The sequence below is a fragment of the Rattus rattus genome, chromosome 18 (assembly GCF_011064425.1).
Source record: "Rattus rattus isolate New Zealand chromosome 18, Rrattus_CSIRO_v1, whole genome shotgun sequence".
Taxonomy (NCBI): Eukaryota; Metazoa; Chordata; class Mammalia; order Rodentia; family Muridae; genus Rattus; species Rattus rattus.
Window position 1 is genome coordinate 41,160,082 of NC_046171.1, and position 115,364 is coordinate 41,275,445.

Sequence of the window (115,364 nt, forward strand, 5' to 3'; positions counted from 1 at the left end):
GTGTAACTGCAGTAACTCTTGAAAGGTCCTGTTTCCAAATGCAGCCCTGCTTGGAGGCAGTAGGGTTGGGGCTTCAACATAGATGGGGGAGGGGGCAAGGCACAATTCAGTGCTAATGGGCTATGCTGAGAAGGGACTGTGCTAGGACACACCCGTAACCCATAGGAAGCAAGTCCTGCTTACTCTTCATGACATTCCTATGAGGTAAGTATCATTATCATTAGGCCCATTTTATAGATGAGAACAGTGAGGCACAAGGAGATAAAAGCCATAGAGTGGCAGAGCCGGAACTGAGGCCCAAACCCGGCTGATCCCATTATACTGCATTGACAAAAATGAGTTGAGACGGAAAGTAAGTTCCGTGTCTGAAAGGCTGACACACAATCAAATGTACTTAGTGTCTCTCCTACAGAAAGGGACCAGTGCTATCTCAGTTATACAGCATTTTTGCTATAAATCAGAATTTACCAACTAGATAGAAGTTATTTCGAAGGTGGGCATACCTTAAGTTGCCCCCCCCCCCACTTCTATTTTTTAAAGTAAGGATATTTTGAGTCTGGAACAGATTTGTTTTATAAGCATTAAGCTACATTTGTATTTTCAGTTTCTAAGTTTCCGCCTAAACCCTCATGAAATCTAAGGAAACCCTTTGTCCTTGCTTTTGTAAATAGGAATAACCTCTAAAACCACAATCTCCCTGACCTGCCTTGCCTGCTTAGGACGGAGTGACCTCTGAAAGGAGCTGGAGCCACTGTAATCATCTTGTTTTAGTCAGTTCACGTGACTAAGCCAGAGGACATGGGCTAGCGGGCCCTTCTCACCTGAACCGCCCCACATTAGACAAGTCTTTAACGCTCATTCAACTAGAGTTTTGGTAAAATAGGAACCTGACCATCTTTCGGTAATATCGTCAAAGGATCGTGGCTCTTTGAAAAGTGACTAACTTCTGTGACGTACAAGGAAAACAAAAAGAAATGCCCACTCTCGGGACAGAAACTGTGTCCTGGGCAGGGATTTACTATTTTGACTCTTGGTAACTGTAATAAAACCCTTCGTGAGTTTGAAAGTGATTTTCCAAGCGTAGTTTGACTATTGGCTTTAATTTTGGTTTCATTTGTCCAGCCGGAACCTCACACGGGTCAGACTGGGCTTGATGTTCTCATCCCCCTGTCTCCACCTACCAAGTTCCGGCATTTCAGGTGTGTAACACCATGCCTGGCCAACTCCATGTTACTCTCTCCCCGTTAAATGAAAAGTTAGACTGAAGTGCCATGTTGGGCAAAATTACAGAAAGCCACATTTTCCAAATTACACGATTAGGTGGCTTTTGGTCTGGAGAAGTCCTTCTAATTGTGTTTGAAGAACAAAAGGAAATGTGGAAAGAATGGGGTCCCTGCTGTGGAGGAGCCTGTGAAATACTTCTCTGACCTCCAGAGAAACGGATGTGCAGAGGGCAGGCTACAGAGTGTCTTAACGAGGCCACACCTCCAAAGGAGTGCCACTCCCTGGCCGAGCATATTCAAACCACCGCATTCCACCCCTTGAACTTATTCAAATATGAGTCTGTGGGGGCCATACTTAAACATGGCATAACGAAAACTACACTTTGTCCAACTTCCAAAGTCTCCATAGTCTATGGCAGTCCCGACAATGTTAAAAATCCAAAGTTCAAAGTCTCTTCTGAGATCCATCCAATCACTTCATGTAATGCCCAAAGCAGGGCAGGAAACCAGCTGGGCAAACTCCAAACTCTGCATTTCCATATCTGATACCAAGGCGGTCTTCACATCCCCAACTCCTTTTTCCTCTTTGTTGGGCGCAATAAACTCCTGTCTCCTGGGCTGGTTCCACTTTCTGTTGCAGCTTTCCTCAGTAGATAGCCCACGGCTCTGGCATCTCAAACATCTTGGGGTCTCCAAGGCAACTTAAACGGCACAGCTTTTTCCCCCAGTGTCTGGGATTCACACATAATCTGGGCTCCTCCAAAGGGCCAGTGTCACTTCTCCAGCTCTGCCCTCTGTAGCACTCTAGGCTCTGGTCGACTCTACTCCATTGCCACTGCTGTTCTTGGTGATCATCCAATGGCACTGGCATCTCCAATACGCTGGGGTCTCCAGTGAAACTAGGCTTTACCAATAGCCTCTCATAGGCTCTCTTCATGGTTCCAAACCTCAACTTCTTCAATGACCCCTTCAGTCCTGGGCTGTCAACTACAATTGAGGCTGCACCTTCACCAATGGCCTTCCATGGCCTCTCACAGTGCCAAGCCTCAGCTGCTCTTCATGGTCCCTTCATGCCACCTGGGTGACTCTCACACATTACCGAGTCCAGCAGCAGCACGAGGTACAACCTTGGCAATCTCTGGAACACAGCTTCTTTGTGCTCTCAGGAATCACTTCCCAAAAGATTTCACCTCAGTGATGCTGGTCTCTTCTAAATCACCACTAATTCCTTAGCTCCAGCCGACCAGCATCAACGGTCCCAGTAGTCCCTTCTATTCTAGACTTTAAAGCCAGAGCCACATGGCCAAAGCTCCCAAGATCTGCTGCTTGCTGGAGCTGGAACATGGCCCCCCCTTATTCTATCACCAGCTTTCTGTTTTCCAACTCCCTCACTACCTAAGCTTGGCTGTCCTGAAATTTGCTCTGTCAATTGACTTTGAACTCAGATCTGCATGGTTCTGTCTCCTGAATTCTAGGATCATGGGCATATATTGTACCCCATGCCTGAATTTAAGCTTTCCTCTACTTGGAATTGTTCTATACTAGGCTGGCCTTGAACTCAGGAATCTGCTTGCCTTGTCTCCTGGGATTGAAGGTGTGTACCACCATGCTTGGACCTAAGCTTTTCAAGGACACTGCTCTTCAAGATCCCAATCAAAATCTGTGTCTTCCAGCCTCAAGATCTGGATCACAAGTGTGCCCTCCATTTCTGGATTGTAGTCATTCCAAATTAAAAGTTCAAACTATCCCTTGTTCAACTGCAAACACACACAATAAGCTTAGCTGGGTGGGATCTTACCCTGAGATCACCCCTCCCTTAACCTCTTATCTCCTTGAAGACAGGATTCAACTCCATTTCACTTTCTGATGCCCCTTTATTACTTGAACCATACATTTTTATATTTTTCCTTTTCATTAAAATGCTCTTCAAAAGCCTAAACCAAAGAAAAAGTCTCTGTTGGGTTCTTTCAATATTTCCTTTGTCAATGCAACTAATATAAATTTAAACCTCTTGGGCCAGGTCTGCAAAGTTCAAATCACTCTCAGCACTACCCAGTTCCTGGTACCAACTCCCGTCTTAGTTAGGGTTTTACTGCTGTGAACAGACACCATGACCAAGGCATCTCTTATAACCACAACAGGTTCAGAGGGTCAGCCCATTATCATCCAGGCAGGCACAGTGCAGTAGGAGCTGAGAGTTCTACATCTTCATCTGCAGGCCACTAGAAGAAGACTGGCTCCCACGTGGTTAGGAGGAGGATCTTAAAGCCCACACCCACAGTGACACACTTCCTCTAACAAGGCCACACCTCCAAATAGCACTGGCTCCCTGGGCCAAGCATATTCAAACCACAACACAGAGGGATAGGTGTGGAGAGGAGTGGGGGAAAGGAAAGTTTATTTCAGATTCACCCAGTCGTAAAGAGGAGCAGTTATTTAGTTTTTGTGGGGAATCCCTGCCCCTGGTTATTTCGTAACGGGGGCTCTGGAGCTCAGGCTGGCCTTGTTATGTAATAGAGGATGACCTTGACCTTGATCCCCCAGCTTCCTTCTTCTGAGTGTTCGTGCTACAAATAGAGACCACTACATCCAGTTTGCATATGGATGCTGGGTATAAAACTGGGGATTCTTACGTGCCAGGCAAGATTACCAACTCAGCTACATCCTCAGCCCAGGAGTGGCGTTTATTTATTTATTTAATGTATATGAGTGCTTTATCTGCATATACGCCTGCATGTCTGAAGAGGGCATCGGATCCCATTACAGATGGACGTGAGCAACTATGTGGTTGCTGGGAATGGAACTCAGGACCTCTGGAAGAGCAGTCGGTGCTCCTAACCACTGAGCCATCTCTCCAGCCCTCCAGGAGTGATTCTTAATGAGGCTGGATGCACGCAGGCATCCATGCATGCCTGCATACCCTCTGCCCCACATGGGATCTATCACCAAGTGCTATCAGGTTTGCCCCAGGCTATCTTTTGAATCTATCCTGTCCCCATCTTCACTGTACGTTGTGTCCCTTCCCTAGACTCTGCCACGGGTTCTGAGTAATGGTTTGTAATCCCCCTGCCCAGACCCTTTCTCCAATAGAAAGTTGTATTTTTGACCATTGTCGCCTTAGCAACAAACAGAATAAAATACCTGTGTCCTGGCTGGTTTTGTGTGTCAACTTGAAACAAGCTGGAGTTATCACAGAGGAAGGAGCCTCCCTTGAGGAAATGCCTCCATGAGACCCAGCTGTAAGGCATTTTCTCAATTAGTGATCAAGTGGAGAGGACCCAGCCCATTGTGGGTGGTGCCGTCCCTGGGCTGGTGGTCTTGGGTTCTATAAGAGAGCAAGCTGAGCAAGCCAGGGGAAGCAAGCCAGTAAGTGACATCCCTCCATGGCCTCTGCATCAGCTCCTGCTTCCTGCCCTGTGTGAGTTCCAGTCCTGACTTCCTTTGGTGAGGAACAGCAATGTGGAAGTGTGAGCTGAATAAACCCTTTCTTCCCCAACTTGCTTCTTGGTCATGATGTTTTTTTGTGCAGGAACAGAAACCCTGACTAAGACACCTTGCTAAACGATAGATTATATTATTTTAATTATGACTTCAACTCCTTCTGCAATTCTCCTCTGCACCTAGAATAAAATCCCCAACCCAGCTTCCTCTTGGGCCCTTCTTCTGCATTCTCACTTCCGGCCACACTGGTTGGTTACCTCTCTATTGGTCTAAACACATCCAGCTCATTTCTGCCTGAGGGCCTAGGGGCAGGTGGTTTCTCCGCCTGGAAAGTTGTCAGAACTCCCCAACCCACACCATTCAAGTCAAAATTATGAGAGGTTCTTCTAGACCCTCAAATCAACCCAGCCAGCACCTCCAAACTTGGACAGGATACACCTTTGCTTCACTGTCTGTTTTCCATTGGGAACTGTGGCTCTCAGGGTTGCACTGACTCTAGGCCAGGCCCATGAGAGCTGAAGATTGTGGGCTTCAGATTTAAGGCCATATGATAGACCAACAGATGTCTGCTGGGCTGTTAGAAAGTTTCTTTTCTGGCTCTAAGCCCAGGAGATCAGAGGTTGGGAGGTGAGATAAGGAAGTAAAACATGGCTCTACAGAAAGACAGAACTTGGTCTGAGACACACACACACACACACACACACACACACACACACACACACACACAGAAGAGGATCCTGTATGCCTCGGGACTTTAAACTGAGCAGCTGCTAAGGCAATGTTTTCCAAAGCCATTAGAATGGGATTCTTTTAAAATGGAATTTTCATGGGTGGGTCATAGCTCACATAAATACACAGCTGCGGATCATAACTCAAGACTCTAATAAGGAAAAAATGCTTGGGTTTTTGGGTTGTTTTTTTTTTTTTTTTGTACATTTCTGAGAAGCGGCAACATTGAATAAAAAGAACCCAGACCTGAAACTGGCTAAGGAAGTTGAGTCATTAAAAAATGCCTCCGTTTAGAGACCAGGAGATTGAGGTTAGTGATTTCCAGCCACAGCAGGCCTGGTACAGAAATCTGACCAGACAGATAGACAGACAGACAGACCTTCTGGAGTGCAGACCACTGCCCTTCCCACAGCTCCCTGGCTGTACTGTGGGTCTTTAACTAGCATCAGGGAGAGCTATAAGTCAGCAGGTTTTAAGAGTCGAGGAACTCGTTCTATGATCTTTTGAAAAGACAGCTTTTACAATTTGCTGCTCATAGAGCAACCCTGTTTGGCTTCAACTACAGTCTCTGGAGGAACCTGGGCCTTCGTAAACAAGACCCAGTACGGTGCTGGCATCCATCTGCTAATGGAAGGGAAAGGCATGGAGACTGAAGGCCGGACGCCCATTTGTAGTTTACCTTTTTAGAGCATTTTCACCCTGCGTTCAAGTATGGGTGTGTCTGACATTCTGCAAACTTGTTCCAAGCAAAATGATGTCTCTCAAGAACACGAGTGGGCCCAGATCAAAGGCTCCCCTGCCTTCCAGAGTGTGTGACCTGGCTGGATTGTTGGCCTCTCTGGGCAGAGATCGGGTATTTCCTCTTCCTTCTCTCTCTGCCCCAACAGCTGCGCTGAGTGTGCTGAGCGCTGGGGCTTTACTGGGTGTCCCAGTGTCTTTAGACAAAAGGTCAAATGATTGATTCAAACACAAACCCGCAAAGACAGCCATTGAACCTCAGCTCTTTTTGGTCCCTGGACCTCAAGGAGAGAGAATGTAGCCACTTCTTCCTAGGTTAAGCACTACTCATGATGTCAACCTTTATTTCCGCCCCATGGATTAACAGTGGTAGGCAGGAATCCAGAAGGGCCTGGGGGCTGATAGCATCCATGCCACTGGCTGTCGAATTTGTGTGGTCATGAAGTCTCATTGACTTTTTCAGGAAAATAGTTTTTGTCAACGCTCATGCAATAAATGACAACTGCTGTTTTATTAACTTTAACCAAAGCTGCTTGATTTTGAACAATTCCTTTCATGATACAACTTAAGGGAAAATACAGAATTCGATTCCAAAGTTTCTCAGCATTGTCCGTTTCCTGAGTCTTGATTTTAGTTCTGAACCTTGAATTCCTAGCCTCTCCCACATTCTGCCTTTCTTAGTTGAACATATGAACACACACACACACACACACACACACACACACACACACACACACACACACACACGACTCCCGAGTTCCTTACTTTGTGTGGACCGGGACTTAAGCTTTGTCCTTAGACTGAGCCTCCGTGCCAGCTGACCTGTCCCAGGAGAGATGGACCCCGCAACTGGATCCTCGGTGGCGCCCAGGGTGTGGATTTCTCGGTGGGAGAGGTGAAGAGAGCTCAGACATCTGGCGCCACCCTCGGACCCTGCAGCTTAAACAAACTTCTTGCCGGAGGCCTGAGCCCGCTCCTCCAGCTCTCGGAAGTGGCCCACAGCTTGGGTACCACTGGGGCGGACTCAGGCACCGTCACTCAAGTCTCTGCTCTCCCTGTCCCAGCCAAGCCAGACAGTTTGGAGGCCCCCAGCAGCCCCTGGTGTAGACAGAGCCACGCCCCACAGCACCACCCTGCAGGCAAGGGCGGGGCCCAGGCTGTCCCAAGAGGAGGACTGCGGCGTAATGAGGTGCGGATAAGTCTTCCTCTGTGTTTTGCGCTGGCGCCGCGGTCCAGACTCCTCGGAACTCCCCGGTTCCAGAGCCACCAGGCCCTCTCTTGCTTTCCCTGCACCACCCCTTCCTCTGCCCTAGCTCTGGGATACCCTTCCGACAGGAAGCGGCTTTTCCAGCCCCAGAAACGCCGGGTAAGTAGTCCAGCAGTGCCGGCTATGCGCCCTCCGGCTTGCTGGGTTGGGGGTGAGGGTAAGGAGGGAGGTGGGGAGCGCTTCCGGGAAAATGGGGTAGGGAGCCACGCCTGGCTGGTTCGGCGGGTCCTCCTGCCAGGGCCCTACCCAGATCAGCGCCTTTGTGCAGATTTTACTGTCTAGAGTGTTGGGAGTTCCTCACCCCCGCTGCCCAAGGTCCAGTTCTCCATCCCTTAGACGCTCCACGTATGGCACATCCTTTGTGCTTGTGCTTCCAGTCTGGTGCCTTTTTTATTTCCTTTAACCGAGGTCCCTCCAACCCCCAGACTTCCACTTCCAAGAGGGACTCCTGTCCCACCCATCCACTCCTGTCCTAGTGACCCGATGTGGGCAACCTTTGCCTCCTCCTACTGCACGGGCAATGGAGGGGCTGCTGGGGATGATAGATCGGCCCACAAGGACCTAACCCCCAGTTTAACACCCACCCTACCTAGCTGCCTCTCCCACCGAGAGCAACCCATCCCCCCAACTTACATCTCTTCCGGCGACAGCGTGAGAAAGCCCCCCAAGAGCCCTTAAGCTGCGCGTGTGGGCTGGAGGGAAGGAAAGGGGTACAAAGAGAGGCCTTGTCTCTAGAGATTCCTAGGAGAACACAGAGGAACGCCCGTGGGAGTGAGGCTAGGGGTCGATTAGATGTGAGGGTCTGCGGGAGGGACGAGCCCAGCCGCTGCTGCCCCTACTCCTTCCCACTGCTCACTGGAGCAGCGACACGATCTCAGGGGAAGTATTTTGACCACAGTGAGTCAGAAGGTCTGTCATACTGTCAGCGGTCGCAACATGCTCAGGCCATTTGTGAGGGTTGTTTGGGTGGCTGGGAAGTGGAGCCTACACAGACGGTGGCCCCTTGTCAGGAGGCAAGCACGTGGAATGGAACTTTGCCTTTGGGGAGAGGCACATCCCACAACCAGCGTGGCACTAAGTCCTCCAAAGGGCGCTGGCCTGCAGAGACTTAGGAAGAAATGGGTGTGTGCCTGTCAAGCAGCCGTAGTTGTATTGGAGTGTTAGTTCCTGCTGTCTACAGAGAAGAGAAACCTCCACCTCCTACCCCACTCCCTGACAGGCCCTTGAGAAACTCCCGGTGTCCTACTTACAGGACCTAGGGAACACCTCCTACAATTCCTTGTCCCCTGGGCCTCAGAGATCCCATATGGTGGCTGCTGCTCCCTTAGCGTCCTTGTGCCCAGGACTACTGCGTTTCATTTCTAAATTTGGCGAAATTCACTTTGTAAGAGACAGCCGCTGTCTTGGGGCGGGGTTGGGGGGTGCCGATCTTGATCTGGGAGTGGGCTAGGAGCAGGGTCCAATCAGAGGTGGACCCTGAGCTCCCTTGTGACACTTGCCTGCTCGCTGGCTCCTCCCCTTTCTTTTCCTTCACTCCAGTCTTAACTTCTCTTCTTTCCACAGGCACTGGGTTTCCCCACAGCTGCTCCTCTTGTCAGCAGGGGCCCCATATGGCTTCACCAGCCTCCACCAACCCAGCACATGACCACTTTGAGACCTTTGTGCAGGCACAGCTGTGCCAAGATGTACTGAGCAGTTTTCAGGGGCTCTGTAGAGCCCTGGGAGTGGAGTCTGGTGGGGGATTACCCCAGTACCACAAGATCAAGGCCCAGCTCAACTACTGGAGTGCCAAGTCACTGTGGGCCAAGTTGGACAAGAGAGCAAGCCAGCCTGCGTACCAGCAAGGCCAGGCCTGTACCAACACCAAGGTAGATACGTAAAGTCTGGGAGTGGTGTGAACAGCAGAGGTGACAGGGGAGACAGTTTGCCACACACCTGCTCACCCACATGTGCTTGCAGTGTCTCGTGGTAGGAGCTGGGCCTTGCGGACTTCGGGCTGCAGTGGAGCTCGCCCTGTTAGGGGCCCGAGTGGTGCTTGTGGAAAAGCGTACCAAGTTCTCTAGGCACAATGTGCTCCATCTCTGGCCCTTTACCATCCATGATCTCCGGGCACTTGGGGCCAAGAAGTTCTACGGGCGCTTCTGTACTGGGACCCTGGACCATATCAGTAAGAACTTGATCTGGCCCTCGGGTTGGCGTGCCTGAGTCTCAAGGCGGGAGACTATAGGGCCAGGCAAAAGCCAGGGAGAACAGGAGTCACTTTAACCGGGTGACTAAAGTTCTTAAAGAACCGGATCCGACGTCTGTAAAATGGGGCAGTGATTTTTCTTATCCACGTAGTAACCTGCCTGGGTCTGGGCTCAGATGTTATCAGGTGTTCAGAGTTGTGTGGTCACAGATAGGTTTCAGTGGTCTCTTAGGCCTCCCCTAGCTCTGAACGGGTACACACTGGAGCGGGAGAAGGCTTGAGCCCACTCCTAACGCCGCCGTCTCGCTTCCAGGCATCCGACAGCTCCAGCTGCTTCTGCTGAAGGTGGCGTTACTGTTGGGGGTGGAGATTCACTGGGGCTTCACTTTCACTGGCCTGCAGCCCCCTCCCAAAAAAGGTAAGTATTTCTGTGCTCTCGGGAATCCCTACCCACCAAAGAGAGATCCCTACAACATGATAAGGGAGGTCTGGGCGGGAGTCAGCTGACTTTTTCCTGACAGTGAAGTCTGGGCAGCCCTAGCCTCAGACAGCTTGTCTGAGGGAAAAGCAAGGTAGGCATAGCATGGCCTTCCTCGCCGGCCTCCCTGGCTGCCGGGAGGTGTGATCAGATAAGCTATTTTCCAGACCGTTGAGTCCTTTACGAATTTATTTTGTTTCTCTAGCCTGACCTAGGAGTGTAGGGCCCCTCTGACCTCTACACCTTTGTGGCTCTCGTACTCTCTGTCCCAGGGAGTGGCTGGCGTGCCCGGATCCAGCCCAGTCCCCCAGCCCAACTGGCCAGCTACGAATTTGATGTCCTCATCTCAGCTGGAGGAGGCAAATTTGTCCCTGAAGGTGAGTGACCCTTTTCCTCATAGATGAGAGAGAGAGAGAGAGAGAGAGAGAGAGAGAGAGAGAGAGAGAGAGAGAGAGATCAGCATCGTAGGCTCTCCTGAGCCTTCCTAGAAGTATTATCCCCACCTCCCCCTACCACTAGGCTTCACCATCAGAGAGATGCGCGGCAAACTGGCCATCGGCATCACAGCCAACTTTGTGAATGGGCGCACGGTGGAGGAGACACAGGTGCCAGAAATCAGTGGCGTAGCTCGGATCTACAACCAAAAATTCTTCCAGAGCCTGCTCAAAGCCACAGGTGAGGGCCCACCCTCAAAGGCCTTCCCTTCTCTGGTTTTTATTCTGGGATGGTTCCCACTTGCCTCTCAGACCTGGGCTCGGGTCCAAGGAACCTCACTTTTGTCCATCCTCGGTGGTCTCACCAGCAAAAGAGGAAGAAGGGTCCTCCAGGGACCAAGCGGCTGCTCACTTGGTATGAAAGACCTGGAACTCTCTCTTAAATGCCTGGCTGCTTGGCTTTGTGCTGCCTCCTGCTGGAGAGAGAGAATGGTGCATGTTACAAATGTATGTTCAAGAGGGCGCCATGCTTCCTTTGGCTTTGTATCACTGCTATGTGACCAAGTGATAGAGGCCTCTCAGCTGTCGTTCCACCTGGGTCCCCACTTTGCTCCTAGCTGGCACAGCCCCTGGGCCAGGACAGATGGCCCTTTGTGCCACCAGACCTGTGTGTGGAACACTCACTGCAGCCTACGGCATGACTTCAGCTCTCAAAGGCCAGCCGTGGCATGGGAGCTTAGAGAGCCGATACGCAGAATCACTGAAGACTCATCTCCCTGTCCTCTGCTCTGCCCCGTCCCGCCAGGTATTGATCTGGAGAACATTGTGTACTACAAGGACGACACCCACTACTTTGTCATGACAGCCAAGAAGCAGTGTCTGCTGAGGCTGGGGGTGTTGCGCCAGGTAGGCCCTGGGCCCAGGAGGGAGGAGGCTGGGCTGGACACAGTCTACCCCTGGTTATGAATGGACTCCGTCCTCTCCTGCCTCCAGCCAGGCAGTAACTCCGTTTGACAAGCTCTTGCTCCCTGAATGTAGGTGGCAGTAGGAATCCTAGTCTGGGCTAAGCTTGCGGATATGGTACAGTCTAATGCGCTCCAGGACTGAGAGAGTGTCTTTCTCTTTCCTCTTGCCGGCTGTTGGTTCCCAGGACTTAGCCTGGTACCTGATGAGTATAGTTAAGCACCTACTATGTACTCACTGAATGGATGAAATAGCTGGATGCCTTCCTTCTGGGTACTAAGTACTATGCTGAGTACTGTGTACTTGCACACTTAGTACTATACGAAGTACTATGCTGAGTACTGTGTACTTGCACACTTAGTACTATACGAAGTACTATGCTAGTACTGTGTACTTGCACACTTTTTTTTTTTTTTTAAAGATTTATTTATTTTATTTTATGTACAGCATTCTGCCTGCATATGTGACTGCAGGCCAGAAGAGGGCACCAGATCTCATTACAGATGGTTGTGAGCCACCATGTGGTTGCTGGGAATTGAACTCATGACCTCTGGAAGAGCAGTCAGTGCTCTTAACCGCTGAGCCATCTCTCCAGCCCGTACTTGCACACTTAGTACTATACGAAGTACTATGCTGAGTACTGTGTACTTGCACACTTTTTTTTTTTTTAAAAGATTTATTTATTTTTTTTATGTACAGCATTCTGCATGCATATGTGACTGCAGGCCAGAAGAGGGCACCAGATCTCATTACAGATGGTTGTGAGCCACCATGTGGTTGCTGGGAATTGAACTCATGACCTCTGGAAGAGCAGTCAGTGCTCTTAACCGCTGAGCCATCTCTCCAGCCCGTACTTGCACACTTAGTACTATACGAAGTACTATGCTGAGTACTGTGTACTTGCACACTTAGTACTATACGAAGTACTATGCTAAGTTGTGTGCTGTTTGTAAATGCTGAACAAACGGAGGCTTTGATGATAACTAAGTCTATGACAGCAACGATGTAGGTTCCGGACAGCGCAGGGCTTGAGACCCTCTGCAGCAGGGTGAGTACTGAGGAAGGAATCTGAATATGAGAGTCCGGCTACTAGAATTCTATGGCCAGCCTGGCTTTCGATTGTTATGTAGTCTAGGCAGCCTCTCCCCATCTAGGCCTCAACATGTGTGTGTACCTTCTACACCCTAGGTCAGTCCTCTGTAGAACGGGGTGGAGCCGAGCATGTGATTCAGTAGAATCCGAGTACTCAGAGGGCTCGGGTTTTTATCTCTCGGCCACGTAGGACTTGCCAGAGACTGATCAGCTGCTGGGCAAAGCTAATGTGGTGCCTGAGGCTCTGCAGCAGTTTGCCAGAGCAGCGGCCGACTTCGCCACCCATGGCAAGCTTGGGAAACTGGAGTTCGCTCAGGATGCACGTGGGCGGCCCGATGTGGCGGCCTTCGACTTCACAAGCATGATGCGGTCAGAGAGTTCTGCTCGTATCCAAGAAAAGCATGGTGCCCGCCTACTGCTGGGGCTGGTGGGGGACTGCCTTGTGGAGGTGAGCATCTCAGGAGGTGAATGGCTCCCATGGTTCAAGAGGAAGCTCTTATTGGGGGCGGGGCATAGGAAGTCGGCTTGTTGTGGGAGGAGCTTAGGGGCTACTTGGTGCAGGGGAAAGCTGTGTGGGGTGGAAAAGGTCTTCCCCCACTGGAGATATCTGGGCTTGGGACATACTCGTTGGATTCTCATTGAGTGGTTTCCTATTTCTCATACCCTGCAGCCCTTCTGGCCTCTGGGCACTGGAGTGGCCCGAGGCTTCTTGGCAGCCTTCGATGCAGCCTGGATGGTGAAGCGGTGGGCGGAGGGTACTGGGCCTCTAGAGCTGTTGGCTGAACGGTGAGGCTTGGTTCAGAGACCAGTCTGTGCTGGTAGGGAAGACATGCTTCGGGGCAAGGGTCAGGAAGAGGGGTCAGGAGATCCTGAAGGAAAGGATGGCGGTGGCGGGACTACAGGAAAGCTGTCCAGTTGTTCAGGAGTGGGTGCTGACAGCTTCCCTTGTGTCTGTGCACCACCTTCCACCACCACCGATAGTGAGAGCTTGTACCAGCTTCTGTCACAAACATCCCCAGAGAATATGCATCGAAATGTAGCCCAGTATGGGTTGGACCCTGCCACCCGATATCCCAACCTGAACCTCCGGGCTGTAACGCCCAACCAGGTCAGACTCTCTACCTCTGCACCCCTATCTTCCCAGATCACCTCCCTGTCCCGTGCCAGGTCTTCCCGTCCCAGCAGGGGTCAGCCCTACCATAGGCAGGCTCCTCCCTGAGGGCTGAAGTGCTGGGTGGTCAGCTGCCTTGAGACTGAGAGGAAGCTACCTTAGGTACAAGACCTCTATGACATAATGGACAAGGAGCATGCTCGGAAGAAGAGTGACGAGACGGATGCCCGGAAGACAACCACAGGTGAGCAGGCCTTGCCCCAGCCAGAGAGGCAGAGCCAGCATGCAACAGTGTTGGCACAGGGCCCTGTGCTGGGAAGCTTGTTTTGTGGTTGCTTTGGGGTGGGGGTTGAGGTCTCAGGGCTTGGGCGGCAGCTGTGTGCCAGCATGGGAGAGGCTCAGTCGTTTGCACCGCTGTGCTGTGCTCCGCAGACCGGGCTGAGCAGCCACAGCTGTGATATGCAGTTCTAGCTTCTCTGCCAACCCCTTCCTGCAGCCGTGGGTGTGAACCCAAAGCACCTGTTCTGTAGCATCTGAGCCTCCCTGCCCTTGTTTACCTTCCCTTGGCTTTTATGTGGCTATAGTAGTCACTCTTTATGTATCCCAACTCCGTCATGAAGGGCAAGGATATAGAATGGGGGAGAAGAAGACGCTGCCTGGCAGCCCGGCTCTCACACGCCCAGCAGCAGGTGTGCGTGGGCCTTGGGTACAGCATGACTCTGCTCTCCTAGGGTCCGCAGGCACTGAGGAGCTTCTGCACTGGTGCCAGGAGCAGACAGCTGGCTTTCCTGGAGTCTGTGTCACTGACTTCTCTTCCTCGTGGACTGATGGGCGAGCTCTGTGTGCCCTGGTACACCGCCTACAGCCTGGCCTGCTGTGAGTTGCGCCTCTCTCCCATGCCCAGCCCTCCCTCCCTTCAACTGCTTGGTAAGAAGATGCTGTGCAGGAGTCGGTGCCCTGTGAGTCCCAGCTCCACCTGTCCCTAGAGTTGGTAATTTAGTCCGGCTCTGCTCAGCAGCCCAGCAAGGTAATACAGAGTCTATTGCATCCAGATAGAGAAGTCAGAAGCCATGAAAGACTGGGAACAGTGCAGGGGTAGAAAACACTTGTTTAGCATGAGTGAAACCTCAGTTCAGTCCAACAAACACACACACATATGCACACACACATGCACACACACATGCACACACACCACATACACACATGTACACACACATACATGTGCATGCACACATTCACACACTCTACATATACATGTACACACATACACGTCATACATACGTGCACACACACATGCACACACCACATACACACATGTACACACTTACATGAGCATACACATATGCACACCACATATACACACGTACACACACATGTGCACACACATATGTACACACATGCACACACCACATACACACATGTACACACATACATGTGCATACACATATGACACACATACACACATGCAAACACATGCACACACTACATACACATGTACACACATACATGTGCAACACATGCACACACACATGCATACACCACATATACACATGTACACACATACATGAGCATACACACATGCACACCACAGACACACATGTACACACACATACATGTGCATACACATATGCACACACATGCACACACCACATACATACATATACACACATACATGAGCATACACATCCACACCACAGACACACATGTACACACACATACATGTGCATACACATATGCACACACATGCACACTCACCACAGACACACATGTACACACACATACATGTGCATACACACATGCACATGCACACACACATACATATTGTTGCTAGTTGTGATGGCATGCAGCTATACTCAAAGCACTTTGGAAGCAGAAGCAGGAGGATCACTGTAAATTTGAGGCCAGCCTTAACTCTGCAGTACCAGTTCAGATCTCCCAGAGCCCCCCTTCATCTTCCCCAGCCAGGCCTCCCTTGTTGCTCCTGGGGTTAGTCTTACCACGGGATGGCCGGTCCCTCTGGGTTAAAGGGCTGAGGGGTCAGACATGTGACCAAGGAGCCTGTGCAAGGAGGAAGTGATGCGTGGGGAACACAAAACAACACGGAGGTAGACAACTACCAACAAACCAGCCTTCACACGCTCACCCCCTTTGCTGTTTCTTGTCTCCTGCTGTTACCGTCCCTCCCTGCCTCCTACAGTGGAGTCAGGCTGTGTCTCACTGGCATTCATTTCATCCGATGCCCCACAGGGAACCCTCAGAGCTGCAGGGCATGAGCGCTCTGGAAGCCACTGCCTGGGCACTGAGGGTGGCAGAATATGAGTTGGGCATCATACCGGTGTTGTCTGCACAGGCCGTAGTGGCAGGCAGTGACCCACTGGGCCTCATTGCCTACCTCAGCCACTTCCACAGCGCCTTCAAGAGCACACCCCACAGCTCAGGTGAGTGGGAGGGTAGATGGGCAGGAAGGAGGGTAAGAGCAGGAGAGGGGGCAGGAGGGAAGGAGGTACCATCTAAGGGCCCACCCCAGGCAGAGGGCAGCGATATAAAGAGGTCCCAGTGCTGACAGCTGGACTCTGCCTGCAGGCCTTGTCAGCCAGCCTCATGGGACCCCTAGTGCCATACTTTTCCTTGGCAAACTCCAGAGGAGCCTACAACGGACCCGGGCCAAGGTGAGGAGTCTAAGCAGGGTTGAGGCTGAAGAAGGGGTGCTCAGTGAGAATGACAGAACACATTCTGAGTGGAGGGGAGAGCTGGGCTCAGGTTACGCTCACAGTCCTAGGACTTGCTGCGGGACCACAGGGAGTTTGCTGGTGACAGGAAGCTTCCCTTGCAGGTAGTCCTGTGCTGTTTTTCTGCTCTGTCCTGTTTCCTCTGTGTCTTGCCCTCCTTTGCTGGTTCTGCAGGCCCTGATCCTGTCCCCCTGTCTAGTCTTACTCCCTTCCCTGCCAGCCCTTCCTTTCTGTACACAACCATTCCCCCGCTCACACTATGTCACCTCCTTAGGTAGAGGAGGAGACTCCGTGTACTGAGGAGCCGCCTGTCTCTGAGCCCAGTGTGCCCCCAGCTCTGCCCTCCGAACATGAGGAGGTAGGTCCAGGGCCCGGTCTGCAAATGCCTGCAAGGGTGGGAAAAGGCTGTATGGGAGTGGGAGACCTCAGCAGTTGTCTTTGGGTCCCACTCATCCTATATCTCCTGGGGCTCTGCAGGCTGGGGCAGAGGATGTGTGTGAGCTCTGTGGGAAACGCCTCTACATCCTGGAACGCTTCTGTGTGGATGGCCATTTCTTCCACCGCGGCTGCTTCTGCTGCCGTACCTGTGAGGCCACATTGCGGCCAGGTGGCTATGGGCAACATCCAGGAGATGGTAAGTGGGCCTGAGAGATGCTACAGGGACTTGGGGCTTTCTTGGGGACAAGGGAGTGTGGAGGGAGAGGGTGGCTGGACAATAGGTGGAAACAGGTTCTCAGTCCCCTCTGAAGCTTTAGGTGGGGAGTCCAAAGAAATCCACTGTACCTCCACCTTCCCTCTGAGTGTCTGAGCAATGGGCTGATACCCAACGTCTTCTACCCTTTCCAGGATATTTCTACTGTCTCCAGCACCTACCCCAGGAGGATCAGAAGGAAGCAGACAACAATGGAAGTCCAGAGAACCAGGTTACAACAAAACAAACCTCTGTGTGATGGGACGTGGGAAGAGGCAGGTGTCCCCGGATCAGTGGGCTTGCAGGCAGTAAATGAATGCTGTCCTCTTCTGACGGACGCTTGTCGTCAGAGCGCTGCCTATCAGTGTCTACTTGGTGGGGTCCATGACCTTACCACATGGTGGCCTTTCCAGGAGCTCCCAACACCAGGAGACAGTACCACACAGTCAGGCCCCTCCTCTCCTGTACCTCCTGTGACGGAGGCCAGCCCTGTCCCAAGCCCCAGCCAGCCTGCACGTCGGCTGATCCGCCTCTCCAGCGTAGAACGCCTACGGCTGTCCTCCCTGAACATCATCCCTGACGCAGGAGTGGAGCCTCCACCCAAGCCCCCACGGAGCTGCTTGGACTTGGCCCAAGAGTCCCTCAAGAGCAGCTTTATGGGCTGGGGTGTGCTCCGGGCACCACAGGGTAGGTGCTCTTCCTACAGATGTGCTCATCTGGGAGGCTTCGGGAGGATGGGCGCTAGGGATTCTGGGAAATACAGCGGTCACTGGACTCCCAACCCAACCCTCCCTCTCCTCTGCTCAGTTCCTGAGGCCATAGAGAAGGGGGAGGAGGAAGAGGAAGAGGAGGAAGAAGAGGAGGAGGAGGAGCTTCCGACACCTTTGGCGCCAGAAGTGGAACAGGTAAGTTGCAGGAACCCAGCTGTCTACTCTGTCGGAGCCAGGAGGCATCCGGCAGGCATTTAATACCCCAACCAAGGGCATAGAAGCACCAAGGGCAGGCACCCTTCTCTTGGAATGTCTTCTCACCCAGCCTCACAAGCTTGCCTCTAAGTCTTTATCCTGTTTATCAGAATTTACCTCTTCCCATCCCAGTTCTTCACCCTTCCAGTTTCTCCCGTTCCTAACCAGGGGCCAGACCTGACTGCCCCAACCCTCCCACAGTCACTGCTGACCTTGGCCAAGAACTCAGGCGACATGACTAAGTACCCAACGTGGCGTCGAACCCTCATGCGCCGTGCCAAAGAGGAGGAGATGAAGAGGTTCTGCAAGGCCCAGGTGAGCCCTGGGGGAGCCCCGGGCACCCGAGCTCTGGCAGGGTCAGTTAGCTGAGCTCAGGGCATGTCCAGTGCTCCGTTCTCGAGCAGTCCAGAGTGTCCTGCCTTCCAACCCGCAGGCCATCCAGCGGAGACTAAATGAGATTGAGGCTGCGATGAGGGAACTGGAGACCGAAGGCATGAAGCTGGAGGTGGCCTTGAGGAAAGAGAGTCGTGAGTAAAGGTTTGGGAGTGACAGACATGCTGGCACATAGATCTCTCTGGCTCCCAGTAACACGGTCGGCCCCCAGCAGTCTCCAGGCCCAGGGGCTGTGCACACAGCTGACTCCCATGACAGCCGATTATCCCTGGCTCCTGTGGCCCTGTGACCACTTCCATTCCTTTCCCAACTTATCAGGCTCTCCAGAAAAGCAGAAGAAACTCTGGCTAGAGCAGCTGCTACAGCTCATTCAGAAGAAGAACAGCCTAGTGACTGAGGAAGCCGAACTCATGATCACGTAAGGCCAGGGGTGGGCACAGGGCAGGTGAGCCAGGTCCCATCCCCGTGAGTGCCCTGGTCCCATCCCCGTGAGTGCCCTGGTCCCATCCCCGTGAACGCCCTGGTCCCATCCCCGTGAGCGTCCTGGTCCCATCCCCGTGAGCGCCCTGGTCCCATCCCCGTGAACGCCCTGGTCCCATCCCGGTGAGTGCCCTGGTCCCATCCCGGTGAGCGCCCTGGTCCCATCCCGGTGAGCGCCCTGGTCCCATCCCGGTGAGCGCCCTGGTCCCATCCCGGTGAGCGCCCTGCAGAGCGGTGTACCCGCTGTCTCTGGTTCCCACAGGGTGCAGGAACTGGACCTGGAAGAGAAGCAGCGGCAACTGGACCACGAGTTTCGGGGCATCAACCGGGAAGGTCTGTGAGCTATCTCATGACCTTGGATTACTGACCAAGGAGCACAGTCCTCTGGCCTATGTGTGTCCTGATGAATTGGTTCAGGAGAAAGCCAAAGCCCCCCTCCAGTCATGGCTGCACAACTGGGCTTTTGGGAAGGGAACTTGGGAAGCAGCGTGGTGACAAACCTAAGTGTGAACAACCAAGCTTAGGGTGTAGAAACCACACAGGCTCTCCTCAGGCTCCCCGCTTGCCCAGGTTCCTGTTCTCTAAGCTTCATCTCCTCCCTTTAGGAACTCGGAAGACCCAGGCTGACCGACTGTCTGAGGACCGGGTCCTAAGGAAGCTGTTGGATGTGGTGAACCAGCGGGATGCTCTGATCCAATTCCAGGAGGAACGAAGGCTCAGAGAGATGCCCGTATAGATGGGGGCCCAGGGCTAGAAGAGGACGGTTAGAGGCCTCCAAGCGCCATAAGCAAGACACCATCACGAGGGCTGTACCCCTGCCATCTGGACTGCCTAGTCGGGGGCTTCGTTGTTTACAATAAAAGCGTGTGCCACGAACAGGGTTTATGATCTGTGCTGGTGGGAGATGGGAATTTGCAAGGAGGGCAGGGGATCAGCCAATGATCTAAAGCCACACAGTGACAAGCCTGCTGACGCTCACTTCCCATCGTGCCTCTGCAAGGAACAAGGTAGAGCCGTTAGAGTGTGTCAAGCAAGTTTTATTTTTCTTCAGCTCTGTCCGCCTCCTGCTGCCGGCAGTGGGTTGGGTGAGGCTCTGAGCCTAGGTCCTGGGTCTCCGTTGTCCTTGTCAGAACATGTTGTATCTCAGCCTGGGCCCGACATAAGCTTTTGGCCTCCTGCTTGTGGAACAGGTAGACTGCGCCTGCCCCCAGCACCAGACCCACACTGGGTGTCCAGAGCATTATGGCCACTTCCCTGGCCTCTTCTCCTGCAGCCAGGACACACAGCAACACCAGGAGGGACAGCCCCAAAATGATCACATAGCCAAAGAGTGCAGCCCACCAGCGAGCTTGAGCTATGCCTCGCCCCAGCTCTGTCCTCGCCTCCCTTAGCGCGCTGATCAATGCTGACCTTTCCGCTGGTCCTAGAACAAGGGAGGGTCAGTAGACAGGGGAGGGTCAGGATGAGGCGGGGGCTGCCTTAAAGTAGAAAGGAGGGTGACGGGTAAGCTGACTCACCATGGGCAGAGCAAGGGTCTTCCTGAGGGGGGCTGTGCTTCACACACAAAGTAGCCATGAGGGCCTCGTGGTCAGAGAAGGGGGTGCCATTGTGGGGGTCACAGCCTGTAGTGGTTTTCAGAGTCTTACAGCAGATGTGGAAGCCAGAGACTGCCTAGGAAGAGCGGGAACACAGAGAAGCGTTAAATTCTCCCAGAGAACCAGCCAACAGGATCCCATCCTCTAGCTATCAGTGGCCCAAGACCGCATCAGCTGAACTAAAAGATCAACATGGAGACCCCAAGACAGAGGAAGAGACTAGAGAAAAGCATGCTGGGAAGAAGCGCCTTCCTGACCTTGTAAAGCACGTAGTCAATACGGATGCCAAAGGGAAACGGCCCCAGGTCCTGCTGGCTGACGTAGCAGTTCTTGGGTACCATGGTACAGCCGTCGTCTGAGCCCTGGGGAAACACGTGGCTAGGCTGCTGAGAGACAGGAACACTGCAACAAGTGGTGGGGGTAAGTGGGAAAGTCTCTCACCTTAAAGTCCTCGGTCTCAACAAAGGCATCACGGAGCCCCGTCCACTCTTTCAGTAGGCAGCAGCCCAGGTCTTTGGGGTGCATGTTGAGATCCCCGCACAACAGGACCACATTTGCTTTCTTGGATGTGTGGCTGAGTTGGGGCAGAGTGACAAGGAGGGAATCCTTCCCTTACTATCTGCCCTGTCAAGGACAACCGGCATCCCCTCAACCCCAGTCCCCACCCTACCTCCCCCATGAAGCCCAGGCTCACACACTGGATGAACTGGGCCAGTTCCCAAGCTTGGGCCACACGGTGTGCGAAGTAGATATCCTTCTGCCGGCTGTACTCAGCGTGCAGCTAGAGTGGGATCCGTGAAATTAAAGAGAAGGCTGTCTGAATCAGGCTCGTCACCTGTCACACGGCACGGAGTTTGACCCAGGATGGGTGAACCTTGCCCATGGCTATCTTGTGATGCCAGGCCTCGCCCCCACAGAGGAACTACCACCGCAGCTTGTGCCACTGCCTAAGCCTGCCAGCCCTACTCACATGGGTCACGTAGGCGTGGAGCACCAGTCCGCTTAGATGGAGCACCAGCAGCCCCACAGCCTTCCCACAGAACCAGTCTCCATGATAGAACTGCAGGCAAGGGGAGACAAAAACTCAGGGGACCGACGCCCTCCTGCCAAGGCCCCAGGGAGGCTGCGTCCAGTCCGTGTTAGCAAGGATAGGGGAGAGATCTTTACCTTGTAGGGGTAACCATTGAGAGTATAGACGTGCTGGACAATTTCCTGGATTGGGTGTCTGGAGAACACACAGAGGCCACTGCCAATGATTCCGCTGAAAACAAACTCTTGCTTAATAACCAGAAAGGCAAGGAGGGAAGTACCCACCACCCTCCTCCCCTCCGTTGTCTCCTAGCCCTGATCAGCGACTTTTCTCTAATGATTTTCTCTAATGATCAGCCCCAGAACAAAGCTTAAGACAGCAGCCCTTTCGAGAAGAGATGCTGGTCTCACACCCAGAGGAAGAGGATCAGGGGTGCAAGCAAGAATGTCGCGGAGAACTTCCTCCTCTGAGAACAGGCTGAGAACACAGACTTTTCACCTTCTGAAGTAGTGTGCATCCGGGTAGGTGAGCGATAGCTTTTGCTTTAAGTACTGGAAGTCCTGCTCACTCCACACCTGAGGAAGAAGGTGAGGATACTTGCTTGGACTTCATCCCGCACAGAACAGCCCTCGTGCGCCCCCTGCAGCCCTCCTTCGCCCCCTGCAGTCCTCCTTCGCCCCCTGCAGCCCTCCTTCGCCCCCTGCAGCCCTTCTCCAACCTAGGCTGCGTACAACCTCACCTCCTCCAGCAGAGCCAGGTCAAAGCTCTCCAAGTTCAGAAAGTCTCCCAAGCGCTTCATGCGGTCGGCCCTATGCTTGCTTAGGTAGGGGATGTCCCTAAAGGAGGACAGGGGTGGAGGATGCAGGGGGCAGGAGAGATAGGTCAGCGGTTCAATTCCCAGCAAGCACATGACAGCTCACAACTGCCTGTAACTCCAGTTCCAGGGAATCCGGAACCTTCACACAGACAGACAGGCAAAACACCAATGCACATAAAATAAAAAAATAAATCTTCTTTTAAAAGGAAAGGTTCGGAGTGATTACTGATGCCATCGCCTCAGCTCTGGGTGATGGGGACTTTGGTGATTGCTGCCACCACCCAAGCTCTGGGCTTTGGGTGATGTGGACTTCGGCGGTTCAGGAAGGACAAAGCTGACTGGGCTTAAGACCTGCTTCCTTCCTAGGCTTGTTGCGGGTGGGGACAGGAAGGTGGCTCCGAGGCCTCAGCCCGTGCCTGGGCGCACTTACCAGCAGTTGAGGTTGAAAACCCTCAGCCGCAGAGAAAAGTTGTGCTTCATGGTTGGAGTGCTTCGAAGCAAGGGTGGCGAGGCTGACCGCGCGCACAGGTTGCCGGCGCTGTCCCGCGCTGCCCCGACCCAGGAAAGCGAGCTGGTTTGGGGCGGGGGGTGGGGGGGGGACGACTCCTGCGTTACTGGGACAACAGGCCGTCCTCCCACCCTGAAAGGAGATCGGCCGCTAGTGCTGGGCTGGCTGCGCGAGGCCGCCCGCAGTCCCGGAAGGAGTCTCGGGTGGACCGTTCCAGGTTCTTAGAGCCTTCGGTGGGTTCTCCGTACCGCGGCCTACAGGTTCCTGGCTTGGCTCTGGCCCGGCTTCACCAGCAACAGGCTCAAAGTTGATGCGAGGCCCCGCCCACGAACCCACTCAGGTCCCGCCCCTTGCGGGCGTCGGGGGCGGAGCCACGCGGTTGCCGTGACGACTCGCATTATTTGTGTTCCGGGCTTTCCGCTAGCTCTGCCATGGCCTCTCAGCAGCCGTGCCGGCCGAAGGCGAAGCCCTCGGAGTGCCAAACGGAGTTGCCTCCGGAGCCGCCGCTGAAGCTGAAGGTGGTGGGGCTCTTCAAAAGCTCCAGCTTTCAGATGTCGAAGACCATCGCTGAGGTAACCCCCTCGCCCCAGACCGCACGCGCGCCTCAGCCTCCCTGCCGCGGTCTCGCCAGCGCTGGCGGGGGTTCCACGTTCTGTCCTCGGGCTGGATGGGGGCGTGGAGGACAAATGCAGGTCGCGCGCGGGGAAGGGCGACCTGGAAAGAGACAGGCGAGCGTTCACGGGGAACCGTATGGGGAGACTGGTCATTTCCGAGCACCTATGGATGGAGATGCTGGATTAATTGAATGATGGATTTACAAAATTCAAAATCACGGAAAACTAATCAAAAGCTCCAGCTTTCAGGTGTCGAAGACCATCGCAGAAGTAACCCCCTCGCTCCAGACACCGCATGCACCTCAGCCTACCTGCGTCTAGTTTTTTAATAACCAACTCCTTGTTTTTTTGTTTGTTTTGTTTTGTTTTGTTTTTTTAGTAATTTAATTGTGGAAGGTCCTTTCCTTTATAAGTTCTGTAGTTGTTTCTGCATTTTAGCAGAATCAGATACTTTTCAGATTCCTAAGAGATGGCCCAGAAATGCTGTGAAGAATCCAAGTATGGCTTTGTAAACAAATCTAGCCAGGTTCATCGGGCTGCAGCACGCCTGCAACCTGGAAGCAGAAAAAAACCTGGGGGCTATGATGGCGAAATACACGCAGCTCTGCGCCAGGAACTATTTTGTTTCTGCTTGCTTTTTCCAGATTCACCTTCAGAACACACACACACACACACACACACACACACACACACACACACACACACACACACACACACACACACACACACACCCTTGCTTTCTCCAGCATCCAGAGTAAAAGTGCTGTCTTGCGTGTGAATTGGAGGATGAAGGCTTCTTGCTTCTGTTTGTTTCTTTATTGTTGTTTTGAACAAATGGCTTTATTTTACAGCTAAAGTTTCAGAGTTTGAAAGATACTACTTTTCTTTCTTTCCTTCCTTCCTTTCCTTTCCCTTCCCTCCCTCCTTTCCCTTCCCTTCCCTTCTCCTTCTTTCCTTCCTTCCTTCTTTCCTTCCTTATTTCTTTCTTGACTTTATTAAGACACTAATATTTCCTGTGGTTGTTCTACACTGCAGGGAAAGCATTTGCAACTTTGTTTTTCTTCCTGGGAAGTTCAAGTAGTAAATATGTTAGGTGTTCTAAGACACAGTTTCAGACTTACATTGTAAAAACAGTGTGCCCAGGTGTGGTAACACAGGCCTATAGTCCTGGCCCTCAAGAGGCCAATAAAGGAAGTTGATGGTCACACTGGCTACATAGTAATTAATACCTTGTCTCCACAACAAAGCAATGGACACAGGATATAAGTGTTCTAATAAAGCTTTATTGTAGATGCTGAGTTTTGTGTGTGTGTGTGTATATATACATATATATATATACAATTTTGATGTAACATGAAATGTGATTTATCTTTTGAATAATTTCAACCATTAAAAGATGCAGAAGTGTGCTTGACTGTCAGTTCTTTCAAAAACTCTTCAGGAGATAGCACCTGCTATAGAGGATACTAAGTCAACAAAAGCGATGTTTTTAATATTTTAATAATGTCATTTTCCCTTAAGTTTCTGCCTCTCTGGGCTATATTCAAATATGAGAATGTATCAGTGTAAATTCAGTTCTAGCATAATTGAGGATAATTGATTATAATCCCAGTATGTTTGTGAGTAATCCCAGATGCTTGATTTATAGATTTGTTAACGGTAAGGATAAATATTAGCATATATTTTAATTTGGATGTAATCCAGTCTATAACAAAGGTGTTATGAACAAGCATAACAGGGCCTAATTTGAAAATGACTGATCTCATTACTTTACATAATTCTTCACTTAGAAACAGTGATCGTCCTGTGGGATTGTCTGAAACTGAACACAAACTGTGGAATTGAGGAAAGTTCTGTTGTTTGGGTGCCACAGTCTAAGATGGTGTCTTAGTTAGGGTTTTACTGCTGTGAACAGGCACCATGACCAAGGCAAGTCTTACAAAGAACAGCATTTCATTGGGGCTGGCTTACAGGTTCAGAGGTTCAGTCCATTATCATCAAGGAAAGAGCATGGTAGCATCCAGGCAGGCATGGTGCAGGAGGAGCTAAGAGCATCCTCAGGCAGCTAGGAAGGGGGTCTCCAAGCCCACACCCACAGTGACACACTTCTTCCAACAAGATAGTGCCACTCCCTGGGCCAAGCATATGCAAACCATCACAGAAGACCAATGGCCAAGTTGCTGTTGCCATCTTGCCCCTATCCTAGAGTATGATACACTGTCACCCAGGCTCTCTCCCTCTTGAAATCACCTCGCCTGATAGGTCTGTGCCGTTTAGAACACAATGGGGCCTCAAAACATCATCCTTAGCAATTGAGGTTTGGTTCCCAACACCACGTCTGCCAGCTTACAATTGCAGCTCCAGGAAATCCAGTGGCCTCTTTTCACACTCACATAAGCACTAAATCACCTCTCTTCCCAACCCGACATGCACATACGCATAATTTTTTAAAGTCCGTTTTAGAAGTAATTTTCCTCTGATTCACACACATGAAAAATGTTTGGCCAAAGGACACTTAATACCAAAACTTAGCTACAAGCCTAAACTTAGTGTTTGCTTCTCCTTTCCCTGAAAGGCGAAATCACAATAGCATCCCTTTGGTCATTCTCCTGACACCAATAAATAAAAGCAATAATATTTGTTATTTTTTGCTACAAATCAAGCAGCCATGAGTCTACTGAGATTTAACCATTTACTTTAGGGGGAGTGGGAGCCCTAAAAGAACGTAACAGATCCTAAAACCATTGGTATAAACTCACTGAGTTATGTATCAATACTCCTCTATATATCAAATGAGGTAGCAATATAGGAAAACTAAGGCGTGCTTTTCCCTCTTGTTCCCTGAAGGTGAGAGAAACCAGTCAGGGTCCGAGTGACTTGGTAGAGCCTCTGGGAACAGGGCAGGGCCTCTCAGGCAGTGTAGTCTGCGTGTGCTGTGTGAAACTCCCTGAAAGAACCCCTGAAGTTGGGGGGAAGTGATTTTTGACTTGAAAAAGAGAACCTGGGGGCTGATGTGATTACTCAGGGATTAGGTTCCCTGCTGTGCAAGCATTAAGACCTGAGTTCTGACTCCTGGTATCCGTATGAAAGCCAGGCACCTGGAGTTCATGTAGAACCCTGAGCCTGGGAAGGGGAGCCAGGTAGGTAGGTCTCGGAGCTCTCTGCCTGCCAATCTAGCTGACGCAGATCCAGGTTTACTGAGAGGCCCTGTGCACGCACAGCCAGTGGAGGGTAGCAGCGGAAAGCCTCTGGTCTCCACAGGTGCGCACACGCACAGCCAGCGCACCCCCCCCCCCAGATAGTGAGTAAATACATAAATGAGAATTTAAACTGTTCTGTCTTGAAACCTAGACTTTGAAAGCCAATTACCCGTCCAGATTCGAAGATCCTGTGATAGTTCCTCTTCAGGAATTTGCTTGGGATCGGTATCTGGAGGAGAAAAAGAGGGTAAGGGATACATCAGCATGTCGGAGGGCGGGGCGTGGGTGGGGGATATTGACAAGTATCTTTCTATGTGAATTATTGTGCAGTTTGGGGAGAATGACAAATCAAGCTGTGATTATTTCTCTTAAGTGCATACTTTCCCTAAATTATTTTATTCATCTTCCCAGATACCTTCCCTAAACAGTAAAATACTTCCAGAATGTTCTTTTAAGTAGCATGCGAGAGAGATACATTTTAAACTGTCAGAGATGATAGTTAGCCCTGCTGGCCATCCTTCTTTCTTTTTTTTTTTTTTTTTTTTTTTTTTTTTCCCCGGAGCTGGGGACCGAACCCAGGGCCTTGCGCTTCCTAAGCAAGCGCTCTACCACTGAGCTAAATCCCCAACCCTCACCCTTCTTTCTTGATGCCTTGCTTGCACTTCCTGTGACACCCTGGCTCTCAGAGTACAGTGACCTGGCCCTCCATCCGGAAAGTGTATTATGTACACCAGGGATAGCAGAGTTGTGCAGGTGCTGTTGTCTGAGAGCCACCCTCCCAGGAGTCAGCTTGTCTTAGTAGGGAGCTTTGTTCTCTAGCTGTCTCTCCTAACAGTACTTTTAAAGAGCCCAGACCTGCCCTTCGACTAGCTAGCACAGCTCGTTTGAGATAGATACTAGATAAGAGGAAAGCTTACCTCTGAGATGCCACCTTCCTCAGATGCCTCCAGATAGTGTTATCTGGAGCCCGGAGGGAGAAGGTTGCGGGTGTGGCATTCTGACTCAGTCACGTACCATATGGGGAAGTCACAGCAAACACTTCTGTAGAGTGCTCAAGATATAGAGGACAGGACTCTAGCACAGGGAGGAGGGCCACATTCAGATCCTTCTTCAGCTAGGAGTAACCACGGGTCCTGGTTTGCCTGGCATACGGGAAGTGCAGTGTTAAAACTAGAGCCATAGAAGGAAAGTGGGACCCAACCCAACATAAGACACTTCTTTAGTGGATAGTTTTTATCTATGTGCATGGGTGTTTTGTCTGCACGCATGTCTGTGCACCACATGTATGCCTAGTGCCCACGGAGGCCAAAAGAGGGCAACGGGATCTGGGCCTGGAGTTAGAGGCAGTTGTGAGCCACCATGTGGTTGCTGGGATTTGAACTCAGGACCCTGGAAGAGCAGCCAGTGCTCTTAACCACTGAGCCATCTCTCCAGCCCCTACATAGAATAACTTTGGAAAGTTTTATAATATTACCAACCAGCCTCACATTCTCTGCCTGCACGTTGTCACCCCATCCTCCCATCCTCTTACACCCCATCCCCCTCCCTTTCCAGCCCAGGCTACCTGGGGAGCTGCGTGCACTCTCCTGCATGCCTTCCCCTTGTTCTCAGTGAGGTTTTCTAGGTCAGCACTGCTGCTTTACTTGGTGTCTCTCCTTCTGTCTCTCTCCCACCCCCATAGTCACCCTCGTCACCTTATCTTTTTCAGTGTCACCGTGTCCGTGTTAAGTGCAGAGCTTCCTGGCACATTTGGTCCTAGTGAATCGGTTCATTAGGCTTAGCTGGCCATATGCTTCTGCAGAACATAATGTTTCCCTATAGGCACAGCTTCAGGGACCATGGGAAAGCCCATCTCCCTGCTCATAAACAAACAAATAAGGGCAGCATCATAAGACGTTAGTAGCAGAGAGCTCTAGAAAACATCAGGGCCAGGCAAGCCAGCACCATCTCCTGATATGCATCAGACACAGAGATGAAGTGCTCGAGTTCTCGTGCCTTCTATTGTGTTCCGCTATCTCACTGAACAAAATGTCCAGTTATATTTCCCTCTCTTGTTACAGGCTTGGGTCTTGCAAAATAGAGCAAGAAATCTACACAGGCCAGGGACTGCTTAGGCCTTACCAGTGATTCACGCTTGATCGTGAGCAAGTTTGCTCTCTGGAGTGAAAACCCGGAGGCAGGGTTTAAGAGAGGCACGGAAAGCAAGCAAGTTAGAGGATAGCTCTTAGAGGAGCTGGAGATCCAGATCACGGGCAGGTTGGAGGCAAATCATTGCCCAAACTAGGACTTCTCCAGTTCAGTCTTGAGACCAGCAGACTGGGAGAGCAAGAGGTGACAGATGGGGCACCTGTATGTCCTCTATGGAGAGGGAACGTTGCTACTTCATGTTGTAGAGAGGAGTCTTAAACACAGCTCAGCAAGTGCACACTGCCATTATTGAAGACCTCGAAGTGGCCTTACCTCAGGAGCGCCACCCACAGAGCACAGATTGACAAAGTGACCACTGCAATGGCATGAGGGTATAAGGTTTTTAATCCACGTACGTGGGGTTGCTCATCCACACAGGGAGAGGCAACCCCGAACCCAAAAAGCGCACAGCTTTTACTCATTACAGAGGGCAGACTTCAGCAACAGGGTTAGCTGGCTCATTCTCATTGGTGGTACACAGGACAAAGGATCTGGTCAGGTATTGGCTGGCCTGCTCAAGGGGCTGTTCTTGGCTTAGTCACTTTCCTCATCCAGCCCCGCACCTGGCCTTGTCTTGAAGTCTACCTCAGGGAGGGGTAGGGAGAACAGTTGTTTTTGTTTTGGCTGGTTTCCATTAAGCCTGGCCACTCGGACCACCAAGACCTTGCTCCTGTATTCCCAGAGTTTCGTTCTTACAGCTTTGTTTCTCGCATCTTTGAAACTGTATTTCTTCACCACGTTCTTGTCTGTTGGCTTATCTTGGATGACGTCTAGACAGTCTCCAAATCTGTCAAACAGAGAGTGGTGAGGAGAGAGACAGCAATCCTGTGAATCGGAGTCAAGGTTGGCCAGAGGAGCAAGTCTGAACTTGGAATGACCTTTGTCTCCACTCCTTGCAAGACTTGCTAGCCAAAGACGACAACGGAAGGCACAGTCTGGGTGCTGGTCCTGTCTTGCAGATGGCTAGCTTCCTGAATAAAGCAGAGCTTAAAGGGTCAGCTGTCCCTGCCATTGCAGCTTGGTGACAGGCAGCAGAACCAGCATTTCCCTGGATTTCACTAGAGGCAGATTCTCTGTCAGCCCAAGTCCGGCAATCACAGGGGCTCACGAATCAGCTTCCACTATAACTTACAAGTGGCTGCACCAAATCACACATGGTTTGCCAAGGCTGGCACTGGGAAACAACACGCCATGGCTTCTCAGCGGTCAGTGTTTCTCTGACCACACTGGGGACTTAGGAAGTTGATGGCGGCATTGCATGGATGAAAATGAGTTTCATTTTAAATTTAAAAGTGTTGGGGGGGGGGTTGGGGTTTTAGCTCAGTGGTAGAGCGCTTGCCTAGGAAGCGCGAGGCCCTGGGTTCGGTCCCCAGCTCCGAAAAAAAAAAAGAGCCAAAAAAAAAAAGTGTTGGGGGATGTGAGTTTTCTTCCTTGTCCTTGACTATGTATAAACTCCTGTTGGCCTCCAGGAGGCATTTTCTACTGTCCTCTGTCCAGAATAATCACTGTCTCGTGTCTGAGCCCCATCTCTCTCTCTCTGTGCCTCTCTCTCCGTCTCTGTCTCTGTCCCCCCCCCTCTCTCTCGCTCACTTGCTCTCTCTCTCTCTGTCTCTTGCTCTCGATCTCCTCCTCCCCCTCCCCAACCCTACCCCTCTCCCCCTCCTTTCTCAGTTCTTTGCATTGGAAACCATGCTGTCTTCCACAAATGCACACAGTAGAGTGTGCCTCATAAACGGAAACAGTGCATTTAATCCACAGATTAACGCCCAGCTGCTTTACGTCCATGTTATTATTACCAGATTCCATCGGTGTCCGATTACAGTAGTTTGAAGATCGCTTTTTAAGGTATTCGCTCTTCTTCACTATGTTGAGTCTCAAAAACAGTAAGGGTTTTCTTTTTTTTTTGACAGCAGAATTCTGAAAGATATTTTTAAAAACATATTTTAAGGGCTGGAAAGATGGCTCAGTGGTTAAGAGCACTGACTGCTCTTCCAGAGGTCCTGAGTACAATTCCCCCAACCACACGGTGGCTCACAACCATCCTGTAATGGGATCCGATGCCACCTTCTGGTGTGTCTGAAGACAGCTACCGTGTACTCACATACATACAAAATTGATAAATCTTAAAAAAAAAAAAAAAAAGGTACTTTAAGAGAAGCAATCCTGGAGCCGGTAAGTCAGGCTGTAGAATTCTCCTCAAGCTCCGGCTTGTGGGTTTAGCAGTTGTTTTCTTCTGTCATCATTATTCCCTCCTTTCCCTGTAGGAACTGAAGGGTGAAACCTGGGTCTATTCCTCCTATGTGATATGCTTTATCAATGACCAGCTCCTGGGTAACGCACTTGATCTGAAGAAGTGGGCCCAGAAGCTGTGGGATGTGGTCGATATCCGGCCCAGTGCACTGTACGAGGCGCTTACTCTGGACTATGCCACGAAGTTCTTGAAGGACACCAAGGCAAGTTCCACAGACGTCTAGTGGGGTTTCCCATTATTTGTATTGATTCGCCATCAACTGTGGATATGTTCACAAGGTGGATACGCGGGACAAGCAGTTAAGGTGTAACCCACCCCCACCCCCAGGGACCCTATTAAGGCGGTTGCAAAGGATTATAGGTTCAGAGTTTGGCTGGGCACGGTGGGAGGCAGCAGCTGAGTTTCTCTTCTGTTCAGACCTCCGGGCGTGAACTACCGCTTTTAGAATGGAAACACCCTTCCACATGACCTGTAGTATTAGCTTCCCTGGAGACAGAGGCAGGAAGACCGTTTGTACTCTTAGTTCTAAGGCCGGTTTGGACAGTCTCAAGGCAAATCAGAAACTGTTGAAACCCATAGTTCGTTTTGTGCTGTGAAGCCTTTTTAATGAATCTTTGTTATTACATGATATTAAATATTTTAGTGGTTACTATTACTTATTATTATTAAATGTTTTCACGAATCTTTATGTATTATTATGAAGGTGTGTGCACCACTCCACGCTCTCTCCTTCAGTGTCTCTCTCCTTCAGTGATGTGTGGGTTCTGAGGGTTGAACTCAGGCCATCGGGTGAGTAAAGGATTTGTCTGCTGAGTCGCCCCACTGGTCCTGTATGCCAAAGGTGTGCAGGCGCCCTCAGAGGCCAGAAGAGGCTGAAGTTAAAGGCTTTTGTGAGGCCCTTAATGTGGGTTCTGAGAACTGAGCTTGTGTCCAGCAGCCAACACGGTTAACCTCTGAGTCACCTCTCCAGCCCTGGCCTGGAAATATTTTAATTAGTCTTTTCCAACACCTACTGCTCCTTCACACTGAAGTGTGAAAAATGTGAACCGAGATTAACAGCCAGGAGTCCACTACAGGGTGAGGACTTTTAAAGCAGGAAAGAGTTGGCAGCAGCTGCAGTGGGGAAGACTGATAGGAAGCATGAGTTTCAGCAGAGATAGACAGACAGACAGACAGACAGACAGACAGACAGACAGACGGACAGAAACCAAGGAAGGATAATGTCCTTTGCTTTGTGTAGTAAACACCATAAGCCACAGCAACTTGGGAAGGAAGAGATTTGTTTGGCCTGACGTCCATCTTCAAGTGAAGGCAGGGCAGCTGCCTGAGGCAGGAGCTGAGGCAGGAGCTGAGGCAGGCCTCGTGGAGGGATGCTGCTCACTAGCTTGCTTCCCCCAGCTCGCTTAGCTGCCTTTCTCGTACAGTCCAGGATGGTGCTGCTCACCCTGAGCTGGGCCTCCTCCGCCAATCAGCAATTAGGAAAATGCCCCACAGATATGCCCACGGCCAATACGATCAAGGCATTCCCTCAGCCGAGGCTCCCTCGGCCCACGCATGCATAAGTTTGTGTTACACTGACAAAAACTTAACCGTGGCACAGATTATTAAAAAGAAGAATTAAAAAGAAAAAACTTTGATGTAGTAACTCCTGCTCCTGCTGCCCCCGTGTCCACAGAGTGACCCAGTGCTAGAACCTGAGATGTGCAGAGGCAAAGACCTTACCTCACGGACCCTGGTTTACCCAGCGTCTTGACCAGGAGCTAAGCACACTGGGTACCCAGTGTTTGGTTGAATAAACAGTGCGTTCAAAGAGACAGGAGTACGGAGACACATGGCGTCCCCAGGAGTGTCCGTGGCCATGAGGAGGGTAGAGATAGTAGTCGGTAAGGGTGAGAGTGAGCGCCTCAGCCACAAGTCTCGGAGACGAGCGTAGCGCTACCGTGACTACCTTAAGAAAACAAGATGGCCGCCGCACTGCTGCTGACTCTTTGTTTCACACAGGAGGAAGCCGGGGAGACGGCTTTAGAGACAGATAGGAAACAAGGGAGGCCAAATACAGTTCTGTGAAAAGACTTACATATTTCTACAGAGGGTTCTCTTGTTGAACCAAACCAAGGATCTTGTCTATTTCCAGGTTGGAATGCCATGCTCCACCAATATGTTTGTGTGTTTGGCTCCTGCCTGGTGACTGGGATGTTGCGTTCATTTGTCTTTCTTCAAGAGCACTTTTCTAATTACCTTTGGTTTGGCTTGGTTTGGTCTTTCCTTTTGGTTGTCATTTTTAAAGTAGGGAACTACACGTAGCCCAGGCTAGCTGCAAACTAGAGATCTCTCTGCCTCTTTAGAGCTGATATTCAAGATGTGTTCCATGTGTTCCACTACACTCATACAGCATTGTCTGCTCCTGACAGCCACATAAAGATAATCAATCATTTCAGGCCAGTTAATTATGCCTAAATAGACTGGAATTCATTTCCCCAGTCAACCATAATGTCCGTTCCAAACCTGTGGGGTTTGTTAAGGCCTTTTCTTTAACTATTCTCTTACAGAAGCTAAGAGGAACAAATAAATTAATTATAATTATCTAGGCACTATGTAGTCCTGTGTTGTTGCCTGTAATCCCAGCTCTCAGGAGGATGAGACAGGAGGATTTGCATGAGTTTGGGGGTTGGGGGTGGGGGTGGGGGTATCAGCCTGGGCTATGGCTTTGAAATGAATTCCAGACCAACCTGGGTCAGACGGTGAGGTACTGTTTGAAAACAAAACAAAACAAAACAAAACAAAAACAAAAACAACAGAAAGTAGTTTTCATTTTACTGACAATGCTCTTAACCCTTCCATGCTGGATGCCAGTCAGCACAAGTATTATTTCAGTGTTTTAACTAAAAAAAAAAAAAAAAAAAACTTAAAAGGTCAGAGCAACATAGAACAACACAATATATTTAAAGAAATATCATGTGATTCCCAGATTCTTGAGGAAGAAGGCAAGACAAGTTACGCACTGCGTGAATTAAGTTGGTTTTCTGTTACATGGCAGTCATAGCCAAGACCTGAAGTGTACCCCACTAGACCTCAGAGTTGGCCTTAGAGATAAAGCCTAGAGGATTCACCGTGGCTTACTCCATAGCTCAGGCTAGCCTGAGACTCACAGTGTAGCCCAGTTTGTCTTTGGACTCACAGCTGTCCTCATGCCTCAGCTTCACAAATGTTGGGATTATAGACAGGAGCCTCCATGACCAATTTTGGATGCCCTCTTCTAGGGCTAGGCAAGGCCTCAAAAACAGTTGTCTCTGCTGGAATTGCATCCCCTGTGACACACGAGGACTATAGAACAGGAGACGGTGGGGGAAGAGAACCAGAAAGCCCACCCCCTTCTCTTTCCTCGGTCAGAGTGTGTATAGCTTGGCTCTGGCTGGTCTCCACAGTCTGGGAAAATCCAGGACACACAGTAACCCACTCCACAACACTCACTTGGATCTTTTCCCAGACCTACTCAGAAGAGTACAAAAGAATCCCTAGTTTGTTCCTTCCCCAGGAGGACTGTCCCCTGTTCCTTTCCACTCTGAGCTCTGGACTCTGAATTTTTAGGTCATTTGCTCTCAGTCCTGCAAGATAAGTTAGCATGGCCCAAAGCTTCTCCACTGAGGGGGTTCTAACTAGTACGTAACGTGGGCTGTAAGGACTTGGAAAAATAAATTTTAAAATTCCTTTAAGTCATGAGAGTTACTGTTGAGTTTTTGTTGCTGTTATGGTTCAGCTTGTATTTGCTGTGTTGTGGTTAAAATCTTATCTCTGAAAATAATGCATTTTTTTTAACATTTCTAAAACTTTCTTACAAACACTGACCTGCATCATTTTTTCTCCCTGATTTTAATAGCATGATTTTGTGTTCTTGGACATTAGTATTGATCTTGCCCCAATTGGAAGGCTGATTTTTGAAGTAAGAGAATTTTTTGCTACATTTTTCAAATAAATTTTAAGGAGTCTGTAATTGATCAGATACTGAGTAATCTTTGAAACCTTCTGTCTTTATTTTATAGCTATATTGTGATACCTGCCCCAGAACATGTACAAATTTTCAGGTCTTGTGCACAGGAACATCAGGGTTTTCTGAGAGAGGCATAAAGCTTCACTACAAAGATTCGATTTTTCATCGAGTAGTCAAGAACGGTTGGGTACAAGGAGGAGGTGAGCTTAAAACTGTAAATATCATCAAAGCAGAGTGCCCAAACTTTCATTCATTTACTTTTGTAGAATTCATAAAGAGGTAGGCCTGGCCTCCAATTTGCCTCTACCTCCTGAATGCTGGCATTAAAGGTGTGCACTACCACACCTGGCCTTGGACAGTCTTTGGGTGTTAGGGAAGGCATGTGTATATGCAGATGCCTTTGTTTTATCTTTTGCATCAACAGTAGCATAATTTAGATGCCCCATGCTCTCTCCAAATACATTTTCTCTGTCTGCTGAATGTTGTTTCCAATTCTTTTTTTAAAAAGAAAGCACATGCCTGCTACAGCCAGCTTGCTTACACATGGATACGATAGTTCAGTCCTCCAGCCAGTATCTCGAACACGGTACAGAGGAGAGGGTGGACCAGACAGCTAAGGAAGTAGAAAGTACATATGGGGGAGGCTGGGCCACAGAAGACAGACCTGCTTGGCTCTCAGGTATGGGTGGATTTGAAAGATCTCGTACCTGGAGACTTTATAGTGGGAATATTGCCTAAGCCAAGGTAAGTAGCTGTTATAAACTCCAACTACAAAGAAAAAACTCTCACATTGTATGAAAAGGAATTTTGTTCCTACAATGTTATTTAAACGAGTAAGATATTACTGTGGATAAGTATGTTTTTTACAGTACCAGATGTCAGATCATACACGCTGGCCTTCCACATGCTGGGCAAGTGTTCTGCCACTGAGCAACACTCCCAGCTGAGAGTATTAGAGGAGTGAGAATCTAAATGTGACTTTTCAAAAGCATCTACCTGTGTGTGTATATGCGAGAGGGTGAATTGAGTACCTGCAGGTGTGTGTGCGCATGTACAGAGGCCAGAGGTCAACCTTGGGTACCGTTCCTCAAGAATTTACCTGGTTTGTTGAGGTAGGGTGTCTTACGGTGATTGGTGCTTGCCAATTAAGCTAGGGTGACTGGACAGTCAGCTCCAGTATCCATGGCATCTCCAGCATGTGCCATCCTGTCCCCTTTTTACATGGATGGTGGGGACCAAACTCAGGTCTTTGTGGTTGAGAACCCAGCCTTTGTGGTTGTGAAGAAAACACTTTACCATGTGAGCCACCTCCCCAGTACTTAGAAAATCTATTTTCATGTTCAAAAAGGAGTTGAAGAGATGGCTCAATGGTAAAGAGCACTTGTTTTTGCAGAGGACCTGGGTTCGATTCCCAGCACTCAGAAAACAGCTCACAACTGTCCATAACTCCAGTTCTAGAATGCACATAATATACAGACACATCTGTAAGCCAAGCACACCTATGAATTCAGTATTTGCTGGGCATGGGGGTGCGTGCCTTTAACCCCAGCACTGGGGAGGCAGATCACTGTGAGTTCAAGGCCAGCCTGCTCTACAAAGCAAGTTCCGAGACAGGCAGCATCGTCACACTGAGAAACCCTGGCTCCAAAGAGCTCTCCCCATTTTGTTGGCTCAGTTTAATCTTTCCAGTTCTCTGAAAAGCAAAGTGAAACATGGAAAAAAAACAGGTCAAGCAAATGGATCTGTGAGCATCCTCTTTAAATTCTGGCTTAATATTGTTCAAAGGTTTTCCATTCTAACTTATTGATAAACATGAGAATGATTGCAGGCTGAGGAGAAGTTGTAGTATTTCCAGTTGGGCACTTTAACTCTAGACTTGATATAAGATGTGAGCAGAATCAAGCTTAGGCGTCTGCTCCTGTCAGCCCTGCACTCTGATCTGGCTGTTGTCTTTCTCTAGATATAGTAGGAGGACGAGGGGATGACGGAGAGTCTATTTATGGACCAACGTTTGAAGGTACGTAGCTTTCGATTCGCCAGTCACCCCACCTGGTTATTCAAATTTAAGAGGGCTCAAATGAGACAATGTGGGGTAATATTTAGTTGAAGCTGGAGTTTAAAGCAGTGCGACCCTTCAAACTGGAGATGTTTTTAAAGTGGCGCTTTGCCTCCCTGGCACTGGAGGTGAAGTGGAGATGACTGTATGCTCGCTTGCCTAGCACGCATGAACCGTGGGCTTCATCTCCTAGACTACATTAATATGTACGGTGGATCGTGCTTGTAGTCCCAGCACAGAGGAGGTGGAGACAGTGACAGCCTCTTCAAACTGGCTTTGTTGGCATTTTGCCACGACTCTGGTAATCTTTAACACTATTCCTACCATCTGGAATACCATTCCTACTATCTGGTATAATAAGAGGAAACTGATGACTCACTGGGATTTACCTCTCCTCCCATTGATGCGGGACAAGACCATCCTCTGCTACATATGTGGATGGAGCCATAGGTCCATCCTTGTGTACTCTTGGGAAGGTGGTTTAGTCCCTGGGAGATGGGGAGGGGGGCTCTGGTTGGTTGATATTGTTGTTCTTCCTATGGGGTTGCAAACCCCTTCAGCTCCTTCAGTCCTTTCTCTAACTTCTCCACTGGGGACCCCGATCTTAGTTCAACGGTTGGCTGCCAGCATCTGCCCCTGTATTTGTCAGGCTCTGGCAGAGCCTCTCAGGAGACAGCTATATCAGGCTCCCGTCAGCATGCATTTCTTGGCATCAGCAATATTGTCTGGGTTTGGTGGATGTATATGGGATGGATCCCCAGGTGGGGCAGTCTCTGGATGGCCTTCCCTTCAGTCTCTGCTCCAAACTTTGTCTCTGTGTTTCCTCCCATGAATATTTGTGTTCTCCCTTCTAAGAAGGACTGAAGCATCCCTATTTTGGTCATCCTTCTTGAGTTTCATGTGGTCTGTGGATTGTATCTTGGGTAATCCCAGCTTTTGGTCTAATATCTGCTTATCAGTGAGTGCATATCATGTGTGTTATTTGGTGATTGGGTTACCTCACTCACGATGATATTTTCAAGTTCCATCCATTTCCTAAGAATTTCATGAAGTCATTGTTTTTAATAGCTGAGTAGTACTCCATTGTGTAGATGTACTGCATTTTCTGTATCCATTCCTCTGTTGAGGGACATCTGAGTTTTTTCCAGCTTCTGGCTATTATAAGTAAGGCTGCTATGCACATAGTGGAGCATGTGTCCTTGTTATATGTTGGAGCATCTTTTGGGTATATGCCCAGGAGAGGTATAGCTGGATCTTCAGGTAATACTATGTCCAATTTTCTAAGAAACTGCCAGACTGATTTCCAGAGTGGTTGTACCAGTTTGCAATCCCACCAACAATGGAGGAGTGTTCCTCTTTCTTCACATCCTCACCAGCATCTGCTGTCACCTGAGATTTTGATCTCAGCCATTCTGACTGGTCTGAGGTGGTGTTGTCATTTTGATTTTAATTTTCCTGATGACTAAGGATGTTGAACATTTCTTAGATGCATCTCAGCATTCGATAATCCTCAGTTGAGAATTCTTTGTTTAACTCTGTACCCCATTTTTAATAGGGTTATTTGATTCTCTGGAGTCTTAACTTATTGAGTTCTTTCTATATATTGGATATTAGCCCTCTATGTAGGATTGGTAAAGATCTTTTCCCAATCTGTTGGTTGCCATTTTCTCCTTTTGACAGTGTCCTTTGCCTAACAGAAGCTTTGCAATTTTATGAGGTCCCATTTGTTGATTCTTGACCTTAGAGCATAAGCCACTGGTGTTCTGTTTCAGGAAATTTTCCCCTGTACCCATGTGTTCAAGGCTCTTCCCCACTTTCTCTTCTATTAGTTTCACTGTATCTGGTTTTATGTAGAGGTCCAAGTCCACTTGGACTTGATCTTTGTACAGAGTGATAAGAATGAGTTGATTTGCATTCTTTTACATGCTGTCCACCAGTTGAACCAACACCATTTGTTGAAAATGCTGTCTTTTCCCCCCTCACTGGATGGTTTTAGCTCCTTTGTCAAAGATCAAGTGTGTGGGTTTATTTCTGGGTCTTCAATTCTACTCCATGATCTACCTGCCTCTCTCTCTCTCTCTGTGTACCAAAACCATGCAGTCTTTATTACTATTGCTCTGTAATACTGCTTAAGGTCAGGGATGGTGATTTCCCCAGAAGTTCTTTTATTGTTGAAGATAGTTTTCACTATCTTGGCTTTTTCGCTTTTCCAAAGGTATTTGCAAATTGCTCTTTCTAACTCTATGGAAAATTGACTTGGGATTTTGATGGGGATTGCATTGAATCTGTAGATTGCTTTTGGCAAGATAGCTATTTTTACAATATTAATCCTGCCAATCCATGAGCATGGGAGATCTTTCCATCTTCTGAGATCTTCTTTGATTTCTTTCTTTAGAGACTTGAAGTTCTTGTCATACAGATCTTTCACTTGCCTGGTTAGAGTCACACCGAGGTATTTTATGTTATTTGTGACTATTGTGAAGGGTGGTGTTTCCCTAATTTCTTTCTCAGCCTGTTCATCCTTTGAGTAGGATGAGTTGATTTGTGTGAGTTAATTTTATATCCAGTCACTTTGCTGAAGGTGTTTATCAGGTTTAGTAGTTCTCTGGTGGAATTTTTTTGGGTTCACTTAAGTATACTGTCATATCATCTGCAAATAGTGATTAACTTCTTCTTTTCCCATTTGTATCCCTTTGACCTCTTTTCGTTGTCTAATTGCTCTGGCTAGTACTTCAAGTATTATATAGAATAAGTAGGGAGAGAGTGGGCAGCCTTGTCTAGTCCCTGGTTTTAGTGGGATTGCCTTAAGTTTCTCTCCATTTAGTTTGATGCTGGGTACTGGTTTGCTGATATGGTTTTTACTATGTTTAGTTATGGGCCTTGAATTCCTGATCCTTCCAAGACTTTCATCATGGAGGGGTGTTGAATTTTGTCAAATGCTTTCTCAGCACCTAATGAGATGATCATGTGGGTTTTTTTCTTTGAGTTTGTTTATATAGTAGATTATGTTGATGGATTTATATATATTGAACCATCCCTGCATCCCCAGGATGAAGCTTACTTGATCATAATGGATGATCATTTTGATATGTTCTTGGATTTGGTTTGCAAGAATTTTATTGAATATTTTTGCGTCGATATTCATAAGGGAAATTGGTCTGAAGTTCTCTTTCTTTGTTGTGTGGTTTAGGTATAAGAGTAATTGTGGCTTCATAGAAGGAATTGGGTAGTGCTCCATCTGTTTCTATTTTGTGGAATAGTTTGGATAATATTGGTATTAGGTCTTCTATGAAGGTCTGATAGAATTCTGCACTGAACCCATCTGGTCCTGGGCTTTTTGTGGTTGGGAGACCTTTAATGACCGCTTCTATTTCTTTATGAGTTATGGGTCTGTTTAGATGGTTTATCTGATCCTGATGTAACTTTGGTACCTGGTATCTGTCTAGAAAATTGTCCATTTCCTCCAGATTTTCTAGTTTTGTTGAGTATAGGCTTTTGTTGTAGGATCGGATAGTTTTTTAATTTCCTCAGTTTATGTTGTTATGTCTCACTTTTCATTTCTGATTTTGTTAATTTGGATAATGTCTCTATGCCCTCTGACTAATCTGGCTAAGGTTTTATCTATTTTGTTGATTTTCTCAAAGAACCAGCTCCTGGTTTTGCTGAGTCTTTGTATAGTTCATTTTGTTTCTACTTGGTTGATTTTAGCCCTGAGTTTGATTATTTCCTGCCTTCTACTCCTCTTGGGTGTATTTGCTTCTTTTTGTTCTAGAGCTTTTAGGTGTGCTGTCAAGCTGCTAATGTATGCTCTCTCCAGTTTCTTTTTGGAGGCTCTCAGAGCTATGAGTTTTCCTCTTAGCACTGCTTTCATTCTGTCCCATAAATTTGGGTATATTGTGCCTTCATTTTCATTAAATTATAAAAAGTCTTTAATTTCTTTATTTCTTTCCTGACCAAGTCATCATTGAGTAGAGCATTGTTCAGCTTCCATGTGCATGTGGGCTTTCTGTTGTTTTTGTTGTCATTGAAGACCGGCCTTAGTCCTTGGTGATCTGATATGATGCATGGGATTATTTCAATCTTCCTGTATCTGTTGAGGCCTGTTTTGTGACCAATTATATGGTCAGTGTTGGTGAAGGTACCATGAGGTGCTGAAAAGAAGGTATATTCTTTTGTTTTAGGATGAAATGTTCTGAAATCCATTTGGTTCATAACTTCTGTTAGTTTCTCTGTGTCTCTGTTTAGTTTCTGTTTCCATGATCTGACCATTGATGAGAGTGGGGTGTTGAAGTCTCCCACTATTAGTGTGAGGTGCTTTGTGTGGTTTGAGCTTTAGTAAGGTTTCTTTTATGCATGTAGGTGCCCTTGCATTTGGAGCATAGATGTTCAGAATTGAGAGTTGGTAGAATTTTCTTTGAAAGTTGATTTTATTCGATATTAGAATGGCTACTCCAACTTGTTTCTTGGGACCATTTGCTTGGAATTTTTTCCCCAGCCTTTTACTCTGAGGAAGTGTCTGTCTTTTGCCACTGAGGTGCATTTCCTGTATGCAGCAAAATGCTGGGTCCTCTTTACGTATCCAGTCTATTGGTCTATGTCTTTTTATTGGGGAACTCAATCCATTGATGTTAAGAGATATTAAGGACTAGTGACTGTTGTTTCCTGTTATTTTTCTTGTTAAAGAGGGAGTTATATTTGTGTTGCCCTCTTCTTTTGGGTTTGTTGAAAGATTACTTTCCTGCTTTTTCTAGGGAAAACTCCTTGTGTTGGAGTTTTCCATCTATTATCCTTTGTAGGGCTGGATTTGTGGAAATATATTGTGTAAATTAGGTTTTATCATGGAATATCTTGGTTTCTCCATCTATGATAATGGAGTTTTTCTGGATATAGTAGCCTGGGCTAGCTTTTCTGTTCTCTTAGGGTCTGTATGACATCTGCCCAGGATCTTCTAGCTTTCATAGTATCTGTTGAGAAGTCTTGTGTAATTCTGATAGGTCTGCCTTTAACATATGAATGTTACTTGACATTTTTCCCTTAGTGCTTTTAATATCCTTTCTTTGTTTTATGAATTTGGTGTTTTCACTGTTATGTGACAGAAGGAATTTCTTTTCTGGTCTAATCTATTTGGAGTTCTATAGGCTTCTTCTATGATTATGGGCATCTCTTTAGGTTAGGAAAGTTTTCTTCTATATTTTTTGCTGAAGATATTTACTGGCCCTTTAAGTTGGGAATCTCTGCTCTCTTCTATACCTATTATCCTTAGCTTTGATCTTCTCATTGTATCCTGGATTTCCTGGATATTTTGGGTTAGGAGCTTTTTGAGTTTTGCATTTTCATTGACTGTTGTGTCAATGTTTCTTTAAGGGATTTTTGTGTTTCTTCTTTAAGGGCTTCTACCTGTTTACCTGTATTTCTTTAAGGGAGTTATTTTTGTACTTCTTAAAATCCTCTAACATCATCATGAGATGTGATTTGAAATCATAATCTTGCTTTCCCACTGTGTTTAGGTATCCAGGACTTGCTGTGGTGTGAGAACTGGGTTCTGTTCTCTTAGGGTGTGTATGCCAAGTGGCCTTGGTTTCTGTTGCTTAGTTTCTTGTGCTTGCCTCTCACCATCTGGTTATCTCTCATGTTTGCTGGTCTTGCTGTCTCTGACAGTGGCTTGACCCTCCTGTTTGTCCATGCGTCAGCCCTCCTGGGAGACCAGCTCTCTCCTGGAGGGATTTGGGTACCAAGAGCTGTGGCACAAGGTCAGCTCCAGGCAGAAACCAAAAGGATCCCGTCCCAGAGTGCTGCTGGGTTACCATGTCCTGAGGGCTCTGGGCGGGTCCCTCTCAGTAGAAGTGGTGGTGTCACCTGTGCTCCCGGGTGTGTCAGCACTCCTGGGAAATCAGGTCTCCCAGAGGGATCTGGGCACAGAGAGGTATGGCACAGGGTCATCTCCCGGCCTAAACAGCAACCCCAATTCCAGATTCTTAAAAGATTCATCCTCATACTTCTGCTCCTCTACAACCACTCCAGTACCAACTTCTGTGGTAGTCAGGGTTCTCTAGAGTCACAGAGCTTATGGACAGTCTCTGTATAGTAAGAAAATTTGTTGATGGCTTACAGTCTGTAGTCCAACTCCCCAACCTTGATCATCAGCAGCAGTGGATGAAAGTCCAAGGATCTAGCAGTAGCTCAGCCCCACTAGGCAGGCAGGCGAAGAAGAGGGAGGAGAATCATCTTTTATAAAAAGTATTCCAGAGGCAGGAGAATGGCTCAGTGGGTGAGAGCACCTGCTGCCCAAGCATGAGCCGCTGAGTTCAGAATCAAGCACCATGGAAAGGGCTGGGCATGGTTGTGTGTGTCTGTATCATGCATGTCCAGGGTAAGGGGTGCTGGGGCCTGTGATGGACAGCTTAGTTCCAGGCTCAATAAGAGAACGAAACAAACTGAAGAGCAGGACACCCCATGCCTTCCTCTGTCCCCATCTTAGTCAGTTCTGTTATTGTGAAGAGACACCATGACCAAAGCAACTCTTACTGGAGAAAGCATTGAGTTGGGGGCCTTCTTACAGTCTCGGAGGGTTAGTCCGTTATCATCACAGTGCAGAGCAGCTAGCAGGCCCAGAGAGGAACACTGGGGCTACTGCATCAGCAACCCCACTCCCAGCAACACACCTATGCCCACAAGGCCACACGGCCTAATCTTTCCACGTAGTCCACAGACCAATGACTGAATATCCAAATAAGCTTAGCCCATGAGGACAGCGCTCCTAACCACAGTCCTCGCAAGCGTGTGCACAGGTTCAGGTACCTGCACATGATGTGTGTGCATCAGTCCCCCTCTCCCCTTTCTCCCTGTCCCCGTCCCTGTCCCTTCCCGCCTCTCTCTCTCCCTCTTTCCCTCTCTCCCTCCCCTCCCCCCCCAGGCACTTTTAAATCCTTTTACAGAAAGTGTCAGGGATGGAGAGGTGGCTTGGTGCTAGCACTTGCCGCTCCCTCTCACAGGCAACCTTGGGTAGCACCCCAGCACTCAGAGTTCACAACTGCCTGAAACTCCAGCTCAGGGGATCTAATGCCCTCTTGTGGATAGCAGACATGCACATACACATACACATAAAATAAGGAGGAGTCTTTTTAAAAAGCACAAAACCTTTGCATCACGCAACACCATGCAATAAAAATCACTTTTTTTTTAATAGCAAAACCAGGATTTCGTCTTTAAAGTTCCCAGTGGCATATTAAACCACAGGAGGGAAGGCTGATGAGTAAGGCACTTCTTCAAGGACCAGATTTCAGATTCCTAGCAGCCCTCGTAGAAGCTGGCTGTCATGGCAGCCTTTCTTTGATTTAGCACTAAGGAGGTGGAGACAAGGGATCATTAGGGCAAGCTGAACAGCTACACTTAGCAAATCAGTGAGCTCTGGGCTCAGTGAGTTACCCTACCTCAGTATATGAAGTGGGGGTGCAGTTGATGAAGACACTTGCCGTCAACCTCTGGCCTCTGCACACAGTTTTACTACATAACTGCTATAATAAACATAGGCTTTACCTTGAAAACTGCTGTGTGTAGTAGGTGGATCTGTGGGTCAGATAAGCCCTGAAATTGCAATCCTCTTTCCTTAGTCTGAGGTCCAGCTATCTAGGTGGATACGTGTTAACTGATTAAGCTTGCAGTGACCCCAACACCTTAGACACGCTAGGTTAGGCACCTGACCTCTGGCTAAATCTCCGAGCCAGGATGTCATAGTGGATAATGGCTTCGTCATGCACCTCTCGATTCAGCGCATTTGAACCTGGAGGCTGTGTTAGTTACGTCTCTGTGATGAAATAGCTAAGAAAAGCAATTTAGGGGAGGGGAAGGGTTTGCTTTGGCTCGCAGTTTGAAGGTGTGGCAGCAGGAGTTTGAAGCGACAGGTGACAGCATCTCATCCAGTGGAGGAAGAGTGCTATGCTCAACTCACTCTTCCCATTTTACTCAGGCTGGGCCCCGGCCATTTGATGGTGCAGTCACAGTGAGAGGGACTCTTCCCTGTTCAGTCAAACCTTTCTGGAAACATTTCATGGACACTCCCAAGCTGCATTTTCAAGGGGATTGAAAATCCTGTCAAGTGGGCGATGAGATTAATTATCACAGAAACAGACCTGGGGGTGATCCTTCTAAAAATGGGGGTCTCCTCAGCAACTCTGACCTTTTCACATGTAGCCTTACACTCACGCACCCTGAACCATCCTTTCCCTCGGAAGTCAACCCCCAGGAGGCTGGAGGTGAAAGAGTTATTGAGTATGAGAGGGAATAAACACAGATTACTTTCTTCATCAGAACTATGTAGGAGCACACCTGAGCCAGTTAATGTGACAGGGGTCCTAGGACTAGAGCCACAGGGTCCTCACATGGGACAGGAGCACCATGTGAACTAGGGAGCCCGGTGACCCCACAGCATGTAAGGGCTGTGACAGAGCTCTGTGTGAGAGCTGCAGGGGACGAGCAGACCCGCAATGCAGTCCAGAAAGGTTTATGCTCACATGGTTGTCTGAGCAAAGCCCCACTGCCATGGCCCAAGGAAGTCTGGCGCCATTCACTGTGAGCAGTGCAGATACCAAGGATCTTAAGCTGTGTAAAGTCAAATGAGCTGAACGCTCAGGTAGCGGCTCTAATAAGGTTTTACAGCTTTGAAGACGTTTGCTCAAATATTTGAAAGTAATTAAAGTTAATGGGACTGTTTACAGTTTGGAGTAGTTGCTAAGTGTGAGGAAGCCTATACCAGAGCTTCCCTGTTCCTTCCACATCGTAATTGTTGGAAATGATGCAGACACCTCAATGACCCCGATTACTCTCTCCTAGATGAAAACTTTTCGGTTCCTCATAATAAGCGGGGAGTTCTTGGAATGGTCAACAAAGGGCATCATACCAATGGGTCACAATTCTACATCACACTGCAAGCAACTCCCTATCTGGATAAAAAATACGTGGCTTTTGGGTATGTATGTTATAGGTTTTAATAATCACACATACAAGAGGTTACCCAAAATATTTGCATGGTTAGTGTGCATAGTCTACGATTAGCCAAAGATAGGGCTAAAAGCAAAGTTTAGCAATAAAGTAATAAAGAGTTATAATAAACTTGTTATCCAGAAAACACAGAAACTAGGGACGGCAGTGGGTAGAGCTGTACAATCCTGATAACCTGAGCTCAGTTCATGGAACTCTTAAAGGTGGAAGGAGACCCAACTTCATAACAATTGTCTTCTGACTGCAACACATGTACCATGGTAGACACACCACACACATGTGTGTCACACACACACTCACACACACACACACAACTTTTAGATACAGAAATTAAACACAGCTATGGTAATGATCTGTCTACTCATTGTCTGTCTGTCTGTCTATCCTTCTGTACCTACCTATCCATTTACCTATAATAATCATTAGAATATTACTAAGCACGTTAGGCTGTGGGCCACAGCGAGTGTAAAAGCCATCACTCTGTGTTCTGTTCTCTGCTGAGTTACTGCTGAGCCCACGAGGAAGCAAGCATCCTACCTTTCCTGGCTATGGTGGGCCATTTCTGGGTGTCTATTAGGTTGTCTGCACCCCCACCCCCATCCCAGGGCCGTCTGTTGCCTCTGCAACTCACGAGTGACGTTCATATGGTTGTCCACTTCAACTGCAATAGTGCCTTTAGTGGAAAGAACAGGAAATTCATGTTCTTCCTAAAGGTAGCTTTAATTAGATGACGTTTCAGTCACAGACTCAGAACTTAAATAATGAGTTGTTTTCCGTTTCTCTCACACCAATAAAGTATTCTCATTGTGGAAATGCTTTTGTTCTGGTTTGTGAGAATATTCTCTCTCTCTCTCTCTCTCTCTCTCTCTCTCTCTCTCTCTCTCTCTCGATTAATTTTATATACAAAATAACTTTATCTCTTCTCGGATCTCTCAAATACCCACTTTCACCTTGCTGACAGTCCTCACCCCTTTCATCTTGCTGATGGTCCTCACCGCTTCTATCCCGATACAGCCGCCCCTCTCAGACACAAATGGGACCCCATGAAACTGCAGTGCTCCCATTACCACCGGCTCCTACAGGGACACACAGCATACAGTCAGTGTGGCACTCCACACCCCTCCTGCCCCACACCCTTACCCAGCCATCGCTGTTTTCTTGATTCGTTCAGTAAGAGTTTTTGGGGACACCTGCGTCTGGTATTACTGATGTTTACAGTGACGAGACACAGGCCTGACTCTCAGAGACATTAGACACCACAGAAAGAACCCCAGCAAAACCAAAGAGGCCAATAAAAAGCAGGGACCTCATATGGTCTATTGGAAGCCACACCTCGAGTTCCAGAGGAAAAGCCAACCCCGCTCCTTTGGAGCCTTATGGGATATCTGTCGGTGGCTGTTCTTGGGAAGAGCTCATTTTGCTGTCATCACCACTCTGGCCTCAGGGGGGCAGTGCATCCCTTTTATTGTTTCAGCTCGAGCTTACCTTACCCCTGAGCTCTCCAAGTAATAGTTTCAGTCAGGTTGGAATAGTTCCACAGGACCGCACAGAACACCGAGAGGAAGCTGGAGAAACGTAATTACAAAATAGGCAGCTAGTCTTGTTGAGGTGAATGAAATATACCTTCCTGCCCATGTGAAGCTGCTGCTTCCCTGGGGTCTCCAGCGTTTCTGCTTCTGGAAGCCCACATGCGATTAGCAAGGCCTGGAGAACAGAAGTTTCCAAGGCGAGCCCTCTTTCCAAGTTCTGATTTCTGAAGCTAGATGATGTCAGGACTGGCTATCAGTGATCCACAGCATGGCCTTGCCCATAAAACTGCAAGCTTGTCAGAGCCCCATGTGTACACGTGGGGGAAGTGTCGGGAAGTGCGAGTTGAGCGTGGTGGTGGTGGGGTTTCATTTCCAGAGGGTCTTAGGGCGGGAAGGAACCTATGTGAACTAGGTAGCTAAAGTGAGGTTGAACGTTAGCCTCATAGAGGAAGAGGAAATGACAGCAAATCAAATCAGTGTTTAGAAAGAATAAGGAGCTCTTACAGTGCCCTGAGGAATAGAGACAGACTACAGAAACGGGACAGACTACAGAAACGGGTATAGACTATAGACATGGGATAGACTACAGAAACGGGATAGACAAGGACCGTTGGCCCATAGGTGCCGTGCATTCTTCAGGGTATGGATTTTTCCAAAGATGATGTGGAGCTATGGAGGGATTTTAAACTGTGAGCAGCTTGAGTGGCTCATTGGGAAGATTACTGCAGAAGTCAAGAGTAAACGGGAAGAGAATGAGCGTACACAGAGCCCAGGCAGGAAGGTCTAGTCATGATAGGTATAGATGAGGGTCTATCTACAGCACAAGCTGGGAGGGAGGGAGCAAACGCCAGTGATGCTCGGGTCACATTCACGGGGCTCGATGACGCTAAAGATGGTGAAGGTAAGAGCACAGCAGGGTCTGGACCAGTGTTGTCCAGACAACTGGACTCTCTGAAGTGATGCAGATTATAGTTTCTACTGCCCTCCCTGTACAGCAGCAGACAGCACACACCCATGGCCACTGGACACTTGAAATGTGACCAGTGCAAATAAGAAGACATTTAATTTGATTCTAGGAAGGGGCGGGGTGCCGGGGGGAGAGAGAGAGAGAGAGAGAGAGAGAGAGAGAGAGAGAGAGAGAGAGATTGATTGATTGTGTGTTTGCTTGCATATGCTTGCTGATGCCAGAAGAGGGCATCAGATTCCTGGCGCTAGAATTAGAGGTGGTTGTGAGCCTTCCAATGAGAGAGCACTGAACTCTGGTTCTGCAGAGGAGTAAGGGCTCCTAACCAGTGAACCAGAATCTTTTCAACCCCCGGTTCGAATACATTTAAATACCCACCTACTGTCAGTGGCTTCCACACTGCTAGGTCTGTAGTAACTTAGGGTTTGAGAACTGGATAATAAGGAATTGGGCCCATCCACCACGAGTGCCACAAGAAGGAGGGTTTACCAGAGATCAGTTGAGGCTGGCCGCGTTGCATTTAAGATTGGTACCTATGGGCCGGGCTTGGGAAACTAGGGGAAAGGTTTTTAGGCAGATCTTTTTTAGAGGCAGTCTTCAATCTGATTGATAATTGAGCTGACACCAGACCCTAATGTCACCACTCTAGAATAGTCCCTGGGCTTTGCTTATCTTGTTCCTTTCTGTCTCCCCTTAGTCTGTTGAAATCTAGATTGTGGCAGAAGGCTTCTTGGACCTCTGTTGTTGTTGTTGTAAAATTATAAAAAATAAAATGCTGTCTTTTATCCCCCACTAGGTCCAGCACCACCATGCCCCAAGATATCTGCTGGATATCTTAAGTCTCAGTCAGCAAAGCCTCTCACCCGCTCTGCTCCATCCCATATCACACTGCGGAAGGCCTCTCTCTGAGCCTGGCAGCCATCTCTCTACCTATCTAGTTCCCAAGGCAGGTTTCCATGCCAGAAACACACATCCCAACTCCGTGACGGCCCAGTGTCTCTAGCCGCCTCACACTCTCTCACACTTAAATCGCTACATAAAAGAACACATAGCACAATAACCTCTGGTCCAACTGATAAGATACGATTGCCCACCTAAACATACAAAGCCCTGTACACACCCATCCCTTAAGAACATTCATAACAACCTGTAAAGGTACAGCGTGGAATCTTAACGTCAGCCTCCAAGTTCTCTCCACTTCGGCTTCTCTCTCGTCCCCACCCCCCACCCCGTCTCTCCCGTTTTTTGTCTCCTCCTCTTCCTTCAGACTTTTCTCCCACCCATCCTTCCTTCTCATCCAATGACAGGCCTCCTTCTATCCTGTACCTGCCTCACCTGCATGACGACATCATCCCACACTCTGGCACATATGTGAACATATGTGAAGCAGTGAGTGGGTCTTGCGTATCGTGTACCCTATACTCATCACACAGTAAGTGCCCACTCAATGTGTGTGAGACCTTTTTGGAAAAAGGCTTCCTGCCCTCCCTCATTAGACAGGCGAATCTGCATTTTCTTCCGCTCACGTGATCTTGTCCACCTCCTCTTGCTGTCATGGCTGCACAGACTGGGTGGTCTACAGGTATTTGGTGGAGGCTGGGCTGTCTAAGAGCGTGGTGCTGGGCATCTGGGGAAGGCTTGCAGACTCTGTCAGAACATGAAGACAACTAACTCAATCCTGTGGAAACCATGGACGTTCATGAGGACGGATCCCTAATGACCCACTCACCTCTCAGAGCCCCCTTCTTATATCACCACAGTGGTGGTTCAACAAGAGCTTTAGAGGGAGCATTTAAATAGCAACCTGTGTGAAGCCAAGAGGCAGATGGAGAGGGTACGTGTGTGGTCGTGGTTGGCACTGGTCGCACCTGTCAAGGTTTATGTCATAGAACTTGCCCCTGTTCCTCTTAGCTACTGACCTAACCCAGGCAATGGCAGAAGACACTGGTCTGTGTCTAGGCCTGGCTCCCTGCCTTATACTGATAGGTTAGCTTGTGTGGGTTTTTGTTTGGTTTTGTGTATGTGTTACAGGCTTATGTATCCGTGTGCACAGGTGTGTGTTGACGCATGTGTAGGTGTCTGAATGTGCATGTGGAAACCAGAGGCCGGTGGTGGCTTCCTGTTTCTCTCCACTGTATTTTTAATTTTTTAATTAAATTGATCTAAACATCCAGCTAATAGGTAGTGGGTTTCAGAACCAACCACATATTTTCCTGTGAGAAATTCACTCTAAGTATGGTGATATCAATAGGTTAAAAGGTAATGCTAATCCGAGGACTGGAGAGATGGCTCAGTGGTTAAGAGCTGGACGGCTCTTGCCGAAGACCTGAGTTCCACAGAGTCTGACTCTAGAGCCAGTGAGACCTGATGCTTCTGGTTTCCACGGGCACCTGCGTACACACGTGCACAAATCCACATACGTATCTAAAGTTAATAAAAAGAAAGTCGGATGATTTGGATTTTGCAGTGATTCTGAGATCTGACACCAAAGATATGAACAATGCAAGAAAAAACAGGGGAATTGGGACTGCAACAACATTAAAAACTTGTGCATCAAAGGGCAGCATCCAGAAAATAAAAAGACAACCCACACCAACAGTGCGGGAATAAATAAAAAACACCCCCAGCACAAACCTGAGAGGCTTAGCAGCATTAGATATAAGCATCTTTCTTTTAGAGACACCATTGAACCTGAAGCTCACTGGTATGGCGTAGACTGGCTGGCCAAAGAACTGTAGGGTTCAACGGGCTGTCTCTCCCATCGCCAACCGACCCCTGGGGTTGCATACATGCTCTGCTGTATCTGGCTTTTATGTAAACATTAGGGCTCCTAGCCTACGTAGGTCCTCGTGTTTGTGTGTTCACCAAGTGAGCCATCTCCACAGTTTTCACGCCAGTCTTCTGGCTGAAGATGTCAAAAGTCTAGCAACACTCGGGGCTTCTAGCTCCAGGCCAGCAAGTGTCTGCAGAGGCCTAGACTAGCATGGGCTTGAGTCCTTACGCATGTACCCAGTGGGCGATGGTTAGGTGCCTAGTATGTGCCAGGCTTGGAGCAAAAGTTTACCCCTGCCCTTGAGGAAGAACCAGAAGTTAACAAAAATAAATAATAAAAGATTTCACTAAATAGAAGAAAGATTTCAGGGCCAGCTCAGTGTGGCTCCGTGGGTAAAAAGCACTTGCCACCCAAACCCGATGATCTGTGTTTGATTCCTGGACCCCATGGTGGGAGGAGAGAACCTCCTTCTGAAAGTCGTCCTCCTACCCAAGCAAAGGCACACGTGCACACTCACCCACACCCCTCTGGTGCGCTCTCATGTGCTCTCTCTCTCTCTCTCTCTCTCTCTCTCTCTCTCTCTCTCTCTGTGTTGGTGTATGATGGTGTGTGTGTGTGTGTGTGTGTGTGTGTGTGTGTGTGTGTGTGTGTGTGTGTATGTGTGCTGGTGAATGGTGTGCTGTGTGTGTGTGTATGTGCTGGTGGTGATGGTGTGTGTGTCTGTGTCTGTGTGTGGTGTGTGTGTGTATGTGTGTGTGTGTGTGTGTGTGTGTTGGTGAATGATGGTGTGTGTGTGTGTGTGTGTATGTATGTATGTATGTGTGTGTGTGTGTGTGTGTATGTGTGTGTGTGTGCAGGCCAGGAGATGGCTAGGCAGGGGTAAAAGGGACAGCTATGGCAGGAAGACACCAGATAGGTAAAGTACTGGAAGCCAATCTCCAAATCTGTCTGGGGCAGAACAAGACATCCCTGAGGGACCGTGGAAGGCAGAGAAGAGGTGGGTTTGGTGGGGGCACGGGAGGAGTTCTGGTCCTCATCTTAAGAGAGTGAGGGATTACTGAAGGGTTTAAAGCAGGGAGGTGACGTCAGATTTGTACCTGACAGCTCCCTCCTGACTGCAGTGAGGAAGAAGGTTGCCAGGAGGAAGGAGAGGCAGGCGTAAGGCTGCAGCAGCAAGCGGCTTCAGGGATGGTGGTGCTGGGACATGGGCAGCGAGGTGGGCACACCTAGAGTCATTGGGTAAATCCATGTTTACAAATGCAGTTTCGTTGTAATCGCCTTAACTAGAGTCGGGTAGGACCCCATTTGTGATTATAAGTTCAGTGTGGAAATTCATGACTGACCACATCTTTATCCCCTCCCATGCAGGCAACTCATTGAAGGAACCGAAGTTCTCAGACGTCTCGAATTAGTCCCAACAGTGAACGAAAGACCGTTGGTCCTTTGCAGCATCACAGACAGTGGGATTCTTTATACATGATTTTCACACCAGCCACCTTCTCCGTGGTGCTTTGTCGCTGTGCATTTGGTCAGCTGTTCCTATCTTTAATTAAATGGTGCTTGATAACATTGGAAGGCAATGGCAGACACAGCAGGCTGTGTCTAACACTTCATCATTGCCCCCTTTCCTCTCCCCTCCCCCCCCATCACACAGGCTACAAAAACAAAATACTCAGTTTCCCGGGCTCCTTTACAACGGAGAGCCATTTGAGAGCACCGTGGCTAATGGGTCAGAGGGAAGCCAGCGAACTGGCTCCCACTCCTTCTTGAATACAGATAGGCTGGAAGCCAGGGACACTGCTGGGCTGTCAGCCTCGGCCTCACCACCTCCTATTTCTGGTCTTTTTCACTACACGAGGCAGAAAGACCTCTCGGTTCTATTCCCGGTGACTCCTTTGTTACTCGTGGCTTTTAACATTATTAACCTAGCAATGTACCAAGTGATTTTTGAATCTAAAGCCTTTGTAAATGAATTGTCCTGTTTGTTACTAATTGCTGTCATGATAAACTTGGTAACTCACTAACACAACAGCAGAAACAACTGAGCGTGAAGTTACCTTGCTGTGCCTAGCAGGCAGGGAGGACACGTGTATTAGATGTTGTAAATAGAATCTGTGTCTGAGCCATGCCAACCATATGAACAGCAAGGGCTTGGGTTGGTCCTTGTGGTAGATCCCAATGGACGTTGCCAGAGCTCTGTTTTATCAGTTGCCACTCCCTCTGAAGGTCCCTGTGATGGTTTGCATATGCTTGGCCCAGGGACTGGCACTATTAGAAGGTGTGGCCTTGTTGGAGGAAGTGTGTCACTGTAGGGTGGGCTTGGAGACCCTCCTCCTAGATGCCTGAGGATGCTCAGTCTGCTCCTGACTTCCTTCGGGTGAAGATGTAGAACTCAGCTCCCCCTGCACCAGGCCTGCCTGGATGCTGCCATGCTCCCGCCTTGATGATAATGGACTGAACCTCTGAACCTGTAAGCCAGCCCCAATTAAATGTTGTCCTTTGTAAGACTTGCATTGGTCATGGTGTCTGTTCACAGCAATGAGACTCTAACTAAGACAGTCCCTAAAGCTACATCACTTGTAGGGAAGGGTTTTAAATATAGACCAGCAGGCCCTGTTCTTGACCTCCTGAGCCATAGTCTCTAGGAGAGAGAATCTCAAGATGGAGACAGGGATTCGTGTTCATGTGGTTGTCTCTTATTTGGACAGCCATGCCCCAGTCACTTAGGAATCATGAGATGACAAAGTCCCTGATTTCAGCAGCCCTGGTGGTGTCACCATAGCACATTGGTGGCTGCTCAGTTCCTCCTACTACCTCTACCCTTGTGCCTCTCTCTCTCCCACTTTTCTGACCCTGTTCCAAAGCAGATTTGTCCTCCAAGGACTCTGAAAGGCACAGGCTGTCCATTGATTTGGGGCTTGCTAAAAGCAGGCATAAGCTAAAATTAGGCATATATTTATTTTGAGACGATTACAGATTGGAAGGAAGTTGCAAAAACAGCACAGAGGAGTCTGGGTACCCTTCACCCAGTTCTCCCAGTGCCTCCATCCTATGTAACTGTGGTACAGCATCAAAATAAGCAGCTGGTATTGCTGCAAGGGTGTGATGTCATTTCGCCACACGACACTTTGTGTCACATGTAATGAAAGTCCACCAGCCCGAAGAGTATCTTCAGGCTACTCCCCACTCTTACCCATCCTGCCTTTTGTTGCTGTATTAGTAAGTGGACGCCGGTACAGAGCTCTCACATAGATGCAGACATTCGTACGTTCCGAATTGTGGATGTGGACTCTAGAGCAGACTGCCTGGGTTGGGGAGTAGGCTCCGCCCTTTCCCACCTGCACCGGCTTCCGGCTTCCGTGCCTTCTTTGGGCCTTTGTTTCCTCGTGTGAAGACTGTCCTCCGCGTTCCCTGGCTTACACTTTGCATAAAGAACTGGGGAGAGACTATGCTATGCTGTCAGTGCTCAGCAGACGGCTGCTCCTTTGGTAGTCAATAAACTAAGTGTGACCTGTAGGACTTGGCCTCGGAATGTGTGCTCGGTAAAATTCTCCAAGGCTCACCAAGAGCCACATAGTTTGTGTTCCTCCTCCGTCTTCATAGAGCTCTGGGATTCTGAGAACCCAAGCTGTTCTTCATTTGGAAATCCTAAAACAAGAGCCTCGCTATGTAGCCCAGGCTGGCCTTGAACTCACAATCGTCCTGCCTTGGCCTTCCGAGTACTGCGGCTATAGGTACGCGCCACTGTAGCAGCAATTATTTACAACCGCTGCCCGGGGTCTCTTCCCCACCTTTGGTTATTGAGTTCCCAGATGAAAGACACACACACAGCCTTTATATGTACAATAAGCCCTAAATGGCATAGCAGCCGGGCAGCTGCCTCCCCTCCATGCTGTTAGAATCCACTTTCCTCTGGATAACCCCAAGTTATTACTATTTACTGTGTTCCATCTGGGCTGCTCTTAGCTCCAACTGGGCAGTCCTCAGGGCCATGCTCTCTAGATCCTTAACCCGTGGCAGCTTCACCTTCCTCCTCTCCTGCATGTTGTTCTTCCATGTGGTCCTCCGCCAACCCAAGCCTGTGAAACCTAAACCCCACTTAATGTCTCCCCTGCCCAGCTATTAGCTGTTGGCATCTTTACTTACCAATTACAATTAACTAGGAGCAGGATCACTTAGCATCTATTGCGAACTCTCTCATCTCTGGGGCAACCAGTTTTGTGAGCCCAAATTAGCATTAGAATACAGGCATGGGCCAACCCACTACACACTCCCATAACTGAATCACTAAACCCTGGCTGTCCTGCAGACCCTCCCTCCAGGATCTGAGCTAGTCCTCAGGTCATGATGGTGGTATCACAAAGGGAACAGGACTTGCCACCAAGACTTACCAAATGGAATCCCTGTGCTTTCCAGGGATCCTGGTTAAAACACGTGACAGAACTGGTGACGTGGTAACAGCAGGTTTTACGATGGAGAATTATCAATGACCTTACATACTTTATCTGACACTGTGAAAGAACTGATACAGGAAACTGGTCCACTACTAGCTCCTGCTTGTAATTCCAGCAACAGAGAAGTGGAGGTAGGTGGTCAGCCAGCATGGGATATAGTTTTCAAGTTGGGCCGAGGTTATTCAGCAAGTTCAAACCACCCAGGGGTACTTGAGAAACTATAAAAAGAAGAAAAGATTCCTATGTCCTTTAGTAGCAATATGAAAGTAGAGTCTGTCAGTCTTCAGAGGTGGCAAGCCATTATCCCTTCCTCATTTCTGCTCTGTGTCTGGGCTGCAGAAACCTTAATTTCAAATCTGTGTGTGCTGAGGTTTTGTCTTTTACCGTCTATTGTAATGCTAAGTGTGGGCCCTCAAGATCAGGAGTCCGCACCATAGCCTGTGACCCTGCCACTGATGTAATTATGATACGTGAATAAAGATAGTTGGGCCAATAGCTGGGCAGAAGAGACATAGGCGGGGTTTAGGTATCGAGGGCTTTTGGAGAGAGGACAGCCAAGAGAAGAAAAGAAGGTACAGAGGAGGAGAAAGGAGAAGCGGTCATGGGTTAAGGGTCTAGAGAGCATGGCTCTGAGGGCTGCCCAGTTGGAGCTAAGAGCAGCCCAGATGGAACACAGTAAATAGGAAGTAATAACTCGGGGTTGATAGGAAAGTGAATTCTAACAGCATGGAGGGGAGGCAGCTGCCTGGCTATTGTTGTGTTTAGGGCTTATTGTAGATATAAAGGTTGTGAGTATGCCTTTTATCTGGGTAGAAACCTTAGGCTAGGATTTAAAGTAATTTCTCCCACGTGTGCAGTGGTTCATATGACCACCACTTAAAGTATGCAGTGATCCTCCACAGTGGACGTAGAGACAAGAGGAGCAGAATTTCCTTTATCCACATGCTTTGAGACCACCCTAGACTACCTGAGACTCTGTCTCAAAATAAATTTGAAAATCAAATAATAAAATTTAAAATGGCATTTGTCCCCGACTATCAACAGTTACTGATTATTTGGTAATGAATGGTTTAGTAACACCATGACCCCAGATTCTTGAATTTTTATATCGTACAAGTATTTTTTTTTTTTTTTCGGAGCTGGGGACCGAACCCAGGGCCTTGCGCTTGCTAGGCAAGCACTCTACCGCTGAGCTAAAGCCCCAACCCCTTGTACAAGTATTTTAAGTTAAACATGTTTGTTTTGGACTGAAAGCAAGTGAAGACATTAATAATGATGCCTGGCACAACAGATACCTAATAAAGACTCGGTAATGTCTCCTAACAAAACCAGTTCAGTGACAGTGTGTCATCTTTCAAGGGGCATTAAGACTATCGTACTGTGTTGTTGCCAGTTTTCACTGATACCATAGGAACTTTTCGGTAAACCAAATGAACTAATTCAAAGGTGTCTCCCTAACATTAAAACTTTCTTCCCTACCTTCCACTACCTTTTACACAATGTAAATATCTGATATGCATAATATCTGATATGTGACCCCCAAGGGGGTCTAGCACATTAGTTTTCAACTAAGGTTGTTGATTTTACCATTGGGGAGCACTGGAAATGTTAGGAGTTGTGTGTTGGCACAAGGGAAGGGTAGTGTGTTTTCTACCTTCTCCTAGATAGAGGCCAGGTTGTTATTATACAATCTATAAAGACGAGACGGGAAGAGTCGACTAACCTACAACCACAATAGTGTCAAAGTTGAGAAATAGGGTAATAAACAGAATTCTGCTCCTTTAAACTGGAAATAAAGCTGTTTCTACAACTGACTAAAGTCAGTTCCTTGATCTAGTTCTGCAGATGCCATTGAAATAAAGCGAGCTAGTAGTTTGTTAGTCTTGAAACTGTCCCCTTAGAAAGCCAAAAGGATCTGATGACTAGAGTTGGAACAGTCAAGTGACAAGCTGTTTAATCAATGGTCCCCACAGCAAAGTGCGTTCATCCTAGGGGACAAATGAGATCATCGATCTGGGAGCAGGAGGAAAAGAAACTTAACCTCTGCTCTTAAATCTCCCAACGTCACGAGTTGAGTAGTCAGCCTTCTTTTAGCCTCGATGTCACGTGAGGCGTTTGAGAGAACAGCAGCTTCGCTAAAGCACATATGATAGCTACTTATTGACTGTACCCTAATGCTAAGACCACCCGTTAGGTTTAGCTTACAGAGTTCACCCACAAGGCAAGCACACTTGAACTCGTTACTGGCAGAAATGAGGGCCTCCAATCTTCCGCTAAAGTTGTAAAAACGCGTCTACAGTCGTTTTTAAAAATGTGTACTACAGCTGAGATTCTTGTTATGGCACTTACATTACAACATAAAACACGGCAAATGCTTGGCAAATGCTAAGCAGTCAAGACAGCATTACATACCCCGACTCATGCATGAGGGGCAATCGTTCTACCAAATAAGCAGCATCCCCAGCTCTACAGATCATTTTCAAGTTTTATTTAAAAAAACAAAACAAAACAAAACCCCAAAACCTTAATATAAGCACGTCAAGCGTTGAGTACTTTGTGAAACCAGCATCAGATGGCGCTCACGACTACGGAAAGCCAGAGTCAGACAGACACTGAAAATGCTGGTTCTGCCACCAGGCAATCCTAGTATCAGGGTCAGGTCACTTTCCCCAAGTCTCGTACTTTCTCACTTGTGTGGGAAGGGACACGAAGGCTTTTTCATCCCTGACCGTTTCTTTCTGACCACAGTGATTGGTGTTGGGAGAGGTCGGCCGCTACTGCGGATCTCTGAGTCACTCGGAAGAAGCAGGTTAGGCAAGGGCACCGATGGCGGTTACGACAAGGAAGCGTCCGGGACAGAAGATCACTTTCGGTCCCACCCACAGCCACCCGCACTGAACCGGCGGCCGGGCATAAACTCCTTGATCACGTGGTCCCATCATTACCCTGAGTCCCCAAACTCTTTTTAAAAAAAAAATCACACTTAAAAATACATCAAACTTCAAGGGGAAAAGGCCGCGCCAACAGAGCCCTAAGGGGGCGAGCGCTACCAGCACAACACAAGCCCGGCGGTCTCAGACTCTCCCCGGCTAAAACGAACTCCGCAGCGCGCTACCGAAGGGGTCACGTGACCCCTCGCGGCCCGCCTCCCAGGCGGCGCGGGGAGACGCCCCCCGCTGCGTCACGTGGGCAGTTCCATCCTTGCCGGCGCGGGGGAGGGCCTTCCGTGGTCCGGATGTGAAGAGAGCTCCATTGTGTCGCGCGTGGCCCTCTCAGGACAAGAAGGACCGCTTTGCGACTCAAAGAACTGCTGCCTCCGAGGAGCAACGTGGCGGCGGCCTCCTCGGCCGCCTCTTCCCCTCCTGCAGGCTTCCTGGTGGTCTCGCCCGCCCCGCCCCCCGCCGGGCCGCTCACGTGACCGCCGCGCGCTCCCGCGGGGCGGGCTTCTCGGGGGCGGCGCCGCAGGGACGCAGGGCTGGACGGAACCTGGCTTGCCGCAGCTTTTCTCCTGGACGCCTGGGCTGAGGACACGATGTCGGGCGCCTCCCGCCGACTGCTCTGGGCCGCCACCTGCCTCGCCGCGCTCTGCCTGTCGGCCGCGCAGAGCAACAGCAGCGCATCTCCCAACGTGACTGACCCGCCGACCACGACCAGCAAAGTGGTCCCGACGACGCTCACGACCACCAAGCCGCCAGGTGGGCACCCGCCACACGGGCCGAGCCGGTAGGGGACTCGCGCAACATGGCCGCCTGGCCGGAGCGCGACGGCCCGACGGGTGGGGAGCGAAGGCTCCGGGCGAGCTAGGCCGCGGGGCTGCTCCCGCTCCCCGAGCTTTACCCTCCGGGGCGCCAACCCCCAAGCGCCTGGTAACTCCGCGCCGCAACTCGGGACGGCGACGTGGCTTGCTTCCGCGGTGGCAGTTGGGAGTAATTGGGCGAGGCGACGCGCCCCGCAGTCCACGGGGAGCGCAAACTTTGGGCTCGTGGGACAGGTTCTTGTGCTCCCCTCGAGGCTTCTCCGGAAGTTTAAGTGAAGGCGTTGGGGGTGAGGGGGAGAACTTAAAGATGCATTGGTTGTCCCTTTCCCCCTCCCACCAGCGAGGCTCTAAGAAATTCAGTCTCCTGTAACTTCACGGTGACTTAGCCGAGCGGTGTTGGCTGTATCTGAGATTTGGGTGGTCAGGGATGAACGAGGCTTGTGGCGAATGATGAGAAGTGAAACCTAGGGGCATATAGAAGAAAGAGCAAGATCTGATCTCCCGGGAACAAGCCCTGTGTTTTGAGGGCTGTGGAGTTAAATTGAAATCAAGTCTATCCATTTTTCTGAAATCCGATCAAGGAACACGCCTTTTGTTCAACTCTAGGGTTCGTTAAGGCTTGTACAAATCGGCGTAGGCCGTGACAACGCAAATGAGACAGAAGATAGATTTGAAGTAATGAGGCGAAAACACGACGTGTTTTAAATTGGCTGTTGCACTTAATCTAGTAACTGCGCTTTCCAACCTAAAGATTGACTTGTTCCAGTGCCTTTTCTAGTTTCAACGTTTTGTACGAATAAAACTGTGTGCAATACCAGATTTTTGTTAGACTCGGAAGGATGCTAGGGCAACGTTCAAATATTTTTAAATGAACAAAGCAAATTCTGGGAATTTCTATCACAGTTAAGGTGATAAAAGCAGAATATTTTTTGACTCCTACCTACTCTACCTACTTGACAATTTCCTCCCAGACTTGTAATGTGTGGGTTCTTCATAGTGTTTTAAGAGAAGCCTGGAAATACTAAGTTAATTGCCTCTGTATAGCTGAAATCCCGCACAGAGGAGATAACTAGTATTTTCTAGCAATTATGGGATAAGCTGCAGTGTGGAAAGGAGCCTTCCGAAGGCTTGACCCAGGATCAGGCTTCCGCGACTGTGAATGGCGTGTCTTAACGTATGCTTTGTCAAGGCCTCTTCGTGGCCCAGTTTTAGTAAATAAGTATTGGGATCTAGGGCTTCTGCAGAACAGTTTGGGCAGGCAAGATGAAAGTAAAGGAGAAAGTTTCTAGTTTCTAGAGAAGAAAGGAAATTAGCCCCATTCTGTACGACCATTTCTTTATCCAGACATGGAATCGGCTGGCTAAGTTCTTCTAGATAGTTTGGTTTAGTGGTTTTCAACTTTCCAAATGCTGCCACCCCTTAATACAGTTCCTCATGTTGTGGAGGCCCCAACCCTAAAGTTACTTTGTTACTGCTTTATAACTGTAATTGTGTTACTTGTGTTGAGTCCTACTGTAAATATCTGATAGGCAGATGGTCTTAGCAGACCCCAGTGAAAGGGCCAGTCTGCCCACCCACACCCAGAGAAGGGTCTGGACGGGCGGGTTTAGATTGCTGTCAGACTCTGGTATGAAAGTGGCCCGGTAAGGTGCATCTCCTGACTGTGGAGAAGACTGGAAACCGAATCACTGACGAAGATAGAATCTGAGAAATTAGCTTGTTTCTAGTAGAGTTAAATTTTTCCAAACTTGCACTCTTTATTAAAACTTCTTTCTCTGGTGTTTAGCGGCAGTGGTTTCTCTGTTGGTGTTCTAATAGTGTTTACCAGTTTGTCTTGAGAATCCATGAGTGTATCTTCAGTCTTGTGAAGGATTGTTGACTATCGCTTCCCAGTACTGAGTATGCCTGCTGGCCTCTTTTCCTTAAGTCTCCCAACGGTTTCATAGGTGACGATTGGAACTTTTCGTTGGTTTTGCTTTTGAGGCTCTGGCTACTGTGGAACCCACTCTGTAGGCTAGTCTGGAGCTCAGAGATTCTTCTGCCTTTCCCCCTGAAGTGCTGGGATTAAAGGTGTGCTACACTGTCCCAGGCTTACATTTTTTTTTAAATATTCATTTGTATGTACATGTATGTGAACACACTTGTGCCACAGCATGTAAGAGGAGGTCAGAAGACACCCACCCATGTGGGCCCAGGGGATTGAACTCAGGTCATCAACCTTGATTTGCTGGCCCATGCTTGAAATTTCTTAGTTAACCATTTAGTAAAGTTTGACCATTTTGTGGGATTATTAATTATTAAAACTATAACTATAACTAATGCTTATTGTTGAAAATAGATGCAGAGCAAGCTAATGAAATGTCAACTCATTAATTAATTAATTTCTTAATTCCAGCCCCCCCAGAAACCTGTGAGAGCTTCAGCAGCTGTGTTTCCTGTGTCAACGCCACCTTGACTAATAATATTACCTGCGTCTGGCTAGAGTGCCATGAAGGTGAGAAACAAATCACACTCTATTTTAGAGTCTTGAATATTTGGAAATTCTGTAGAATATTTAAGGTGGTGTGAAATATTTATTTTCTAAATTCAATACTTCTGTAGTTTCTTAACGTTTTCCTTGGAAATCTCTCCCCTCCCACTTTTGATTTCTTAAGCTTAACTGTTAAGATTTAGTAGCTTTAAAAGGAAGATAGATTTTAGATCCTTAGAATGATTAAAGTTCCTTTGGAAGTGGAGTCATTTGTTTTGGGAGCTAGACTATAGAGACACGGTGTGGAGAACTGTTAACTGCTTAGCTGTGAAGCAGCAATCAGAAGGGAGAGCTGCTTTCTGTGCCTTTGTTCGCTAAGCTCATTAACTTAGCCATAGCTGAAGGCTGTGAGCTAGACGGAAGTCTGCTGAAATCTAAGATTTCTCTTAGAATTGTATTACAACGTAGACTACTGTTTCCTCTTAAGGTAAGATGCTTGCAGCTTTCTCTAGCTGCAAAGCATTTTATTTAAGATCTGTTAGGATTTGTTTCAGCATCCCTGGAGGTAAAGAAACCATAGTTTTGTTTTTTTCAATAAAAACAGAGTCCCGTGTTCCTTTACTCAGTGAGTATTAGAAGTAGTACACAGAGTTCAGAATGCTCAGTAGAGATTAGTTGGGAGTTAAGGGCCTCTTGCTTCTGTGGACCCTCGCCCTACTGCCTCTGTTGGGAGACTGTGGCCACACCCCCTGTAGACTGGCTGGTTATCTGTCCAGTATACTCAAGAGGCCTTTTAGCTTGTCTCTACGACAGTGGGAAAGGGATAACAGTTTTCATTGTTCATCAGTCTTTAAAAAAACAAAAGTCCCACTCTGCGCTAAGGCTGGTTTCAGCTTGAGACCTTGAGACCCTTGTACACCCCTGCTAGAGTGCTAGGGTCACAGTCACGGGAGTGCACCAACCACATTGGCTTGGTGCTTTCTTTACTGTGTTCTGGAGCTTAGAGGCACAGCCACAGGTGTAGTGTAAGTGAGTAATTGCTCTTTGTCTCTCTTTTTCATAGCAAATAGGACCTATTGTTCAAGTGAATCAGTAAGTAATTGTACCCAGAAGAACATTACTGACTCCTGTTCTGGTAAGTTTCACTTGAGCTGCTTGGGAAAGTGACCACAGAGGGTGGGTAAGGTCATTACTGCGCTCGATGTTAACATTTAGACACCGGTGGCCTGTCCTGTTGATAGAAAGGATGGTAGTTTTAAGTTCTGATTTCATGATTCAGCTGTAAATCTTTTAATTTTCTGCTTTGTTCTGTTGAATTGACTAATGTTCCATTTCTCCCTTTTAAGTGTTAGAGCTAAGTAGACTTGTGTCTTTTGTATTTGATGAACTCTTGACTTTTACTATTTACCCTGAAAGATCCTAGTCCTAAACAAGGGGGCCTCCCTCATCCCCACCCTTGTGCTGTTCACTCTTGCTTTGTGTCACCTCTGTCACCATGGACTGCCAGATCCCCCTATTTCCCAAGTGTGTGACTTGGGGTAAGCATGACCAACTAGCTAATAGTTGTTTTTCCTGATGTTACTGTAAGTTGATAGGGAAATCAAACAAGAGACTTAGCCTTTCTGTCACTTCTCAGAAATGGTTTAAACCTTCCCTGTGTAAAGTGGGTACTCATGTTCCAGTCATCACATTGCTTTTTTATTATTCCCCTGCCCGCAAGAGGGGAAAGAAAGCGTAAGGCCTGAATCCATCTTGTAGAAGTTTGTTAGAAGCATGTGTGGCTACTTAGCTGTGAGAATCCCTTAGAAATGTTTTAGGGGGAAGTGAGATGCCACAGAAACTGATGGTTTTGTTTCTAAGGAAGGGGAAACTGATGCTGGGTATGGTTAACTGCGTCATTTAAGAATGATGTCTGCTGGGGTTGGGATTTAGCCTGGGCCCTGGGTTCGGTCCCCAGCTCCGAAAAAAAGAAAAAAGAAAAAAAAAAAAAAAAAAAGAATGTCTGCTGTAAAATTAAACAAGTTGTGTTCTCAGAATGGAAACTGTTGTTACAGCTTGCTTTGCACAGCTTACTGTATCTCTCTTTTCCAGTAATACCTACCACTCCAGTGCCAACCAATTCTACAGGTAATGCAGGATGATTTTTTTTCTTCCTTATTCTTTGTGACTAGCTAAGAGATGTTAGTGTAGTTTTAAAGATTAGCAAGGATTTATTACTCATGGACCACAGTAGTAGTGCGAGTATGGCCTTTGTGACGGTGCGTATAACTCTTTGAATATTTTCTTTTTAGTGACTCAACAGGGTTCACTTTATACATTGAGCCCTTGAACTACTTTGTGTGGATGTTTTATAACACAGTTCCCATTATTAAGCAATATGCCAGAATGTTTTTAGAAATTAATTATCTTGATTTTTACGTGTATAACGAGTATATGTACCTTATATGAAAATAGATAATAGGTGTGTTTGGGGGTTTTTTGTTTGTTTTTTTGTTTTTCCCTTTTACTGTAAGACGGTGCTATCTTTCTCCTCATACTCACGATGGGACAATTAGTTTATCTCACTGACAACAGCAAGTCTTAGGGAGTAGTAGTAAACTGTTTATTCCAGGACGAGAGCTCGTCCAGATGGTGAACTGCAGTAGAGACAGGAATTAGCCATTACTTTGTTGCTTTCAGAAAGGTGAATGTGTAGTCAGTGAGCATTGTACATTGGGGATTTGTAGGTTGGTGTGAATTGAATGGGGCAGAAATGACAGCCTGTGGGAGATACTGACACTGGAAAATATGGGGAGACCAGGCCAGATGAAGCAGGGTGCTTCACACATGCTGAGATGTGAGGGTACAGTGACACAATGCTAAGTATCTTGTACTAGGTGACAGTAAGTGTGGCACACTTGACAGTCAAAAGCAAGACTGAGCAGCTCCTCTGTGTGCCTTGCCTAAGAGACTGAGATGGTAGCTAAACTTGTCATATGACCAGACTTCTATTTTAATAAAATGTATTAGGGCCTGTGCAGATTAAAAGACCAAAGTGGTCTTGAAGTCAGCTATAGTAGAAATGGACGTGCTCCAGGAACCTGCAGATGCTACCAACTATCTCAGTGGGCTGTTGGTAAAGAGCTGACATTGACCTCACTTCAAGAGTGGACAGAGAAAACCAAATATCAGATCTATAGGATTCTTCTCATACCATCACACAAAACTAATGTCTTAAGATTGAAAAGGTTGATAACATACTTAATTTTTCAAGTTAAACTATAAAAGGAAATAAAAGTGTTAGGATGGTCATACCTTCTAATGTAGCGATTGTGTCATTACTTCCCTTTAGTATTTCTTGGATGTATATGATTTCAGAACTGACCAGTTAGAATTGGATAACCAATTAGGGGGGTAATCAAGGGACTCAGTCGTGGGGAAAAGAGAGATGAGGTAGGCCACGAAAGGACAGCTTGAAAGTTAGTTTTCTCCTTCCTTTACCTGGGTCCTGGAGAGTGAAACTTGTCAGCAGGTTTGCACAGCAAGTGCTTTTGGTGGCTGGGCTATGGTATCTTACTAGCCTTCATATCAGTGTCAATAAAAGTTCTACCATAATCCAAGGAGAATAAGAATATCTTAGCCTACAAGGATCCTGTTACCTCTGGGGTGCCAGCAATGCCTTTTGGAGAGTTCTGCACACTTCAGTGACGTTTGTTTTAAAGCCCAGTGTTGGTGTCATCACTACTGAAGAACAGACCTTCCTTTTATGTTAGAACTTGGGGGCTGCCAAGTTGGCTCAGCATTTGCCACCAAGCCTGGTGGCCTGAGTTTCATCTCTGAGACCCACGTGACAGAAGGATCAAACCAGCTGCAGGTTGACTTCCACACTTGTGCCTGTGCCATCTGTGCACCCATCCACAGATTCACAGACACAAGAGTCTCACTGTATCGCCCTGGGGGGCCAGGAGCTTGATGTGTGCTGAGATGAAAGGCATGCACCACCACACCTGACAAATGTTAATCTCTATAAACTTAATTTTTTTTTAGAACTGGTAGAGGATTTTTTGAGTCTACATTTAGTAGTGGATGTTTGTAACCAAGTGCTTCATTTTTGGGGATCATTTGGTTGGTACTTTGATCTCATACAGAGTGGGAGAGTGTCATCCAAATTGAGCTAGCCTTGGGTGCTAACACTAATCAGTAAGGTTTCCTTGGAACCCAACTGTGCCTGCTTATTTCTTTGTCCTTGACTGCTTTTGCATTACAAAAAGCCTGCTCTGCCCCTTAGCAAAGCATGGTACTTACAGTATACTGGGTTGTGTGTTTCAGTTGTATACACTAACATACTTTGTCATAAAATCAAAATTGATCATAAAAGAATGAAACCTGTAACTCTTTCCTAAATATGCTTGTTCCTCTTTGTCTTCTTGCAGACTTTGTCTGTGCCTTTGTGTGTGTGTCATGTGGTGTGTGAGTGTGAGTGTGTGTGTGTGAGTGTGTGTGTGTGTGTGTGATAAAAACACATCTATGCTGGCTGAATGTGTCAATATATATGTAATGACTTATATTGGATCATTGACTTAAACTTGGCTTCTGTTCTCTAAAAAATTAAAAGTAGGATAATTGTGAAGTTAGAAATTTGAGTTCTTAAATACATTTTGTTTCCATTCCAGCTAAGCCTACAACTCGGCCTTCCTCTCCTACACCTACTCCCTCAGTTGTCACATCAGGTAATTGGGCTTTTTGAACTACCAGTGAAGCAGTGTGTTTCTTGAGCTGATGCCAGGGTCCATTTCTACTCTTGGATACTGTGGATTGAAGCAGCTTCTAACATAGAACACCAAGGCAGAGGTGGCTCCTGACGGTCTACAGGAGTCCTTTTCTGATTGATATGTATGGTCACTTTTGGCCTGGCCCTATAGACATAGTAAAGGTGTTTTCTCTAAAACCCTTCTCCACTCAGAAGCTACATCTGATTGGTGACTACCAGTTATTCAGAAGGAGTGGCACCATGAACAGTTTTGGTAAAAGGAAAACTGTTGTTTTTAATTAGATCAATCTGAAAAGCCAAGACTTGCACTTCCTATTTTTCTTAAGTTTTTCATTTTCTTAGACTCTTCTACCCTGTGATGTTGTGGCTTCCTGCTTATGCTGCTTCGCAGTCTCAGGAAAGCCGCTGTTTTCACACACACACTCTCTCTCTCTCTCTCTCTCTCTCTCTCAGAATGCAAATACTTGAAGTAAACTTTTAAAAATATTTTATTATTTACATGTACGTGTGTGCATGTGTCTGAGGTTAGGGGCATCCCCTGGAACTGGAATTACAAGCAGTTAGAAGCAGTCTGATGTGGGTGCTGGGAGTTGAGCTTGGGTCCTCTGTAAGAACAATACGTGCCTTTACTGACTAAACCATCTAGCCAGTTCAAATATTGTCTTTGTTTGAAGTCTTTAGAACTTGCTTCTATGCTGGCTAAGCTCCACTCCTGGCTAATGTTAAAGTTGGTCAGCTTACCGAAGCCTTCGGAGCCTGCAGTATATGATCTAGTTTGACAGTAAAGTGTACTTTATTTAGATGGTGTTACACAGTCATGTAGCCGGTTTGTTTCCTATTGAAACATTTTATTCCCTTAATAATTTTAGTTTTCATGTTCTTTTTTCTTCTGACTTGCTATAATACTGTTTCATAAAACAGAATTAAACTGACATTACTTTTAGATCCTTGTTTGTAGAAATTCTGGTTTCAAAGTTTGTTTTCCTTATGGCTATACAATGCTTTTTCGTGATGCAAAATAAACTAGCAGAGTGTTATTGAATGTATTTACAACTACTGTTACTTTGTTGAAATTATAGATTATTATTTTTGTTAGCTTGAAAAATAGCAACTTAATTTTTATATACCTTGTCTAGCTAGTAAAACCAAAATATTTAACATTTTAACAATTAACCAAAATATATTAACAAAATTATTGCATGTTTTAGAAGTACTTTATAAATTTTCAAGGGAACAGTTTATATGCCATCAAAGCTCTTACCTATTTGAAACTTTCTAGCAATATTACCCATATCATATCCTGAGCAGAATGGTGAACAGAATTTGGCTTAAAGTGGAGATAAATTCTAGTTTTAAAAACATGACTCAGGAATAGAATTTATACAGGAAACATGACCTGTATAGAATTTAACTCAAGGCAGAGTTAGTGCCCGGGTGGGTCTGGAAATTGTAAATGCCATGACACTTACTGAAGGTCCTTTGCTTTATCATCATAGCAGGTGCAACAAACACCACTGTGACTCCAACCTCACAGCCTGACCGGAAGTCCACCTTTGATGCAGCCAGCTTCATTGGAGGAATCGTCCTTGTCTTGGGTGTGCAGGCTGTAATTTTCTTTCTCTATAAATTCTGCAAATCTAAAGAACGAAATTACCATACTCTGTAAACAGACCCATTAAATTAATGTGGACTGGCAGTTAACTTGTGTAACTCAACTGAAACCAAAATATTCCAGAAGTCCCACATGGAAGACGCTGTTCCAGGACCTTTACATTTCCAGAGGATGCATACAGGATATTGTGGAGCACTATCCTTGAAGAAAAGTCAGTTAAACCATTTTGCTCAACAGGAATATTTAAAATATTCTGCATGAATCCATGTGGCTGTCGTCTTTTGTTTAAAATGGCTGCTGCTGTGGGATTGTTTTTCCCTCTGACATGCCAAATGTAACTTCCTGTAAGTTATGGAAAGTGCTGTCCTGTGCAGGCAGCTTCTGACTCTGCAGTTTAAATGTAGTCCCCTAGCAACCTAGAGTCTGTTATTTTCGTCCTAACTTGAGATGTCACTTAGTGGCCAGAATTGAGAAGAGTGCCAAGTGACCACCCGTCAGGCAGACTGAGGGCCATCGCTTCAAACATAGATTAAATTTATTTAGTTCTAAACTACCCCTAGAGTAAAATTTTGTGCTTGATAAATTGTATTTTATATATTAGAAATAAGATGCCACACAGGGCATTCCAGACTTAGAATAAGGAAAAGGATACATAGACAGTAATATGCAGCAGGTCTTGTTCATACTCATAAAGTACCATATTAAGAAACAGAACAGTGCCTTAAGACAGACCAAGATGTCAGCAGAACGGAAAATGTGTTCACACTGGGAGGCAAAGCTTGGTCTGAGAATGTAACGTTGGTGTGAGCAGCAGAAACCTGCTTTTAGATAACATACTGTTAATATTTAATTAAAACCATTGGTTTTTCCAGAGCTGAGAACTAGAAGCTAAAGAATAATTCTAAGCTGAAAGGCTTCCTTCTATCAAACCATCTAACATTTTCTTAGGGCTATTGAATAGATATAAAATCGATTTCTCTTTCTCTCTGTACACAATGTATCCAAATATTATACCTTAAGGATTCCTACCAGGTTTTCCTGAGAAGTAGCTTTTACGTGAGGCAAGAAAGAAGTAGGTTGTAGGTAGAATCATTTTCTAGTTCTTTAAATGAGACAATCACTTTGTTTTCTAATAGTTGTGATCTGTGTAGCTTAAAGAAACCTTAGGGTTTGAAAGAGATTGCTATAGATTTCCAGTGATGATGCCCTGGCTGAATAGGCTTTTCTCTCCTTTAGCCTGTACTTCTTTTCTTCCTCCTTGGTTTCAGTCCCCATGTGCTATAATTATAATCATGCATACTTTTATTTCAATAGCTTCTGTCAAGCACTAAGTTTTCAGTTCTGGGGTCACTTCCCCCTTGCCTCTGACACACTGCACTAGTCTAGAGGGTGTCATTGGAAATAGGCTTTGGTTTCCTGCCTCATGCAAGTGTGTGCTTGCTTGTTTGTTTAGAGTAGCACAGTTTAGCACTTGGTTTCCAGGGTTTTATAATAGAAAAGGCAGTTTGATGTGAATTGGTTCATAAAGTGAAACTAATGACGTCTCTATTTCCTTGTCACTTGCTGGTACAGCTGAAGTTTGTTTTACTTGCACATTTGTACATATATCTAATGTTTTCAAGTGCCTTACTTGTTTAAACTCTGGCTTCAGAGGTTTTGGGGGAAAGATAGGTTTACCTCACAGTTAGTTTCCATTATAATCTAGGTTCCTCACACAAATCTATTTCAGTGCCATGGCTATTAGTTTTCAGTGAGTGCTAAAGTTCTTTTGAAAGTACACAGAATTCCCATTCCTTAAAAAGGTGGCAAAATCAGTTTAATTGTCATTTGCTTCCATGTGACTCCTTGCACCATATAAATGTCAGCGTATGTAACAAGTTTTATGAGACTGTAACTTAAGTTGAAGGTCCTGTAAGTTTGAGCACTGCTCTAACACTGTAGGAAGTTAGTGACAGTTTGCAGGTCTCTACATAAGCTCTCGCCACAGAGTTCACAGCTGCCCTGACTCTTTCCCATTTTTGTTTAGCAAGGTAGTATTTTGAGCCATCAGTGATTTTGGGTTTTTTAATCCAGAAGGTATGTAGGAACCTTTCAGAGTTTTCATCTGATTTGTCCGGAGGCTCTAGTTCTGTCAAATACCTTATTTCACCTTTCCTATATTTGCTGCACAAGCAGACACTGCTGTACTTAGAAATTTCTATTTGAGTTCATTAAAAAACTACAAAACTAATGTGTATGCGTATCAAACTGATTTAAAATAAATGTTTATTAGTCTCTTGATCAAAAGTGTCATATTTTGATTATGAAATTTAACACTGTATTTGCCTTACCTGTCCATCTGAGGCTGGCTTGTCACTGCTTGTGTTGCTCCTGAAGGTTGGTATGTAGGTGGGAGCTAATGGCTGCGAATTAGTGGGGAACAGAACCCTAGCAATGATTGATAGCTGGGCTGATGCAAGGGACATGCGTCCAGCTCACGTTAACCAAGAGAGAGTGAGTGTCACAGGACTACTTTGTGGGTTCCAAGGATTGAGCACAGGTTTCCACTGAGCCATCTTGCCAGCCACATCCTGCTCTTTAGTTCCGAGTGCATATGGAATAAAACTTTGCTTCTGTTTAGTACGTTGAGCCATGTGCTGCCATATGAAGTCTGGTTCTGTTGGACAATGCGCAGAAACGTCTATGTTTGATTTCTCCAGTTACTAAAGTTACTGCTCCTCTGCAGGTCTGGATGTAAGGTTAGATTCAGTGATTTGCCTTAGAACTGAGGCCACTCAACTCCTTGTTAGTCTTATAATTTGGTGATTTCGTAAAACTTCATAGCAAGCTTCCTAGAACACTGACACAGATTATTGAGTGAGTAGTAGCGGTTGGACTAGGTTTTGCTGGGTACTTTAATTCAGAGGGTGTGTATTAGCGCTTTAATTCAGTAGTATCAGACTGTTGTTAGTGGGTCTGTTGGTACATCAGGCTTTTGTATATCTCGCCTCCTGACCTCACTTGTATTTTGTTTTCGATGCAAAAACTATTCATAATACACCACTGGCAGTAAGTCATTTCTGCTTTGTTTTGTTTTTTAAGAGTTTTTAATACGGAATCTAAGGTTCCTATTCTTTGCATTCATATCTGTAAACTTTGGTCTCTTAATTATGTGCTGTGACAAGTCTGTTAGCATCTTTTGTACATGTTTACCTCCACTACTAATTGTAAGCAAGTTGACTATTGTGGGCTGTGTTGTAGTTTTTGTGTGTGTGTGTGTTTATAGATCTATTAAGGTGTTGTATCTCTGGCTTTTCTCTTTGGAGGATTTTCAACTTTCAGTGGTGGGTCCACGCCCTCTGACTTGATAGAGATTATAGTTTTATAGAGGTTGCTAGAAATCGATCCATAGTCCCATTGTTTTATATTAAGATTCCCTCCCTTTGAATTCTGTAGTGTTTTCTGGTATGTTTGTAGTTGATGTAATATGTTTGTGTGTTTCTCTAAATAGTTGCTTTTGTGGTTGAGTGTGGGCTCATGTTTAATTACAGTAATTTTTAACGTCCGCATAGCATTGCTAATGCCAACATTTAGCATTCACTTTCCATTGAATTTTTTAACCCACACTATAGGTTGTCGTTTCTGGTTTTAATGCATGCTTGGCAAATTTTATTGGAGGCCAGATACAAGTTGGGGAGGTACAGGATGTTCTTGTATTCCTGTTCTGTTTTTCTGTAAGCATGTTAGTCTACTGCCCTGGGAACTCAGCAGCCTCCTGCATCTCTTGATTCTTATGTCCGCCTCTTGAATTCTGCAAGTCCTCCGATTTCTGTCTGGGCTCCCCAGCAATTGGACAGGAGGCTGGGTCTTGTTTTGCCTATCACCTGTATATTAAATGTTGATGCAGGTAGCACAGCTATCATTTAAAGGGAATAAGTTTATTCTCGAGCCATTTTGAATGACCACGGCCTGGAAACAGATTTAGGTTACTCCAAATTCCATGACCCAACGTGGAAGCAGTTTGGTGAGAAGTTGTATAGAATATTAGAGCAGTGGTTACAGTGAGGTGGGGAAGCTCTTGTATAGGCCCAAGATGCTATTTGATGATGTTCTTAGTTTTTTAGATAACAAAAGGTTTTTACTAGTCACAAGACGTTCCAACACAGCAAGGAATGGCTGTTACAAGGTGGAGAACACAGCCCAACATAGGCCTCTGAACCTGCCACAGCCAATCTCCACAGTACCCAGGCCTCTGAAGATACAGCTGCTTTCTAGGAGTTCTATCCATAGAAAAACATTCTTTCATAGGTTTTGTCTGCTTAGCTATCTCTGAGTAAATGTCTTTCTTTTGATGAAACACAAAAAACGGTAAGAGCTACAAGTCCTCTTATCTCACCCCTGGAGGTAGAGGTGGTCTGGATCAGGAGTTCAAGACAGCCTCTCAGTTACCTGAGTGGCCTCGACTACTTGGGATCCTGTGTGTGTGTGTGTGTGTGTGTGTGTGTGTGTGTGTGTGTGTGTGTGTGTAATTGAACTTTCAGCTATTGAAGCAGTACATAAAGGCAAGTGTGTTAATTTTTTTATTGCTGTGAACAAATAACTGGGCAAAAGCAACTTAAAGAGGAAGGCTCTGGCTTACGCCTCAGAATGATAGGGAAGACTTGACAGTGGGAACTGCTTAGTTATCTACACCGGAAAGCAGAGAAGGAGTACTTGAATACATGAGATTTTCTTCCTTTTGGGGGGCTAGGAGGGTGGTGGCAGACTTAACAGGATTTCACTTTGTAGCTCTGGAGTGGAACTCCCAATCACTGAAGCACTGGAATTAAATGGTGGTGGCACACATTCCGGCATCCTCCTCCTTTTTCAAAGTACTTTTAAGTGGATCGTCACTCCTAATCTTTTTGAAGCCTCCTTGTCCCTGGAGGTATGTCTTTTAGGTAATTCTAAAGTCCAGTCAGCTTGACAACATTACCCATCACAAACTACTTGTCACTTTGATTTAGCCATTACATCCCACCCTTGACTCATAAGCTCATGGTCAAACCATAAAGTGAGTTCAGTCCAATTACAGTGTTCCATTGTCTTAACAGTATCAACATTTTTATATTGTCTGCCATCAGACCTAACCTAGGCAATCTCCTTAACTATGAGTCAGTAAACTCAAACCACCTTACATGCTTCTAAGACAAGTGGCACAGTAAACACTCAAGAAGGAGATATTGAAGGTTTGCCAGGATTATCAACTAAAACAAGACAAATTCAGCAGGAGAAAAGCTACAGCTTCATTCTCCGTATCTGGAGCTTCTGATGACATCGGGGCCCCAGGGGATTCTCAACTGCAGTATGCATAGCCTTTTGGCCAAGCTCCAAACCTGTAGCTTTCCCTGGTGCATATCTTTCTGTCCTGTGCAGTGAGACTTCCTGGGGAGATGTGAACAAAGGTCTACTCTGATGGTGTTGATTACATCAAAGTTCAGTTTGGAGAAGCAGTGGGTTTGGGGGTTATTATGAGACCATAGATGACTCAGCAGCAGCTGCATCGATGAACAATCCAGCACTGTTGAGATGCTGACACACAAAAGCTGCCACCCCAGAGCTCTCTGATTTGCAGAGTTGACAATTTGGAGAGCCTCCCTAACCAACAGTACTGCTTGAAACCTTGGCCAGGGTCAGGTGAGATGTGAATTGTGTAAGTTTCAGGAACTCACTGAGACTTGTGAGTTATTTCCTGGGTCCTTAGGAGCTTCGCTGTAGTGGAGTGGTTCCCTAATGCTGCGACCCTTTCATACAGTTCTGCATGGGTGACCCCCAACCATAAATTTTATTGCTACTTTACAAATATAATTTTGCTACTGTTAGAAATCATGTAAATATCTCATAGGCAGGATATCTGATACAGGACTCCTGTGAAACGGTCATTTGACTCCCAAAGGGGTTGCAACCCACAGGTTGATAACTACTGCTTTAGAATGAAACAGATCAAGTTGGAACTTCTTGTGTCTTAGGGAGACATATCCACCAATGGGATGTTTTAACTCAGAGAAAATGACTGTATAATGGAGTCTTGTCCTACTTAACTTTAACTGTCAACTTGACACAGCCTAGAGTCACCTGAGAAGGGAGTCTCAATTGAGAGTTTGTCTAAATTGATGTAGCAGGTCTCAGCCCACTGTAGGTAGCACCATTCCCTAGACAGATGGTCTTGACTATATAAGAAAGCTAAGTAATCATGAACCTGTGAGCAATCCAGCAAGCAATATTCTTCCATAGTTTATAGATTCATGCCTTTACTTTTCTTAATGATAGGATATGTGACATGGAAATTGTAAGTCAAATCCTCTCTCCCAAGTTGCTCTTGTTATTTTATCTCAGTAACAGGAAAATAGAACAGCTCTCTGTTGCAACTTAAGCTTCTCCTTTACAGTTTCACACAGTGGCTTCTCAGTCTCTTTGCCTGTAATCTGACCTTCACAGGCATTGTCTGGCCTCCGTGGCTTCCTTGAACATTGGGATGGGCCTTCCTGGCCATATAACTTGCATTTTGCTTATCTGCAAAACCAGTGCTATGTGGACAGTGCTACTAAGTTCTGTTCTAGATTGAGACTGAGTCTGGCCCCTTTCTACCACAGCTGTAATGACCTCAACCTAGGTTGCCTTCCAGTAGGAAACTCCTTCAACAGTATTCTCACATCAAGTTCTCTCCCTTCAGATGAATTTGTATTTTCACAAAGTACAGTCCCCATGGGAAAGAGGGGGGTCTTGCTTTCAGAGCTCCATTCCTGTTGTCCCAATTCAAAACCCAAGATCTCTCTTTTGTGGCGCTAACCTCTTGAGTAAATAATAGCTGTTCTCTTTGTACCAAACTTGTCTGCATCTTTAATTTGGTCAATATACCTTTCTTTGATTATATATATATATATATTCTGCTCATTCTCACTGTAGAAAAGGCAGTAAGCAGGAGGCACTTGACCAGCCTAGGTATTAGGCTGAAATTCCTACTGCTAAACAGCTTGTGGTGGTTTGAATGAGAATGGCCCTCATGGACTCATACATTTGAATGTTTGATTCCCAGTTGGTGAACTGTTTAGGAAGGATTAGGAGGCGTGGCCTTGTTGGAGGAGGTGTGTCACTGGAGGTGGGCTTTGAGGTTCCAAAAACCTACATCATTCCCAGTTAGTTTACTTTGCCTCATCATTGCTGACGAGGATGTGAGCTCTTAGCTACTGTTCCAGCACCATATCTGCCTGCCCGATATAATGCTCCCGCCAACATGATGGTCACGGACTTGCCCTCTGAGACAGTAAGCAATATCCTGCTGTGGTCATGGTGTCTGTCTCTTCACTGTAACCAGAAGAAGAACTAAGATCACTTACTTCGTTACTTTTTAATTCAGTCTTTGTTCAGTTCTTCAGGGCATGGCCGAATGCAGTCAGATTCTAAGCCAGAATGGTAACATGGATGAGTTCTAGCTCAGTTCCCAACAGAGTCTTTGCTACCCTCTGGAAACTCATGGGCCCAGGTATTACTGTATCCATGGCATCTGCATTCTGGTCTTCCAACACCCACCAGAATCACACCTTAAGCTGTGCTGACAGCCTTCTGGGACTCCTGTACCACACAGCTCCAAACTTCAACATTCCTTCAGTCAGTTCAGGGCCCAGGAATCACAGATTACTTACAGCAACAGTCCCGCTTTGGGTGCCAGTTTTCTGTATTAGCTACATTTTTGCTGTTACTGTAACCAAATACCAGCAATTAAGGATAAAGCATCTGGGTTTAGCCATCTGTCCTTAAGCCAGCTGAACAAACAATAGTAAAAAGGAGATTTATTCACTGTGGCCACATGGGAAAAGGAAGATACCTCCCCCAAAAGGTCATCTTTTCTTGGGTCTTGGCATGAGGTTTGGGTTTAAGAAGTTGGCAAGGGCTATGCATAGCTAAGCAGTCCCAGTCAAGGTATGGTCTAGCCCATCTTGGACATAGCTCATGTACCCACAGGTTTCTCTTGTCTCCATCTTAAGGAGAACTGGAATTAGATGTGCACTAGATCACCTGGCTGATGTGGGGTCTGGTGATTCAAACCCAGGTCTTCATGGTAAACATTTCACTCATTGAGCCATCTCCCCAGCTCACTGGCCCAGAGTTTGCCATGTCTTTCAGGAGGAATCGGAGATCCATCTTCACTAACACGATCACACATTCTGGATACGAGTTGCCCCCTTTGCCCATAACACACCTGCCAGCACGTCCATTCTTCACGGACTCATGGTTGCCCTATTCAGCAGTGTGATGGTCTGAATGAGAATGGCTCCAATAGGCTCGTAGACTTGGATGCTTGGTCTGTTGGCACTATTTGAAGGGACTGGAGGGTGTGGCCTTGTTGGAAGTGTATCACTGGGGATGGGCTTTGAGACCTGTTCCTGCTGCCTGTGGGTCCAGATCTAGAACTCTCAGCTCCTTCTCCAGCACCAAGTCTGCCTGCAGGATGCCACACTCCCTTTCATGGCAACAATGGACTGAACCTCTGAAACTGTAAACCATCCCCCAATTAAATGCTTTTCTTTATAAGAGTTGCCAGTGTGTGTGTGTGTGTGTGTGTGTGTGTGTGTGTGTGTGTGTGTGTGCGCGCGCGCGCTTATATGCATATGTGTGCATACACGTTTCTCTGTCTCTATGTATGGAAGCCAGAGGTTGATCTCATGTCTTTTTCAATTCTTTACCATATATTTTTTTTTTTTTTTGAGATGAGGTCTCACTGAACTTGGACCTTCACTGATTGGCTGATCGGTGAGCCCCTGGGAACTTCCTGTTTCCCCATCCCTCCAGGGACTGGGATTACTGTGGGCACCATCACCTGTTACTTTTATGTGAGTGCGAAGGATCTATACTAGGTCCTGCACTTGCACAGCAATCACTCTACCCACTGAGCCATTTCCCCAGCCCTACATAGTATTACTGCTAAACAAAGAATCAGTTTAATAGCATAGGAAATACTGTGGTAATGTCAAATCCATGAAACCAACATGCCCTTCACCAGGAAGTAGCTGGCCTAATTGAAAGGTACAATAGCTCCCTGAGTACTCCATTTTGACAGTAGTCAGACGATACCACCACATGTTCTAAGTTAGGAATGTAGCAGGTTGGGGATTTGGCTCAGTGGTAGAGCGCTTGCCTAGCAAGCGCAAGGCCCTGGGTTCGGTCCCCAGCTCCGGAAAAAAAAAAAAAGAAAGAAAAGGAATGTAGCCTGGAGAACTTCATAAAATGCTAAAATCAAGGCTTCTGCAATAGTTTCAGTGACATGAGACCTCGGACAACTGCTACCTGCGCTTCAGATCTGCAGAGGCTGGAGAGATAGCCCTGCTGCTCTTAGAGAGGACTGAATTCCCAGCACCCATGTCAGGAGGCTCAAAACTGCCCACAACTCTACCTCTGGTGGCTCTGGTCTCTTCTTTTTTTTTTTTTTTTTTTTTTTTTTTCTTTTTTCGAGCTGGGGACCCGAACCCAGGGCCTTGCGCTTCCTAGGTAAGCGCTCTACCACTGAGCTAAATCCCCAGCCCCTCTGGTCTCTTCTTGAGGCGTTCACACGTACTGCACATATGTTTACTTTTTTTAAAACCCAATATGCAGTTAAAAAAAAAAAGTCTCTATTAGTCTTGATTGCCAATGGGAGCTTGTGTTGGTACTATGGAGAGGTCAGAAGGGTGGCATTTGGAACTCGCCATCCTGCCTTAGCCCCACCACATGTTAGTCACTGCTCGTATTGCTGTGAAGGGACGCTATGACACAGCAACTCTTACAAAGGACAACATTTAATTGGGGCTTGCTTGCAGTTTCAGAATGTTAGTCTGTTATGGTGGTGAGAAGCATGGTAGCATGCTCCACAAAGCCACAACTCCTCGTCCTATTAGAGTTCTACTCCCCAGTGACTGCTGTCCACGTAGACTCTGTTTATTGATGCTAATCTCCTCAGCAACCATGCCCTTCTTTGCAGTAGCCCAAACACTCTTTCAGTGATACTGCTACAAGCTGTCTGATCTTACCCTTTCTGTTACTCTTTGTCTGAATTTTCACAGTATATTTGTAAAAAAAAAAAAGCAACTAATAATGCCTGTGTTGCTGACTGGGAGGCAGTGCTGCCTTGAAATGGCCACTACTGGATAATCCAGCCATCCCATTAAGCCACACCTCCTTCAAAGTCTGCGCAAAACAAGTCCAGTTTTAATTTTAATTTTTGTAGTAAATGGGTAGCCTTCAGTTCCCTAGAGAGAGTCTGCCTTAGAGTTTGCTCACTGTTACTTTGTTACTTTGTTACTTTGTACCGGTTAGTTTTGAGTGTCAACTTGCCACAAGCTGGAGTTATCACAGGGAAAGGGAGCCTCAGTTGTGGAAATGCCTTCATGAGACCCAGCCATAAGGCATTTTCTCCAACTAGTGATCAAGGTGGGAGGACCCAGCCCATTGTGGGTGGTGCCGTCCCTGGGCTGGTGGTCTTGGGTTTGGTAAGAGAGCAAGCTGAGCAAGCCAGGGGAAGCAAGCCAGTAAGTAACATCCCTCCATGGCCTCTGCATCAGCTCCTGCTTCCTGACCTGCGTGAGTTCCAGTCCTGACTTCCTTTGGTGATGAACAGCAATGTGGAAGTGTAAGCTGAATAAACCCTTTCCTCCCCAACTTGCTTCTTGGTCATGATGTTTGTGCAGGAATAGAAACCCTGACTAAGACACTGACTAAAATACTTGGGAGGAAACCATTTATTTGATTTATAGGAGAGACTATCCTAGAGGGACGCCAAGGCTACCTTACTGCCTAGTTTTCCCTGACTCACTCAGGCTGCTTTCTTATACAAACCAGGACCACCTCCGTAGGGGTGACACCGCCCACAGTGGACTGGGTTCTTCTAAATCAATCATTAATCAAGAAAATGCCCTGTAGATAAGCTCATAAGCCAGTCTAATGGAGGCAGTTCTCAGCTGCTTGTCCCTTGTTCCAGATGACTGCACATGTAAACTTGACAAAAATCTCATCAACACAGTGGACCTTTGGGAGACCGTTGAGACCCAAACTACAGCAATGTATAAACTTATGGATGTAACTGTTTCTTTGGTCATCTCTTTCTCTCTCTCTTAAAAAAAAAAAGACAATAAAGTAAGGAGTTTTAGCATTTACAAGAAAAAAATGAAAAGGCTATAAGAAGGGATTTATGTAAAAGAAAAATGCTTTGAAATTTGCTTGGATGAATCTTTATTGAACTATAACAGTTTCTACTTATTTTTAATAGCATATTTTTATAGGGACTTATTTATTTTTTGCTTTATATGTATGCTTACTTGCATTTATGTATGTGTAACACATGGTGCCTAGTATCCATAGAGGCCAGAGAAGAAAATCAGAATCCTTGGAACTAGAGTTAGAGGTCGAAGCTGGAACTGAGCGGGGGTCCTTGGGGGAGCAGCACTCTTAATGGATGAGCCAGCTTTCCAGTCCTGGGTCTTCATTTCTTTGTAGACAGGTCAGCACCAAGGCTCACTGTCATGGCCCACCTTACCTACCTTGTTACTCAAAACTCAAACTGAGAGACCGCTGGGCAGCCAGTAACAACAGCCTGTAGTATGCAAACCAAAGCCTAAAAGCCTGAATGCTTTCAGACCTGGGACCAAGGCTGGCTTCATGTGGGAGGGACTCAGGATGAGGTCATCTCAGTCCTTCAGGACGGGCGGCCACACACTAGGAGGAAAAGATGGATGGAAGTAGGCTAGGGTCATCTTTATCTATCTACACACACACACACACACACACACACACACACACACACACACACTCTCTCTCTCTCTCTCTCTCTCTCTCCCCTCTCCCTCTCCCTCTCCCTCTCCTCTCTCTCTCTCTCTCTCTCTCTCTCTCTCCCTCTCCTCCCCTTCCTCCCCCCCCTCCCCCCTCCTTCTCGCTGTCCCCCCCTGCCCCCCTCCCCCCCCCCCTCCTCCCCCTCCTCTCCCCCTCCCCTCTCCCTCTCTCTCTCTCTCTCTCTCTCTCTCTCTCTCTCTCTCTCTCTCTCTCTCAAAGATTACCTTTCAGGTCTGAATGAAATCCCGGATGATGGCGCTGTTTGAACTGGGAAAGTTGTAAGTTGAGCATTTTCTGCCACACTGGGTAAAGAATCACCGTCCGTTCTGCTGTGTTTTACCGGTACCTATAATAACAAGTCGGTATTGGATTTCGTTTTTGTTTTTGTTTTGTTTCTTTTTTTAAGGTAGCAAAGGATTCTCATAACATAGCAAAGGGAGCTGCTGAGACTAACATCACAGACTGTCTGGAGGCCCCCTTTCATGCACCTCCTTGTCATAAGGGAACTAGTCAAGAATGAATCTGTCGGCGGCAATTCCAGGTAAAAAGAAAAGACTTGCTGGCCCAGAACAACCTAAACAGTCTTTAGTATTCTATCTTCTGCGTCACAATGCACTATTTTTTTTTTTTGAGAAAATCATCTGTGTACGTATCACGGTCACGTGGACGCCCCCATCAGTCACTGTCCTTCTGTCGTATCTTCTAGCCTAGGCGGTCACACCACAGATAGGCTTGAAGTGGCTCAACTCATGCTCCTGTTGCCTGCCTTCCTGTTTCCTGCTTACGGTTCCTACTATACCCATGGTCATGAAACCACAGAATACTTCACAGAACGGTTTATTTTAGTTTATCCAATGGTTTATTTTTGTGTCTTGGTAGGGTTTATCTGGTAATAGCCAACAAATACTTAGCCCTACTCCGTTACCCCGCTAGGTTTCTCACACACAGTGGGTCTCCATCGAGCCACATAGCTACTTAGCCTCTTCAACCACAAGGGCTATGACTGCCAACACCCCCACGGTACTCTGAGCTTTCAGAAATGATGCAGAGATGGACCGAATCATGAGCTGTCTTGGTTTTCTCCACACAAAAAGTAATCTTTTTTTCTCTTCTATAAAAACAAATATACTGATTTTTCTCCATGTTCTACTCATGGACTTAACCAGCTATAGATCAAAAATAATTGAAAATGATCAAATCTGGACTGTATTATAGACTTTTTCTGTCGACATCCCCTAATTGATATTACATTGCTTAAATATTAGAAGTAATCAAGAGGCGATTTAAAGTGTATGGGAAATCGTGTGAAGGTCGAATGTGTTAGTTTTCAAACCCGGGACAAATGGCCGAGGTGCCTGTTTACTCTATGGAAGCAGGCCTGGCCGCCATGTTCTCCCAGCTTCTCTCAGCTCAGCTGTTACAGGATTGGCTGGCGTACCCTACTCCCTCCTCTAAACTTCTCCAGCGCAGGGGCTGGGCTGCCCTTCCTCCAGCTGCCTTTCTATAATTCAACCATTTTGGTTACCTGTCCCTTTTGTCTGCTCTTTTGTGTTTCTCCGCTGTTGCCCCCTCTTTCCTCTCCATTCTCCCTTCTCCCTCATGGCTCAGGGTCATGACCACTCTGAGCTCACCCAGATGACCCCGCCTCTGGCTGTGCTCTCCCACATATTCATAATAAACTTTCTCCTCCACCATACATAGGGACAGTCATGCATTTCCTTTTTGTTTGCTTTTTATATTCAATATGCAAATGCTACATTATTTTATGTAGCGGATTTAAGTAGTCATGAATTTAGTACCCACTGGGGTCCGGGAACCAACTTCTTGGGGACATTGCAGGACCACTCCACTAGAATTTCACATTTTAGGGAAAGATGATCACACAGAGGCTGAGGGATGGAGTGACAGCGACCACAGTCCCGTGGCCCTGATCTGGGAAGGCCTCATTGGCTCCCGCCTTCTTTCTGGACTTTCTTAACTATATGTTTTCCATGCTGCAATGAGCGTCTATCAAAAACTAGACCGACAGTTGAACAGTTACACTTTCAATGAAAACAACACCAGGAAAGGCTAAGTTTGATGGCCTGAGTTTTCATTCCCAGGATCAAGATGGTGGAAAGAGAGAACTGCCTCTTTCAGTCTGTCCCCTGACCTCCACATATGCATGCTGGAGCATGCATGGAGATGTATATGACATATGCATACCAAATCAGCCAACCAAATGAATGAATGAATGAATGAATGAATGAGTAATAAATAAGATGGAGGTGGGAGGAATTCAGATAAGGGAACTGATACCAGTAATTAATTATCGTAGATGATTAAGAGCTGTAATTCAGAAGACGCCCTTGGGCTTATTTTAACACCAAAACTGTGTAAAACAGGTCTAAACCACCGAGATAGTATTACACTATAGAATCGTCCTAATGTCAGTTGGAGGTCACCCTGCACTCATAACACCAGGTACAGTTTTTTTTTAGTTGTTTCCTACAAATAGCCAAGCTTTTAATCACTCACGGTCTTTGGCCTTTGAATCCTTCTTGACATTTTACTGCCCATAAGATGAGTCTTTGAAAAATGATGGGGAGAGTATCGGAATAATGCTGGGGCAGAATTTAGGGAGCAGTGGGTCTGGGATCTAAGCCCTGCAAAGTAAAAAAACAAAAACAAACAAAAAACAAAAAAACAAAAAAAGAAAACAAAGTAGGTCTCTTGTTGCAATGTACAGACCCAGATTTAACATAACGTTTTATTAGAACTTAAATTCAGCATTTAATTCAAGCGAGGACTTTGGACAATGTTTTTGTTGTTGTTGTTGTTTTTGTTTGTGTGTGTGTTTGTTTGTTTGGGGATGACATAAAAGGGGGATTGTGGGAGATTTGGTCTCTGAGATGTCAAGGTTACAGACTGAGAGCCGTTCCATTAATTAACTAGGTTCCCAGGTAAGGAAGGATAGCGCTCAAATTCTGGCTCGAGTCTTGGATTATTTGGCAAGAGCGTTTGCTGAGACAGCGTGTGCTCCCAAAGGGAGTCAAGCGGAGGAGTTGAAGATGAGTCCTGATTTACCTGTTGAACTTGTGACCCAGAGACTCCAAAGCAGAGACATGGAGAAGTCACTGGATGTCCTGGTCTAGAGCGCAGAGGAACGTTTTGAGCTGCAGGTGTAGACTTGACAAACCATGATCAAAGCCATGGGATCTAAGGCTTTCCTCACCGGGAACAATGTGGGAAAAGTCAGACCCAGCTCTGCATGGCTCTGCTCTTTAGAGGCTGGCTCTGGGAAGAAAGACTGGAACTAGAGATGAGAACTGTGGACTACTGGCAGGAAAAGGAGCAGGAAAGGTGGCCTAGGAGTATCCATGTTTCTGACTCAAACACTACAGAAGGAGGTAGTGAGATTTCAGTAGTGTCCATGCACTTAGAGACATGGGCCTCTGTGACTCTGGCAAGATCTGCAACAGGGAGGAGGTAGGGATTTAAAAGCAGATGTGGCAGACCTGTACTTGGTCCCTACGTGTCATTCTTCCTTTACTTCCTTATAAATAGAGTCCCCAGCTTCTCATCAGACATTTAGTGTCCTGCAGTCAAAACTGTGTATCCCAGTCTTCTGGGCTAAATGTCAGCTAATGAGATATGCCCCAAAGGATCCTAGGTAACTTCCAGGAAGTGCCTGTAAGAGAGCAGTGAACTCTTCTAGGTTTCTCATTTCCTGTTGGCTGGAAAACTTAAGCAGCCATTTTGGTCCATGAAGTAGAAGTCACACACTAAGAACGGCAACTCATGACCAGACTAGAGAAGACTCACAACAGTCAAATAGAAAGCTATCTCTAGACTGTTCAAATTCACCGTCACAGTTCATTCTGAATCTCTGTGACTCTGTCTCCTTCTCCTTAGTAGTTGTGGGCTGTAGAGTAAATTAAGGAAAGCAAATTAAGAGAGTGATCAAAAATACGCTTGACTATGAACAGGAGAAGGAATGTGTGGTCAAGGGAGGTGGTTTTATTATTAATTTTGCTTGGCTTTTGTTGCTTTTTATATGTATATGATTATGTATATGGTTATGAATATACATGATTATGTGTATGAAGATGATATGGGTACGGTTATGGAGATGTATATGGCCCGGCATCAAACTCCATCCTTCCTGTCTTCAGTGCTGGGATCCCCTGAGCTCTGGGGTTATAGGCCAGGGTTACAGGCATAAGCATCAAACCCAGATTCAAGGAAGGCTCTATTTTAAGTGGATTTTATGATCTTGACACATACGTTGATCAATATTTAATTGTTAGTTACAAGATTCCTTCTGGGTGATACACCCTAGAGAAATATCCAGAACCCTCAACTGACAGGAAATACCAGTGTGGAGAAAGGAAACAGGCAAAGGATTGCTCAAGACTCCTGAGAAGGCAGAGTAGAAGAGCTCCAACCCGGAGAGCACAAGAAGGGAAAGGACAGTGTGACCACTTCAGTTTTCATGGCTAGAATGAGATGCTAGAAATAGCTAGCAGCTCTCTTGAGGGCTCAGCTTGTAGGTAGCTAGATGACATTAGGAGACTCAGGGGCTCTGAATCGGAATCCAAATCTTGTTGTGAACACTTACCTCCTTAAGAGGAGAAGACTGACCTTTAGAGACATGCTGCTCCCTATGCTACCCCAAAAGTAATAGATGAATGACGCCTGTCAATCACATTGATGATGTATGTCAATACAGAGATATGCTGCTGTAGCGCCCTCACCCCTCCCCCAATATCGGGTACAGATTCTTACAGTCAGCCTGTCTGCTTTTCTAACTAAAAAAAAAACAAAAAAAAAAAACAACAAAAAACACTTTTCCTTCTTTTTAATCCTCTTTTTTGGCTATTGGCCAAAACCCTAGCACGCTTCACCAATACTCCCGACATTCTTCCTCTTTCCCTAAATACCAGCTGCTGCGCAGTCCCTCCTGCAGCCGCCCTTTGTCCCTGAAAGTGCCTTCGTCCTCGGACCTCAACTCAAAAGGCCAGCACTCTCTTCTCCTTGCCCTCCTCACAGCCGTCGCTGAGACTGACTGCTTATCCTCGCTGTGGTTACTTTCCTCTCAAATTCGAACAAAATGTTCCTTCCTCTTTCTGAGTCAATTTTAAAGTCTTTGATCAACAACACTGGGAAGCCACAAAAGGCAACCCCAGCTCCTTCCCCACAAGAACTACCTAAATTCTTTTAGAGAGCAGCTCCACAGCAAGCAAGGACCACCAAGCTAAGCTCCACCCCTAAAGGTGCCTTTGCATTGTGGGGACCACGCCCGCCTCCGGCAGCCTAACCAGGAACCACCCGTGGTGGGGCCCGAGGCCAGGCCCGGCTTGTCTAGGCTCCTGGGCTCGGTTTTTTCTTTTTCAAGGTTTGAAATCGGGGATGACACAGACTTTCAAAAGTAAGAAGACAGCTTTATTCAAAGCTCAGAGAAGAGAGGGACACAGTCAAGAGAGACAGCCTGACACCGGGGTGAGGGCACTCAAAGACCCCAGTCACTGTTTAAAGGGCATAGTGAGTAGATGGGTCCTTATTTTGACCCATAGATTAGGTCGTATAATCATATTTTCCTACTGTGAATACCCCTTCCCCGTCCTGCATCTTATCTCACATCACATCCAGTTACCTAAGCATAAGGCGATAAACTGGGTAATCGACCTAAGAGTTCGCTTTAAGGGCACAACTTGCCTTACTGTGCACGCACCCTAAGGCGGCCTAGGTCGAATCGGCCTTTCTGTCTCACACCGGAATATATTGAGAACACACTCAAATAGGAACTGTTAATATTTGATTATTGTTAGGGGTGGAGAGCCATTAGTGTACGTGTAGTCCCGAGACCTGAGGTTGCTAGGGGAATTGTTTGAAGAGGGGCGTGTACAAAGTACGGGCAGGTGACACAGCTAGGCTGCCAAATGAATTAGAAAAGGAACGCCAGAGCACATCTGCCTTTCATTCTGTGGGAAGGAAATCTGCAGGAACACACTGTCAATAGTTTGTTTGTTCTGAGTTAACCTTCGATCGAGGTGGTCAAGACTTGGTGGCCTTCACGTCTGAGAACCTGCCTCCTGCAGACAGAGAGGAGACAATGACCACCTAATTAGAGGGGAAACTGCAATATTTAACTGCTCCGCCCCCACGCTGGCTGTTAGGAGACAGAAGACAAATTTACCATATTAATCCACTGTCTTCTCGCACTGCTGGTTCCGGGAGCACAGTGCAATTTAAAGATTTAATTCTTTGTTCTTTGCCTGCATGTTGGGTGGCACAGACCCCAGCTACAAAACCCCTCCACAACATGTAGAGGGAATCTGCTAGGCCTGAAGCCTAGACTAACTTCTTTCTCTTCAGTCTTAAGCAGGTGGGTCCCTGTGTTGTTAATAATATCAGAATATCAGCCACACCCGTGGGGAAAGAGAGCACCAAACCAACACCAACATGGTTCCACGTGGTGAGATTTTAGTGGGGGAAGGAGACAAAGGGAAGGGGCAAGAGAAAGAAGAGGAAAAAAAAGGCCTAGGGGGCAGGGAATCTGCCTTTTACTTGGAATGTGACTTAAAGGTTCCCAGATGGAGGTACGAATTGAACCAAAAGGTCTTCTGGGAAATGTATGGCCGTTGCCATGGCAACAGTGGCCAAAAAGGTGTCCACAGCTAGGGGCAATTCCTGATACCAACACCCTGACCTTCAGAAACCTACTCATTCTGACTCTTCTCCTTATATTCACAGACACTGAGGGCCCTGGGTGGCAACTCTCAGGGGGACATGACTTAGGATCACAAAGCAGAGGGAGAAGACAGAAAGGAAAGTTCAATAGTGAATTGCTTGGCAGTCATGGTCACAACAGGGCTCTGGTCTTAGGGTAGGCAGAGCAGTAATAGTAAGTCTGGGGCAAAGACACCAAACTCCACCTCAAGGCCTAGGCAAGCACAGAGGCAGGGAGGAGGGCCTGGGGCCTTCATGGGCAAGCGCAGCTGTGTTTTTGTTTTTTTGTTTTTGTTTTTGTTTTCCTTTCTTTTCTTTTTTTAGGAGCTGGGGACCGAACCCAGGGCCTTGCGCTTACTAGGCAAGCGCTCTACCACTGAGCTAAATCCCCAACCCCTAAAGATTTATTTGTTTGTTTTATGTAAGTACACGGTACACTGTCATTGTCCTCAGACACACTGAAAGATCTGGTTCCATTACAGATGGTTGTGAGCCACCACGTGGTTGCCTGGAATTGAACTCAGCACCTCTGGAAGAGCAGTCAGGGCTCTTAACCGCTGAGCCACCTCTCCAGCCCAGGCAGCTGTGTTCTTAACAAGTTTCTGAAAAACTGTATTTCCTCAGCTCGTTCATGTTGGTAAGCAGCCAAAGGAAACACAGATAAAGAACTAAGCATATGTATGAAACTGTAGGGCTCATCATATACAACTTCTGACAAGAGAATACCCTAAGTGTCGGGTATGTGTTATTCCATGTAATGCACAGAACATAGGGGTATTCACACTCTCCTGTGAGAAGTCAATTAACCTCCTTAATCCCACAGCTAACAGTGACAGAGTCTGGCAGGCTTCCTCAAAGCCCACACCCTCAACCAGTCCATGTCCAGATCAGAAAGGAATAGCTTGACTGATCCTAATGCTGGCCCAAGCATGGCTACGGATATTTGATATTTCTCATCGGGCTGGAATCAATTCAGTACTCATTGTACAGGGGAGGAAGCCAGTTCTGGGGTCTGATGTTCATGCTGCCCACTGTCTACGCTGTCCACAGGACTACTCCGGTGGCCATCTTCACAGGGGCCCTTGAACTCCCAGCACCCAACAATCATAATGTCCTCTCTGAATCTTAGAAATTTTGGTTGATGTTGCCTCAGATCATTGAGCTACTCTGACAAAAAGGCAACACTTAATGCTCTCCAGGTGGTATTTACACCTTCTCCAACCAGCTGGGACGGATTGGACTAAGTAGGGAATTCAGTGCAAACCAGAGATGGGTTTTTGTTTTGTTTGTTTGTTTGTTTGTTTTTAACCCCACATGTTATTCATTCAGTGTGCAATCACCAAGAACTCACTACCTCCCTGGCTTTGGGTTGTGACCAAGACTTGGAGTCATGGAGACCCCCCCCCTTCAACTCATGTCCTCAAGACTGGGTGATTTAGCCAGAGGAGGGTGTGCTCACCGACTGGGGAGGCCATGTGGGCAGAGGGCTGCTTGGTGTCGTGAAGCCGATTCAGTAGCTCCTGCACTCGTTGGAAGGCCTCCAGCTTCATACTGCGCTCCTGAGCGAGCCGGTTTCTCATCTGAGGAGAGAGGGCAGGGAACGGACACGCTGTGTGGTGGTTTCTTTAGTGCCCTTGGTTCGCAGGTGACTTCTGAGGGAGAGTATAGGCCCAAGGCTACTCCATGATGAACAGTCTTCAGAATCCCGGACAGGCTGAACTTAGACCGGAATCAACAGCTTTGGTAAACTGAACCAAAGAGGGCCAAAACCCTCTGTGCAATCCCTGCTTTGTTCATCTACAACTTTATGCATGTTTAAAAAAGTTATTTGTTTTTACCTATTTATGTATTTGTACCTGAGTATCCGTGTGTCTGTGTCTGGGCCACCTGCATGCCATGGTGCCTATGTGAGAGTCAGAGGACAACTTGTGGGAACTGATTCTTTCCTTCAACCCATGTGGCTGCAGTGGGTCAAACTCAGGTCATCAAATTGGGAGGCAAGCACCTTTACCCAGTGTTTCTAACATTTTTCCTTTCTACTTGGTGAGTACAAGGAAGTTAGAGCCCAGGAAGTCTGAGAAGTACTATTAGAGGAAAGAGGCAGGCTTACTAAGGACTGGTGTGCGTACAACGTCTTTGTCAGAGTCAACCGTTAGTGAGAGGGTTGAGTCCAATCTACCTATCTGTTTCTGAGGCTTGTCTACACTCAAGGGCCCAATGGGGTCCACCACAACCACAGACCCTAACCCCCGTTGAAAGTTGGCTATCAGTCCCTATTCTGGGATTTAGTTTGCAGTCGAATTATTAATTATCCAGGTATGGGGTTTCTACCTACCTTAGACCATTTGTGTTCCTGGATAAAAGACATAGCCTTTATATATCTATTTTTTTTCCAGAGCTGAGGACCAAACCCAGGGCCTTGCACTTACTAGGCAAGCGCTCTACCACTGAGCTAAATCCCCAACCCGCCTTTATATTTTTTAATATGCCTCAGGTAGCACAGTAGCTGGACAACTGCCTACTCTCCACGATGTTAGAATCTACCTTCCTACCCACAACCCAAGTTATTACTTACTATGTTTCCTATGGGCTGCTCTTACCTCCAATCGGCCGGCCCACATGGCCATGTGTTTATATGACTCCGCTAATCCATGGTGGCTCTCCTTTCTCCCCTCTGGCACACTTCTATCTCACGGCTGCTACTCTCTGCTTCTCTCAAGCCTGCCAAACCTCAGGCCCACCTATGTCTCTTCTGCCCAGCTATTGGCTGTTGGCATCTTTATTCGCCAATCACTATTAACTGGTGGGCAGGGTCCCTCAGTATCTTATGGGCAGACTCCTCACTGGGGCACCAGTCTTGGGGGCCCCAAATTAGCCTTGGGATACAAGCAGCATTAGAGCAGCCCACTACATGAGTTATCTAATCTCCCCTCACAGCCTAGGAAGAAAGGTCATGAAAAGTATCAAAGTCACCCAGCCATAGTTACAGCTTGGGGCACGATTCCAAAACCTATGCTCTAAGTAACCTTTCCAGGCACAGTGAACAAACAAGGGTTTTCTCTGAAGTCAGCCAGCCATTAGCCATCCATGAAGATGGAGCTTAGAGATAGGCCAAAGAAGTCACTGCTGTTCCTGGTCACATGCCTGATGGCCTTTTGCTGCCACTTGGGGTGGAGAAGCCCATAGGCACAAGGGCTGTCAGAGAGGGAGAGAAGTAACTGAGAAAGGGCTAGCAGTTTTGATGGTCATGTGTCTTGATTGAGAAAAATCTCAAGATACTTATTTTAATTGCATCAGAATTGCTGCCATTAAATAAAAATTAAGCAATAATAATTAAAATAATAATGTAGGATTATAGTTTGAATGTGAAGTGTCTTACTACATAGCTCACGTGTTAAAACACTTGGTTCCCAGCTTGTGTTTTACAAGGCTGCGGAAACTTAAGACGACAGAACCTAAATGGAGGAAGTAGGTCACAGAGTCAAGTTTCATAGTCTGGCTCTATTTCTCATCCCCTCTCTGCTTCCTGATGGGGGTGTGATATTACCGCCAGTCTTATACTTCTCCATCTTTGCCTTCTTTGCCTTGATGAACTGTATCCCCCAAAACCGTTAGAAAATGGACTATATCCCCTCAAACTGTGAGCCAAAGGACTGTATCCCCTCAAACTGTGAGCCAATGAACTGTATCCCCTCAGACTGTGAGCCAAATGACTGTATCCCCTCAAACTGTGAGCCAATGAACTGTATCCCCTCAAACTGTGAGCCAAAGGACTGTATCCCCTCAAACTGTGAGCCAAAGGACTGTATCCCCTCAAACTGTGAGCCAATGAACTGTATCCCCTCAGACTGTGAGCCAAATCCCCTCAAACTGTGAGCTGAAAGAAACCCTTTTTCCCTTAAGTTGCTTTTGTCAGTTATTTTGTCACAGAGATAGGAAAATATAACACAGGTAACTAGTTCTATATGAGCATATTTGAAGGAAGGATATGGGCACTATACCACTCCTTCCTAGTCAGCGCCTTGTAGAACAAAGGACTGGGCAAGCAGGATTTTTTTTTTCTTTTTTTCTGAGCTGGGGACCGACCGAACCCAGGGCCTTGCGCTTGCTAGGCAAGCAAGCAGGATTTTAATTAATGGTTATTATAAGGTTAATGCTGGATCATTTTTTTTTTCTAGCTTTGGGAGAAAAAGTAGCTTCCCGGGCTGATGTGACCTCCTGAGTTACCTAAAAGGTTAGTGCCAAAAGATCTGTCTGAAGCAGGCTCCATGGAATCTTGCACCTTCTGGGATTATTATATAGCAGGGGCCTTCTGATAAAAATAAAACATGCCAATAAGATAGGTATCGTGCAGCTCCCCTGTAAGACTCAGTGGGTGAGTCCTAGCAAGGCGGGAAGGGTACATTTTTTGTAGGTGTTTTCTCTATGTAGCTTAGATTAACTTCAAACTCATGGCAAGCCTCATGCCTCAGTGTCCCTGGTGCTGGGATTACAGACATGAGTCATCATGCCCAGTTCATGAATGTGAAATTCCAATTTTCTTTTACTCTGCAACAGCTCATCTCCTCTCTCCATTTCCTTGAAAGTATCTTATCCAGCACTCCCTCAATTCAATTTAATTCTCTTCACAGAACTTCTAGAGCCCTTGAAACCCTTGACCAATAATAGTTCAATTTAATTTTCAAATTGCTTTTCTGTCTGTTGTTATCTCTAGTGGATGAATTAAGGGCTTTATTCACCCGCGGATATGTGTAAAGCACCTTCCGTGTCAGGTTTTATTGAATTACCTTCTGCAGTCTGCTTACCGAGGTCAAATTAATCCATGCGTGCATTACAACAACCCCTTTCTATTCCCCCAGGGGTACAGTTATAAAAATTGTGTCTGAAATCCACTTTTGCTTTTCATGTTTGACTTTATATTTCTGGACACGGTGGACTAAAAATCTCTTATTACAGCTTTCACAGGCTTGCTTCTCTTCCAGAGTATAGCTCATAGCTCTCTAGAAGACCCCAGTTCAGAGGTAAACATGTCCCCAGGACACCAGGACTCTGAGCCTGCAACAGTCTTGCCTAAGCAGTTGCTCCAGGGTGGCACACAGAGAACCTTGTCCGGGAACCGACAGAGTAGAGAGAAAGCTGCTAGGGGAGCAGAGAGTCCCAGGAAACAGACATTCCACGGAGGGAGGCCGTTAGGGTGAGGCCCAGCAGCCCTAACCTGCTTCAGGTCTCTGTCCATCTTCTTCTGCTGCAGCTGGCCTCGCTTCGAAGCCCGCTCAGCCTCTTCTGTCAGGAGCTGCAGTTTTTGCTCTTTTTGCTCCACGTCTTTCAGGAGCGTCTCCATGCCAGATGTTTTTATGATATCCAGCTGCTGCCGAGTGACCGCGTCTTGAGTCACTCTGTGCTCCAACTCCCTCAGCAGTTGGGCCTGCAGCAAGGGAGGGCCAAGGCAAGAAAGAAAGCAGGCAGCAGCAGGCTGAGCAGGGGCGACTGAGGCGAGGTACTCACAGCTGCCATTGAGTACAAGCTGTATTTGCATTGCCATGAAGTCTTCCTCATGGGGACCAGCAATGAGTCCTCCCCTCACCTCTGAGGAGGCAAGGGCCCTTCATAGGAACATTAGTGATGAAGGGTGCTTCTGACTTGGGCTCTGTTTTCATTCTCAAAACGTGTCTGGGAAACCAGATTCTAGATAGTTAAAGACAGAAAAATGGAGCTGGGCTGTGAGCCCGACAGAGCTGTGAGGTAAGACACTGTCTCGATCACAACAACAAAAAATAAAAATATCAAGGAAGAGAAGAAAGATGGAGTAATAGAGAGGGACCGAGAGAGAGAGTCAAGTGACCAAGAGAGGAGGAGAGTATGTAGCCAAAATGGCTGGGTTATATAGACAAGAAAGAAGCTGCAGGAAGGGGAGGGAAGCTTGAGGGGCTTGGGGGAGGAGTGCTGACAGCAGCCAGGACTCTGGACAGGGTACAGATGCTGGGAGAGCCTGTGGTGACACGTTGATAGGCACCTCAGTTAGCCATTTATCCTGGGTTTCTCTAGGAACTAACTGCAGGTTTCTCTCAAGTCAGTGGTATTCCGGGTTGCCACTGTGTTCCTTCTTATGACCGCACTCAGGCTGGCTACCTCTGGGGCTCTAGGTACCTGGGTCTCATTCTGCCACCACAGCTTCCTGTTGTCAGTCTGAGCTTTGGTCAGGGCTTGCCTTGCAGCCAGGAGCTGTTGATGAAGTAAAGCCACTTCTTGCTCCGCCATTAGCTTGATTCGCAAGCACTCCTTTTTACTGTGAATAGATTCCTGCCAGCAGTGCAAACACAGAGGGAGAGGAAGTAAGCTGCTTTTCTGTGGTTTTAGTCTGAAGCCTTAGCTAAGACCTCACGCAAGGGCCCTTCTTTAGCACTGCCTAGAGTGGAGCTCTTGACGGTCGGTCATTGATTGTGTTGTGTGAATCTAGTTATGGATGGCCCAACAGACCAGAGTAAATCCAGATTCCAGGAAAGTGCAGCTTCTCAAACCAATACCAATATGTGCTCTGTGTTCCATGTGTTTAAAGCAGATTTTCCTCTTACTTTTTTGTTACTTCATTTCCCTCAGATTATCAAAGATAAAATCCAAAGCTAGCAGCCTCAAGCCTTTAATAAACATCTCCTTTCTGCCTCATCTCTTCACCTTCCTTAAGCACCATTCTTTCATCTCCACGGCTGGTTGCACCTGTCTGTTTTCTATTTCTCCCAACACTCTAAGGTTGCCTATTCCCAGGGGGGGAAAGGTCAACTGCCAATTGCCAGATTCTTTAGCAAGGCTGGGCATGCCACCTGCCATCATTGTGGCAGCTGCAGAAGCACTGTGTGTGTGTGTATGTGTGTGTGTGTATGTGTGTGTGTGTGTGTGTGTGTGTGTGTATGGCATGCATGTGGTATGTGGTGTGCATGTGGTGTAGGGTGTGTGTGTATGTGTGTATGTGTGTGTTGCATATGGTGTGGCGTGTGTGTGTGTGGTGTGCATGTGGTATGGTGTGTGCGTTGTGTGGTGTGTTGTGCATATGGTGTGGGGTGTGCAGGGAAGGGGCCTCTCTTCAACACGTACCTTCTCTGCCATGCTCAGCTGACCTCTGAGGTGTGCCTGCTGCACAGCCAGCCGCCAGCGGCCCAGGCTCCGCGCTTTGCACAGTAGAGCAGCCAGGGTGCAGCTGTTGTCCTGTTCCAAGGCCCACAGTTGCTCCTGCCAAGAAGGCCTACTTTTAGAACAGGCCACTCTCAGTCCTTTTCCCTAACACCAGAAACATGCCTTCCAGAAATACACATTATCATGTGGAGCCCCACCCCAGGACTCCTTTAAACACGTCTAACCCCTTTGGAATTCTAAACGGGTCAGTGGTGGGCTGGGAGCTAGGAAGAAAGGCAGCACAGGTTCACGTACTTCAGCTGGTGCTTTGGCTGCATTCTCTTTTGTTTCTCCCTCAGGTCTGGCAGAGCCCCAGGTTTTCTTTAGCTGCTTCACGTTGGCAATCCCTTCAGCTCTCACTTCACCGATGAGCTCACACACTTTCTGGATCAAATTAAACTGATTCTCATCCAGTTTCTCCTGAAAATTGCAGACTCAGGTCAAGAAGTCCAATGCATTTGAGGGCGTGAAGGGCAGGGTTGGCAGTTTTTGTCATGGGAATTACAAGGCAGGCATATTAGAGGCTGATAGCCAGCATGGCTTCATCTTTTGTTCACCTATAGGTCCTAGAACATGCCTCGTTTGTCAACACCTTCTGGCACATTGAGCGGGGACAGTGGGACGAGCCCTGGGAGGTGACAGAGAAAAATCTACTAGCTAGATCAGGTTAGTTGGGAAAGGTGGATTTATGGCTCCCAGGCTGACGTAGAATCTGATGAGTCCTTATTGTGGATGAGCCTCCTTAGGCTCCAGTGTAAACCTGGAGATGAGACGTTCTGTCCTGAGTGGCTGTGGCTAATGGCTGATGATGTCACAGAACGCTTGTGTGAGTTATTACTGTGGACTCAGGGCTGAATTGTGACTCCTCCCAAACTCATGTATTCAGCCTCAAATGTCTGGAGACATAAGTTCTTCCCATAGAAGTGGGTTCTGATCCCAGGGAGACTGTGCCCTGTAAGAGCAGAGAGGGTCACCTTTTCCTTCTCTTGGCAGGGAGGAGACAGCCCCTGGTCCACTAGAAAGGGAAGACTCCATAGAGGAGACCATGCTCATACCCTCATCTCTGACTCTTGGCTTCCAAAACTGTGAGGAAATAATCTCTGCTTTAGCTACTCGGCCAATGGCATTTCGTTATGGCGGCCTCAGCAGACTAAGATGCCTAGAGACCCGTGGGGCCGAGAAAAGGGCATATGAAGGTCCTTCCCATCTCCAAGCCACTTCCTCGGAGAGGAAGGCAGGACAGTGCTCAGTTAGAAACTATGGCAGGAAGCCAGGCCAATTCCGCTGGTTACCAGTGTGAACATCACCACTACCTTGGGACCAAGGACTTGGATAGGGATTCCTTGCTTGGTGGGGAGGGCATTGGTAGTACTCCTTCAGTCTGGGAGAAGTTAAAGAGTCCATTCTATCTTCTTAAGCCCGCACATTTGCTCTCCAAAGTTGGCTTCTGGCTTCTCCTGTAGCTCTAGGCCCAGTCCGTTTTGAATTTGGTCTTTTTTGAGATGTGTGAGCATTTCTATTTTGTAAGTAAGAAGAAATCTCTAATACTCCCTGGAAGGTAAAGGCAGAACATCGAAGGGGATCTCCTGTTCATAAAACAACCCTAGGGTCTGTTCTGGAATTCCCAGGGAAGGAAGGGAGAAACAGGGTTAAGTAGGGCTGGCTCTAGAATGGTGGGAGGTAAGGGATTAAGTGGGGCTGGCTCTTAGGAATACTGAGTAATGCAGAAGGGACTGGGGAAGAAAGCTATGGAGTGGGGCATTGTAGGTGTGTACTGAAATCCATAAGGAGGTGCCCAGCCTCCCGATGGCTCATGTTAGGCATAGGACATTTGTCTCCCTGATGTCCATCAGTTTATACAGTGACCAGCTTTCCACAGTGATGTGGCAAGGGAGTCCTGTCAGTTTTCTTTTGACGGACTCCATAGTTGAAGGTTGGTAGCTCCCCAATTCTAAATAATTCTTTTTTTTTTTAAGATTTATTTATCATATATAAGTACACTGTCGCTGTCTTCAGACACACCAGAAGAGGGCATCGGATCCCATTACAGATGGTTGTGAGCCACCATGTGGTTGCTGGGAATTGAACTCAGGACCTCTGGAAGAGCAGTCGGTGCTCTTAACCACTGAGCCATCTCTCCAGCCCTCCCCAATTCTAAATGTGGGAGAAAGGCAGAAGGGCATGGTGAGGGTTAACTAGTTCAGTTTCCAAACCTGCCCAGCGAGCTCTCAGGCAGCTGTTCCCTCCCGGGGAGAGGGTTTTTTGCTTCCCCACTGGGTGTCTCACTTTGTGGAAAGGGCAGTGGTAGACATAGGTGGGAAGTTGAAGCAAGCGGAAAGCCTCCTCTTTCCAAGAGCAGCTGGATGTCGAATGGACACCTCAGTATCCCAAACTCAGTGTCCATCCTGTCGGCACAGTGACAGCTCAGGCTGGTGACAGCTCAGAGGGCAAAGGGGTTGCCACCGTGCCCGATGGCTTAAGTTTGGTCCCAGGAACCCACAAGGTGGAGGGAAAGAGTTGATTTCCACATGCGTGCTGTGACATGCACACGCTAACAGAACACACGGACACACCCAGATGTAAATAGAACAAAGTAAAATTATGACAGCCCGCTGCTAGTTCTCTCTACAGCAACGTCCTCTAGCTGGAGCGGTGCAAGTCTATAATCCCAGTGGAAGGGAGGCTGAGGCTATAGGATTGTTTGACTTTGAAGTTGGCTTGGGCTATGTAGCAAGTTCCAGGGCAGCCGGGACTACCTAGCAAGACCACGATTTAACAAAACGAAACCGCCAACCAAACAAGACCTTCCAGCTTACAACCTGGGGCTCAAGAATCACTTGGCACCTCAAAGTCCATCCTGCCGTGGGTCCCTCGGTAGGCAGGCAGCCATGTAGACGTTCCAAGGCTTTCCGAGGCACAGCCAGGACACTTACCTTTATGTGTAAGCAGGTCATAAACAAAGCCTGCACTAATTCTCTGTACTCTTCCTGGACCTCTTTCCTAATCTGGATTTCCAGATTCAGATTCTCCTCTTCCAGGTCTGCGAGCCGGGCCCTCAGAGCGGTGATCTCCATGATTATGTCATGACTGAGCTCTGCGATCTGTCAGAAGTGATGCAGAATAGATGGCACGAGGTAAGGCTAGCGATGGAGGCATTCCAAGCAGCAGACCAGTCCTGTGAGGGCCAGCACAGCCTCCGTTGTCAGGCTCGGGAAGGTATGGGCATGGCAGAAGCTCAGGTTGGCTCAACAGTCCTGAGCGGCGTCAGGCACAGCTAACATTCATGTCCCTCCCTAGTGCAGAGGTGAGATGAGCTCACCCTTCATAAAACAGTCTCAATTTGATGGGTGAACGAGCCCTAAAGAGCTGGAATTTAAACGCAGAAGTTTGGATAAACTCCTCAATCATCTCAGTTTCATCACCACACTTGCCTTTCCCTGACCCCTCAACCAGATGCCGTTTCATTTTTGAAGTGCATTCTACATGGCATCTTAAAAAAAAGTATGGAAGAAGCAATGTTCACAGAATTCTGCCAAATAACAGCCCTCCCCCCATAATACATGACGGAGACAACTTAAAAAACTTTAGAAAGAATGCCCCTTAGCAAGAACATTTACACAGAATGAAATTACAGTCCTCGAATGTGCCTTCATGGGCCTGCCTCAATGGACAAGACTTCTGCAGGCAACACGAGCTTCTGGTGGACTGCGTGTAGTAACTGACCCACCTGGCCAGCACGGTCTTCAGGGGGAGCTTGACTTCTTCGTAGCAAGTCTACCTCCTGAGGAGGAGAAGGCAGGGCTCAGTCAACACACAGGCAGCCCCTCCAGTTGGTGTTTACACAGCCTCATTCCAAAACCCTCTCATCCTGATCCTGTCAGTGGCCTGGGCTGTGCTTGGTACCTTGATACACTTTGGATTCTCTTTTCTCCTCCTCCCTCCCTCCCTCCCTCCTCCCTCCCTCCCTCCCTCCCTCCCTCCCCTTTCCTTCCCTCCCTCCCTCATATATTCTACTGGCCTTGAACTTAATATATGGGTGAGGGTGACCCTAACCTTCCTGCCTCTACCCCTCAACTCCTGAGATTCCAAGGCTGCACCACTATGGGCAGTTAAACTTCGGGGTTTCTAACAACACATCGAAAGACAACGTGCAAGTCGGGCACGGGACATGCTTGTACTCCTGAGGCTTGCTGACCAGCCAGCCAAGATGAATCGGCAAGCTCCAAGTTCTAGTGAGAGAACAGAGCTCATTTCTGAGCAATGGCACCCACATCAACATGTGCGCATGTGGACGCACAAATTAACAACAACAATGCCACAATATGATTTCCAGGCTTCTACAATGATGCAGAGTTCAAACATGGGGGAGTCATCAACAGTGGGCAAGTCCAGGACTCCCTGATTAATATTTTAATGCTTAATTTAGGGATTTTTTTTTACAATTTCATATTTTCCCTTGAGTATAATATAAAATTATATGGATCTTCAGATACAATCTATTTTGAAACAATATATACAATAGGATCCTTTGAGTACTATGACCTAGTTTTAGGGAGTTTAGGGAGGTCTCACCACTAAAACTGACCCATAATATGAAGACAGACAGACAGACAGCGATAGATAGATAGATAGATAGATAGATAGATAGATAGATAGATAGATAGATAGATAGATAGAAATAAAGATTTTCCCTCCAAAGGCTCACCCTGTCTTACTCCTGGTAACAATTTGTCTTAGAGTTTCCATTGCCGTGAAGAGACACTGTGACCAAAGTAACTCTTACATTGGGAGAACATTGTATTGGGCCTGGCTTACAGATTCTGAGGTTCAGTCCTTTATCATCATTGTGGGGAAGCTTGGCAGCATCCAGGCAGGCATGGTGCTGGAGGAGCTAAGAGTTTGACATCTTGTTCCGAAGACAAACAGGAGAAGACTACATCCTCAGGCAGCTAGAAGGAGGCTCTCAAAGTCCATCCCCACAGTGAGACACTCCCTTCAATAAGGCCACACTTCCTAATAGTGCTACTCTCTGGGCTAAGCAAATTCAAACCACCACACTCCACTCTCTGGTCCCCATGGGATTGTTCAAACAGATGAGCCTCTGGGGGCCATTTCTTGCCATAGCATAACGAGAAGTACATTTGGTCCAACGTCAAAAGTCTCATAGTCTGCAACGGTCTCAACAGTGTTAAAAGTCCAAAGTTCCTTCTGAGAGTCATGCAATGTCTTAACTGTAATCCCCTAAGAAATCAAAATTAAAAAGCAGATCCTATACCTCCAACATCATAGGCTACTCCTTACCACTCCAAAACTTCATGGTGAGGAAAAACAAAAACCAGCTAGGAAAACTCCAAACCCAGCATCTATATGTCTGATGTGTCTCCAACTCCTTTTATCTTTACCTTCTGTCATTGGTAGATCTGGCATTCAGCAGCAACAAACTTTGTCCTCTTGGGCTGGTCCCACTCCCTGTTAGCAGCTTTCCTCTGCAAGTATCCCAACATCTCTTAAGGTCTTGGGGTCTCCAAGGCAACTTCAACTTTACAGCTTCTTGTTTCAGTGTCTGGGATCCACGCATGATCTTCTGCTCTTCCAAAGGACTTGGGTCACTTCTCCATCTTTGTGCGTTGTAGCACTCCAGACTCTGGTTGACTCCACTCCACTGCCACTGCTGTTCTTGGTGGTCATCCCAGGGTGCTGACATCTTCAGAATACTGGGATCTTCCCCTGAAACTTAGGCTTCACCAATAATCTTTCATAGGCTCTCTTCATGGTGCTAAGCCTCAACTTCTTTGCATGACCCCCTTCAATCCTGGGCCGTCAACTGCAACTGAGGCTACACTTTCACCAGTAGCCTTCCCTAGCCTCTCACCGTTCCAAGCCTCAGCTGCCTCCATGACCCTTTTATGCCTTTAAGAACCAGTACCACCTGGGTGACTTTTACAGATTACCAAGTCTAGCTACCAGAGAGAGAGATATCTTTGGAACATAGCTTCTTTGTGCTCTCAGAAAACACTTCCCAGAAGATTTCACCTCTGTGGTTCTTAATCACTGCTAATTTCTTAGCTTCAGCTAACTAGCATCAATTGTCCAAGTAGTCCCTTCTCCTATTGACACTAAAGCCAGAGTCACATGGCTGAAGTTGCTGAGTTCTGTTGCTTGCTGGAGCTGGAACACGGCCCCATTGTTATTACATTATCATTAGCTTCCTGTTTTCCAACTCCTTCACCACCTAAGCTTGGAACTTGCTCTGTAGATTGAGCTTGAATTCTGAGATCTGCGTGGCTCTGTCTCCTGAACGCTGGGATAAAAGTGTGTACCACCTAGACTTCAGCTTCTCTTCACCTAGAACTTGCTCTGTCTTAGGTTGTCCTTGAACTCAGAGATCTGCTTGCTTTGTCTCCTGGGATTAAAGATGTGTTCCACCAAGCTTGGGCCTAAGCTTTTCATGGCCACTATTTCTCAAGATCCACATCAAAATCCAGTGTCATCCTATGTCAGGATCTGAATCAAAAATCTTTATCTTCAAGCCTCAAGATCTGGATCATAGGTGTGCCCTCTGTTTCTGGACTGTAGTTCATTCCAGATTCAAAATCAAAATGAAAACAATAAGCAGGCAACAGTGTGTACCATAATATATAACTGTTGCTTGTTCAACTGCAAACACAAACAATAAACTTAGCTGGGTGGGATCCTGCCCCCGAGGTCACCACTCCCTTATTCTGTTTATCGCCTTGACCACAGGATTCCGTTCCATTGCACTTTCTGGTGCTTTTTTAAATACTCGAACCATGCATTTTGTATTTTTTCATTTCAGCTTACTATGCTTGATCAAATCGCACTTCATGAGAGTTAACCAGAGGACAAAGTTTATGCTGGGCGCTTCTGAGACTTCCTTTGTCAATGCAATTATTGTTGAGTCTCTTTACCTTAGTCTCAGACAGACTCTTCAGGTAAAGGCAAAAGTCAGCCTCATTGTTCACAAACCATCCTAAGACTATCTCTGGAGTTCAAATCATTCTCCCCATCAATGTCTTCCATATTCCTACTAGGACGGCTCACTAAGTCCCATGTGACTTTAATTTTTTTCAATGCCTCCTTTTAACGATGGTTCTAAAATACTTTAACCTCCCATCTAGCCTATCACCAGAGGTAGTGGAAAAGAAAGGCTATGGGGGAAGTGAACCTGTTTGGAGCAAATCCTAACTGCATTGTTAGGAAATCCACAATTCAGTTTACAGGTCAGCAGCAGCAGCTCCATCCACTCGAGAATACTTCACAAATACACCAGCAGTCAAGTTTGGTAGAGTCAGTACAGCAAACAGCTATAGAATCAGTAGCAGGGGCAAGACCTAGCAGAGACAGCAAGGCCTCAGCTGAATTGGTAAGAGTCAACAGGAGGTATCAGGGACACCAGGGACACCAAGAGAAATTCTTGGCTGTGCCTCTCAGCAAAGACTCAAGACCAAGAAGTGTTGCACAGCTAGCTCTACAAGTAAGCCCTTTTCACAGTCTGCTGAGTCCTATCCAAACATCACGTGTCCTCCATGGGTCTGGCCTCACCATGTGTCTTGCCTCAGCATGAGAGTCTGACTTAGCAAGACTCCACATGAGTCTGTATAAGTTGGCATCACTCTGCCAGATAGCCTAAGTCCGCAGAAGTGGTAAGAAATCCCAGCACATCACCAGAAGTTTTTTGGTGTGTTTCTCTCTATGCAGTCACAACAAATGAAGCTCAAACTATGCAATATAAGGTGGACTAATTCATCTGTGTTATTAGCAAAGAATCCCTCATCACACATCCGTCCACGTGCTCGCTTTAGGAGAACGTCTTTTCACTTGTGTCTGCTTCAGCAAAAACATTTCTTCATGAGTCTGCCTTAGCCTTTTACCCGTGTCCTCTTCAGGAAAACACTCCTTCAGGTGTTTGCCCCAGCAAAACACCATCCAACAGAACTGACTCTCCAAAGAATCTTTAACTTTTAAATTCAGTTCCATTTAAAGCATTCAATGGCTTTCCAAATCCAAAGTCCCAAAAGCCATTCTTATAAAGGACAACATTTAATTGAGGGCTGGCTCACAGGTTCTGAGGTTCGGTCTATTGCCATCATGGTGGGAAGAATGGGAGCATCCAGGCAGACATGGAGCTGGAGAAGTTGCTGAGAGTTCTTGTTCCAAAGGCAAACGGGAGAAGACTGCATCTTCAGGCAGCTAGGATGAGGGTCTGGAAGCCGACGCCCATAGTGACACGACTCACCTACTATTCCAACAAGGCCACATCTACTCTAAGACCATACCTCCTAATAGTGCCACTTCCTGGACCAAGCATATTCAAACCACCCCCTCCCTCTTTATTGGTCATGTCTTGTATCCTTGGTAATCCTCTAAAGCCTACATCCTATGGTTGCTAGGACTGTCACCTTAGCAACCAAGAGTGCCAGGGTCCAAGAAAATAAACCAATGGACAGAAATGTGGAGGGCATGTGTGCCCCCCAGGTTTGGCATAAGAACATCTCTCCTCACCCCATCTCTCTCACCCCACTGAGAGTTATTTTGACTAATGACTCTGGGGCCTCCTTGCCTACAGGCTTTCTCCTTCCCTTCTCTGAGCACCTACCTGCTCCTTCTGGCGAAGCTTCTGCCTGGCGTGCTGCAGGACATGCTCATAACACATGGAGTAGGTCTCAAAGTTGCTACGTTCTCGTGCCATCACATCGCAGCCCAGCGAGAGGAGGCAGGCTTCAAGGTGCTCCCTCTGGAAAGTGATCTGAAGGGGGAATGGCGTGTCTCTCAGCAGCTCCACCAGGGGCCTCTGACCAGCCATGTTGTCCCCACAGCTCCATCCAGGCCTCAGGCCAGCTACGTTAAGCAAGGCCTCATAGATGCACTTTCGTTTCCCCTCAACGCCAAGCCCTTAATTAGCAACACCTCTCTCAGTTCTGCTCTCAGTCTTTGCAGAGCCGGGTTCAAGAGAAGAAATGGTGTCTCCACCATTACTGGTTAGAAGCCAGAGCAACAAACTATTAGAGTGCTAGATGTAGTTCTGCTTTCAAAGAAGATGAACAAGATGGCTGGGTTTGGGTTAGGTCCAGAAACTTCTCTGAGTTCTGTGGTGAAGTATGGAGACGAAGCAAGAGCAGCTTCCCAGTCAGAGTTCACAGTATGATTCCCACTTCCTACTTTAGGACCCTCAGATGCCTGAACAGTACACTTCACCTTGTCCATCCAAATTCCACCTGGCCCTCTCCCTACATGGCTACCTCTTGGTCTCTGCCACAGCAGGGGTATTCATATCACGGGTGAGGTCTATGCTAACTCTGGGGAACACAGTCGAGGGCCGAGTCACGCGTAGATCAGCGGTTCTCAACCAGAGGATTGCCACCCTTTCAACAGGGGTTACCTAAGCCCGTCGGAATGCACAGATATTTATATTCTGATTCATAACAGTAGCAACATTACAGTCGTGGAGTAGCAACAAAAACAATTTCATAGTGTGTGTGGGGTCACCAATACACTAGGGGCGGTGTTAAAGGGTCGTAGCATTAGGACAGTGCTCTGATCTACTGGAACCGTTGACCCAGATGGAAGTCTAGGGTTCTGAGTAGGCATGTCCCTATGTCCCAGGGGAAAGGGCAGGCCAAGTGAAGGTGCTTTCTGAAGCGTGGGGCATCTTGCTGTTCTAAAGTGTGGATCTCTTCCCTTCACACTTCCTGTAGACTACCTCTTTGAAGAGGTAGCCATGAAGGGACAGGAAAGAGTCCCCTCACAGCGGCTTAGACTCAGGCTCTGGAGAGAACTGAGAGCCATTCTGGGAAAGGCAGGACCTGGGAGTCTGCCCTAGCTCTGTCCCACTGCTCCCCACCCCCAATTGAAAGTAACTCTTAAGAGGACAGGAATTCCATGGTTTACACATCTAGGTGACAGTCCAGCACTGAAGGAAGTCGTGGCGGGGTGCTGAGCAGGGACTCAAAGCAGAACACACGGAGGAGCAAAACTTGGTGCCGTGAGCTCTGGCCCCACTCTTTTGAGAACCCGTGTTTAGTTATCATTTTTATACAGCCCAGGATCACATGCCTAGGGCCGGTACTGCCCGCAGGCCAAAGTAATGGAGGTAATGCCTCACTGGAGGGTCTCTCTTCCCAGGTGGTTCTAGTTTGTGTCAAGTTGGCAGTGAATGCCAGCCAGCATTTTGTCTGAGCGAGTACAGGTGTGTACCCCCTCACCTCCCGCGCCCCATGTCATTATCAGTGCCACATGTGTATCTGAGGTCTTGGGGGATCGAGCCCAAGCTGCAACCTGCCATCTTACGTGAGCTTTCCCTGTGACAGTTTCAGGAGAAACCCAGATAGCTCCCTACGTGCAGTCTGCTCGCTGCAGAAACCAGGGTATTCTTGGGACCTGCCATGGTCCCCTGGCTCTGATCTGCTTGTCCGAGGCTCAAGACACTGTCCAGTCAGTATGACGTCATTGCTAAATTGACCTTCAGAGAAAACCCACAGTGGACTTTGTGAATTGCCTAGGAGTCATTGATGAAGTCGATCTTGATGGCGTCATTCTGAAGTGAGGGAAACTAGGATGGGAACCTTAGGCAGAGGAAGCAGGTCCCTGGGACTGTCCCCGTGGAGAAGTCAATCTTGCCCCAGTTACTCTGTCTTTTCTGACTGGCTCTCTTGAGGTGATCAACTTTCCTGTGCTATGCCCCTCCTCCATCTTCCTGCTGTGCCACAACAGCTGGTTGCTGGGTTTGGGTTAGGTCCAGAAACTTCTCTGAGTTCTGTGGTGAAGTATGGAGACAAAGCAAGAGCAGCTTCCCAGTCAGAGTTCACAGTATGATATCTTGGTTGCTGTGCTGAGCAACCAAGGCAGCTGATGTGAACCCCTGAAACCACGAGCTAAAAGAAAACTACCCCCCCCCCCTTCAAGTTACGCTGGGAATTGGGTCACTGTGGAGACACGAAAACACAATGAAGTCATCTGTGAAGTTTAGGTGGACATCTTAGTGTGCTTCCGAGTAGGAGAAAAATGAAATCGGCTTCAAGTGGCTTATCAGGGAGATGAATTAAATCTACCTGGTTCATCTACAGTAACACTGTACTTCAGAAGTGATACTAACAACTGTGTCTAATAAAGATATCACACATATCCATCTCTATATGATTCTATATCACCTCTATCTACCTCTATCTACACACACACTCACACACACAAACACACTCACACACACACACACACACTCACACACACACACACACACACACACACACACTCACACACACACACTCACACACACACACACACTCACACACTGTCTCACACACTCACACTCTGTCTCACACTCTCTCTCTCACTCACACTCACACACACACTCACACTCACACACACCCCCACACACACCCTAAGAAAAGATACTGTCATTTTATTTTATGTATTATGTCTTGGCTGTATGTACATATATCACTTGTGTGCCTGGTGCCCACAAAGACCAGAAGAAGGTGCTGATCCCCTGGAACTGAGTTGCAGGTAGGAGGCTGTGAGCTACCATGAGGATGCTGGGAATCAAACCCAGGTCTTTTGGAAGAGAAGTCAGGCCTCTTAACTTCTGAGCCATGTCTTCAGCCTCAGGTAGATATTTATAATATATGATAAAAAAAAACCCCACCATTTAAAATGGGTCATAAAGGAAGGGGCCCATAAAACTGGCACAATGGGGAGAGGTGCTTGTGGACAAGCCCGGTGACTTGAATTTGACCCCACAATTCACACTGCAAAAGGAGAGAACCAACTCCCACAAGGTGTCTTCTGACCTCTACATGACCTCTATACATGTGTGCACGCGGACACACACACACACACACACACACACAAATAAATAAATAATTAATTAATGTAAAAATGACATATAATAAATAATGTGGAAATGTCATACAAGATAATGTTACTTTATAAATCACGCGAATGGAAAGCGGTCAGTAAAGTTTAAAAAAGAAATGTTACTAAATTAATAAGGGAGATTACTAATGACTGGTAAAATTTTGAGCGTGTGTTCTAAAGGATCGAACTTCTATTTTCTTTTTTAGATTTTATTCTTATTTCCATGAGAATGAGTAGCTTCTTTGTATGCATGCATGTGCCCTACTTGTGTGCCTGGTGCCTGCAGAGGCCAAGAGAGAGTGCTAGGTCCCCTGGAACTAGAGTTACAGATGATCGTAATCCACCAAATAGGTGCTGGGAATTGAACCTGGGTCCTATGGAAAAAGAAGCCGTTAACCGCTGAGCCATTTCACCAGCCCGTGGTTCTGTTTTCTAATATAACGCGATCGCAGTTTGTACATGTAATCGAGACAAATTTTACATTGAGGATGCATACTAAAAGTTAGGTTTTCAAAAAGTCGTCGACTGTGTCAGCTTGGCAGGATGCAATGGAGACTGCTCCATGGAATCTGAGGTCAATTTCTGCTTGTGTGAGAGGGAACCAGTCACAGGCAGGCAAAAGACCGGAGTCCTACGATTCATTCTCCAGGGTCCCCCTTACATAAGGGCCCCTCGGTGGGTGGGGTAAGGCAGGTCATCCTGCTCCTGCCTCCCTCTGAACCTTTGGATCGATGAGCACCGGGAAGCTATTGGCGCGGTGCCAAGGATGCCGAAGCTCTCTTCGCTTGGAAAGGGGTTAGTAGTAGCAAAGGGAACTTTCTGGTTTGACTCTGTTGAAAGCCGTGAGAAGTCATAGCCAGGGTGGTTAGTGAGGGTGCGGTCAGTGACTTCACCTCAGGCCTTGCTGGAAGCCCTCCCCGCAGTGACTCATCCCTTACTGGACAGGCAATCTTTCCTGGAGTAAGCACAAGTCAAGGCCTCCATCAACTAATTCTATAGCAATCACCTCTCACATTACGGTCCTGCCTCCAGAGCCCCTGAAGACGTGGCAGAAGGTAATTGCCCTGGCCCTCTGCGGTAGGCTCCCTCACCAGCAGGGTCCCCCCCCCACCCCACGCAGCAGGAGTAAGAAGCCCCTGGAGGATTTGAACGAAACCATGGAGGTGGGAGGTTGCCAGAACTCTGCCCTTAAGCCCTTCCCCAAGGGAGCTAGAGAAGTTTCTCTGCTTCCTTCTCCCAGGAGGCTCCATGGAAGAAACAGCAGTTGGACAGAAAGAGCCTCTCCGGAAGCTCTCAGCTCAAGCAAGGTGCTCTGTGAGGGTCTGAGACAGGGGCCAAGGAAGAGATTCTCTCTCAGTAGCAGGGGCGCGTCTGAGATGGGCCCCCATGATAGGTGCTGTGGCTGGCAGGTGAGGAAGAGGCTTCAGCTCTCCTTTATACACTGCCCTCAGCCTTCCTGAGCATACGAAGCCTCTCGTACAGCAGAGGCTGGACCCCGGGGTTCCTGCCAGCACTCCCATAGACTCTTACCCGCAACCGCTACTTTTCCTGGTCACTGAAAAGGTTCCTCCTGCCCGTATAAAGAGTTAGCTCGACCAGGTTTCACCCTCCCACTTTCCCCACACTGGCCCAGAGTTTCCCAGTAAGCACCACTACCTTGCTGACTGCCTCCCTGGCAGCCTTTACACCTGAGCCTGACTATGCTGACGCTGACGGTGTTGGCTGGGGGAACAGTAGATTGCTCTGTGCACTGATCGTTCAAGAGAGCCAGTCTTGGGTGAGGCTTGGCGGGTGCTAAGCCACGTTGTATTAACGTGTCCCATGGCTTTATAGGCGTGTGCCACCACACCAACACTGTTTAGTATCAGGCATAAAGTATTTTTGGAGGTTTCTAAAACACCACGTCTGTGGGTGCTCTCCTATGGACTCTGAGACTGACTCCCAAGGGCTGCACACGGGGACACTCAGCACCTAGTCCTAACCCCTGCTTCAGTGCCCCCTCCCACCACCCACCCCCGCTCCGCCATGACTTCCTTCCCCTGGCTGTCTTCATGTTGCCAGCTCCTCCTTGTGCTTCAAGATGGGGCTCCAACAACACTTCTGTCAGGCCTTCATGTGCCCTCTCCCAATAAATAAATAAATAAATAAATAAATAAATAAATAAAATAAGTAAATAAATAAATAAAAATAAATAAGTAAATAAATAAATATAAATAAATAAGTAAATAAATAAGTAAAAATAAATAAATAAATAAATGTACTATTTTTTAAAGAATCTTTTTAATAAATTCCAGCTCTGTCTCAAGGGGAAAAATATTAACACCGGTTATGGATGGAAGCTGGTTTTCTGGGAAGAGACTAGACACCAACACGAGTTTTTAAAGAAAAATTGCCAGAGTGACCTGATTTTCTCAGGAAATCGAGCAGACAGTATCCCTGGCTTTCAGCAGGATGCCTGGGAAGGGGGCTGGAAGAACATAGCCGCGTGACAGAATAGCTGTGCTCCTGGCCCATGTCTGAGACAGCTGCACAGCCTGGGAGGTCTAGTGTGGGCAGCTTGGGGACTTGGGACCTGTCCTGACTTCACAGCTACTAACGACTTAAATAAGGATGCTTAGACCCCAGAGAATCAAGAGGCCAAAGAATGGGCCAACGTCACCAAGAAGAAGACATGGTGGGGGCATGCAGTGTCCGAGGACAACATGCGAGCTTCAGGGCACAGCTCACTGTGTCAGTGTGATGGCTGCCCAACCCAGTACACTTCCAGGCAGTGATCCACGAGAACATCGGGGCCAAGGTCACTGTGAGCTGAGCATGCAACCTAGGATTTAGAGGAGACCGGCCAGGACCGCAAGTGCGTGCCTCCTGGGCAGCGGAAAGGAGCGGTGGTGTCTTGTGAGGGGAGAGCTGGCAGGCTGAGGGCCCCAAGTCACTGCCCAACCCACCGTGCCTGGAATAAGGCGAAAAGAGACTCGGGAAAGTCTGCTTCCCAGCCTGCGTGTTCTGGTGTGGGGGCCGCGCCTTCGGAGGAGGGTCCTGAGAGATGTGCAGCCCAGCACCCCACAGGGCATGCGCGTAGATTTGTCTTCCTGATCAAGCCCTCGGCTGAACCGTGAAGAGACTCCATCCGCCACAGCAATGGCTCTAATGGCACTGGGATATGGGAAGCCTCAATCTGTGGGTCTCTGAGGACAGAGGAGCTATGGTGAAGATCCTATCTCACAGGGAAGACCAAATACAACTTAGTGACAGCTGAGCAAACACAAGCTGCGTGGGGTCAGGGCACTCTGGTTGTGAGCGAGCTCTTGGTTCCGGCAGGTGACTAGAGGTTGGTGGTGTGCCAGGAGCCGAGTGTCACCAACGTCTCCAAGCATTTCCTGAGTTGCAGATACCTGGTAGAGATTTGCCCTGCCTTCAAATCCTACATTCCCTTTCTACAAGATGTAATCCTTAGCTGGGTGTGATGACACATGCCCGTGACCTAGCAGCTGGAAGTGGAAGCAGGAAGATGGTGAGTTAGAGGCCTGAAAGTGAAAACAACTTTCTGTCTGCTGCCAAAAATCAAAGACCCTCACCCTGAGTGGTGGGCTGAGCACCAGGGCACATGCTTGGTGTGTGTGTGTGTGTGTGTGTGTGTGTGCATGTGTATATATATGTGTGTATATATGTATGTGTACGTGTATATATATGTTTGTGTGTGTGCATGTGCATATGTATATCTATGAGTGTATTTTATATATGTGTATATATATATATATGAGCAGGAGTTCATACATACCTATATATGTGTGTACATGTATATATATATGTGTGTGTATATATATGTGTGTGTGCATGTGTATATATATGTGTGTGAACACGTGTGTATATACATGTGTGTGTGCATTGTGTATATATGTGTGTGTGTTTGTGTGTATGTGTGTATATATGTATATATATATGTGCGTGTGTGTATGTGTGCATGTGTGTATGTATATCTATGGTGTATATGTATATATGTGTGTGTGTATATATATATATATGAGGAGGAGTTCATACATACCTATATATGTGTATACATGTATATATATATGTGTGTATATATATGTGTGTGTGCATGTGTGTATATATATATGTGTGTGTGCGTGTGTGCGTGTGTGCGTGTGTGCATGTATATATATATACTTGTGTGTGTATATGTATATATTATATCCTGTGTGTGTATGTGTGTGTGTTTGTGTGTATGTGTGTGTGTATACATGTGTATATATATATGTGCATGCGTGTATGTGTGCATGTGTGTATGTATATCTATGTGTGTATATGTATATATGTGTGTATATATATATATGAGCAGGAGTTCATACATAGCTATATATATGCGTGTACATGTATATGTGTGTGTGTATGTGTGTGTGTATATGTATATACTATATCCTGTGTGTGTATGTGTGTGTATGTGTGTGTACGTGTGTATATATATATATATATGTGCGTGTGTGTATGTGTGCATGTGTGTATGTATATCTATGTGTGTTTATGTATATATGTGTATATATATATGAGCAGGAGTTCATACATAGCTATATATATATGTGTACATGTACATATGTGTGTGTATATATTCATACCTATATATGTGTGTATATATATTGATATATGTACACATATATGTATATATATCATAAAACTTATTCTTTTAATTGTCATCAAATACAGAACAGTGGCAGCATCGTGACCACATGACAAATCTCTTTTCATCTCACAAAATAAAACCAGTACCTACTGAATACCATTTGTCCCCTCTGTCCCTGGCCCCTGGAAGCCACCGTCCTACCTTTTTTCTCTGAGCGTCTGACTCTTCAGGGCACCTGACAAACGTCGACTTAAGAATGCTTTCACTCACTACACCCTGCAGCTGTCCTCGAGGTTCATCGGGTGGCAACACCTGTCAGGATGCCCTCCCTTTTTGTTGTTAAGGATTAATATGCTATTTTTATGTGTACATATGTGTGCGTTCCTGCACAGCTTCCTGTACAGCACGTGAAAGCAACTGCATTTGTAAGCTGCCCAGTGCGGGTGCTGGGAACTGATCCTGGGTCCTCTGGAAGAGCAGCAAGCACTGTCAATCAATTCCTGAGCCATCTCGCCAGCCTTGCAAAGCCAGCCACAGTGTGTTTCGATTTAAACCCCTCTGCCCCTGGGAGAGGGGGCCTCCCGGCAGCACACAGGATGATGCTTCGGTGTGACTGAGGGCAGAGTGAGCAGATGCTTATGTCTGAGTCTGGAGGAAACAGATCTCCAACCATGAGAATCCTCTACCTCATAATGAAGGGTTCGAGCGTTTAATGTAACAACTGTGGGAACATTTCCAAAAGCTTAAGAAAAATATAAACCTGAAGAAAACAATATCCACCCTAAATTGAGCACATTTTTCCAATACATTTTTTTTTAAGTTTTAAATTTCATTTATTCATTTACTAAGTTTTTGGAACAGAGTCTTGCTATGTAGCCTAGCTGGTTTGGAATTCTTGTTTCCTTTCCTCTAACTAGCTAACCAACTAAGTAACTTAGTAAGTAGGAAGTAAGGGAGTAACTAGTATGTGTAAGTTTGTATATGGAGGTCAGAAAGCAACCTGCTGGAGTCTGTTTTCTCTCTCCACTGTGTGGGTTCTGGGGATCAAACTCGGGTCACCAGTCTTGGCCGCAAGCCCCTTTACTTACTCAGCCATCTCACTGGTCCCTGGGGTAGAACTCCTTTTCCTCCCTTCCAGTGTGTGTGTGTGTGTGTGTGTGTGTGTGTGTGTGTGTGTGTGTGTGTGTGTGTGTGTGTGTTTGCATATACATGTGATCATGCCATGATGATTGTATGTGGGTCGGATATAGCAACATTCATGAGTTGGTTTTCCACTGCCACCATGGGTCCCACGGATAGAACTCAGGTCATCCGTGCTTGCTTACAAGCCCCTTTACTCACTGATCCATCTTACTGGCCCCCTGGCCTGGAACTTTTAGCCTACCAGCCTCAGCCTCCGGAGTGCTAGGATTACAGGTGAGTACCACCATTCCTAGCAGGACAGAGTTTCTTTTTCTTTTTGTAATAGTTGAATGGAGATGATTGTATGTCAAGCACTTATTAATGATCCTGAGACCGGTGTCCACACACGTGTTTGCTTTCTCAAACCGCCTTTCACACATAAGAATCAATCGAAATGGACTCTTTGAATTTTAGCAATTGCCTCCTGCCAAGGGTAAATACTGTTAACCATTACATTTCAGGGCATTAAGGTTTTAGGGAGTTCCGATATCTTTTCTGAGGTACACAAACATAAAATTATTGGTGCCATTTTTGAGGCACCAATATCACTAAATATTGAGGAGGAGATGGGGGGTGGACGAAATGTTATCTTTTGGTGCTATTGGCCTATTTATTGGCTTTCCCTCTCAAACTGAAGACTTTAAAAATATTTCCTAGTTAGAAGTATCATAGGCCTTTTTGGTTTTTCTCTCTTTAACTTTTTAACACTAGCAAATCAATAACAGGAAATATGGCTTAAAAGAATCAACTCATTCAAAAGTTCCAAGTTTGTCTTTAAACATTCGACCAAATTTTTTGATTAGTGTGATGGTTTGCATATGCTTGGCTCAGGGAGTGGCACTATTAGAAGGTGTGGCCTTGTTGGAGGAAATGTGTCACTGTGGGCATGGGCTTTGAGACCCTCTTTCTAGCCAGGTAGGAACCAGTCATCTCCTGCTTGCCTTTGAAATAAGATATCACAATTTCAACTACTCCAGGACCATGCTTTCTGCTTTGATGATAATGGATTGAACCACTGAACCTGTAAAGCAAGCCCCAATTAAATGCTGTCCTTTATAAAACTCATGTTGGTCACAGTGTCTGTTCATAGCAATGAGACCCTAACTAAGACCATTAGCCAATGTCCATTTCCTGATGAATCCAAAGTAGACAGACATTGGGCGTTTTCATACCAGAATGGTAGTGCACGGTGGGTTCAGCGGCACGAGTCCTGTCCTTAGGGAGGGTAAGAGAGTACCAGGGAGTGTTAAATGGCGGCCATCCTCCCTGGGTTTCTGTTCAAAGGGAAGCACAGCCATTCATTTTGAATGCATACCTCAAGTCCATTGTCTTGGGAATTCTCCATTAGCCTCTGTACAAATCTCTCAACTATCTGGGGTCTCACAACTGAAAAGTTTTCTCTCATGACTGGGTGTTTCCAAAGATCTAGAAAAAAAAAAAAAAAACAGATCAGTGAGACATCACAAAACACAGAATGCCACCAAGGGCGAGACTGCGGCTCTCAAAGGACGCACAGTGAGTCTTCCACTGTGAAGCTTCCGTGAGGAAGGGGAGGGGCAGAACCCTCTGGAACAGGGAGGAGGGGAGATCTCCAGCAAGGTTCTTAACAAGACTTTGGGGATGCCCTCCTGAAAACCAGTGAGTAACAAATACTGTTACTGCAGGAAAACCCTGAAGGGAACGTCACGCTGCCCTTAACCTTTCCCGGTGTCTATCTTCGTTAACATCCTGTATCTGTGATCATTCCAGTCTAACATGGCCATCAGAACTAAGCAAAGAACATCATGGCTGATGCCTAGGAGATGAGGAACACACGAGGTGACTCAGAGCACTGTGGTAGAAGCTACAGGAAACATAACTGCCCTCCATTTGGGATCATTATCAATTACGGCGTCCCTTCCAACGGAGCAGTATCCAACTATTCACAGGAAGAAACTCTTCCAAAATCGATGGAAAAGTTTGACGATGTGGAGGTTCAAATATGCTTGGCCTGTGGCAAGTGCGGCTGTTAGGAGATGTGGCTTTGTGGAGGAAGCGTGTCACTGTGGGGGTGGGCTTTGAGGTTCTATGCTTGAGCTCCACCCAGGGCAGAAGAGAGAAAGAGCCTCCTCCTGGCTGCCTACAGAGGAGTCTTATTCCGGTTGCCTTCAGATCAAGACGTAGAACCCTCAGTTCCTTCTCCAGCACCATGCCTGCCTGCACGCTGCCATGTTTCTCGCTGTGATGATAATGGTCTGAACCTCTGAACCTGTAAGCCAGCCCCAATTAAAGGTTGTTCTTATAAGACTTGCCTTGGTCATGGTGTCTCTTCACAGCAAGGGAAACCCTAATTAACACAAACGGTATTGATCAAATGCCAACCATGGTAAGTTACTATGTGGGAGTGGCAGGGTATAGAACCGTGAGTACAAAAAAGGAGTCAACTCGCAGCTCGAGGAATTCTCCCTCTTTCTGTTCTGTCCTCATTTCCCCCTTCCCTGGGCTGCTCACCACAGCACAGCCTCCCATTTGCCTCCTGATTCTCTTCTCACCACCTAGCACCTTGTTTCTTTGCACTTTTCATGGCAAAATTCCCAGAAAGCATCTCTGAAACCCACTCTCCTGGCTTTCATTTCCACAAGTTTGGGGAAACTGGTTTTATTCTAAATACCCACAACTTCCTCCAAAGCCAGTGGCCCGCCTGCCTCATAACCTCCCCTGCTGGGGACGGTTCAGCCCTGCCTCCCTCTCAGCTGACTGGGCCCTAGCTTTCCTCACGGCCAGCTCTTCTCCTCACACTCCCTGTACCCCAGACCTCAGCTTCTGCCCAGGAACTCACTTCTGTGCATTTGTACGTTTACTTTACTGTCTCATCCTCTCTCTCTTTTTTTTTTTTTTTTTTTTCGGGGCTGGGGACCGAACTCAGGACCTTGTGCCTCCTAGGCAAGCGCTCTACCACTGAGCCAAATCCCCAACCCCGACTGTCTCATCCTCTCACACATGATTTATAGCAATAATAAAAACAATCTCAAGTTTAAATGAGTATCTTTTCTATTTTAAAGGTCACTTAAAACTCAATTTATGCAGAATGATGTCAGTGTCCCCTCCCTAAGTGGTCCTATCTATAGCTTTTCCCATGTCAAAGATAGACCATTCATCTTGCCAATTACCTAAAGCCCTTGGGGTCACGTTGATTGTGCTTTTTCTCACGTTCCACGTTATATCTGATCTATCACTGCGACCACGTACATTTCTCTGCTTCCAATTTCAGCCGGGAGGGGCCGGAGAGATGGTGCTAGCCATCAAGTGCTTGCCTTGCAAGCAGAGGACCCGAGTTCAGTACTCAGAGGACACCTATGAAAGTCGGTTGGGTGTGGTGACAGAGGTGTAAGCCCGTTACTGGGGAGACCAAGACAAGCAGAGCCCCCCTGGGCTCACTGGCCAGTGAGCTTACCTGGTTGGTGAGGGACCCTATTTCAACAAACAGGTGGATGATTTCTGGAGAACAACACTTGAGGTTGTCCCCCTGGCCTCCACATGCGTGTGTA

At 47.1% G+C, this 115,364-nt stretch overlaps 5 protein-coding genes across 7 annotated transcripts in view; 3 read left to right on the forward strand and 2 right to left on the reverse strand.

The window, feature by feature from the left end:
* Positions 1-6,736: 6,736 nt before the first annotated feature.
* Mical1 (microtubule associated monooxygenase, calponin and LIM domain containing 1) lies at positions 6,737-19,798 on the forward strand. Of its 2 annotated transcripts, XM_032888444.1 has the most exons (24): positions 6,737-7,497; positions 8,962-9,266; positions 9,358-9,565; positions 9,900-10,004; positions 10,337-10,441; positions 10,584-10,739; positions 11,304-11,404; positions 12,744-13,001; positions 13,224-13,339; positions 13,535-13,661; positions 13,827-13,908; positions 14,396-14,540; positions 15,912-16,102; positions 16,248-16,333; positions 16,668-16,751; positions 16,871-17,027; positions 17,240-17,316; positions 17,498-17,771; positions 17,892-17,989; positions 18,251-18,364; positions 18,483-18,576; positions 18,761-18,860; positions 19,185-19,255; positions 19,528-19,798. In XM_032888444.1, the coding sequence occupies exons 2-24, from the start codon at positions 9,009-9,011 to the stop codon at positions 19,656-19,658; spliced, it is 3,138 nt and encodes a 1,045-aa protein (XP_032744335.1). In that variant the 5' UTR covers positions 6,737-7,497; positions 8,962-9,008; the 3' UTR covers positions 19,659-19,798. The 2 variants fall into 2 exon arrangements, with proteins under 2 accessions (XP_032744335.1, XP_032744334.1); XM_032888443.1 differs by having other exon boundaries at positions 6,742-7,497; positions 19,185-19,798.
* A 140-nt stretch (positions 19,799-19,938) lies between these two features.
* On the reverse strand, positions 19,939-23,191 carry Smpd2 (sphingomyelin phosphodiesterase 2). Its single transcript, XM_032888445.1, has 10 exons — positions 22,795-23,191; positions 22,287-22,383; positions 22,046-22,122; positions 21,685-21,778; positions 21,488-21,577; positions 21,216-21,298; positions 20,959-21,091; positions 20,775-20,879; positions 20,440-20,593; positions 19,939-20,345 (listed from the first exon to the last, which is right to left on the reverse strand). The coding sequence occupies exons 1-10, from the start codon at positions 22,842-22,844 to the stop codon at positions 19,960-19,962; spliced, it is 1,269 nt and encodes a 422-aa protein (XP_032744336.1). The 5' UTR covers positions 22,845-23,191; the 3' UTR covers positions 19,939-19,959.
* Positions 23,192-23,252: 61 nt separating this feature from the next.
* Positions 23,253-53,739, forward strand: Ppil6 (peptidylprolyl isomerase like 6). 2 transcript variants are annotated; one of them, XM_032888446.1, is made up of 8 exons: positions 23,253-23,444; positions 26,838-26,933; positions 31,138-31,326; positions 35,002-35,064; positions 35,165-35,312; positions 37,073-37,129; positions 45,998-46,133; positions 52,800-53,739. In XM_032888446.1, exons 1-8 carry the CDS (start codon positions 23,304-23,306, stop codon positions 52,909-52,911), a joined length of 942 nt encoding a protein of 313 aa, XP_032744337.1. In that variant the 5' UTR covers positions 23,253-23,303; the 3' UTR covers positions 52,912-53,739. The 2 variants fall into 2 exon arrangements, with proteins under 2 accessions (XP_032744337.1, XP_032744338.1); XM_032888447.1 differs by lacking the exon at positions 37,073-37,129.
* Positions 53,740-59,082: 5,343 nt separating this feature from the next.
* Positions 59,083-70,754, forward strand: Cd164 (CD164 molecule). The gene is made up of 6 exons (XM_032888346.1): positions 59,083-59,580; positions 62,047-62,136; positions 63,176-63,247; positions 64,204-64,239; positions 66,765-66,821; positions 68,359-70,754. The coding sequence occupies exons 1-6, from the start codon at positions 59,418-59,420 to the stop codon at positions 68,526-68,528; spliced, it is 588 nt and encodes a 195-aa protein (XP_032744237.1). The 5' UTR covers positions 59,083-59,417; the 3' UTR covers positions 68,529-70,754.
* Positions 70,755-80,511: 9,757 nt separating this feature from the next.
* LOC116886977 overlaps positions 80,512-115,364 on the reverse strand; it is a 160,073-nt gene continuing 125,220 nt past the window's right edge. The window contains exons 37-47 of the mRNA XM_032888467.1: positions 113,153-113,262; positions 102,787-102,936; positions 97,897-97,950; positions 97,103-97,270; positions 94,437-94,589; positions 94,092-94,226; positions 93,150-93,302; positions 92,218-92,427; positions 88,462-88,582; positions 82,809-82,936; positions 80,512-80,637 (exon numbers count right to left, since the gene is read on the reverse strand). Of these exons, the coding sequence (XP_032744358.1) occupies positions 80,512-80,637; positions 82,809-82,936; positions 88,462-88,582; positions 92,218-92,427; positions 93,150-93,302; positions 94,092-94,226; positions 94,437-94,589; positions 97,103-97,270; positions 97,897-97,950; positions 102,787-102,936; positions 113,153-113,262 (1,508 nt within the window). The remainder of the gene's footprint in view (positions 80,638-82,808; positions 82,937-88,461; positions 88,583-92,217; positions 92,428-93,149; positions 93,303-94,091; positions 94,227-94,436; positions 94,590-97,102; positions 97,271-97,896; positions 97,951-102,786; positions 102,937-113,152; positions 113,263-115,364) is intronic.

Bases quoted from the DNA above. Each gene is read 5' to 3' on its own strand.
- Mical1 (XM_032888444.1), top strand. From the start codon at position 9,009: ATGGCTTCACCAGCCTCCACCAACCCAGCACATGACCACTTTGAGACC. The intron at 13,340-13,534 runs GTGAGGCTTGGT...CACCACCGATAG, and splicing joins CTAGAGCTGTTGGCTGAACG to TGAGAGCTTGTACCAGCTTC. The intron at 18,365-18,482 runs GTGAGCCCTGGG...TCCAACCCGCAG, and splicing joins AGAGGTTCTGCAAGGCCCAG to GCCATCCAGCGGAGACTAAA.
- Smpd2 (XM_032888445.1), bottom strand. From the start codon at position 22,844: ATGAAGCACAACTTTTCTCTGCGGCTGAGGGTTTTCAACCTCAACTGC. The intron at 21,779-22,045 runs GTGAAAAGTCTG...GTTTGTTTTCAG, and splicing joins GATGCACACTACTTCAGAAG to CGGAATCATTGGCAGTGGCC. The intron at 20,880-20,958 runs GTGAGAGACTTT...GTGTTTCCCCAG, and splicing joins TTGAGACCGAGGACTTTAAG to GGCTCAGACGACGGCTGTAC.
- Ppil6 (XM_032888446.1), top strand. From the start codon at position 23,304: ATGGCCTCTCAGCAGCCGTGCCGGCCGAAGGCGAAGCCCTCGGAGTGC. The intron at 26,934-31,137 runs GTAAGGGATACA...CTTTCCCTGTAG, and splicing joins ATCTGGAGGAGAAAAAGAGG to GAACTGAAGGGTGAAACCTG. The intron at 37,130-45,997 runs GTACGTAGCTTT...ACTCTCTCCTAG, and splicing joins TTATGGACCAACGTTTGAAG to ATGAAAACTTTTCGGTTCCT.
- Cd164 (XM_032888346.1), top strand. From the start codon at position 59,418: ATGTCGGGCGCCTCCCGCCGACTGCTCTGGGCCGCCACCTGCCTCGCC. The intron at 62,137-63,175 runs GTGAGAAACAAA...TCTTTTTCATAG, and splicing joins CTGGCTAGAGTGCCATGAAG to CAAATAGGACCTATTGTTCA. The intron at 63,248-64,203 runs GTAAGTTTCACT...TCTCTTTTCCAG, and splicing joins CATTACTGACTCCTGTTCTG to TAATACCTACCACTCCAGTG.